The 144179-nt window shown below is 42.4% G+C and overlaps 1 protein-coding gene across 5 annotated transcripts; it reads left to right on the top strand.

Annotated features, from left to right (window-relative positions):
• Positions 1 to 428: 428 nt before the first annotated feature.
• Positions 429 to 85928, top strand: POSTN (periostin). Of its 5 annotated transcripts, XM_077298191.1 has the most exons (27): positions 441 to 623; positions 2352 to 2450; positions 35587 to 35651; positions 41297 to 41454; positions 41552 to 41716; positions 44880 to 45026; positions 45405 to 45546; positions 46011 to 46223; positions 47120 to 47254; positions 53147 to 53295; positions 57115 to 57251; positions 60737 to 60867; positions 62163 to 62293; positions 62428 to 62530; positions 63850 to 63917; positions 65264 to 65309; positions 66171 to 66200; positions 66893 to 66958; positions 72546 to 72587; positions 74141 to 74239; positions 74818 to 74913; positions 75865 to 75963; positions 76288 to 76410; positions 76750 to 76833; positions 79198 to 79278; positions 80497 to 80541; positions 84996 to 85440. In XM_077298191.1, the coding sequence occupies exons 1-27, from the start codon at positions 502 to 504 to the stop codon at positions 85037 to 85039; spliced, it is 2820 nt and encodes a 939-aa protein (XP_077154306.1). In that variant the 5' UTR covers positions 441 to 501; the 3' UTR covers positions 85040 to 85440. The 5 variants fall into 5 exon arrangements, with proteins under 5 accessions (XP_077154302.1, XP_077154306.1, XP_077154304.1 ...); XM_077298187.1 differs by lacking the exons at positions 75865 to 75963; positions 76288 to 76410 and having other exon boundaries at positions 429 to 623; positions 84996 to 85928; XM_077298189.1 differs by lacking the exons at positions 75865 to 75963; positions 76288 to 76410; positions 79198 to 79278 and having other exon boundaries at positions 443 to 623; positions 84996 to 85928.
• The last annotated feature ends 58251 nt before the right edge of the window (positions 85929 to 144179 follow it).

The following is a 144179-nucleotide window of genomic DNA, read 5'->3' on the forward strand; positions in this document are numbered from 1 at the left end:
AACATTCTCTCTGCCAATTTCCTTGAAAACTGTATGTGAATTATACCTAGAAGAAATGATGCTGTTCTGAAGGAAGTGAATGCTCACTCCAAATATTGATTTGGGTGTGGTAACAGATGGAAAAAAGAAGGGAAGAGCCTATATTTGCTTCATGCCATTGTCAAGTAAAGTGAAGCAAGATGATTAAACTTCCAAAGTCTACAAATATGCTGCAATTATTTGGAAGGAAAATGATTCATATATGAATTAGTCACAACTGGAGCAGAGAAATATTTATTTTCCTGGAAAGGAAAAAAAAAAGTTGCACTTGGCTTAAAGTCCTGTAACTTCTTAGCTGATTTCAGCAGTGGCTGATTTTTCCTGGAGGGTGGTACATTAGTCTCAGGTTGATCCACTGCTCCCCTCCCACAGAATTCCAGGCTGTATATAAACTGTGTGCAGCTCTATAACACTTGGCAGTTCTCCCTTTCAATTTACAGGGAGCCTTTGGGGGACTAAACAATGAAGGTTATATTTTTATCAATCTTTGCCATTTTTGTACTGTCTGCATTTGACCGTGCAGACAGTAATGGCTACTATGACAAGATCTTGTCACACAGCCGCATAAGAGCCAAAAAACAAGGGTAAGTATCATGACTTTTCCTTATGGGTTTAAACATACAAAACTTTTTAATATTATTTTTTTGTTCTGGGGAAGCAGAACTAATCATTCCACAGTTAATTTAGGTTTTTAAAAACAGACGTAGAAAATTATGAAAGTGAAAACTTTTAATTAATTTTAGCCTTTTTATTGTTTGTTTGTTATTTTAGCTTTTGTTTAACATAGATCTCAAATAGAAGATAAGTGAGAAAGAGGAAGGAGAAGGTATGAAAGATAATACATAGATAGAAGACAGATAGAGGGAGGGATAGATAGAGGCAGGGATGGATAGATAGAGGCAGGGATGGATATATAGATAGATGTTAGATAGAGGGATGGATAGATAGATAGATAGATAGATAGATAGATAGATAGATAGATAGATAGAGGAGTCGATAGATGATAGATAGATAGATATTAGATAAATAGATAGATAGATAGATAGATAGATAGATAGATAGATAGATAGATAGATAGATAAATCGATCGATAGATAGATAGAGGAATAGATAGATGATAGATAGATAGACAGATATGGGATAGAGGAATGGATTGATAGATGGATAGATATATATTAGATAGAGGAATAGATAGATAGATAGATAGATAGATAGATAGACAGATAGAGGAATAGATAGATAGATAGATAGATAGATAACAGATAGATAGATAGATAACAGATAGATAGATAGATAGATAGATAGATAGATAGATAGATAGATAGATAACAGATGGATAGATAGATAGATAGATAGATAGATAGATAGATAGATAGATAGATATTGGATAGACAGATAGATAGATAGATAAAGGATAGATAGATAGATAGATAGATAGATAGATAGATAGATAGATATTGGATAGATAGATCTATAGATAGATAGATTAGGTTATTCCTGGAATTTCATCTGAAATCTTTGCCTAATATGTTCTTTTAATTTTTTTTTAGACTATAAATTGTTTTATTGCCTTTGAAGTGTATTTTGTTAACTAAATTTAAATGTGTCTTGAAATATCGATGCCTGGAGTTTTAGCAGAGCTACAAGTGTCTTTTGTGCCCTGTAATAACATAGTGCAAACTTGTGATTAATCTTATCTATAAAAACTGGGTACAAAAACCTATGTATGTATTGTGTATAGATGTGCAGAGATCTGTGGCTTTCTATGTGGACCGTAGATATAAGGACTTGTTGCAGCGAATCATTAATTCAGACTTGATTGCTTTAGTGCCAACTCCTATTGTGACAATACAGTAGCAGACTCCAGTTCAGTAGTGAAGGATGGTATCTGCGGAAGGCAGAGTGTGAACTGTCCCCTTAGCACCATGTTTGCATAGCTGTGCTTGGTTTCCTCCACACTGGAGATGGATCTTAGTAACCCTAATTGCATTTCATTGTACTGAGAGCTCTGTAGACAAAGAAACAGCCATAACCTCCCTGAGCACATGGTGTTTTTACAAGGTTTGCTTCAATGGTAATGGATGGGAGACCCCAGCAAATAAAAAGCAACTGTAAAGCACACAGTAACATGTTCCAGGGCACCTGGCGGTGACCGCTGGGAGGTTAGCAGCATAAAGCCGCCTTTGTTTCCTCATTAATGTTCTGGGATAGGGACGTGCGGAAAGTGACTTTACAGAAATCCTAGTTTCATTCATAGTATAGTAATTATTACATCTAAATTAAATATTTTTTTTCACTTTATTCCCTTTTAGTCCAAATGTCTGTGCTCTGCAACAAGTCATGGGAACAAAAAAGAAGTATTTCAGTACCTGCAAAAACTGGTACCAGGGCGCCATCTGCGGCAAAAAAGCGTAAGTTGTGTTAGCGATTTCAGAATTCATTATTTTACCTGCTGCTTTTATAAAACATAAGCTATAATGTCTGATTTGCCTACTCACCCTTACTACTGTATATAGATACAAGATGATTAATGGACAGTGGCCCGGATGTTTCAGGCTCTGCTGTACAGTCATGGCCCTTCTTGTGGGATCACACTGTTTACTGAATGATGGGGTCTTTTTTTTCTCTTTTTTTACAAGATGTATTTTCTGGTTTCACTTTTTAAACTATTTGTATAAAACAAGACTTTATGGCATAAATGAGAACTTCTAGGGTGAGAATCCAAATTGACAGCGCTCCAGTAATACGCTCAATAGTATGGAAGACTAAAACCAAGCATATTTATATTGATTTTGCCAATTATATGGAGAAAAGCTTAATGGCTCCGACATGATGAGTAAATGTAAAGTGCTGCGGAATATGTTGGCGCTATAAAAATTAAAATTATTATTATTAATGACCCAGAAGCAATTAGTGTAAAAAACAGTATGTAGGATGTATTAGTTAGGACAAAAAGTGGGTGTAAAGAAACCAGCATTCCTTGGATACTGTGTTAAGATATTTGGTTAGGTCAACTTACCAGATGTTATCTCACTGGACTGGACTGGTGCCACTGCTTTTCTCTCTGTCTGGTGCCCCTTATAAATTGCAGTATGTATATATAATTTAGTGTTAAAATCAAGGAGGAACTTCACTATGAATACACCGAATTTAAAAAATTTGAAGATAAGATGCTCAAATCTTATCAGATGGAATAGAATAGTTCCTGCGACGTTATAAATTTGATGCCACTCTCGATGCATATAAGATGGATTCGTTACCCAACCTGATTACTAATATACAGCATATCCTTTAGTTTTTAAGGTCTTACAATAGGACTAGAGACTAGAATAAGATTTATATGGCAGCCTATAGTATATTGGCAAGCTAACAATTTGGCGGTTGCCTTAGGAAAGATCATTTTCAAAATTTGCAGTTGGGGGAAAGAACTGATTGCCCCAGGTCCAGTTCCCTGCACAAATGGCTAGTGATGCTTTTTCCATGAATTATGTTATTACATTGTCTATTGAGATGAATAGCCATTAGTGATGAGCGAGTGTACTAGGGTAAGATGTTTTCCGTACATGCTTGAGTTGTAATTGAGTATTTTCGTCGGGTTCTAAAAATTGCTCAAGTCGCAGCAGCTGCATGTTTCGAGGCTCTTCGACAGCCGCAAAACATGCAGGGATTTTCTGTTTGTTAGGCAATCGTGCATGTGTTGCAGCTGTCGAACAGTGGCGAGACATGCAGCTGCAGCGACTCGAGCATTTTTATTGAGCATGCTGAAAATACTCGATTAGGACACGAGCATGCTCTGATAGCACCTTACCCAAGCACACTCGCTGATCACTAATAGCCATCCATTTTATTCAAGAATGGCTCTAGTTTGCCACCATCATTGCTGCTCATATATAATTAGGCTCAGACTGGCCCGCGGGGGACCAGGTGAATTCCCCGATGGGCCACTGTGCAGGAGTTGGAACCCACTGATTAATAGAGCAGTGCTTGACACTATACACTTGATTCTCTGTGTAGAGACAAAGGCATGATCCAATCAGTCATAAAACAGACAACCCCATATAATATTATACAGACACAGAAGATAATCTGATAATTTACTTAACATTTACATGAAGCCGAACACTGGGACCCTAGGAAGAAAAAGAGGGGATTTTCAGCACAACCACCAATAAAAAATTAAAATTCCTTTTTGGTTAATCCATTAAAAACCAAAGTTCCTTATGAAAAAAGCAAATCTGATGTGTTTCTGGTATGGGTAGTTTCTAGTAGTGGGTCCGCAGAGTCACTTCTACAGGTCGGCCCATATACCCCATTCCGACACTGTTTGGAGGGGTTATAAAAAGTTCCTAAGTCTTTAGATTCTTTATTGACACTTTTAGGCAGCTATCATATAAGTTAATATCTTAGACGTGACACGGGACAATGTCTTTTCTGTGGGAGGAGAGCCCTACTAGCTGGATCTCCACAAGGAGAATTTTTCCCTTGTGTGCCGCCATAATCCAGATTGACAGAAATACACCTAGTTTCTAACTCATGGATTGTCTAGTTTCTCGGATCTCATTTTTAAATGCCCTATTAGGAAATTCTGACTCAATAGAAGGGAAGTCAATCATCCATAACCTCATCTATTTACTGGAGAAAGCTGCCAGGAACAGTGTCTTAAAACAGACAGTCAATTCATTTTCATGGGCACCCTGTAATAATGAAATTCCCATGTAGAAGGGAAATTGAATACTCGTTTCCAGATCCTCCTGCAGATTCTGGTTGATCACTGGAGATCCCAACAGCAAGACAGGAAGGTTCTGTATTCTACTTATTCGGTGAAGAAAAAACACAAAAATTGAGCTTGGTTTAAGTTGGTATACATGCATAAACGCATGTTCACATTGGCCATAAAGTATACAAAACCTACAAGAAATGAAATGAGCAAAAACCCTGTTGTAATTAAATAAGTAAAAAGCAAAAGTGCATTTAAATAACTCAGGGTTCTTAGTAATACTGTTTTTGATCAAAAATAGCATAAAAGCCATCCCACCATCGAGAGGGTGACTCCGATCTGGACAGTCCTATGCTGTCTAATATAAAAAACCTTACCATGTGTCAGAGTTGACCTCAGTGTGAGAATAAGGTCAGACAAAAGGAACGGTTCCCGACCTATGGACACAAGTCTGGGGAAGCCTTTAAATATAATTTCCAGCTCAGGAAAGGGAGGCCACACCCTGCACAGAATATAAAAATACAAAGAAAAAACACAAAAATTGAGCTCGGATTAAGTTGGTGTACATGCAGCACATAAACGCATGTTCACACTGGCCATAAAGCATACAAAACATACAAGAGAAAAAAATTGCAAAAACCCTGCTGTAACTAAATAAGTGAAAAGCAAAAGTGTGTTTAAATAACTCAGGGTTCTTAGTAATATTCTTTTGATCAAAAATAGCATAAAAGCCATTCCACCATCAACAAGGTGACCCTGATCAGGATGATCCTGTACTGTCTTTTTTCAGTGAAGGCAGCAGCCTCTCCCCATATAAAACTAGATCAAGATTGAGATTTGATACATTACAAATAAAATGCATATCTTTTGGAAAAATTTCAATAGAAGGATATTTTGGGATTACGTGGAAGAGCTACTTTGTACTAAATATGAAGAAAGTGTTGGATTGCTGTTAGGTATTTGCAAGATTCTGTCCTGGAAATGTGTTCATCTTGGGATAAATCAAGAGTTAAAAATCAAAAAGTTTTTAAAATCATCTTTAAAATGTGCAGTAAGGAAGTAAGACTTATAGCAGCACGTTATCTACTTATGGGATATTTGGTTAAGGCCACTGGTGGAAACATATGGCTCTCCAGCTGCTGTAGAGATGTAATTCCTCGCGTGCCCTGATAGCCATAGGCTGGGAATTTCACAACATCTGGAGAATACGTTGAAGATGACCGATTCAGTCAATATTGGTTTGCAGCATTCAGATTTTACAAATATTCCCCAATACTGACAAACTAAAGTAAAATTGCGCTTTTTAAAATCTTGTTGAAATCATAGGTCTCTTCTAGTTTTACAAACGTTTTCCTAAAAAAGTTTTCCCTTTCAGAACCACTAGGGGGAAGTAGTTACGCTTTAGTCATCTCATCATGCTTTCTAGTAATTATATCCCTCTGGGCAGTGTCCATTTTAATGCTTTACATAATAAATACAAAAATACCAAATGTTAATTCATTATAACCTCTCTAGAGGGAAAAAATAAATAAATATTTATTCCCCTGCTACCTGGATTTTCATATCAGGCAAGGTGACCTTAGTGATGGCCATAGCTGAGGATGGGAGTATTAATAAAACAAAACAATATGTTGTGGCTGTGAAGGATGTAAAGGACTACCCTGGCCAAAAATAACACAAGTGCTCCAGATAAAAAAAAATTATTGCTGTCCCTTTCATAGATTAAGGCCACGTTCACACGCTCAGTATTTGGTCAGTTTTCTACATCAGTATTTGTAAGCCAAAATCAGACATGGAACAATCAGAGTAAAAGTATAATAGAAACATATGCACCACTTCTGTATTTATCACCCACTCCTGGTTTCGGCTTACAAATATTGATGTAAAATACTGAACAAATGCTAAATGTGTGATACACTCACCAGCATCTGTCAGGGCACAGTTGTGATTGTAGGTCGTCCGATACCTTCGAAATTGGGAAGGGGGTCAACCAATATTTTTGTCATGAATGTGTAAATAGCAGTGATCTGTTGTGATGTGGTGTATATATCTGCCATAGGGGCGCCTGGCATGGGGCAATAAGAATATGGGCTCCCACAGGGCCAACCCAGCTAACTATTGCCATGGGCTTTGTGAACTTTCACAGTAACAGCAATGTTGGTGAACACATGACAGTAAGATCCCTCTGAGATATAGGCTGGAAAGTCCTCCCAATATATACAGGACCTCTGATGTCCCCTCTGTATGAGCGTATGGTAACCCTAGCATGTGTGTTTATGGGGGAGTCAGGAAACAAAGCTTTCAGCTGCCAAAACATTGAGTAATTCACTCGATATCACAAGGTTATGCAAAAGCACGAAACTCAATGGATCTCCCCCTACTATGATATAATTTGCAAAAAATGAAATGTAAAATAAATATGATCCCCCTCCCTCTCCATGTACATACTGTAGACTACTTAGCGGTAATCCTCCCTACACTTTTACTACTTATTTTTAGGGGATCATGTAGCAATGTTAGTATGTAGATAGTGACTGCACTCCTCCAGATTCAGCGGGTTCAGCACATTTATTAGATATCCCATTACTGTGTGCATTGCTATTAGACATGTATGAACCTCGTAGGGATGACTTCAGAATACATAGCCACAGAGTGATATATTTCATTTATTGTCTCCAAGCATTAATAATTATTTATATGTTGTCCTATTATTTTGTGTGTTACATGCATTTAATATTTGCCTGGTAGAAAGCTGATTGGCAGCAACTTGTGTTTTCATGTGGGATTTTATCTCGCAGAATCTTTCATTCCTTGATATTGCTTTGACCTTTGGGGTCAAGTCAATCCCAATGAATCAGGAATGGACCTGTCAGCAGTCCGATCTGGTTCCTGTTATTAGAGCTTTATGGATGTTTAAAGAAACTTTAGACAAAGAAGCGGAAACCTTACATTGTGTAGTAGTTGTCACTCAGCAATCCATACAGTAGACATGATAATAATGAAGATGCATGCAAGGATCATATTGTATATCTAAGCAGGCTTTTATTCTTCTGAGCCACGCTATAGTCTCTAGTACTGCTATGGCAGGGGAAGTACGGTCATTCAGTAGTGGTATTTCTGCCTTGCTTGGTTTTGAATCTAATGAAGGGTGTCACCTACATGGAATTGTATGGTTTCCTCAAGCCTGTTGGAGCTCCTACTAAGTACTCTAGTCTTCCTTTACTCTAGTCTTCTCTTATACTAAGAAATATAATATTTCCTATTAAATTGACCTTACGCTGGCCATATATGCTGAATAGTCATAGGCTGAATGCTGGATCAGTGGCTGCTATCTCTCCCAGACACCTCCACCTATACAGAGAGTGATTGTGCTGTCAGAAGACTCTGGTGTTGGTTTATGTCTTATGGAGGAAGGATTTCAGCATTATTATTATTATTATTTATTATTATAGCACCATTTATTCCATGGTGCTTTACATGTGAGGAGGGCTATACATAATATAAAACAAGTACAGTAATCTTAATCAATACAAGTCATGACAGGTACTGGAGGAGAGAGGACCCTGCCCGCGAGGCCTCACAATCTACAAGGGATGGGTGAGGATACAATAGGTGAGGGCAGGGCTGATCGTGCAGTGGTTTTGTGGATCCGTGTTTACTGCAGGTTGTAGGCTTGTCGGAAGAGGTAGTTCATCAGGTTCCTTTTGAAGGTTTCCATGGTAGATAAAAGTCTGATATGTTGTGGTAGAGAGTTCCAGAGTAGGGGGGATGCACGGGAGAAATCTTGCATGCGATTGTGGGAAGAAGAGAGGATCGGAGGTTGCATGCTGGTAGGTATCATAAGACAAGGTCACAGATGTATGGAGGAGACAGGTTGTGGATGGCTTTGTATGCCATGATTAGGGTTTTGAACTGGAGTCTCTGGGTAATGTTGAGCCAGTGAAGGGATTGACAAAGAGGAGAGGCGGGGGAATGGTGGGCAGATAGGTGGATTAGTCGGTCAGCAGAGTTTAGAATAGATTGGAGGGGCACGAGAGTGTTAGAGGGGAGGCCACAGAGCAGGAGGTTGCAGTAGTCAAGGTGGGAGATGATGAGGGCATGCACTAGAGTTTCTGCAGATTCTAGATTGAGGAATGTACGGATCCGGGAGATGTTTTTGAGTTGAAGATGACAGGAAGTGGAAAGGGCTTGGATATGTGGTTTGAAGGAGAGATCAATGATTACCCCGAGGCAACAAGCTTTTGGGACTGAGGAGAGTGAGCAGCCATTTACTTTAATGGATAGGTTTGTTTGGAGAGTCGAGTGAGATGGGGGAAAGATGATGAATTCTGTTTTGTCCATGTTAAGTTTTAGAAACCTAGCGGAGAAGAAGGATGAAACAGCAGACAGACATTGTGGGATTTTGGTTAGTAGGGAGGTGATATCTAGTCCAGAGAGGTAGATCCGTGTGTCATCAGCATAGAGGTGACTCTGCAAGCCATGAGATTCTATGAGCTGTCCCACTCCAAAGGTGTAAATGGAGAAGAGTAAGGGCCCTAGGACTGAACCTAGCGGGACTCCGACAGATAGGAAGCGAGGTGAAGAGGTGGTGTATGAGTGGGAGATATTGGATGTCCGGTCTGTTAGGTATAATACAATCCAAGATAGGGCTAAGTCTGTAATGCCAATAGATGAGAGGGTCTGTAGTAATTGGGAGTGGTCCACTGTGTCAAAGGCAGAGGACAGGTCCGGGAGAAGGAGGACAGAGTAGTGTCGCTTGGCTTTGGCAGTCAGCAGGTCATTGGCGACTTTAGTTAGGGCAGTTTCAGTGGAGTGAAGCGGTCAGAAGCCAGATTGTCGAAGAGGGAGCAGGAAGTATATATGTGTGTGTGTGTGTGTGTGTAAATATATACACAGAGAGAGAGACAGAGTGAAAGAGGGAATGTTGCACTTAAATTCTAGATTACTTTACCTGTAGCCCCATGCTGTAAATCTTACATTACTAAGTAATGTAACTTGACCTTCTATGTGTGTCGGAAAATCTTGTGCAGTTCCTGTTGTAAAATATCCAGAGGAAAAGAAAACCCCTCTCCATGAAATTGTGATTTAAGATACTCCTTTAAAAATGCTCCATCTGTTTGCTGTTAAAATCACAACCTCAGACAAATCCTGCCTGAAAATTGGGGCACTGTTAGCGCATTTCACTTTCCAAGTAAATGACTTTGAAGTTAGAACAAGGAGATTATTTCTATTTATTTTATGGCTGAAAAGAATTGTTTGCCGGACAAAATTAAGCAAATGTATATTTGTACTGCTCAACATCTGATACTAAAGTTGGGGTTACATACCAAGGAATGGCAATATACAGAACATATGTTCTGCTTCAATAAAATAAGCCATTAAAAAAATGTAATAGATAGTGGAGTATTTAAAGGTAAGTCTGAGAGACAATAAATGGGGATGTAACTTCCATTCTCGACTGCATGTGGACTTAACGGTGGCTTTTCTGGTTCTGGAGGTATGTGGGCTGATTGTATGTGGACTGAACGGTGGCTTTTCTGGTCCTGCAGGTATGTGGACTGAATGTATGTGGACTGAACAGTGGCTTTTCTGGTTCTGGAGGTATGTGGACTGAATGTATGTGGACTGAACTGTGGCTTTTCTGGTCCTGCAGGTATGTGAACTGAATGTATGTGGACTGAACATTGGCTTTTCTGGTTCTGGAGCTATGTGGACTGAATGTACATGGACTGAACGATGGCTTTTCTGGTCCTGCAGGTATGTGGACTGAATGTATGTGGACTGAACAGTGGCTTTTCTGGTTCTGGAGGTATGTGGACTGAATGTATGTGGACTGAACTGTGGCTTTTCTGGTCCTGCAGGTATGTGGACTGAATGTATGTGGACTGAACAGTGGCTTTTCTGGTTCTGGAGGTATGTGGACTGAATGTACATGGACTGAACGATGGCTTTTCTGGTCCTGCAGGTATGTGGACTGAATGTATGTGGACTGAACAGTGTCTTTTCTGGTTCTGGAGGTATGTGGACTGAATGTATATGGACTAAACGCTGGCTTTTCTGGTTCTGGAAGTATGTGGACTGAATGTACATGGACTGAATGGTGGCTTTTCTGGTTCTGGAGGTATGTGGACTGAATGTACATGGACTGAACGGTGGCTTTCCCGTTGTAGGTATGTGGACTGAATGTATGTGGGCTGATTGGTGGCTTTTTCTAGTTCTGCATGTATGTGGATTGAATGTATGTGGACTGGTTGGTAGCTTTTCCACTTCTGTATGTATGTTGACTAAATGTATGTGGACTGAACTGTAAATTTTCTGGTCCTGCAGGTGCATGGACTGAATGGTGAATATTCCTGTTCTGCAGGTATGTTGATGGATTGTTTGAGGATTGATCAGTGGACTTACTGTTCTACATGCATGTGAAATGAATGATCTGAGAAGGACAGTTATTATGTTGAGGTGCTATTCTGATAGCTACCTACATGATCCCATTACAGACCATAACACGGACAATGTAATTATTTTAGGCACATTCTCATACAGTGAATGGGAAAAAACAATAAGAATCTATGCTAGGAGACATGTAAACTCCATGCAGCTATTACGCTAGGAACTTCAAACCCTCGGCCCTGGTGCCATGAGGTCATGATGACCACTAATATACTGTGCCATACCATTATATGTAGAGAGGAGTAGCGTCCATGGCATATTTCATATGGAGTTAATTATACAATTGATGATCTTGTTTAGTGAATATGGCAGACAGTTTCTGTTTTTACAAGTAATGTATTGAGATGTTAGGTGTAAGCTCCAGATTATGCAAATACTGATAATGTTACAATGCAATATCTGTCAAACTGATTTGCAAAAATAATATTTTACTAATATCAGCAGTATATTTTGCTAAAGGAAAAAATGTGGTTGTGTTGTGGCATGCTAAAGAAATTTTGCTAAAGAATTTAGCTCTGGGGGGGGGGGTGGTGCTGGTTCCCATTGTAAGGATCCAGGTGGTAAAAGGAGACCTATTACGGGAAGATAGTGTGCAAATTAACTCTCCCACATAAAGAGGCTTGTGTTATATAAGGCCAGCCTGTAAGTATGTCTCCATATACCAAATGGATCTCTTGGGCACTTGCTTTGACAGAGAAGTTGGGCTATAAACTGTTTGCAGGCCAAACTACCCAGGAGATATATTTCCAATGCCCACCCATAAGTAGGCCATACATTATATAGCAAGGCTTTTGAAGCTCTCCTATGGAATCCCCACCAGACAGACCCCACCCTCTGGGGTCAAAGTGCAGATCAAAATTAAAAATATTCCACAATTCACATTTTATTTGTCTTCTAAATATAATAGTAAGTACAAAATTAAAGGGGCAATTGAAGAGGTTCTCCAGTTAAAACAAGTTATGACCTATCCAAAAGGTAGGTGATAACTTGTAGATCAGTAGGAGTCCAACCGCTGGGATCCGCACAGATCAGCTGATTGGGGAATTTTTATACCTCGAGCAGCAGTGCGCATTCTCGATCTGTTCTCCATTCATTTCATATGGGGATGCCAAACACTTCCTTTGGCTTTTTCCTGGGGCCCCATAGAGAATGCATGAAGCTGCGGTTTGACCTGCCTTGTCATTTTGTAATAAGGATAAAAATTATCTGCTGGCAATAAAACTTCACCATTCTGCAGATCACTCCCAGTGGTCAGACACCCAGCGATCAGAGAGTTGTCATCTTTTTTCTGCATAAGTGATCACTTTTTTTTAACTGGGCAACCCATTTGAGTTGCAAAATCATTGCTAGATTGCAAGATTGCTACAGACATTTAAAGGTATGAGAAATTTGTAATCACTTCTATGAAAACTGCCTTCTCAGCCACCAAAGCCTCAAAATCCACTAGGGGCACCTCATTAGTGTCAACCATTGTTAAGTTCTGTGCCTCAGTCTCTACAATAGTGTGATCACTTTAGACAAACCAGTCTAGCAGAAGTGTCCAGGACATGATTTGCAAATGCTGAAACTTCTAGTGACTGAGTAGGATGTGACCTTTGATCTGAATATTCAGACTCATTCATTATATATTGTATTTTTCAGTTTTTGACCCTTTGGTTCCAAATGAACGCATGCATGCTGAAACTTGAAAGGCATTTTGCTGGGTTGATATCAATACTGGGTTGGAGATTCTCTATGTGAAAGCTTTCCCTGGGGGAGATAATATAAGCATGCTCAAACAAATATATAGCACCATATGAATCTTAACATCTCAGATTTCTCTATAGGTCTAGGTGGAGGATGGGGACTGAGTCTGTTCAAAATCTTTTCTAATGAGTGAAGCTGACAAGAAACATGACAAAAAAGAATTCCGACTAAGCCTTCAGGTTGGAATCAAGATCATTTACGGTCCTCTAAATGGATCATTACAAGTTTAGGCATTTTCAACTAGAAATAGAGCAAGAGTGTATACACAAGCACCAACAGAGAAAGGGATGCCAGCTCACGTTAATGGCACCATTTTCCTTGTCAAGTTGCATAGGGCTCCTCTTTCCGTAGGAGCTGCAGAGGGAACCAGATTGAATGTATAATCACCTTTCTATATATAACAACATTTTATCTCCAAATCATAACCCAGAACTAATTAGGTGGGTTACATGAAGTAGAACCAAGATAAGGACCCAAATTTCCATGTCTCTGCCCACCCCTTAAAGCTATGGATAATTCATAGATAGAAAAATAATCTACAATTGGTTTAGGTCTCAATCTTGGAAAATCTAAAAAGGATTTCCACTGAGAAATATGTTTAGATTTATTATTTAAGCAATGCTATATATACCATAGCCTAGTAAGCATACGTATAACAATGCCACCCTTTCAATGTCGGTCCCCGGTCACGTCAGCGCTTCATCATGTGACCACCAAATCTGTGACAGAGAAGGAGTCAATTTAGCTATTAAAATGAGCCAATCTGCCCCCCCCATACATTATATACTGACACGGGTCTTTCCTGTGTTGACAACAGGTCCAGGAGTGGATCTGTTGGGACCTGGACCTAACATTGAAAAGGAGCCACCCTGCAGCTTCGATAACAGGAATATATTGTTAAATAAAGAAAAGTGTAAATGACAAATCTAAAAAATGTTTTTTTTTCCAGAAGGCCAAAATGGACAAATGCAAGGCAAAATTGTTAGTCAGCATGATACACTTTAAATCTTCGACTTGTTATTTTACTTCAGGGATGCACATTACACTATATTTAGCCCAAACTTTTACTGGTCATTTGCTTTTTTGTCATGAATATTGTCATTTTATTATTCGCCTTCTTTATCTATATCCTTCCTTGTTTTGTATATATTGAAATGGGCCTTTAACTTTTAACATTTATCAACAGTTGGTCAGATAGTGGTAAAAAACTGTCTCCCTGCCATTTCTTCAGTGTCTGTGTCTTGGCTTCAACGGTGACATCACGTCAACAGCACGCATCACAACTGAAGCCAATCACTGAGCTCGGCAGCTCATACTGTCCAGAACAGTAGAGCTGCTGAGCTCAGAGATTGGCTGCAAATGTGGTGCATATTGCATATTAGGGGAACAGATAGGGCAATCTGTCACAAAGACAGGGATCGTCGAACAGTGTGCTGCCTACGTGGCGCTCGAGTCCGACACATCGCTGATCGGGTGGACAGATTACTGGGAGGGGCTGGTGAGGACCCAGCGGTCATTGTGCACATTGGCACAAATGACAAAGTTAGAGGTAGGTGGAAGGTCCTTAAAGATGATTTCAGGGAATTAGGCTGCAAGCTGAAAGCAAGGACCTCCAACGTGGTATTTTCCGAAATACTGCCTGTACCACGTGCCACGCCAGAGAGGCAACGGGAGATTAGGGAGTTTAATAAGTGGCTCAAGAATTGGTGTAGGAAGGAGGGGTTTGGGTTCCTGCAGAACTGGGCCGACTTCTCAGTTAGCTCTACACTAGGGACGGGCTGCACCTCAATGGGGAAGGTGCAGCTGTGCTGGGGGAGAAAATGGCTAGAAGGTTGGAGGAGTGTTTAAACTAGGGATTGGGGGGGAGGGTATTCATCTTATAGGAGGGGAAGATAGTGCAGATAGAGACCTGGGCACAAATAAGGAAGTTGGGGGTGGCGGTGGCATGGGGGGTGGGGTTAGAACAGTTAGTAATTTAAGAAAGAATAGAGGTACAGAGAGGAACATCAAGTGCATGTATACTAATGCCAGAAGCCTTGCCAACAAAATGGATGAATTAGAACTAATGTTGTTGGAACATAATTATGACATGGTGGGGATATCTGAAACATGGCTGGATGAGAGCCATGACTGGGCTGTTAACTTGCAGGGCTATAGCCTTTTCAGAAATGACCGTACAGATAAGCGAGGGGGTGGGGTGTGTCTGTATGTAAAATCGACCTTAAAACCCATCCTGCGTGATAATATAGGTGAATCTAATGAACATGTAGAGTCCCTGTGGGTGGAGATAAGGGGAGGGGGAAAAAATATTAAATTACTGATAGGGGTTTGTTATAAATCTCCAAAAATAATGGAAGCAATGGAGAATATCCTCGTAAAGCAAATAGATGAAGCTGCGACTCAAGGAGGTCATTATTATGGGGGACTTCAACTACCCTGAAATAGATTGGGGAACAGAAACCTGCAGTTCCAGTAAAGGTAATCGGTTTTTGACAACTATGAGAGACAATTACCTTTCACAACTGGTTCAGGACCCAACAAGAAGGGGGGCACTGCTAGACCTAATATTAACCAACAGGCCAGACCGCATATCAAATATAAGGGTTGGGGGTCACTTGGGGAATAGTGATCACAAAATAATAAGTTTTCATGTCTCCTTTAATGTGTAGTAGAGGGGTGACAAGGACACTAAACTTCAGGAGGGCAAATTTCCAACGGATGAGAGAGGATCTTGGTGCAATTAACTGGGACGATATCCTGAGACATAAAAGTACACAAAGAAAATGGGAGACGTTTATTAGCATCCTGGATAGGACCTGTGCACAGTATATACCGAATGGGAATAAACATACTAGAAATAGGAGGAAAGCAATATGGCTAAATAGAGCTGTAAGGGGCGCAATAAGTGTCAAAAAGAAAGCATTTAGAGAATTAAAGGAAGTAGGTAGTGAGGAGGCATTAAATAAATACAAAAAATTAAATAAATTCTGTAAAAAGCAAATCAAGGCAGCAAAGATTGAGACAGAGAGACTCATTGCCAGAGAGAGCAAAAATAACCCCAAAATATTCTTTAACTACATAAATAGTAAGAAACTAAAAAATGATAGTGTTGGCCCCCTTAAAAATAGTCTGGGTGAAATGGTGGATGAGGATGAGGAAAAAGCCAATATGCTAAATGACTTTTTTTCATCAGTATTTACAAAAGAATATCCCATGGCAGCCAATATGACTAGTGATAAAAATTCCCAATTAAATGTTACCTGCTTAACCCAGCAGGAAGTACGGCGGCATCTAAAAATCACAAAAATTGACAAATCTCCAGGCCCGGATGGGATACACCCCCGAGTACTGCAGGAATTAAGTACAGTCATTGATAGATCATTATTTTTAATCTTTAAAGAGTCCATAATAACAGGGTCTGTACCACAAGACTGGCGTATAGCAAATGTGGTGCCAATATTCAAAAAGGGACAAAAACTGAACTCGGAAATTATAGGCCAGTAAGCTTAACCTCTACTGTGGGTAAAATCCTGGAGGGCATTCTAAGGGTTGCTATACTGGAGTATCTGAAGAGGAATAACCTCATGACCCAGTATCAGCACGGGTTTACTAGAGACCGTTCATGTCAGACTAATTTGATCAGCTTCTATGAAGAGGTAAGTTCCGGACTGGACCAAGAGAACCCAGTAGATGTCGTGTATATGGACATTTCAAAAGCTTTTGATACGGTGCCACACAAAAGGTTGATACATAAAATGAGAATAATGGGGATAGGGGAAAATATGTGCAAGTGGGTTGAGAGCTGGCTCAGGGATAGGAAACAAAGGGTGGTTATTAATGGAGCACACTCGGACTGGGTCGCGGTTAGTAGTGGGGTACCACAGGGGTCAGTATTGGGCCCTCTTCTTTTTAACATATTTATTAATGACCTTGTAGGGGGCATTCAGAGTAGAATTTCAATATTTGCAGATGACACTAAACTCTGCAGGGTAATCAATACAGAGGAGGACAATTTTATATTACAGGATGATTTATGTAAACTAGAAGCTTGGGCTGATAAATGGCAAATGAGCTTTAATGGGGATAAATGTAAGGTCATGCACTTGGGTAGAAGTAATAAGATGTATAACTATGTGCTTACTTCTAAAACTCTGGGCAAAACCGCCAATGAAAAAGACCTGGGTGTATGGGTGCATGACAAACTCATATTCAGTGGCCAGTTTCAGGCAGCTGCTACAAAGGCAAATAAAATAATGGGATGCATTAAAAGAGGCATAGATGCTCATGAGGAGAGCATAATTTTACCTCTATACAAGTCACTAGTGCGACCACACTTAGAATACTGTGCACAGTTCTGTGTTGTGAATTCTGTTCTTGGGCTCCCTCCGGTGGTTGTTGGTGGTAGTGCAGTTGTCTCTGGATTGTAATCCAGGGCAGGTGTTTCTGCTGATTGCAGCTCTACTAGGTATTTAGGTGTGCAGAATCCATTAGTCCTTGCCAGTTGTCCATTGTTCTTGGAGGGATTGCATCTCTGTCTGGTTCCTCATGCCCTTCTGCCAATTCAGCTAAGATAAGTGTCTGGTTTTTGTCTCTGCAGCACACTTGCAGTGTGCTTTACAATTCAGTGCAATTCATTGTGTTTTTGTCCAGCTTAGACTTTGTTTGGATTTTTTCAGTCATGCTGGATTCTCAGGAGATGCAGATATACATTCTATGTCTTTAGTTAGATGTAGAATATTTGTATTATCTGCTGTGGATATTTTTAGGGTTTTAAAACTGACTGCTTAGAATTCTGTCCTATCCTTTTCTATTTAGCTAGAAGTGCCTCTTTTGCTAAATCCTGTTTTCTGCCTGCGTTTGTCTTTCCTCTTATACTCACAGTCAATATTTGTGGGGGGCTGCCTATCCTTTGGGGTTCTGCTCTGAGGCAAGATAGAATTCCCATTTCCATCTATAGGGGTATTTAGTCCTCCGGCTGTGTCGAGGTGTCTAGGACGTGTTAGGTACACCCCACGGCTACTTCTAGTTGCGGTGTCAGTTTAGGGTTTGCGGTCAGTACAGGTACCACCTACTCCTGAGAAAGTCTCTCATGCGGCTCCAAGGTCACCGGATCATAACAGTACAACTGGCCAACAATGAGTTAAATGCATCTCAGAAGAAGGGAAGAAAGGTGTTGAGCCATTTTTTTTTCTGTAGCCTGTTTTGTCTTTCCTTCCCTCTTTTCCTCTGGGTGACTGAGGAGTCTTGTGCTAGCATGGATGTTCAGAGATTAGCTTCTCGTGTAGACCAGCTTGCTGCTAGGGTACAGGGTATTTCTGATTATATTGTTCAGACTCCGGTTTTAGAGCCTAGGATTCCTACTCCTGATTTGTTTTTTGGGGACAGGTCCAAATTTTTGAGTTTTAAAAACAACTGTAAACTGTTTTTTGCTCTGAAACCTCGTTCCTCTGGTGATCCCATTCAGCAGGATAAAATTGTCATCTCCCTGCTGCGTGGCGATCCTCAGGATTGGGCATTTTCCCTGGAATCTGGGAATCCGGCCTTGCTTAATGTAGACGCCTTTTTTCAGGCTCTAGGATTATTATATGATGAACCAAATTCTGTGGATCAAGCGGAGAAGACCTTGTTAGCCCTGTCTCAGGGTCAAGAAGTGGCAGAATTGTATTGTCAGAAATTTAGAAAATGGTCTGTGCTGACTAAATGGAATGAGGAGGCGTTGGCGGCAATTTTCAGAAAGGGTCTTTCTGAATCCGTTAAAAATGTTATGGTGGGGTTTCCCACGCCTGTCGGTCTGTCTGATTCTATGTCTCTGGCCATTCAGATTGATCGGCGCTTGCGGGAGCGCAGAACTGTGCGCGCTGTGGCGTTGTCCTCAGAGCAGATGCCTGAGCCTATGCAGTGTGATAGGATTCTGTCTAGAACGGAGCAACAAGGATTCAGACGTCAGAATAGGTTGTGTTTTTATTGTGGCGATGCTTCTCATCTCATGTCATTTCAGTCTGCCCTAAGCGTACAAAGAGAATCGCTAGTTCAGTTACCATCAGTACTGTACAACCTAAATTTCTGTTATCTGTGACCTTGATCTGCTCATTGTCGTCATTTTCTGTCATGGCGTTTGTGGATTCAGGTGCCGCTTTGAGCTTAATGGACTTTGAATTTGCCAGGCATTGTGGTTTCCCCTTGCAGTCTTTGCAGAACCCTATTCCTTTAAGGGGCATTGATGCTACACCTTTGGCTAAAAATAGACCCCAGTTTTGGACACAGGTGACCATGTGCATGGCGCCAGCCCATCAGGAAGATTGTTGTTTTCTGGTGTTGCATTATTTGCATGATGCTATTGTGCTGGGTTTTCCATGGTTGCAGGTACATAATCCTGTGTTGGATTGGAAGTCTATGTCTGTGACTAGTTGTGGTTGTCAGGGGGTTCATAATGACGTTCCTTTGATGTCAATCTCCTCTTCCTCCTCTTCTGAAATTCCAGAGTTTTTGTCTGATTTTCAGGATGTATTCGATGAGCCCAAGTCCAGTTCCCTTCCACCGCATAGGGACTGTGATTGTGCTATTGACTTGATTCCAGGCTGTAAGTTTCCTAAGGGCCGACTTTTCAACCTGTCTGTGCCTGAACATACCACCATGCGGAGTTATGTTAAGGAGTCTTTGGAGAAAGGGCATATTCAGCCATCTTCTTCACCATTGGGAGCGGGATTTTTTTTTGTTGCTAAGAAGGATGGCTCCTTGAGACCCTGTATTGATTATCGCCTCTTGAATAAGATCACGGTCAAGTTTCAATACCCTTTACCTTTGCTTTCCAATTTGTTTGCTAGGATTAAGGGGGCTAGTTGGTTTACTAAGATTGACCTTCGGGGGGCATATAATCTTGTTCGTATTAAGCAGGGTGATGAATGGAAAACAGCGTTTAATACGCCCGAAGGCCATTTTGAATACCTTGTGATGCCATTCGGACTCTCTAATGCTCCATCTGTTTTTCAGTCCTTCATGCATGATATCTTCCGGAATTATCTTGATAAATTCATGATTGTATATTTGGATGACATTTTAATTTTTTCCGATGATTGGAAGTCTCATGTGAAACAAGTCAGGATGGTATTTCAGATCCTTCGTGATAATGCTTTGTTTGTGAAGGGGTCTAAGTGTCTCTTTGGAGTGCAGAAGGTTTCTTTTTTGGGCTTCATTTTTTCTCCCTCATCTATAGAGATGGATCCGGTTAAGGTTCAGGCAATTCATGATTGGAATCAGCCCACATCTGTGAAGAGCCTTCAGAAATTTTTGGGCTTTGCTAATTTTTATCGCCGTTTCATTGCTAACTTCTCCAGTGTGGTTAAACCCCTGACCGATTTGACGAAGAAAGGCGCTGATGTGACGAATTGGTCCTCTGCGGCTGTCTCTGCCTTTCAGGAGCTTAAACGCCGATTTACTTCTGCCCCGGTGTTGCGTCAGCCCGATGTTTCTCTTCCGTTTCAGGTTGAGGTTGACGCTTCTGAGATTGGGGCAGGGGCCGTTTTGTCTCAGAGGAATTCTGTTGGTTCCTTGATGAAACCGTGTGCCTTCTTTTCCCATAAGTTTTCACCTGCTGAACGCAATTATGATGTCGCAATCGGGAGTTGTTGGCTATGAAGTGGGCGTTTGAGGAATGGCGACATTGGCTTAAGGGAGCCAAACACCGTATTGTGGTCTTGACCGATCATAAAAATCTGATTTACCTCGAGTCTGCCAAACGGCTGGATCCTAGACAGGCTCGATGGTCCCTGTTTTTCTCCCGTTTTGATTTTGTGGTCTCGTACCTTCCAGGTTCTAAGAATATTAAGGCTGATGCCCTCTCTAGGAGTTTTTTGCCTGATTCTCCTGAGGTCCTTGAACCGGCCGGCATTCTGAAGGAAGGGGTGGTCCTTTCTGCCATTTCCCCTGATTTACGACGGGTTCTTCAGGAATTTCAGGCTGACAAACCTGACCGCTGTCCAGTGGGGAAACTGTTTGTTCCTGATAGATGGACTAGTAGAGTGATTTCTGAGGGTCATTGTTCGGTGTTGGCTGGCCATCCTGGTATTTTTGGTACCAGAGATTTGGTTGGTAGGTCCTTTTGGTGGCCTTCTTTGTCGCGTGATGTGCGTTCTTTTGTGCAGTCCTGTGGGACTTGTGCGCGGGCCAAGCCTTGTTGTTCCCATGCTAGTGGGTTGCTTTTGCCTTTGCCGGTCCCTGAGAGGCCCTGGACGCATATTTCTATGGATTTTATTTCAGATCTTCCGGTTTCCCAGAGGATGTCGGTTATCTGGGTGGTTTGTGACCGGTTCTCTAAGATGGTTCATTTGGTGCATTTGCCTAAATTGCTTTCCTCTTCTGATTTGGTTCCGTTGTTTTTTCAGCATGTGGTTCGTTTGCATGGTATTCCGGAGAATATTGTGTCCGACAGAGGTTCCCAGTTTGTTTCTAGGTTTTGGTGGGCCTTTTGTGCTAGGCTGGGCATTGATTTGTCTTTTTCTTCCGCATTTCATCCCCAGACAAATGGCCAGACTGAGCGAACTAATCAGACTTTGGAAACTTATTTGAGATGCTTTGTGTCTGCTGATCAGGATGATTGGGTGGCTTTCTTGCCATTGGCCGAGTTTGCCCTTAATAATCGGGCTAGTTCGGCCACCTTGGTTTCGCCCTTCTTTTGTAATTTTGGTTTTCATCCTCGTTTTTCTTTGGGGCAGGTTGAGCCTTCTGATTGTCCTGGTGTGGATTCTGTGGTTGACAGGTTGCAGCAGATTTGGGCTCATGTGGTAGACAATTTGGTGTTGTCTCAGGAGGAGGCTCAGCGTTTTGCTAACCGTCGTCGGTGTGTTGGTTCCCGGCTTCGGGTTGGGGATTTGGTCTGGTTGTCTTCCCATCATGTTCCTATGAAGGTTTCTTCCCCTAAGTTTAAGCCTCGGTTTATTGGTCCTTATAGGATTTCTGAGATTATCAATCCGGTGTCTTTTCGTTTGGCCCTTCCGGCCTCTTTTGCCATCCATAATGTTTTCCATAGATCTTTATTGCGGAAATATGTTTTGCCCGTTTTTCCCTCTGTTGATCCTCCTGCCCCTGTGTTGGTTGATGGGGAGTTGGAGTATGTGGTTGAGAAGATTTTGGATTCTCGCTTTTCGAGGCGGAGGCTTCAGTACCTTCTCAAATGGAAGGGTTATGGCCAGGAGGATAATTCTTGGGTTTTTGCCTCTGATGTCCATGCTGCTGATTTGGTCCGTGCCTTTCATCTGGCTCGGTCTGATCGGCCTGGGGGCTCAGGTGAGGGTTCGGTGACCCCTCTTCAAGGGGGGTACTGTTGTGAATTCTGTTCTTGGGCTCCCTCCGGTGGTTGTAAGTGGTAGTGCAGTTGTCTCTGGATTGTAATCCAGGGCAGGTGTTTCTGCTGATTGCAGCTCTACTAGGTATTTAGGTGTGCAGGATCCATTAGTCCTTGCCAGTTGTCCATTGTTCTTGGAGGGATTGCATCTCTGTCTGGTTCCTCATGCCCTGCTGCCTATTCAGCTAAGATAAGTGTCTGGTTTTTGTCTCTGCAGCACACTTGCAGTGCGCTTTACAATTCAGTGCAATTCATTGTGTTTTTGTCCAGCTTAGACTTTGTTTGGATTTTTTCAGTCATGCTGGATTCTCAGGAGATGCAGATATACATTCTATGTCTTTAGTTAGATGTAGAATATTTGTATTATCTGCTGTGGATATTTTTAGGGTGTTAATACTGACCGCTTAGAATTCTGTCCTATCCTTTTCTATTTAGCTAGAAGTGCCTCTTTTGCTAAATCCTGTTTTCTGCCTGTGTGTGTCTCTCCTCTTATACTCACAGTCAATATTTGTGGGGGGCTGCCTATCCTTTGGGGTTCTGCTCTGAGGCAAGATAGAATTCCCATTTCCATCTATAGGGGTATTTAGTCCTCCGGCTGTCGAGGTGTCTAGGACGTGTTAGGTACACCCCACGGCTACTTCTAGTTGCGGTGTCAGTTTAGGGTTTGCGGTCAGTACAGGTACCACCTACTCCTGAGAAAGTCTCTCATGCGGCTCCAAGGTCACCGGATCATAACAGTTCTGGTCTCCGGTGTATAACAAAGACATAGCTGAACTGGAGCGGGTGCAGAGAAGAGCGACCAAGGTTATTAGAGGACTGGGGGGTCTGCAATACCAAGATAGGTTATTACACTTGGGGTTATTTAGTTTGGAAAAACGAAGGCTAAGGGGTGATCTTATCTTAATGTGTAAATATATGAGGGGACAGTACAAAGACCTTTCTGATGATCTTTTTAATCATAGACCGGTGACAGGGACAAGGGGGCATCCTCTACGTCTGGAGGAAAAAAGGTTTAAGCATAATAACAGACGCGGATTCATTACAGTAAGAGCAGTGAGACTATGGAACTCTCTGCCGTATGATGTTGTAATGAGTGATTCATTACTTAAATTTAAGAGGGGACTGGATACCTTTCTGGAAAAGTATAATGTTACAGGGTATATATATTAGATTCCGTGATAAGGCATTGATCCAGGGAACTAGTCTGATTGCCGTATGTGGGGTCGGGAAGGAATTTTTTTCCCCATGGTGGAGCTTACTCTTACCACATGGGTTTTTTTGCCTTCCCCTGGATCAACATGTTAGGGCATGTTAGGCTATGGGTTGAACTAGATGGACTTAAAGTCTTCCTTCAACCTTAATAACTATGTAACTATGTAACTATGACATGACATCACCCTTGCAGTCTAAACACAGATACCAGTGCATCATCAGGAGCTCGCACTGGACCAAGGGAGGCTAAGTGCTATCTGTATTTGGTTTTATACTACTGATCGGTTGAGGTTCACCTTTCTACAAACTGGAGATCCACTTTAACTTTTTTTCTGTAGGCCAAGTGGAAGACTAAGTCCAGCACTGATCAAAGTTTTCAATCTACAGTACATCCCAGCCATAAGCAAAACTTACTTTAGAAAGATCTCACATAATTACTTCACTTCATGCTCCCAAAAAATGTCCAAAAAATTGCTGATGTGCTACTTTAGAAAGAGTAAATATTCAGGCATTGCGTCCAAACTCATATCTAAATTTGTTATAACTTAGCCAAACCTAGGTCACTGTCATTCTTCTCTCGGTGTGGATACATTCTACATATAAACTAGATTAGACCTAGAAGGCAAGTGAAGAGCTCAGGGATTCCACCAAAGAGAAAATCTATGCGTTATGCACGTGTTGTTCGCACTGGATTGCCCCTCTATAGAGGTTATCTCATAAACAACATATGAGGTCTTCTGGCAATGTGAGGCCCTCTCTGATCCAAAGAATAGAGGGTATAGCAGCCAAAGTCCTCTGTGTTAATGAAGGTATTCTGGTCATGCTTGACCACTTACCGATAGTCTATTTTACTCTAGGAGTTATAGATAGTTAGTGGAGCACTGGTCACACCTGCTTAGTAATGTCTTATTAAGAGTGTTTTATTTTTCATCTACTGTGTCCTGTGAATAGGTAATATATTTATTTTATGGGACGACTCCTTCAAGTTATTGTTGATATTTTAACAGAAGATTATATTGTACCAAAGAAAATGTCTGGCTGATGAGCATTTTTTGAATATGAATCTTGGTTGATATTTTATATACCTTCTTCATAACGATCCCAATTTTTCTTTTTACAAGGAAAGACATTAAGTGGGAAAGAAATGCTCTTTAGCTATAATGTGCCCACTTATTTTCCTGGAAAACTAAAGAACATTATTATGATCTCACAAAAAAATATTCTAACAAGTTTGAGTTTTTCCAGATCTGAGTTTTGAGATCTTGCCAAAACCATCTCTGAGATTCACTTACCAGACTAAAGGACATCTCTGCGAGAATAAAACATGTGTTCATTTTACATTACCTAATTTGATTCAGAACATGAAATAAGTTCTATAGGTAATAGAACTACATTAATTAAGGAAAGACATTTGCTAGGTTCTAAATATAAAGATTATAATAAATCTAGTAATCTCATTGCTCCAATTTTGGGAGAGTGAGTAGCAGAATTGAGAAAAAAGATTTGCAGAACCCTCAAGAATCTGTAGAAGTTAAATCAGAGTCCTCCAAACTTCCTAACCGGCACTCGAATGCCAACATCCTGGACACCTCTGGTTTTTATCTGGCCCCCATAATGTAGAGTCTAGGCCTCATTTGATGTCATTACATCATGGGTGTTTTGTAAATGCCAGAAGTGTACAGGAATCCGCCTACGTTCGTAGAACCTTGGTTCGGCTGCCATGAAGTACTAATATGGATGCTGGAAAAGGGTCCTGTACATTTTTTTGCTCATCTCTTAAGAAGTTGTAAATAAATTCATGCAGGAATAGGGTTGGAGTGGCTCTTTAGAGTAAAGGGGGACCTCCATTGAGCCCAGATTCTAACAGAACAATTATATTTAGCCACAATAAATTCCTATGGTTCACCATTAATAATCCCAATGGTAACTCAATTGAAGAAGGGTGGCTAATTCATAAAGGTGCTAAATTCATACTCTACTGGACAAAAATGGACACCTACACTAGGCATGGCTCTGCTCCTCTGTTGTGGATAACCTTTTCTAATTGTTACACAATATAGTCATCAGTTCAGTGGAAACCACTAATGTAGCAAAGTGAATGCACGGCTTATGGTCTCATTCATCTTGTAATCAACTTTTAGGAGGTTAGCAAGAGCAGACACAGTCTGAAGAGGGCCCCCTGTGCAAGATCAATATGTGGGCTCTTTGCAGTTCAACAGATCTTCATAATGCACAATTCCCCCTGTTTTGGAAATGGGAGTAGGCCCCCTTATCTCTTGGACCCCTGTGCGGCTGCACAGGTTGCACCACTGGTATGTCCGCCGATGCCTTTCAGGATGGAAATGGGACGTTTGGTTATTTATTTTTTGGCAACACTGATGTTTTAACTAATGCTCTTGGTCACGCTGATGTTCCCCTCCATATTTCATTGTGGTCAATCATTCAAGTTATATGTGTCCAAGCAAAGCCCCCATGTTAGCAACAGCTTATTGGCATGCCAGCTTTGGTTTAAAAAGGAGTAATCTTGGTAAGACATCATTAAGTCATTGCTATTGTTTGGAACCACTTAGTATCTATATGGCTTGAAAAATACTTGTGTGCTTTAATGCAATGAACTAATAATGTGCAGCATTACAATGCCCCTTGCAGGTGTTTTTTTCTGGAAAACTGGCATAAAACTAAATTTGACATGTCACACATTTTGGAGCAACACAAAGTTGCTAAAAAATGTAGCAACCTTAATTTTTTTTAACCAGTTTGAAGCAGTTCTGCCAAAATTGGCAAATCCTGGGAGGAGCCATAGTTGGTTGGGGCATGCCTACGCCCCTTATCAAATTAATGAAAAGTGCTGGCTCTTTGTATGCCAAAAATGCTACTTTGGTCTCTGACTGGAGTAATATTTCTGTAGAAGCGCACGCCATGTAGAATTTGCGTCAAATTCATTAAGTGCCTTTTACCTCTTATTAATTTTGCAACATCATATTCCAGCAATCCCTTCATTGAGACTGACATGCACACCACCACTCATCGCAGCTATTGCCTTTCCTATTTGTATTCTCTTCCTTGTGTCTGAGACACATTTTCCTTGGATTTGTGCCGAGCTTTGTTGTAATTAATGATTTCCAGTAGTGGATTACATTAATCTCAGATAAAAATAATTTGTTTATACATTGCTTAAGTTCACTTGTACAAAGGAGTAAAATGCTTGGAGGAGGAAGAAAGTTAAAAATGTCAAATCTAAAATAAAAAGTAGTGTTGAAGTTCGTGTTAAATCAAATGTCCATTTATATTAACTAAAACATTTTTAGCAGGTCAAGTGCATGTCAAACATTAGATAAAATTGGAGGTTTTTCAAGAATACATAGAAAGCAAGGAGAATCAACGACAAGGGAATAACATTTGGAGACCCAGGGGTAGCAGTCACATCTTATGGGGCTTATTAGTCTTTTGCCATATAGAACGATACCAGTATTGTAAGATATGTTGTTTGGACTTAAAGTCATGACTCTTTTCAAAGCTTACTTATAATCTGTTTAAAAAGATGCTAATGATTTAATAGACGTAACAAAAAATTGATTAGAGTAGACTATATAAAAGAATACAAGTCTGAGTCTGCCCCTTTTATTTAATAAAAGAGTGAATACAGACTGGCAATTTTTCAAAATTTAAGCTATTGACAAATAATATTCACAGCGTAACTGTGATCATGTACAGTGGGGAAAAAGGTATTTGATACACTGCCAATTTTGCAAGTTTTCCCACCTACAAAGAATGGAGAGATCTGTATTTTTATATTGTAGGTACACTTCAACTGTGAGAGCTAGAATCTTAAAAAAAATCCCGAAAATCACATTGTATAATTTTTACATAATTAATTTGCATTTTATTGCATGAACAAAGTATTTGATGCAATAGGAAAACATAACTTTATATTTGGTACAAAGCCTTTGTTTGCCTTTACAGAGGTTAGACATTTCCTACAGTTCTTGACCAAGGTTGCACACCCTGCAGCAGGATTTTGGCCCACTCCTCCATGCAAATCTTCTTTCAGGTTTCGGGGTTGTCGTTGGGCAACAGCTCCCTCCAAAGATTTACGATTTATGTTTAGGTCTGGAAACTAGCTAGGTCACTCCAGAACCTTAAAATGCTTCTTACAGAGTCACTCCTTAGTTGCCCTGGCTGTATGTTTCAGGTTATTGTCATGCTGGGAGACCCGACCATGACCTATCTTTAATGAATGCACTTACTGAGGAAAGGAGGTTGTTGGCCAACATCTAGCTATACATGACCCCATATATCCTCCTTTGAAAAAGATGCAGTCATCCTGTCCCCTTTGCAGAAAAGCATCCCCAAAGTATGATGTTTCCTCCACCATGCTTCACAGTTGTGCCAGTGTTTTTGGGATTGTACTCATCTTTCTTCCTCCAAACACAGCAAGTGGAGATGATACCAAAAAAGTTCTATTTTGATCTCAAATGACCACATAACCTTCTCCCATGCCTCCTCTGGATCATCCATATGGTTATTAGTGAACTTCAAATGGGCCTGGACATATGCTGGCGTGAGGAGGGGCATCTTGTATGCCCTGCAAGATTTTAATCCATGATGGCATAGTGTGTTACTAATGGTACTGTTTGAAACTGTGATCCCAGCTCTCTTCAGGTCATTGACCAGATACTCCCATGCAGTTCTGGGCTGATTCTTGACCTTTCTCAGAATCATTCTAACTCTACGAGGTGAGATCTTGCACGGAGCCCCAGCCCAAGGAAGATTGACAATCAGCTTGTGTTTCTTCCATTTTCTAATAATTGTGCCAACAGTTGTTGCCTTCCCACCAAGCTGCTTGACCATTGTCCTGTAGCCCATCCCAGCCTTGTGCAGGTCTACAATTTTTTCCCTGGTGTCCTTAGACAGCTCTTTGGTCTTTGCCAAAGTGGAGAGGTTGGAGTGTGACTGATTGAGTGTGTGGACAGGTGTCTTTTATATAGGTAACAAGTTTAAGCAGGGGCAATTAATAAAGTTAATGAGTGCAGAGTAGGAGGGCTTCTTAAAGAAAAACTAGTAGTTCTGTGAGAGCCATGCAATAAAATGCTACTTGGTTATTTAAAAATCACACAATGTGATTTTCTGGTTTTTATTTTTAAGATTCTGCCACAGTTGAAGAGTTCTTAAGATAAAAATGACAGACCTCTCCATCCTTTGTAGGTGGGAAAACCTTCAAAATTGTTAGTGTATCAAATACTTATTTTTCCCACTGTAGTACAAGCATAAACCAGAACTCATTTTACGTTACTAACATCTGGTTATTCTATCCATGAAATATTGGTTTTAGTGTATAATTGTTGAAATTCTTTGGTCCTTTTCTGATACAGGACATGATAGGGTGAGAAGGGATAGCTGTCTGTGAGCAGGGGATGCCACTTGTGCAGGCCTATGGTGCCAACCTCCACAGAAAGCTAGTGAAAAGTGAGTGCCTTAATAGGGTTAGGTATTGTCCCCCTGTGGCATTTTAAATCAATTAGTGGTGTCAGGCCGGGGTCACACTTGCATGTGCAATGCAAGAAACTCGTGCAAGTCTCGTGCATCAATACCCAGCACTGCCGCCAGCGGTTCGGGCCGGAGCGTTCAGCTGCATAGAAATATATGCAGCCACTCGCTCCTGTCCCAAGTGCCGGCGACTGTGCCGGGTATTGACACAAGCGTGACCCCAGCCTTGGGGTTTATATATGAGCGGGATCTCACAACCCTTTGCAGTCCCTCTCCCAGTGAAATTGTGAGATCTCGAGTGTTATTGGAAATCTTGCTCTTTGAACTAACCAAGGGCTGCAATAAGGTTTACTAAGCAGTGACTGAATAATAATATCCTTATAGCTCTACCACTTTCATTGTGAGACATGGCCAAGGAGGGTTTTGGGATTCCACTTTGCTTGCCAGGATCTCAGAACTCCAAAGTTCAGTTTGTTTTTATGCTAGAAAAATCGACCATTTTAGGGGACATTGAGGAGTATTTTGCACACTTTTGTTTATAGCATATTTAGAAAAATTACAAGTCAATGGTTGTCCACTCTTTTATTGAATATAAAGGACAGCCCCAGACTGGGGATAGGTACTCTTTAAAGTTCACCTGGTTGTAATTTACTTGTAGTTTAGGTTGAAGCTCTTCTTTGTTAGTAGCTCTAAACGTTACATAACAATATGTCTATACCATCTCAATGGCGAAGACCCAAATTTATCTATTATACATATGATCTCTCACGCAAATCAGCTTTTACTTTAGGATTTGCTAGAATCGTCTTATGTTAGACAAAGGCCTATTACACAATGATCTCTGCTATCATTTAATAGTCAATGTCAAAGATCCCAGTTCGCCTTTTCATAGTGCAATAATTGTTCTGGGATAAGATCTGTTTCTATGGACTTTTTTTATTATTCTGCAGCATAATTTGCTTTATTTGGCCTGTTGTCAAACTAATTGATGTGCTGCAGACGTAACGATGATGGATATATACACTACTCATTGCTGCTATGGGAGGTCATATCAGGTCTTCCTTACACAGACATGTTGTTGTACATGTGATATGGGAACACACACAAGGAACAGGCTCAGCATGTTGTATTCAGTCCAACAAATTTCAATAATAGATGCTCAGCAATTTCTAAAAAGTAGTGTGCAGTACCTTGGGTATGGAATGCAAACTCAAATGGATATTGAAAAATAGATGGAGGCTTGGGGAATAAAACAATATTCTAAAGGGATTAGACTGGTTAAAAAGTAATAAAATATGCCATATTGAGTTTAGACCATTCTGACTTTTCCTAACTTAGTCTCAGCTTGTGTCAACTTCCCGTTCCCGTCTTAACACATCAAATATAGTCAGAAATCAATAAGGTCTGCTCATGTAAACTGACTATCAGATTGGAGATGGCAGTATTGGCAAAGCCTTTCCAAGGTTTTAGACCATCAAAGCACACTCGGCGACACATTTTATCGCTGCAACCAAATGGAATTTCACAACTTTGGCTGCAAAAGACTACTCCGTTTATTCCCTCTGCCTTGAAAAAGTTAGTGAAATATGTATGCTCTGATGAACTGTCCAATTGGCAAACCGGAAACTATGGCTCACTGTTTAAAATTCGGAGCTCATGGTGGGTGAGTGTTTGAGCTCTATGGCTAGATAATGAGTGCCTCAAAACGAACACTCATAATTGAAAATTCCAAGCTACATCAACTTTGCTTTGTGACATGATAGAAGAGAAGTCAACAGGTTATCAATCCCATGCTACTGGCTCTCTTACTCCTCTCTCTTCCTCTTTTCCTTATTATTTTCTATAGTTTTTCCTACTCTTTCTCTTCATCCATTTACCATGGGGCTGTCTGATCATTTAGCCTAAGCTATTACGACCAATGTTTATTGTTATTTTCTAAGGAATGATCATGCGCTGTTCATATATTTTATCCATCCAAGTTATTCTACATGGACTTCGACCCCTTCATGACATTTGAAGTACATATACGTCATGGTTCCCGACCAATGAAGTATAAGAAAGCCATGGTGATTGTTGTGCTTGGCACAGGAGCTGTGCCATTTATATCCCTACCAGGGAAATCAGCTTGCTTGATAGCCAAGTCTCGTATATCACACCCAGGAGCAGTGCCTGCATTGCCCCCTGCTGTTTAATCTTCTAAATCACATGATTGATATAGATCGCAACATATAGGAGGCTAGGAAAGGAAGGGGGCTCCATTTCCTATTCAATCGGCACCGTTGTGATGTCAACGCGAGGGCCTAATCATCATCAAGGCAACTTGAGGTCATCATGACAACCTCGAGTTTTGCCAACAACGGTGGCCTGCTTAGACCATTTCAGAAACATGGTCTAAGAGGCTTCTGTGAGTGTAATCTGAAAGGTATAATGCATTGCAATGCATTATATCAGCGATAAGAGTAATAAAAGTTAAAGTGCCGTAGAGGAACTATGTGAGAAAGTAAAAAAAAAGTTAAAGAAAAGTTTAAAATATGTTTTAAGAAAATCACAAAATAATAAACAAAATAAAAAAAAAAAACATTTTGCAATCTATATGTATTTTCATGTAAAACAAACATAAACAAAAAGTACACATAGTTGTTTTCCCTGTGTCTGGAATGACCTGATCTTTAAAATGGTCACATGAATTAATCCTTTCAGTGAAAACCTTAAAAAAAAAAAGGGACAATAAACTATGCTTTTTTATCATACCGCTATACGAAAAGTGGAATAAAATGAGATCAAAAAGCTGAATGCAATTAAAAATGGTATCGCTGAAAACATCAGCTTGCCTCGCAAGTAACAAACCACCATATAACTCCGCAAGTGGAAAAACAAGCTATAACTTTCAGAATATAGTGATGCAAAAACATTTTTTCTTTTTATAAAATAATTTTTATTGTGGGAAAATGGCAAGACATAGAAAAATGTTATAAATATGGTATTACTGTAATCATATTCACCCGAATAATAAAGCTGTCTTATCACTTTTACCAGATGGTAAACGACATAAAAAAACAATTCCTGAATTGCTGGTTTTTGTTCATTCTGCCTCAGAAAAATTGCAACAAAAAGCGATCAAAAAAAGTTATGCGCCCAAAAATGGTACCAGTAAAAACATCAACTTGTCCCACAAAAAACAAGACCTCACATGATTCTGTCCGACAAATGTAGAAAAAGTAAAGCTCGCAAAATATGGTGATGCTAATTTTTTTTTGCCAAAAAAATAGCATCTTTTAGTGTGAGACAGCAGCCAAATATTAAAAAAAGATATAAATCTGGTTTTGCTGCAATCGCACTGGTACAAAAAATAAAGTAATCTAATAACTTAAACAGCATGAGGAATGGCTTAAAATAAATAGAAAAATTCTTAACCAGCGGTGTCTGTCTTTTTAAGCGTGCATAAAAGTGCGGTAGGCCACATTTTTGTGCACCTCTGAATAAAAAGGACACAGCTGAACAGAGGCTAGACGGAGTCCAGAGTAATTTTGCTGCCTCATTATAGTGATTAGATCCATTGGGAGTTTCACCTGAATCACGTCACTCGGAGATTTAGATGGAAACCCCAATCTAAGTGCTCAGCGCAGAGCGCCGGATAAATGTGATCCCAAACGTTATGTAAAATGTTACCAATAAAAGCGTCAACTCAATCCACAAAAAAAGCAAGTCCTCAGTAAGGTCCGTCATCTGTTAACGTAAGTATAGGGAGCTTCCACTATACTGGTAGCACAAAGGCTCTGGAGATACGAAATGGCTCATCCTAAAATAAATCTAGCGAATTCTGTACTCCCAAATCTAAATGTTCCCATCCCTTCTGAACTCCAGTGTGCCTATACCACATTTTATGGCTAGATGATTGGCATTTCTGGAGAAATGAGAGATGGTTTAATTTATGGATGCAAGTTTCCAAAAGCACTAGTTGGACATAATGTACTAGACACTACAATGTAGGGGCACTGCAATTGCAGCTTTTCAATTTTTATTCAGCAACATTTACTGCTGCTTGTTTCTGGAAATCACTCATGGACTCAAAATTATCACTATACCTGTAGATAAATTTCCAGAAAGGTGACATTTACAAAATGCGGTCACTTTAGGGTTTTTTCTGCTCTTCTAGAATTTAAGGGCTCTCATATATACTACATATGCAGCATTGGCTTGCTGAGGATAAATTGCACAGCAAATTGTACAGTTCATTTTCTACTATTATCCCGTTTGAAAATTAAAAACTTGGAGCCAAAGCAACATTTTGGTAGAAAATTTTCCATTACTCAGCCCAATGTTATACAATTCTGTGAATCGCTTGAGGCTTAAAAATGCTCACTACGCCCCTGAATGAATTCCTCAAGAGGTGTAGTTTCTAAAATGGGGTCGCTTGTAGAGGTATCTGCTATTTTGACATGTCAGGGCTCTTCATATGTGACACGGTATATGCAATCTATTCCAGCTCTATTCCAGTGCTCGATAATTCAATTGGTGCTTCTTCACTTCCGATCCCTGCTTTGTGCCCAAACAGTAGTTTTACACCACACATACTGTACTCAGGAGAAATTGCACAACAAATTGTATTGTCCATTTTCTTCTGTTAACCTTGTGAATATGAAAAATTTGAGGTTAAAGCATTATTTTTGCAGAAAAAATATATTTTTTTCATTTTCATGGCTCAACATTATAAAATTCTGTGGAGCCCTTGTGGGTTTGAGGTACTTACCAAACCTCTAGATAAGTTCCTTGAGGGGTGTAGTTTCCAAAATGGGGTCACCTGCGGAGGTGTCCACTGTTTAGGCATATCAGTGGCTTTGCAAATGCAACATGGCATCCATTGTCTATTCTAGTCAATTTTGCACTCCAAAAGACAATTTTTCGCTCCTTCCCTTCTGAGCCCTGCCACACACCCAAACAGTAGTTTTTCACCACATATGGGGTATCGAAGTACTCACGAGAAATCACATTTTCTCCTGTTATCTTTGTAAAAAATGCAAAACTTGGGGGTGAAGCAACATTTTTCACTTAAAAAAATGTAACCCTGAAAATTTTTTTTTCAAAGTGTGTTTGAAAACGGTGAAATTGCTAAACTTAATCCTGAAACAAAACAAGCAATTATGTTTAAAAAATGACGATTATGTAAAGTAGACATGTGATAAATATTATTTATTAACTATTTTGTGCGATATAGCTGTCTGGTTTAAAGGCACAAAAAATAAAAGTTTGAAAATATGGAAATTTTAAATTTTTGCACCAAAATTCCATTATTTTCACAAATATACACAAAAAATATTGACTTATATTTATGACTACCATAAAGTACAATATTTATACATACAAAAAACTGTCTCAGAATCACAGGTATATGTTGAAGCGTTCCAGAGACAATAGTCAGAATTGGCCTGGTCAGAAAGGGGAAAAAAGGCTTGGGAGGGTTAAAACACCACTCCAGACTTTTTTTTATTCATTTCACTCCTGGAGTGGTATCACAAATGGACATTCCATGCCTTTAGTAGAATATTTACCAGCTGCCGTCTTCTTCTGTTGCCTGTGCATCTCTGGTCCTGTTCTGCTAGTTGTAACTAGCTGGATCTCTTCAGTGTTTGCTGGGCAGACCAGAAGTCACTTTTGAGTTTCAGCCAGAACGGGACTCTCATGTACAGTGACGAGCAAAATGGTAATAATGTTTTGACTCTCGGGCTCCATATCTCACCATCCACTGCTGCTTTGAACGTGAACCATCATTTTGTAGACAATGTTCTTGGATATTTCATAAATAAATTTGTCTTGAAACTATTTAGCATACGATTAGTTATGCAGATTCTTGCAATGTCACTGCATTGTTACTGTTTTGCTCCTAAAAGTATAAATTCTAGTTTTTATTATTTTATTGTCAAAAGTTCAAAACTTCAAAACTTTGTAACTGTACCTACATTGAGAACTTCTGACCATTAGTTCTGGCTTATGGTCAGTCAGGAGCTACGGTCACAAGGTGGCGGAATGGGACCAGAGCGGTGCTGGGAAGAGCAGAAGACAGCAGCTAGTAAATATTTTATCAAGAGCAGAGAACAAACATTAGTAATACCTCTCCAATGTTGAAATTACAAAGTAAAACATCTGAATGGGGCGTTAAGCTTCAATTATATCTGACAGGAATTGCCTGAATAAGACGCTATGTGCACATAGCTATACATAGTCTAATGTAAACTGTATAGAGACGAATGGTCATGAATATGAACACAAATTGTTTTCATTTTCTCACTGACAGTTTCCCCTTTGTAAGGGAGAAACCCTAATCACAATTATTGTTTAGATCATATACAAAATGTGATCAAGTGATGAACAAGTTCATCAGATGATTGCTACCATGATTCCACTGGCAAATAATCAAAAACTCATTCAGCCATTACATAGTGCATAGATCGACTTTTTGAGCCATTCTTCTACTGGAATTTAAGCACCTACATGAAATAGGATGATAAACTATATATTAAAATGCAATTTAATTGTAAATTATGCTCCAATTTTATGTTTGCGGGACCTTTATTTATACACTTACTCTTCTGAACAGCACGGTCCTCTATGAATGCTGCCCTGGATACATGAAAATGAATGGTCAACAAGGATGTCCTGCAGGTACAGTATGATGATTATTAAGGGTTCTTATACTTTCCATTGGATCATCTGACTGTTAATCTCGCTTTTCATTTATTGCTAGAAACATTTCTAAACTTGTTTCAATACCTAACTAGTTCCGTAGCACTGAAGTCATAATCTCGGAGGTCATGAAGATCTTATAGTTAACATTCCATGGTGACTCAGTCTTTCCACTATAGATACATGCCGACAGAATTACCAAATCATTTCTTGTAAAAATCCAACAAATAGTAATTTATGGATGATTAGTGTGCACCTTTCCACTTTTTCTTTCCTATGTATACGTTGCCAGAAATCATCTCTAAAGGCAAAACAATTTGCCCTTTACTTGAAGGCGCGCTCCTATCAAAATTTGTATCCTCTTAATATTTTGCAGTCATCATATTTTATAGCACTGCGTACTTACAATTGCTCATTTTGCCCATAATTATTCTCTTTTCCATTAGGTCTATGACATCACATGATTATAAGCAGACTAGCAATTATGAACAATCATTTTGAGACAGATAGTTGGGTCAAAGCATTTAAGATAACTTATTCTTCTATTTCTCGTGGTCTTCTACATGAAGCATATTTTAAATTACCAACACAAAGTCTTTCCAACATAACCAAGATTTTGCTGGAGGGAATGTGGCCATCATGGCCATTTATATCACATTTTTGGGGAATGTACTGTAATAAGATCTCTATGGATTGAAATATCTGAGTTACTTTAAAGAATCACCAAACTTACTGTTAATCTTACACCACATATTGCATTGTTATCTCTTGGTATTCAAGATATTGCTTTTCAATTTAGACTTAAATATTCATAGTTTATTGGTTACTAAATTACTGACTGCTTCAAGGTGGAAACAGAAAGATATTCCCAAAATTTCAGATATTATAGAGAAAATTTCTACATATAGATTTTTACGCATAGAGCTTTTCAACTATTGGTTGATTTAAGAGAGAACAAATTTATAATGTAAACCAAGAGAGGCAGCTTTTGGTATAGCGTTTTCCTCCATGCCCTTAGCTGGAGATATATATATATATATATATATATATATATATATATATATATATATATATATATATATATATATATATATATATATATATATATATATATACTGTATATATATATATATATATATATACTGTATATATATATATATACTGTATTTATATATATATATATATATACAGTACAGACCAAAAGCTTGGACACACCTTCTCATTTAAAGATTTTTCTGTATTTTCATGACTATGAAAATTGTACATTCACACTGAAGGCATCAAAACTATGAATTAACACATGTGGAATTATATACTTAACAAAAAAGTGTGAAACAACTGAAATTATGTCTTATATTCTAGATTATTCAAAGTAGCCACATTTTGCTTTGATGACTGCTTTGCACACTCTTGGCATTCTCTTGATGAGCTTCAAGTGGTAGTCACCGGGAATGGTTTTCACTTCACAGGTGTGCTCTATCAGGTTTAATAAGTAGGATTTCTTGCCTTATAAATGGGGTTGGGACCATCAGTTGTGTTGTGCAGAAGTCTGGTGGATACACAGCTGATAGTCCTACTGAATAGACTGTTAGAATTTGTATTATGGCAAGAAAAAAGCAGCTAAGTAAAGAAAAATGAGTGGCAATCATTACTTTAAGAAATGTAGGTCAGTCAGTCTGAAAAATTGGGAAAACTTTGAAAGTGTCCCCAAATGCAGTGGCAAAAACCATCAAGCGCTACAAAGAAACTGGCTCACATGAGGACCGCCCCAGAAAAGGAAGACCAAGAGTCACCTCTGCTTCTGAGGATGTTTATCCGAGTCACCAGCCTCAGAAATCACAGGTTAACAGCAGCTCATATTAGAGACCAGGTCAATGCCACACAGAGTTCTAGCAGCAGACACATCTCTACAACAACTGTTAAGAGGAGACTTTGTGCAGCAGGTCTTCATGGTAAAATAGCTGCTAGGAAATCACTGCTAAGGACAGCCAACAAGCAGAAGAGACTTGTTTGGGCTAAAGAACACAAGGAATGGACATTAGACCAGTGGAAATCTGTGCTTTGGTCTGATGAGTCCAAATTTGAGATCTTTGTTTCCAACCACTGTGTCTTTGTGCGATGCAGAAAAGGTGAACGGATGGACTCTACATGCCTGGTTCCCACTGTGAAGCATGGAGGAGGAGGTGTGATGGTGTGGGGTGCTTTGCTGGTGACATTGTGGGGGATTTATTCAAAATTGAAGGCATACTGAACCAGCATAGCTACCACAGCATCTTGCAGTGGCATGCTATCCCATCCGGTTTGCGTTTAGTTGGACCATCATTTATTTGTCAACAGGACAATGACACCAAACACACCACCAGGCTGTGTAAGGGCTATTTGACCAAGAATGAGAGTGATGGGGTGCTACGCCAGATGACCTGGCCTCCACAGTCACCAGACCTGAACCCAATCGAGATGGTTTGGAGTAAGCTGGACCGTAGTGTGTAGGCAAAAGGGCCAACAAGTGCTAAGCTTTTCTGGGAACTCCTTCAAGATTGTTGGCAGACCATTCCTGGTGACTACCTCTTGAAGCTCATCAAGAGAATGCCAAGTGTGTGCAAAAAGTCATCAAAGCAAAAGGTGGCTACTTTGAAGAACCTAGAATATAAGACATATTTTCAGTTGTTTCACACTTTTTTGTTAACTATATAATTCCACATGTGTTAATTCATAGTTTTGATGCCTTCAGTGTGAATGTACAATTTTCATAGTCATGAAAATACAGAAAAATCTTTAAATGAGGTGTGTCCAAACTTTTTGTCTGTACATATAGTAAACAAAAGGGCAACAGCACAAAAAGATGTAAAAAAGAGGACTTTAATTTAATGCCCTGTGGGGTGGCAACATTTCGGATAAAACAAATCCTTTCTCAAGCATTTTGCTTGTTTTATCCGAAACTTGGCCATGCCACAGGGCATTAAAGTCCTCTTTTTTACATCTTTTTGTGCTGTTTCCCTTTTTGTTTACTGTCTGAAAGGCCATTGGAATGCTGGTCAGGGAAGCGTGCACGTTTTAAGGTATTTTTTCTGGTGCTGTTCCTCTTTTTCTACCTATATATACAGTGGGGCAAAAAAGTATTTAGTCAGTCAGCAATAGTGCAAGTTCCACCACTTAAAAAGATGAGAGGCGTCTGTAATTTACATCATAGGTAGACCTCAACTATGGGAGACAAACTGAGAAAAAAAAATCCAGAAAATCCCATTGTCTGTTTTTTTATCATTTTATTTGCATTTTATGGTGGAAAATAAGTATTTGGTCAGAAACAAACAATCAAGATTTCTGGCTCTCACAGACCTGTAACTTCTTCTTTAAGAGTCTCCTCTTTCCTCCACTCATTACCTGTAGTAATGGCACCTGTTTAAACTTGCTATCAGTATAAAAAGACACCTGTGCACACCCTCAAACAGTCTGACTCCAAACTCCACTATGGTGAAGACCAAAGAGCTGTCAAAGGACACCAGAAACAAAATTGTAGCCCTGCACCAGGCTGGGAAGACTGAATCTGCAATAGCCAACCAGCTTGGAGTGAAGAAATCAACAGTGGGAGCAATAATTAGAAAATGGAAGACATATAAGACCACTGATAATCTCCCTCGATTTGGGGCTCCACGCAAAATCCCACCCCGTGGGGTCAGAATGATCACAAGAACGGTGAGCAAAAATCCCAGAACCACGTGGGGGGACCTAGTGAATGAACTGCAGAGAGCTGGGACCAATGTAACAAGGCCTACCATAAGTAACACACTACGCCACCATGGATTCAGATCCTGCAGTGCCAGACGTGTCCCACTGCTTAAGCCAGTACATGTCCGGGCCCGTCTGAAGTTTGCTAGAGAGCATTTGGATGATCCAGAGGAGTTTTGGGAGAATGTCCTATGGTCTGATGAAACCAAACTGGAACTGTTTGGTAGAAACACAACTTGTCGTGTTTGGAGGAAAAAGAATACTGAGTTGCATCCATCAAACACCATACCTACTGTAAAGCATGGTGGTGGAAACATCATGCTTTGGGGCTGTTTCTCTGCAAAGGGGCCAGGACGACTGATCCGGGTACATGAAAGAATGAATGGGGCCATGTATCGTGAGATTTTGAGTGCAAACCTCCTTCCATCAGCAAGGGCATTGAAGATGAAACGTGGCTGGGTCTTTCAACATGACAATGATCCAAAGCACACCGCCAGGGCAACGAAGGAGTGGCTTCGTAAGAAGCATTTCAAGGTCCTGGAGTGGTCTAGCCAGTCTCCAGATCTCAACCCTATAGAAAACCTTTGGAGGGAGTTGAAAGTCCGTGTTGCCAAGCGAAAAGCCAAAAACATCACTGCTCTAGAGGAGATCTGCATGGAGGAATGGGCCAACATACCAACAACAGTGTGTGGCAACCTTGTGAAGACTTACAGAAAACGTTTGACCTCTGTCATTGCCAACAAAGGATATATTACAAAGTATTGAGATGAAATTTTGTTTCTGACCAAATACTTATTTTCCACCATAAAATGCAAATAAAATGATAAAAAAACAGACAATGTGATTTTCTGGATTTTTTTGTCTCAGTTTGTCTCCCATAGCTGAGGTCTACCTATGATGTAAATTACAGACGCCTCTCATCTTTTTAAGTGGTGGAACTTGCACTATTGCTGACTGACTAAATACTTTTTTGCCCCACTGTATATACACATACATGTTGATTGACCTAAAACAGGGCAAGACAAGCAAAGTTTCATCATCCTCAACAATCTCAATTCTTAAAGTCTGAGAATTCAGTATAGCGGCTGGACAAAAGATCCCTAATGATACATGCAGTACTTCATTTTCTGTTCGAAATTAGATTTTCCCTTCATGAGTCAGAACTTTATTTCTACCTCCCTGAAACTCCCTGTCGGGGAGGAAAGAGCAGCTGGGTCAGGAGTTGAAAGGGGGATGACTCATGCATTGAAAAGAGACTTCCTGTTTATACATAGAGAATAGAGAAGAATTCACTGGGTAGAAAGGCAAAATGAGCAATTGTAAGTACACAGTGCTATATAATATGACTATTGCAATCAATTAAGAGACTAAAAACGTTAATGGGAGTGCTTCTTTAACAAACGTTCCACTAGTGAAAATCTCTGATAAAAACTTGAAGAGATAAAATGTATTAAAATTGTATCATTTTTTATGATTTTTAATGCACCTTTATGCATATTCAATCATTTGTTCTTAACTTAATCAAGTTGTTAAGTGATATGTGTTTTAAGTGTCACTTCTGACCTCTTTATAAGGGATGAGGTGGTTCCTTTTCTTTTATGCCTGAGGAAGACGTAGGTTCTACTCCAAAATGCGTTTCAATAAATTGGAAATTTTTTATACTTACCATCTGGATTAACCTTTGTCAGCATCAGTGCCCAGGATCCACCGCACTCCTCTTTCATTAACTTGATAATGAAAACTGACACATTGACCAAACACAAAAGAAACTTGGATCCAAACACTGATGAACAACCATCTGCATTTTTACTTACGAGAAAGTTCACGGTGTGAATGAGGCTTTACCGATAGATTTCTAATTACAAGTTTTTTATTTGTTTTACTTTTTTCAAAATCAGTTGCTCCTATTGACAATGTGTATGGCACTCTTGGAATTGTGGGAGCCACATCAACACAAGACTACTCTGATCGTTCAGACCTGAGGAAGGAGATTGAAGGAGTTGGTTCATTTACCTTCTTTGCACCAAGTAACGATGCATGGGACTTGCTGGATCCTGTAAGTACATTCATTGGTTCCAATAATAACTTTAAAAACCATAACAATGACAACAAAATACAATTTTTGAACAAATATTTTGGGATTTTTATTTTAGGAAATTCGCTCATCACTGCTGAGCAATGTGAATATTGAATTGCTGAATGCTCTGCACTACCACATGCTTGATAAGAGAATGCTGACCAAAGATCTTAGAAATGGATTGACTCTTACCTCCATGTTCAACGATCAGCCTCTTCTGATAAATCACTATACTAACGGGGTAAGCGTAACATCATCGTTCATTAATAATTTGGTTATAATATCAAATATAAATTCTGTGATCTTTAAATTCTTACATCTTAAAAGAATGTAATGAAAAGCTGTTTATGTAAGGCTGGTTTCACACTTGCGTTTTTGTCTGCAGCGTTTTTTGCACAAAAAACGCATGCGTTTTTTCCCCCTATATTTAACATTGAAAACGCATGCGTTTTTTTGTTTGCGTTTGGTCGCGTTTTCAAACGCATGCGTTTTTTTTCTGCATGCGTTCATTTTCAAAAATGCAACCTGTAGTATTTTTTTGCGCGTTTTTTTTGCCGCGAAAAAACGCATGCGTTTTTTCGCGGCAAAAAAATGCATTGCTGTCTATGTAAACGCATGCGTTTTTAAGCACATGCGTTTGTTTGCGTTAAAAACGCATGCGTTTTTATAGAAAAAACCCAGAAAACAGACTGAAAAGCCACCCACCACCATCAAGGTGATAAAAGGGATCCAAACCCTAACCCTAACTCTACCCCTAACCTCACCCCTAACCGTTTAATGAACATTTTCTGACAGTCATAGTGCCACGTATTTAAGTGCCACGTATTTAAGTGCCACGTACCACGTATTTCAGTGCCACGTATTTCAGTGCCACGTACCACGTATTTCAGTGCCACGTATTTCAGTGCCACGTACCACGTATTTCAGTGCCACGTACCACGTATTTCAGTGCCACGTATTTCAGTGCCACGTACCACGTATTTCAGTGCCACGTATTTCAGTGCCACGTATTTCAGTGCCACGTACCACGTATTTCAGTGCCACATATTTCAGTGCCACGTACCACGTATTTCAGTGCCACGTACTTCAGTGCCACGTATTTCAGTGCCACGTATTTCAGTTACGTTTAGGGGTTAGGGGTAGGGTTAGGGTTACGGTGACCAGGGCATTCTTCTAATAAAAAGCTACCCCTAACCCTAACCCTAGTTAATTCTACTATTAGTGGATTTTCTAGTTGATTTTTTCATTGGGAAAAAAAAAACGCATGCGTCTAAAAAACGCGGCGTTTTGCCGCGATTACATGCGTTTTTTCACACATGCGTTTTTTTTAAAAACGCATGCAGATAAAAACGCAAGTGTGAAACCAGCCTTAAATGTATTTTTTACAAAATTTTAGCAAGTTTTTTATTTTTTTTATTTTACATGTTACACTCTCTATTAAAAAAAATAAATAAAATCTTATCATTTTCACGCTGGCCAATGTGGCTTTTGTAGGCTCATACTTCCTGTTCTTTCAGGAAATCCACAAGTACATTAGCAGCAAAAGACAGACTCAGACCCTATTTTTTTGTGGATTGTGTGTTATCTACAGTATATAAGGTGTTGCCTGTTATTGTATTACCGTGAGTCTTCTGAAATGTGATCTGTTAAGAACAGGAAGTATAAATCTATAAAAGCCCCATGTGACATTGCACTCGCAATCTATTCCAGCCAAAATTGTGCTTTAGACTTTAATTGATGCTCTTACCTTTCTGAGCCTTGCCTTGTGAATAATTAGCAGGGTTTTTTTTACCACATATGGGTTATCGGCATACTCAGGAGAAATTGCACAACAAAACTTACTAACCATTTTCTCCTGTTGCTCTTGTGAAAATGTACAATGTGGGTCTCAAACAACATTTTTGTGGGAAAAAAAATAATTTTTTCATTTTTTTTCCACATTGTTTTTTAATTCCTGTGAAGCACCGGAAAGGTTAATAAACATCTTAAATGTGGTTTTGAGGTTTTTAAAAAGGTGTCACTTTTTGGTATTTTCTATCATATAAACCCCTCAAAGTCACTCCAAATGTAATGTGGTCCCTAAAAAAAATGTTGTTTATATAATTTGTTGGTAAAATGTGAAATTGCTGATCAAATCTTAACATATCTAAATTCCTAACAAGAAAATGACGCTTCAGAAATGGCGCTCTTAAAAAGTAGATGTGGTAAATGTTCTTCATTAACTATTTTGTGTGGTATTTTCGCAAAAGTTATATTTTCACAAATGAACTTAAAAAAAAAATCAACCTAAATTTATTACTACTAAAGTACAATGTGTCATGAAAAAAAACAATCTCAGAATTACTGGGGTACCTCATAAAATGGCACTGGTCAGAGTTGTAAAATTTGTCCTGGTCAGGAAGGTGAAAGCAGGCTTGAGGGTTAAGGAAGTTTGTTGTTATATATATTCATATATATATTCTATTTTTTAAACTTGTAAATATTAAATTTTTATAGAATATGGAATATTAAAATATATATATTTTTTCATATTCTATCCACTGAAAAAAAAAATATTTTAGATTGGCTACTAGAGTAATCACAATAGGTTCATGTTTCCTTTTTTTCTGTAGCTCACGTGTCAACTTTACTGTTTAGACTGGAAAAGGTTTGTTAAGGCCCCTTAACATCAGCTAAACCCATCATTATCAACAGGCTTCCCCATCAATCTAATGTGTATGGGGGTCCCTGACTCTCTTCTGACATATGATGCAGGAAAAGATAAGGATCCGGTTTGTCCGATTTTGGGACTACCGATCCTTTTACTCTCTAAGCTAAGCCGTCTGAGATGTCTGGCAGCGTCTGTCTTTCAAAGAACACAGAAGCGCTTGGCAGAGCGAGCACTCCTGTATATGGGAAAGTTGGCTGAGATAGCTGCTCCTGGCTGGATTATTGGCTGAGCCATCCCTTGGCCGACAGTTATCTAAGCTATGCTTCTTACCCCATGTGCAGGGCATTGCAGTAGGTTGGGTATCCATGATTACAACCACTAATAACTGTCACTATATGAGTGATCATAACTATGGATACCTAAGCTACTGCAATGCCCTGCACATGGTGCAAGTGACATAGCTAACCCAAAGAACTATACTAGATTTCTAATTGGAGATATTTGCAAATATTATTATTAATACACCTACTACATATTGGGATAAGATCCCGGAGATAGGAATACCCAATTAATAAAAAGGACAACATTTTAAAAAAATAACAATTCATAAGCTTCAACACTGTTACAAATAAATAGCCAACCTCAAATATAGTACATGAAAAAATCCTTCTGATGTCATTGTCCTATATTAGTAGTTTTGAAGATTTCTGTGCTTTTCCAGTCTGTAACCTCTGTCTTCTTTCTTTTATTGAAGATCGTTACAGTAAATTGTGCTAGAGTTATCCATGGAAACCAGATTGCCACCAACGGTGTGGTTCATGTGATTGATCGCGTTGTGACAGCTGTGGGAAACACCATTGAGGACTTTGTTGATTCTGAAGATGATTTGTCATCTCTTAGGGTAGGTTTCCTAAAGTAAATATAGTAAGCGCGATGCTCAAGTATCCCTGGGGCTACATCATTCGCTTAGAATATTTTGTAACGTCAAGTTTGTAGACTTTTACATGTTTGTTTAGTAAGGTTGTACCTGGTTCACCGTAAATTCATCAGCTCTTCTTGGAACATTAAAGTGTTTAAAATTCACCTTCTCAAAGAAAGAAGTGTAAAGTAAATGTATAGAGAAAGAAAGCATGAACTTGTAGGTCTTGTAAGTAAACTGGTTGACACTTATACATGTTTCATTCCCGTTATTCCAATTTTGGTGGGTGTTTTTCCATGAAGACAAGGGTGCCAACCATTATGCGTAGAATATTAAAATACCATTTATTCACTTTCTCAGGCAGCTGCTATTGCTTCAAATGTATTGGAAAAGCTTGGAAAATCTGGACATTATACTCTATTTGCTCCAACTGATGAAGCTTTTGAGAAGCTTCCAAAAAATGTTCTTGAGAGAATTATGTCTGACAAAAAGGCTGCTGAGGGTAAGTTTAATACAGAACAGATGAGATAGCAAGGTCAAGGGTAAGCTCTGGGAAACCTCAGCAGATGCCAAGGACCTTTGGACATGTGGGCAAGGGCATTGAGATCATCAAAAACTACTACACTTGTCAAGCCAATAATGAAGAAGACATTTGACCCAATATTCCTCTGTTACCCAATGGCCACCATATAAATTGCACTCTTATATCCAATCTTATAATCCAATCTGGATTGTGAATTTCTTCGAAATATAACTTTTTTCTCATAAGCAATTTCAGAATTATGGTAATCCTGTGTAAATTATATTACATATTGTTATATTTCTCATGTACAGCACCATGGAATTAATGGCGCTATATAAATAAATAATAATATTTATACTAGAAACTGAAATGGTGAACATTATCAATAAATGATTGTGACGAAATAAGTTAGTTATCAATAATTCTTTATATACATTTTGCAGCTTTGGTTAACTTCCACATCTTGGACACTGTCCAGTGTTCCGAGGCCATAATGGGTGGAGGAGTTTTCGATACCCTGGAAGGAAGCCCTCTTCAGATTGGATGTGATGGTGACAGCTTGACTGTGAACGGCAAGAAGCTTGTAAACAGGAAGGATATCGTCACAACCAATGGCGTAATTCACTTGATTGACGAGGTTCTTATCCCTGATTCTGGTAAGTATCATGATTTTAATGTAAAATAAACATACTGCAGGAGAAAATACTGCAACACGGTTTGGTTAAATTCAACTATAAAACATTAATCAGTTTATTGCCATTAGTACATATGACAATGTTTGAAGGGAACCTGTCATGTGAAAAAATGCTATGACAATACAGATATGGGGTTAATCTGCAGGTTAATAGCGTCCTGAATCAGTGCAGCCACCGCACTAAAAGCCCAGCTACTGGGAGGAAATAAACTTTGAACCTTCAGGGAACCTTGGACTTTGAGTCATAAAGGCGCAGCTTCAGTTACCGCTCAGTACAGTGAGCGGCGGATGAGACCGTGCCTCGGCACTGACTGACAGCCGGCTGTAGAGTGCATCAGTGAGTGATGACTGAAGCCGCACCGACTATGCCTCTATGACTGAAATCCTGAGGCTACCTGGAGGAATAAAGTTAGTTTTCTCCCAGTATTTCGGCATTGAGTCAGGCAGCCACATGGCTTCAGAATGCTATATACCTGTAGATTAACCCCATATCTGCAGGTTAGTAGCATTTTTTCACTTGAAAGGTTCCCTTTAAGGCCTTTTGCATGCAGGAACGCCATGTAGAAGGACCCTGTAGGACAGTTTCATATAGTAACACCATAGTGTGCCTACAATACAAAATAAGAAGCATTGCTTCTAGGGGGGAATGAGACTGCTATATGAAATGTGTAAGAACGTGCAACAATTTTAGTCTTATCACAAAACTCGTATAAATATTACAAAATAAATCTGAGGCATCTGAAGGTGCAGAATGGGGTAATAAACCTCGGATATTCACTCTATTTAAAGAAATTTAACACAGTTATCATAAATAAATGAAACTTATATTTCTCAATCATTTTGTATTAATAATTTTAGCAAAGCAAGTCCTGGAACTCGCAGGAAGCCAACAGACCACTTTCACTGATCTCATGGCACAAATGGGACTGGCAGCCTCATTGAGACCTGAGGCAGAATATACTCTCCTGGCTCCTTTAAATGACGCTTTCTCCGGTAAGTATAATATAACCTTTATTCACAAAAGTAATAATGTAATACAGAATGTCGAATAAACTAATGTTCTCTGAGGAATTCACTGTTATAAAACTGATAGGAAAGTTAATTGTTATTATTATTGAATTCAAAGGAATTCAAGAACAGGATAAAAAAATGACTATTTGAGGGAAAACAAATTTTTCCTCTCAGGTGATGGCTTGATAGATATTACTTGCATCATCACAAGGGTTCAACGTCCAGGATCAGAGTTTTCTCTAATGTCAATCTTTGCTTCTGTCGGTTGCTTTACGGCTGCCTTACTTTGGGTGCCATGCAGGCACAACCAATTTGTCTGAATAATAAAAGCTACAAAAATTGTATGCCACTGCAAATTAACTTCTGGATCTCAGCACTATACATTTATAATATATATAAAAAAATATAGAATTTTTACCTATTGTCCCTACTTACTTTATAATTTTTACCAATGTCCCTACTAAAGTTAAGTCATATTATTCAAATTTCAGCATTTTCTGTATCTTAAAGGGAATCTGTCACCCCAAAATTTGCCTATAAGCTGCGGCCAGCGGCATCAGGGGCTTATCTACAGCATTCTGTAATGCTGTAGATAAGCCCCCAATGTAAACTGCAAGATAAAAAAAATGAGTCAGATTATACTCACCCAGGGGCGGTCCCGGTTCAGTTCGGGTCCGATGGGTGTCGAGGTCCGGGTCTGGCACCTCCCATCTTCATACGATGACGTCCTCTTCTTGTCTTCACGCTTCAGCTCCGGCGCAGGCGTACTTTGTCTGCCATGTTGAGGTCCGAGCAAAGTACTGCAGTGCACAGGCGTCGGGAAAGGTCAGAGAGGCCCAGGACCTGCGCACTGCAATACTTTGCTCTGCCCTCAACAGGGCAGACAAAGTACGCCTGCTCAGCAGCTGTGGCAGGAAGAAAAGAGGACGTCATCGTATGAAGATGGGAGGCGCCGGACCCGGACCGCGACACCCATCGGACCGGACCGAACCGGGACTGCCCCTGGATGAGTATAATATAACGTGTTTTTCTTATCTTGCAGGTGACATCGGGGGCTTATCTACAGCATTACAGAATGCTGTAGATAAGCCCCTGATGCCAGAGGCCTTAGCTTATAGGCGAACATTCATAATATTCACCTGTCCTCGTTCCACACGCCGGGCGTCGCTCCATCTTCCCGGCGTCTCTCCTCACTGACTGTGCAGGTCAGAGGGCGCGATGACGCATATAGTGTGCGCGCCGCCCTCTGCCTGATCAGTCAGTGCAGAGAGACGCCGGGACGGGACGCTGAGGAGCTGCAAGCAAGAGAGGTGAGTATGTGTTTTGTTTTTTTTATTGCAGCAGCATTGTATATATGGCACAGATTAATGTGGAGCATCTATGGGGCAACGGTGCAGAGCATTGTATATATGGCACAGATTAATGTGGAGTATCTATGGGGCAACGGTGCAGAGCATTGTATATATGGCACAGATTAATGTGGAGCATCTATGGGGCAACGGTGCAGAGCATTGTATATATGGCACAGATTAATGTGGAGCATCTATGGGGCAATGGTGCAGAGCATTGTATATATGGCACAGATTTATGTGGAGCATCTATGGGGCAATGGTGCAGAGCATTGTATATATGGTACAGCTTTCTATGGAGCATCTATGGGGCCATAATGAACTGTGCAGAGCATTATATATGGCACAGCTTTATGTGGAGCATCTATGAGGCCATAATGAACGGTATGGAGCATCTATTTTTAATTTTGAAATTCACTGGTACCTGCTGCATTTTCCACCCTAGGCTTATACTCGAGTCAATAAGTTTTCCCAGTTTTTTGTGGCAAAATTAGGGGGGTCGGCTTATACTCGGGTCGGCTTATACTCGAGTATATACGGTATTTATAAACACTCTAACTTTTACTATTGATGCTGCATAGGCAGCATCTATAGTAAAAAGTTGGTCACACTTGTCAAACACTATGTTTGACAATTGTGACCAACCTGTCAGTCAGTTTTCCAAGCGATGCTACAGATCGCTTGGAAAACTTTAGCATTCTGCAAGCTAATTTCGCTTGCAAAATGCTAAAAAAACGCGAAAAAAACGGGGAAAAAAACGCAAAAAAAAAATGCGGATTTCTTGCAGAAAATTTCCGGTTTTCTTCAGGAAATTTCTGCAAGAAATCCTGACGTGTGCACATACCCTAAGCCTCAACTTGCCTGAGATAAGGAATTCTTCTTCCACTTAATCCTTGTTTACTTCAGAACATGCTATCCGAGTATGATCTCCCTTCTTTGCACACATAACCCTTTTCAATGCAGGTCTGCTAACATTAGAAGCATAGGTCCTTCTCTTAGTTGCACTTTTTCCTGTCTGCCTAACAACAGAAACAGAGTTTATTTTGCCATGCAGCTACTCCCACCATGGGCTGTCTCCAATAGTTAGCCCTGTCCACTAGGGTTGAGCGAAACGGATCGGACAGATTCAAAAATCGCTGACTTTTGGCAAAGTCGGGTTTCATGAAACCCGACCCGATCTTAGTGTGGGATTGGCCATGAGGTCGCCGATCTGCGTGCAAAAGTCGCGTTTCATATGACGCTTTCAGCACCATTTTTCAGCCAATGAAGGAGGATGCAGAGTGTGGACATAGGTCTCGGTCCCCACCATCTTAGAGAAGGGCATGACAGTGATTGGCTTGCTTTCTGCGGCGTCACAGGGGCTATAAAGGGGTGTGCACGCCGACCGCCATCTTACTTCAGCCGATCTTAGCTTAGGGAGAGGTTGCTGCACCTTCATCAGAAGAAGGGATATAGTTAGGGAAGATTAACCCCCAAACTGCTTGTGCTGTAGCGATTTCCAATGTCCAACACCACCTTTTTTTTGCAGGGACAGTGGAGGCTATATTTTTGTGCATCAGCTCTGTAGCTTATAAGGCTCCCTGATAGCTGCATCGCTGTTTGCACGCTGCTGTGCAACCAACTGCTTTTTTAAAAGCAAAAATCCTGTTGCTCCTTTCTGCACAGTTATCTTGTTTATTTGTCCACACTTTTGTGTGCAGCAGTCCTTTTTATTGATGCCATACTTGTCCTGAGATCATTTTAGGGAGATTGAAATTGTACTACAGTCCTTGTATTTTTTCATATATCTTCCAGCCACTTTCTGCCACTTACATTGTGTTGTTTTATACACTGGGCCTGAGTTTTGGTTCAGTCTCCCCTCAAAAAAAGTGAGATTCAAATTCTCACAAAGTGGATATACTTCAGTCCTGCTAGTTTGTCGTATATTAGCCAGCCACTTTCTGCCACTTACATTGTGTTGTTTTATGCACAGGACCTGAGTTTTGGTTCAGTCTCCCCAAAAAAAGGGAGATTTAAATTCTCAACAAGTTTATATACACCTTATACTTTGTTTTACAGTACCATATAATGGTTGTTATTTTGGTTAGATTTTCCAAAAAATGAGGAAGTCTGGTGAAAGAGCCCATGGGCGGTGGTTGCCAGCTGGTACTGATGGTGGTGGTGGTGGTGGTGCATCTGGTGGTAGTTGCAAAAGCACAATAGCACCTAAGGCTGGAGGTTTTGAGCCAGCGTCATCGTCTGGCTACACAAGGCCTTGAAGGCTCTCTTATCTGGGAGTAGGAAAACCGCTTTTAAAGCCGGAGCAGCAGGAAAAAGTTTTGATTTTCCTTGCTGACTCAGCCTCTAGCTCTTTCGCCTCCTCTTCAGAAAGTTCCAAATATAAAAGCAGCGAGTCGTCAGTGGATGCTCCCGGTCAGGAACAAGATGTTTCCTTGTGTCCTTCACCCAAACCAAAAGTGAAGGATGCGTCAGGTGACACTACAGGTTGCTCCATGGAGCTCTTTACACATACCGTGCCTGGGTTAGAAAGGGAAATTGTTAACTGCTCATTACAAGATGAATCGGACATGGAGTACACTGATGCACAGCCACAGCTAGATTATTATGCTGTTCCATTGACTCAGATCACTACATTGCCCTCGCAGAGTACTGAGCTCAGAATCACAGCACTTGCAAAGTTGAAATACTTACCTCTCCCTGCTCCACCGCCGTGACATATTCCGCGCTTCCTGGGCCCATGAAAATCTTGAGCCAGCCCTACCCCCCCACAACTTTAGCCAAATGACCCCCCGTTTTCAATGCCTAACTATTATTATAAAGTAAATTAGAATTGACAAGCTTGAGTAATAAGAATTGATGTTTTTGGCATGCATTAAAATGGGCACTGTAGGTGTTTTCCTGTCCTCCACTCACTGCCGACTTTGATTCCCCATTGACTTGCATTGGGTTTCGTGTTTCAGTCGGCCCCCTACTTTACGCAATAATCGGCCCATTTCACCTGACCCGACTTTTGACAAAGTCGGGTTTTGCGAAACCCGACTCGATGTGAAAAAAGTAAGTCGCTCAACTCTACTGCCCACTGGTTAGCTAAGCGCTGCAGGCCACAAAATAGATGAAACAACATTTATAACAGCCCAATGCATTATATAACCATCATATCTTCAAGGGGGTGTACACAGCTTCTCCACTCTTTTCCATTTGTACTGAGTTACCACCTGTTGTTTTGTGATTTAGGTTGCATATTTGGTAATTTTTTAGATGAAAATTAAGCAGTTTTCTAAAGTTTTGTAAACCCTGTTTAAAAGTGAGGATTTTGTGGGGCATTCCTAAGGGGACCTAAGTGTGCAGAAAACGTCTGAAGGTTCATAGGTGGATCACAGGCCTTAACTTCAGACAGTTCTGCATATCAAATCTAACAATATTTCTCTAAGTTCTCTCCACTCCCTGTCCTGAGAGCCTTGAGGACTGTAAGGCCATGTGCAAACGTTCAGGATTTTTCGCGTTTTTTTCGCTATAAAAACGTGAAAAAACGCTAACATATATGCCTCCTATTATTTACAGTGTATTCCGCATTTTTTGTGCAAATGTTGCGATTTTTTTCCGCGAAAAAATCACATCGCGGAAAAAAAAGCAACATGTTCATTAAAAATGCAGATTGCGGGGATTCCGCACACCTAGGAGTGCATTGATCTGCTTACTTCCCTCACGGGGCTGTGAACACCATGCGGGAAGTAAGCAGATTATGTGCGGTTGGTACCCAGGGTGGAGGAGAGGAGACTCTCCTCCACGGACTGGGCACCATAGAATTGGTCAAAAAAACTGAATTAAAATAAAAAATAGTCCTATACTCACCCTCTGATGGCCCCCGAAGTGTTCCCGCCTCTCCGGTGCATGCTCTCTCTTCGGTTCCTATAGATGGTGTGGTTCAGGACCTGTGATAACGTCACTGTCTTGTGATTGGTCGCGACCGCTCATGTGACTCACGCGACCAATCACAAGCCGCGACGTCATCACAGGTCCTGAACCACACCGGCATCTATAGGAACGGACGCTGCTGAGGAGATCGTCTGGGTGAGTATAACCATTTTTTTATTTTTTTGTATTATTTTAAACATTCTATCTTTTACTATTGATGCTGCATAAGCAGCATCTATAGTAACAAATTGGTCACACTTGTCAAACAGTATGTTTGACAAGTGTGACCAACTTGTCAGTCAGTTTTCCAAGCGATGCTACAGATCGCTTGGAAAACTTTAGCATTCTGCAAGCTAATTACGCTTGCAGAATGCTAAAAAAACGGAAAAAAATGCGGATTTCTTGCAGAAAATTTCCGGTTTTCTTCAGGAAATTTCTGCAAGAAATCCGGATGTGTGCACATACCCTAAGGCTTTAAACAAGGTCATTATATAGTGAGAGATTAGATGAATTCTGTTGAGTTGCGTCTTTTGTTAGATTTCTGACAAGTCACAGAAGGTATAACTTTGAATTATTATTTTTCCAATGACGCATGCTTCTATTATTGCAGATGAAACACTGAGAATGGATCAACGTCTTCTCAAGCTGATTTTGCAGAATCACATTATCAAGCAAAAATTTGTCCTTAATGGTCTTTACAATGGACAGACACTCGAAACTCTTGGTGGACAGATTCTCAGAGTGTTTGTATACCGCACTGTAAGTATTTCCTATTATTACTTTCAATTTAAACGGTATATTGTATATTGATGCACATCCATGAGATTGGCCAGCCAAAAGGGACCTATACCATTCATTCAGAATATGCCCAGACAAAGCAATCGTTCTAGATGACATTAAAGGAAGTCTGACAACACAATGACTGTTCAATCCAACCATGGCACCTTGTAAGGAACACATTCAGCCAAATCCATTGGTTTGCCAGAAATTTTTCTTTATTTAAGCAAGCTAATGAAATGCTTTGCTTGGTGCAGCATTGGTGTGGCCAATAATTTCAGTGCACCTTCCAATCTACTTGCTTTTCATCTATTTCTGCCCTCCACTGAGTTCACATCTAGTCCGCTGTCAATGAAGGAAGAGGGGGTCAGAAATAGATATAAAACATGTAGGTGTAAAGGGTCACTGAACTACTCAGCCATGCCCAAGGTGCACTGAGCACCTCATTAGGATATCTGAACAAAAAAAAACAATTTCTGGCAAATTCAGCAATTGATTTGGAAATACAAGTATGATTTTTATTATGGCTAATCTCTTTACAATGTGCAGCGCTTGGTTTGAACAGTCATTTGATACTGACAGACTCCTTTCAAAGGGTTATTCAGCTAAATAATATCTAGTGAAATGTACTCACAGGTCACATTTTAGATGTAAAGCACATTAGTAAGTTCAATTATCATACTGATTTATGCACATTTAAAGAGTTTAACTATGAGAGCAAGATACTGAAGACTGCGTTCAGTTATCTTCTGTAGTCCCATAGAAAATGATGGGTGCAGTGGATCACATGTTCAACCTCTACATCATTAGTACAAGGCTCTGCAGAACCTCATCCTTGGGATTGATGGGAGTCCCAGTGGTCAAACTTCCCTATAGGCCTGTGCTCATAGCAGCAAGTAAAAACAATGAGCAGAGGCGTAACCTTAGCGGGTTTAGATCTTACAGTCGGAACCCTACTCAGTACCTAAGGGAGAAGGATAAATGATATGCGACATTTGCAGAATTAACTCGTACAGATTTCATGTTTCGGTCCTAAGAGCTACAATGTGCAGTAAACCACTGGCAGCAAGCCCAGTTTTTAAGTTTTTTTAATTAGTTTTCAGTGATTATGTTTATAAAATCCATTGCACTATTTCAGGCCCAAAATGTTAATATAATGTATTTCCTGCCAATTAACATAGTTGCAAACTTTTTCATGATGAAACATAACCAGTTTAAAGTAATACTATATGTTAGGCTATAAAGTTTTGTGAAACAGAAAATTTTGGCAGTTGCACAGGGCAGGAGACAGGTAAGCTATGCCAGATATGCAAACAAACATGCTTCTTATTCAGTTGTACAACATTATTTATTCTACATATCTGTCTGCTCCATCTATGTCATAACTGATGCTTTCTCTCACATCTACTGCCCTTCTGCAAAGTTTCTCCACTTTAGTCCCTCTCTCCTCCTCTCTCCCATGTACAACGCTCATGCTCTACTGACATTATCCTAGACCACCTTCCACTAATATATATAACTCTTTTTCTTCTTTTTTTAACCTCCTCCTTTGGCCTCTCACAGCTTACTAATTCTCCTACACATGAAGACTGGAATATTCAGGACATGGTCTTCTCCCGCCTCTGCTCAGTGTACAACTTTACTAACTTAACTCTCCCGCTTTCTGACTATAATATTCTTTTATTCTCTGTCAAAAACTTTCTATATGCCCATGAAAACCCCACTTACCACATGTACAGAAATCTACATGCCATCAATGCCAAACAATTATGAACAATCTACAGACATCTTGAGCTCCGATCTAGTTCCTCTTCTGTCACATTACAATAATACACTGCTGAAAGACTCAACACAGCCTATGGCAACCTTGGCACATGCTGCAAACATGTTTTCTCCAGAGCTGCCCAAGGTGTGCCGAGCGCCAGTGGAGAAAATCATTTTCGGCAGAAGACTTGACACACTGTAAGTTCATGCTCAAAACTGTGACTCTGCTCTCCATCTGGCCGAACAACTCTACCTCAACACCCTCATCACATCACTAGCAGATAATCCAAAACGACTCTTCAAAACTTTCCATTCCAAACTGAGCTCTTAAGTACAGGCCTCCATCACCAACCTCAGCGCTGATGATCTGGCCACTTACTTCCTACAAAAAACCAAACATATGTGTGAGGACATTTTTACACAATCCCCCCGAGCCTGGATTCCCCACCCTCTCGTGCCTCAAGCTCACTTTCCACCTTCGAGCCTGTCATAGAAGAAGAAGTTACCATGCTCATAGCTTCTTCTTGCCCTACTATCTGCACCAGTGACCCTATTCCCTAACATTTCCTCCAGTCTTTGTCCCAAGTTTTCAGTGCCCACCTAACTAAAATATTTAACCTCTCTCTTTCCTGCAATATATTTCCTTCTTAATTCAAACATAGTGTCATTACCCTTTCCTTAAAAAAATCTCTGCACCAGAACTGCACTGTTAACTACAGACCTGTCTCTAATTTTCTCTTCAGCTCTAAACTCCTGGAATGTTTGGTCAACTCTTGACTAATCCACTATCAGATAATTATCTTCTTGACCTTTGCAATCCGATTTCCACTCCTTACACTCTGAAACTGACTGACTGCTCCTTCACAGTATCTTCTGCCAGCTCTTCTTCCTCTAATCTTCCTATTACTATTGGGGTTTCTCAAGGCTCAGTCTTAGGCCCTCTCCTCTTCGCTCTATATACTGCACCTATTGGAAAAGCTGATGTACTTCAGATTTGGATTCCAGTACCATCTCTATGCTGATGACACCAAATTGCAAACCTTCTTCTGACATCACTTCTACCTTAATACAAACTACCATGGATTATCTCCCCACTGTCTCTAACATCATGTCCTCCCTCTATCTGAAACTGAATCTCTCCAAAATTAAACTCCTTGTGTTTCCTCCCTCTACTAACTTACTTGTACATAATATTGAAATTACCTTGGGTGGGTCAACCATAACTCCCAAGAAACTCTTATTCATTCTCATCTGATCTACTGCAACTCCACAATAATTGGCCTCTAACCAAACTTTCTCCTCTCAAATCCATCCTGAATGGGGCAACCAGGGTCAGATTTCTGTCCAGCCACTGCAGTGATGCCTCTACCCTGTGTCAGTCATTGCACTGTTTGCCCATTCACTACAGAATACAATACAAACTCTTTTCTCTCAGCCACAAAGCTCTCCACAGTTCTGCATCACCCTACATCTCCTCCCTAGTCTCAGTCCACCACCCTACTCATGCTCTCATTTCTGAAACTGATCAAAGACTAACTTCCTCCGTAATCTGAACTTCGCATCTCCAGTTTTCTGGAATGCACTACGATGAACGAACGATGCAACTAATACCTAGCCCCCACATATTTAAGTGTGCTTTAAATACCTTACACAATTTACTATCCTAACCCTTTCCTATCCCTGCTTTCAAACTTTTCCTCAGGATCTGGTCTCTCTATTCTTCAGTCTCTACATCATCAATGGATATAATAGCACTTGGTGATTGCACTTAGATAGATACTGGCTGATGACTGGTTCATGAAGCTATATATCATATCATAAGACCTATTTAGTATAATGATGGCTGCAGTGGCTGCAGTATACTTATTGTGACCCCCACCTATTTCCTTAGAACTTGCAAGCTTGCGAGCAGGACCTTCACTCCTGAAACTGTTGAATTATGTGTTACTTTGTGATGCTTTTATTGTCTCTTCATGTCCCCGCGCAAGTGTAAATATGCTGGCACTCTATAAATAAAATCATTATTATTATTCTTAGGCTGTTTGCATTGAAAATTCCTGCATGCTTCGTGGAAGCAAAGAGGGAAGAAATGGTGCCATTCACACATTCCGGGAGATAATCAAACCCGCTGAGAAGTCATTCTTTGATATCCTCAGGCTTGATAAACGTTTCAGGTAAATATATTTATATATTTCAAGATATGTGAAGCCTGTACTTTATAATAGTATTCTCTTTGCTCATCTCGCTTCCATTATTAAATCCTGCACCTTAACTTCCATCTTTGCAAGCTTATATAAATGGCATAGATTTCATTCATCTTGCCAGGTTTGTTCCCTGATGCTGTAAGGTCATCTCATTTGCTCAAAGAATTTTTGATCCTTGTTGGAGTGCAAGTTTGTTTATCTGTTAAAAATGAGTGAACCTGAACCATGGAGAGAGAGAGAGAGAGAAAGAAATTTTACAGCTCCAAAATTTGGGTCCCCATTGATTTCAATGTGGTTCTGGTTCTGGTTGAAGTTTGTGGACTAGTTCTGATACTCAAACCAAACTTTTGAGTAAATTTTGGTCGGGTACCAGAACTCGATCTTCACTGGGTCCGCTCATCCATATTGTTTGTCTCTGAGTTTTATTGTTTCCTGCTGTCTAAAGCTAGTTGACTGTAAGCAAGTTAAATTAGTGGTTGATCTACGCACAAACTTCTCTATATATTTAGACCTACAGCACAATAAACGCTCTCACAAATCACTTAACCATGTACTCAATGTCTCTATTCCTAGTTGCAGGAGATATTTCCTCAAAAACAATCCCTTCTTCTATTAGGGCCAGTGAACTAACTCTCCTACATTCATGACTTTTACCTATCAAACTCCCTTAACCTTCTGGCTGTTACCTATTTCTGGATCCAGCAGTCAGACACCACTCCCGCTGTTGCTCTGTCATATGGTGGTCTACAATTTTCTCATTCCCCCAGTCCTAAGAGTAGGCAAGTTCGAGGTGTTGGACGGCTCCTTTCAATAAACTGTACTTTTCAGATCCTACCCCAAGTAGTACCCTCACTTTTCTTACCTTCTTTTGAAGTCTACACTGTCAGACTTTTCTGGCCCTTCTACCGGCGAGATGGTGGTTGTGCATCGCCCTCTGGGCCCCTCCAGTCATTTCTTCGATCACTTTTGCCACCTGGCTTCCACACTTTCTATCCTGTGACATCCCTACTCTCAGCACTTATGCAGCGCTCTTATGTGCCAGTGTAGACTATTGGTGGCAATGGAGTTGGGGACAGTTATGGTCATCTGCAATACTTGTAACTACATTATTGTAATTGTTTTACACAATGTTTGCTATATTTGTCACACCATATTACAAGAGATGTTTAATATGATTCCATTGGTTATAGACTAAGGCTAATAGACCCCTTATTACCCACTACATGCATAAATCATGTTATTGAAAGAAAAGTGTACATGACTATGGAGCCTGAGCTCTGTCCTCATGGAAAAGTATTTAATTTCACTTAAATAAAGGTTTAGTGCATGAGGTCATGTGCTGGAAAAGAAACCTTCTAATTTAAATCTGCCGATTGTGCAGTTTTCATTAGTAATTTTAGTGCAGGTTTATAAAATATTTATTAAACCACAAACCATCTGGCATGTACTTCGCTTAGGTTTGGCATAATAGCATTAAAAATCTTGGCTTTTGGGTTTGTGGCTCACACAGTATGTTGAATCAGATTTTAGATCCCTAAAATGCAACGTTTACAGTAAAGTATAGCTCAAGATGGATAGAGGAATTGATAGATACATGTTAGATAGATGTTAGATAGATTGATAGATAGACAGACAGACAGACAGAAAGACAGAGTGATGTTCATTAATAAATGCTAAGTCAGGCAGCATTATGTATGGCCAGAGAGCCTGTTTCCAGGAAAGAATCACTTACTGGGATGCCGATGCAGTTTTTACATATTTCCTGTTTTCTTTGCTGTAGATGTAGCATTGACCGAAATGCTGAGCTGTATACAGCCCCACTCACACCCCAGATTGGCAGCTTCCTGTGTACACTGTACATTGTCAACAAGCTTTCAATCAGCGGTGGGGGCGGGGGTTACACAATATTACTGGACTGGCTTGCACTTGACAACTAGTCTGCAGTGAATCTGTTGATAGAACATTCATTGTATTGAAGCTGCAGCAAGCTGATGAGCAGGTGGCACATCCCTGGAATCTGGATCTCTGCCTTGTGGTGCGCCGGTGTTACCGTGCAGTAATGAGGCAGTGATCCTTTATAGTTCAAAGCAAAATGTCCAAAAAACTCACAAATGAGAAGGCAAAACGGTATCCTCCGGATCGCAGCTGGGGAGTCAACACAATCCATATCCGAGACCTGTTGCTGTGGGCGACTGCACCAACGTGTCATGCTGAGGGGGCGCCAGGCGCTTGCTTCCCATGGCTCTGTGTTAACTGCAAACAGAAGCTGGATGTTTTAAAGCCACCTGCTCTTCAGCTTGCAAACCAACACTTACACACCCAACCTTTGCTGCAGGTTTTTTAAATGGAATCTGTGGCCATGAGTCACTTGCAAGACCGGGCTGGATCACGTGAACTGCCCCACTACCATCCTGTAGTTCACTCCAAAAATTAAAGCCCTTACCGGGTTTTCCTACAAATCTGACTGGGTCACTATTTGGACCAATCCACTCTTTCTTTTAATTTGCCTTGTGACTCACAGGCATCCTGCTGTGAACACGAGGCACTCCAGCGGTTAATAGGACTCCATCCGCATCCTGGAGGACACATATTGACCTTTGCATATGATCCCCCTCACTGCCTCACAGCCCGTACAGTACGCTGATGTCAGATTAAACATGCTGACAGATTCCCTTTAATTTATTAAATATTGTAAGCTACTTAAGATGGATTCATACTGCACAATCATTGTGAATGAGCATTCCCAGGCTTGAAAATCATCATTCTTGGAAGCTCATCATCCTGTGTAAACAAGACATGTGCTGCCAAGAACCATTGTATTTTTTTGCAGGTTTAGTAAATGCAGTCTACCTGTCTGAAATGTTATTAAGCAACCACTATCTATCTCTAATCACTGTCTATCGGTTAACATCACAAGTTGGGTGCTGTAACCCCGGCATTCGTCATTTCAAACTGATTCATTCTTTTAGAGTATTTAATAGCGATGAGCGAGTGTACTCGTTGCTTGGGTTTTCCCGAGCATGCTCGGGTGGTCTCCAAGTATTTGTAACTGCTCAGAGATTTAGTTTTTGTTGACGCAGCTGCATGATTTACGGCTGCTAGCCAGCCTGAGTACATGTGGGGGTTGAACCATGCAGCTGAGGCAACGAAAACAAAATCTCCAAGCACTTACAAATACTCGGAGACCACCCGAGCAACGAGTACACTCGCTCATCACTAGTATTTAACTATGTATCATGTGAACTTTCTCACTGTAATATTTTGCAGTCTTTATCATGGGCTGCACAATTACTGTACAATAAAAGAATTTAGTAGTCTGTGGTCAGGCTGAGAAAACAACTTTTTATAATGTGGTCAATGACCCACTATTATGATTTACCAGCTTGTATATAATAATATTAACATTTGCCTCAAAAATGTTTCTGAATTGAATACAATGTTTCTATTTTCAACAGCATTTTCCTAGACCTAATCCAGTATGCCGATCTGAAAGAACTTCTGTCAGGATCTGGAGCATGGACACTTTTTGCTCCAACCAATGATGCATTCAAGGGACTCAGCAGTCAAGATATCGAGATCCTAAAACGTGAGTTTGACTCAACTTGTGTTTTCTTTATGACCAAAAGTATTTACCAGTTCTTCAATATTGGTGACCGAACAATATCAGATCCAAAAACTAGTACCCCAACTAATCAGCTGTTTTCAGCTCCCGCAGTGGCCGGATGTATACACTGGACAGAGCTTGAACAGCACAGTTCAGGATATTGTGCGGTGAGAGATCTTGAGTAGGGCAGATCAGCTCCTGTTCAAATGAATATGATCTGAGCTGCAGTACCCAACAACAGGGACTAAACATTGTATGGATCTGGGCCACTAGTGTATGAATCATATGTGAGTTGCAAAAATCATATCTATAAGGCTAACGGATTTCAAACCCTAACTGATTTGATATTGATGACCTATCTAAAGCCTGGGTCATCAATACATATGTCCCTCAATATCTACAGTATGTCTTTTAAGTAAAGTTGTAAACTTCTGGTAATCAATTTTAAGTTTAGCACATGGTGGCTTAGGTCACTTGGAAATATTTAAGTCACTATTGTCCATCAGTATAATAAGGCTGGAGTAGGTCAAAATCAAGGAAAAAATACAAATCTCTTTCTCTGTGGGATCGACCCTTTACTGAAGCAAAATAGTGACCATGTGAATGTGGCCCAAAGGGGGTGTTTTTACTTAGTGGATAGTCTATTACAAGGTTATACTATTACTTGATGAATGGTTGAGGTCATATTGTCGGGATCTATTGCCCATCAATCATGAAAACGAGCAAAGTTCAAAAAGCCACCACCAGTTTTCTGCCCACACATGCTTGTGTGTTTGCTGGCCATACAAATTTTGATTTAGGTGACCATATAAGATGCCAACAATTCCAGATGTCAGTAAAAAGCTCCTTTTAATGTGTTGGATATTTTTTAACGCTGGCTGAGTGTAGTCATTCTCACAATTAATCAATCTGCCAATAAATGATAGATTGATGCCAATATGCATTTCTATTGTTAGTTCACTTGGTCAAGTGATCCATGTTTTCTTGTTGTAATGAATGCCAGTGTCATCCATAAAAACAGGATCTATCAGTCGATGCCCAAATTTAATCTCCTGGATGTTGGTGCAAAATTTTACCAGGAGACACCTATTACCGAATGTTTTGTATATAATTAGTGCTCTCATAAGTAGTTGAGGAACAGACCATTGGGCACTGACACAGGAGTTTTGATAAAACTTTTGCACCCGCTGTAGTACAAGTTGTCTTATCCAAATGTCAGATTGTTAACATCCCACTTCTATAACAAGCTTTACACTTTTTTTCATATATACTTTTAGGAGACAAAGTGGCTCTTCAGAACATTCTTCTCTATCATCTGTCCCCTGGAGTATTCATTGGTGGTGGATTTGAGCCTGGTGTAACCAACATTGTAAGATCTGTTCAAGGAAGCAATGTTATGGTTAAACTGGTAAGCTGAGGTCTACAATTCTTTTCTTCTCTGCGTGTACATTTTTTATTGAAACTTATATATTTAAACTGCTGATTGTTGACATAAGTTAATAAATCCAGGCAATGACTTCATCCAATTTTGTTTTTCTATAGCTTAATGATTCAATTTCTGTGAATGATGTCATCGCCAAGGAAAAAGATTCAATGGCACTGAATGGTGTGTTTCATGTTGTAGACAAACTGCTGTTCCCCACAGGTAAGAATACTCAAACATTGGAGCAGAGTAGTGTCGCACCCAGAACATTTTTACTTTAGTATGTACTTTAAGTCTAAGCAACGCATTTAAAGGATTTTCTCAATGTGACAAACCCTTATCAAAAGTTTGGCCTATTTTTGAGATCCCGTGGTTCAACTTCCAGAACTCTGTAATCAGCAGCTGTTGTGGGGAAAACTTAATTCACACAATATAATATTATTTTGTTATAAAAAATATAACTAGAGATGAGCAGATCTTTTGAAATTCCCAGAGTTTGAAGAATTTTCCCCCAAAATTAGATTAGCATTGAATGAATTCACTTTGAATTACAATACTGAAAAACCACTAATTGTCGAGAGAGATAGACAGAGAGAACTGTGGGGTTTAAAACTGCCCTCCTTGTTTGTGGTATGTAAAGAATTTGTGAAAAGCCTCTTATTAAGGTTCTGTTACTGCTGTATATGTCAGATGAATCAAGTCTCATTCACACTGAGTTACTACGCAGCTACATCAGCTCTCTATATGTCATTTGAACCTTGGGATTATTATTCATGGACTGAGACAAGCAATCTTATTTTCAATCAGCATTGGAGAAGTACACCACAATCATAGTAGACCTTTTTCTATCCATAGGGGGAATGGGCTGAGCACTCTGACCTCTTATCCCTACACTGTAGAAGCATAAAATGTCACTCCTTGGCCGGCTCCCATCTTTTATACTGCCTATGATAGTCCCCACTGATAGACTGCGGTAGACCATGTGATGTGATAACTGTAGGGATGTAATGGGAAACCCATGCGGCAGTGCTTGACGCCATTAGCTCGCTCTCTGAGCCTTCAGCATTATGTGAAGAGGCACCTTTTTTGTCGGATTCCCACAAATTGATTTGCATAGTGCTAGACTTAGTGGGGATTTACACATTTTAGGAAATTCAACTAAATTGATTCTTCACAAATCGATCCACTTATTTCTAAAGCCGCATGCATATGTTGAGTATTTGGTAAATTTTTGACCTCAGTATTTTTAAGCCCAAATCAGGAGTGGGCAAAAAACAGGACTGGTGACGTGTTTCTATTATACTTTTCCTCTGATTGTTCATCTCCTGGTTTAGAAATACTGAGGCAAAAAACTCACCAAACACTCAACATGTGCTGCAGAGCAGAATTAACAAGATATAAGGATTCCTATTGAGGATGGTCCAAGTAAAGTATTAATAGAGTTCTCCTATATGACTTCAGGAAAACTACATTAATAATGATGATTTTGAGGATGATGATGAAGATGATTATTTTTCTTTCTTTTTCTTTTTTTCTTTTAGATATGCCTGTTGGCAATGAACAACTCCTTGGAATTCTTAACAAAATCATAAAATATTTCACTATTAAGGTATGTATGTTGCATTATTATTATGATTATTATTATTAATAAGAGAAACTGTGACAATGTGCCACAGAACCATTTCACTTATCGACAAATTTACTTTTCTGCTTCCATATTCTTGCGTAGAAAATAATAAACTAAATGTATGGCTCTGATAAAATAGAGAAAACTATACTCACCTCCCGTGCCAGTGGCATTCCCATGGTGTCGGCACTAGCTCTCTCCAGGGCTCTTGTGGGGTGTTGTAACACGTGACCCCAATCAGCGCTGTCATCACCGTCCCCGCTTACGTATGGATTGAACATGAAGAGGAAGTCCGGGCTGCAGCTGATCTCTGACTTCCTCTTCATGTTCAATCCATACGTAGGCGGTGACAGTGATGACAACTCTGATTTGGGGTCAGGGTCACGTGACACTATCCGAGAGCCCCAGGGAAAGCGAGTGCCAACACCACAGGAACCTGCACTGGCACAGGAGGTGAGTATAGGTTTTTTCATTTTATCTAAGCCAAATATTTAGTTCAAGTAGGGGTTATCCTATTAGTGAACAACCCCTTGACACCTAAAAAAAACTTCTTATACAGTAAATACAAGCTGCCCAATCCTTCCTCCTCCATATCTTCTATGGAAAGAAAGCTTAGAGAACTCCATGAAAATTAGATATGTGGATGATAGCCAAGTTTAGGAGTATCATTTTTTCATGCCAAAAAAGAGTGAGCCATAGTATTTGTAATCTGTGGGTTTTATACTACATTTGATGTTCCTGAAAGGTTTTCCTTTTAATTTAAGAGAACTTGTGCATGTTTGGACGAATAAATACTGGGCAGCAGGATTAATCTGAGAGTACTGTCTTTTTTTGGACTAGACCTAAGAGCAGTAATACCTATACTTCATTGATAATGGTCCAAATAAAGGGGTTTGGCTCACATGCAACATTTACAACATTCACACGATAGTTTAAAAATGTGTGATTGTTTCCAGTCCCATCAATTGGAACCCCTTTAATCATGAGAACATACCCTGTTTGAATGAATTAATGGTCAATCGTGTGCTCCGTAGCTCCATAATTTGTCTATGTGACTGAAGTAGGTGGTTGAAGGTCCAGCGTTAGTGTGCATGTGTGTCCACAGAACAGAGATATGTTTAGGTTATTGTTGAGGTCGGATTTGGTGGAAGCTCCAAAAGCTGAACCCCCGGCAATCATATATTTAAATCCTATCAAGTTTATAATATGCAACCAAAGGAATATAAAAAAATAATAATACTACTGTAAGCACTTATTGTTCTATTGACCGTGGGACCAGTTTATTTTTCTCTTCTAATATATTAAATATATTATGTCTTATGTTTTAGTTTGTCCGAGGAAGTACATTTAAGGAAATCCCTTACACCAAATATAGTAAGTAATAGTATTTTTAAGAGCAAAAATTACGTCATGTATAAATAAATCTTTTATTGAAAAAAAAATGACTTGATTTATGGACTAAGATTTTGTAATTTGAAAAGGAAATTCATCAAAAGCAGTATTTGCTCATCGCTGCCTTAGAGAACTGTCCTTATTAATTTTATTTTGGCACATAACTTACATGGTTTGGCTTATGCTCTGACTTTCTGCTTGGCAAATTATACCACAAAAAAGGAAAAAAATCCTATCTTCTTTTGATACATTTCCAGTCTAATGTGGTTTGCTGAATATTTATGACTCTAGCAGGAAAAAAAAAGGCCTGACTCGAGCATATTTTTGTATTTCGTTCAAAAATAGATATACTTTCTAGCATTTTTATATGATGCTACTTAGTAATAAGAAAAACAATCGGATAAGAAATACGATAGATCAAACAAAATTATTTAGTTTTTTTGCATGATTATCCAAATGTTTTCGGTTTATTTTTATTTTTTTACTGCTAATTAGATTAGATAAATCAAGTGGAAAATGATGGACACATTTTGAACATACAGAGCCAATTCATCGTTTGATGATATTTTTAAGTCATCTTTTGTTTTGTCTTGTGATATCGGTTGACGATTTTTGCTCCAAATTATTCAAAATGGTACATGTGGTTCCTAAATTTTGTAGAAAGGCATAAATGCTTTATATTTTTGTCTTTTTCTTTATTTCTGCCTTTTAAGACAAAATGTTCCATGTTCCCCAAAAAATAAAATAATCTCTCTTTTTCTTTTTTTAATTACTGTGTATTATTACTATTGAAAATGCAGATTTTGATACAACTTTTTATCTTTTATCATTTTTTTTCTTTAGTCACAAAAGTGACAACTCAAATAATCAAGGGTAAGTAAACATCACACCCTTTATTCCCAATGACATCAACAGGTATAGATAGGCTAGGTTTACATGTATGCAATACAGAGCAATCTGCTGAATGTGATTTGCAAAAAAAAATGTCTTCTGACTTATTTGGTAGCATATCCGTAGCCTAAAATGGGCAAGACACAGACAATAAAAACCTGTTCTTTTGACTATATTTTAAGGATGGTCCTATATAATATTAAAACCTCACCTTATATTGTTTTACAGAATGGATCACTTTCAATGTTCGGAGATTTAGTTTTCCTTGCCACAGCTGGGTGATTTACAGCTACTAGACAGCTTGATTACATGTGGGGGTTGCCTGGCAACCAGGCAACCCCCACATGTACTCAGGCTGGCTAGCAGCCGTAAATCACCCAGCTGTGGCAAGGAAAACTAAATCTCCGAACATTGAAAGTGATCCATTCTGTAAAACAATATTTTGTGGGACTCATCTCCCATAGTAATGCTGATCACAGAAAGTGTCCTTCTGGTGGGAGTCCCCATGATGAGTTGCAATCCATTGGGGAACCTTACAGCAAGTTTCTCTGATGTACATTGAAGTGTTAATTAAAGTAATAACTGAATTGTGACAGCATACATTATGATGCTTTGAGTTTCTTCAGTACTATGTTTCAAACTAATATTTTATATATTTATTTTGCTTACAACAGAACCAGTGACTACAATCACTAAAGTGATCAGTGGGGGAACTGACACAATTCGTAAAGTTATTCCAGGTATGCAGCACTTTACGTTAGAGCATGTATATACAATTAATATTAGTGTCTAAATTCTATGTGCCAGTGCAAAGGAAATGTCAAACTGTATGGGCACCAAGATAAAGGACCTCTGCAACAAAAGATAATTACTACCTCTGCTTTGGATAGGGGATAAATGTCTGATTGCTGGGATTCCAATGATGTAGACCACAGTGAAGAATTGTAGGTGGCCATGCTTTCAATCGGCCTATCTCTGTGGTTAGGTAATCAATATTCTTTGTGGTACATCCCTTTTAATGATTGAGCATATAATACATGTGAAGCTAAGTCAATCACTCTTAGGCTACGTTCGCACAAAGTTTTTAGATGTGGATTTCAAAGTGGATCCACTTCAAAATCCACATCATGGATTGGACCACTGAGATCCAACAAATTCCTAAAAACAAAGCTTTATCCCATCAGCTATTTCAGAGAATGTCACTCCTCCTGACTTGGAGCTTTAAGAGTTGCAGTTTAGCCACAGAGCTATGTCGGGAGAAGGATTTATCTTGGGTACTTTGCTGTTTAGGATAGTGTTTGCTTTGTGAGTTGAATGAGATGAGCTATAGTATCAGGCCCAGCCTTCATACAGGCAAGCGACTATGACTATGTGACCAATTAAGATGCACCTTCATCATGCTATTTGGGAAGGATCCTGGTGAACAGAATCCTAATGTTAAAGTTGTTTTCTGGCCTTAAGCTACAAGTCTTCAGTCTTTCTATGTGCCTGCAGACTTGCGAATCCTCACATCGCATGCATTGCATATTGTGGGAGTTCTCTGGTGCCGGTGTCACAAGCAGGCAGTCAAGTTACTGCAAGTATGAGATTTGTATTTTTCCAGCCACATTCCAACTAGACTGCATTGAGCAATAACACACATATCTAGTTGGCATGTGACCGCATATATGTAAATCACATACTTGCGGTAACGTTCCCAACCGCTACCAATTCTGGGACTGAAGAGTCCGCACAGCATCCAGTTTGTTTAATGTGAGGATTTACAAGTCTGTAGTCACATAGATAATAACTAAGAAAGAGACCCTAATACAAATGTGAAGGCAAAAAACAGAAAATTGGATACACAACAAAAATACCGCCAGTACAAATTACCAGTAAAAACCAAGGCGTGGCCTCCTGACGAAGAAGCGAAACGTACGTTGGGGCAGCAGTGACGCCATACAAACAATCTACACACTCATGTAAGTGCCTCTTATTCTTCTCTTTGCTCTGTATATAGGAACACTATATGCACTATATAACCACTGTTAATAACTGTACTAAATTTCATTCCCTTTCTGCCACACTTATTCTCATTATGCTGACATACGCTCTAACAGTTTTGGCTCCCTTACTCCTCACTCTCCTTCGCTATCCTGAAACCCCAGCACCCCCTAACCAAGTAATAATCTCTCCTTCCCTCCTACCTCCCCACCTGACCTCCTCTACTGACCTCCTCCTCAACCTCAGATCTCTCCTAATAATACACAAAACAAGCCGCCCACTCTCCTTCTCCCACCTGCTCTGTCTCTCTCTGCTTCTCCTCACTGCTGGCAACATATCTCCCAATCCTGGACCCCCACAGCTCATGCCTTCCATTACTACACCCTCCTATCGCTCCCAACCCAATATAAACACCCGAAATCTTGCCCACCTCAAATCCGTGCCAATGACGCCCACCCCCCTGCACCCTCTCTCTGGATCACTATGGAATACCCACTCCATCTGCAATAAACTCTATGTGATTCATGACCTCTTTACCTCTCGTAATCTTTTCTTTCTGGGCATAACCGAAACATGGCTGACACCCTCTGACACAGCCTCCCCTGCTGCACTATGTTACGGTGGCCTCCACTTCACCCACACTCCTCGCCCTGGCTGCAAACATGGTGGAGTAGTGGGCCTTATCCTTTCTTCCAACTGTACCTTTAACCCAATCCCACCTCTACCCTCCCTTATCCTCCCCTCTTTTGAAGTCCACTCTGTCCGCATCTACTCCCCCTACAACCTACAAATGGCCGTTATATACTGACCTCCGGGCCCAACCACTGCCTTTATTGACCAATTCTCCACCTGGCTCCTTCACTCTCTATCTGTTGACATTCCCACCATCATCATGGGTAACTTCAACATCCCCATTGACATCCACCAGTCGGCAGCCTCCAAACTCCTGTCCTTTACTTCATCCTTTGGACTTACTCAGTGGTCCTCCTCAGCCACCCACACAGATGGACACACATTAGACCTGGTCTTCACCCGTTTATGCTCCCTATCTAACTTCGCCACCTCCCCTCTCCCTCTATCCGACCACCATCTACTTACTTTCTCATCCTTGTCCTCCTCACCTGTCACCCATGTCCAGCACCATGTGCACCCACGCAGGAACCTCGCACACCTAGACACCCACACACTCTGACTCTATCCTACCACTGTCCTCTATATCCTCACTCCACAACACAGACACTGCCACTGCTTTCTACAATGCCACTCTTGCATCAGCTATTGACACGGTCGCCCCTGTCATGCATAGCAGAGTGCGACGAACCAATAGACAACCCTGGCACAATAACATCACTAAAAAGCTTTGGCAAATATCGAGATTTGCAGAATGGCATTGGAAGAAAACGCATTCACAAGATGATTTCACTGCACTCAAACAAGCAACACTGGCATTCAAATCAGCTCTCACCTTTGCTAAACAGGCCTACTTCACAACCCTTATATCTTCCTTATCCCACAACCCCAAACAGTTGTTCAACACTTTTAACTCCCTCCTCCGCCCACCACTGCCCCCTCCGAGTTCCCTAATCATTGCCAAGGACTTTGCCACGCACTTCAAAAATAAAATAGACCAAACAAGGCAAGTCTTTGTTGTCCAACCACCACAACCCCTTTGTATGAGAGACCAATGCCCAAACCCCATAACTTCACTCTCCAAAATCTCTGAATGGGAGCTTGCTCATCTTCTCTCCAAATCACACCTCACCACTTGTGCACTTGACCCCATCCCATCTCACCTCCTCCCCAACCTCACCACCACACTAATCCCATCCCTAACCCATCTCTTCAACCTTTCACTAACTTCTGGTACCTTCCCCTCTGCCTTCAAACATGCCACAATCACACCTATCCTCAAAAAGCCATCCCTTGACCCAAGCGGTGTGTCCAGCTATTGCCCCATATCTTTGCTCCCATTTGCTTCCAAACTCCTTGAGCAGCACGTCCATGCTGAACTTTCCTCTCACTTTGCATCTAACTCTCTCTTCGACAACCTACAATCTGGCTTCCATCCCCACCATTCCACTGAGACTGCCCTGACCAAAATTACTAACGACTTACTTACAGCCAAAGCTAACAGACAATTCTCTATACTCCTCCTCCTAGACCTGTCCTCTGCCTTAGACACAGTTGACCACTGCCTCCTACTACAGATCCTCTCTTCCTTTGGGGTCAAAGACCTTGCCCTATCTTGGATACCTTGCCAACCGCACATTTAGTGTTTCATACTCCCATACTACCTCTTCATCTCGCCCCCTCTCTGTTGGAGTCCCCCAAGGCTCTGTCCTAGGACCCTTACTCTTCTCAATATATACACTCGGCCTGGGACAACTCATAAGGTCCTATGGCTTCCAGTACCATCTATATGCCGATGACACTCAGATCTACCTCTCTGGCCCAGATGTCACCTCTCTGGTCTCCAGAATCCCAGAGTGTTTATCAGCCATATCCTCCTTCTTCTCCTCTCGCTTCCTCAAGCTCAATGTGGATAAATATGAACTCATTATCTTTCCTTCATCACGCATATCTTCCCTACCTGATCTATCTATCAAAATAAATGAAATCACACTTTCCCCTGTCCCCAAAATCCGCTGCCTCGGAGTAACCCTTGACTCTGCCCTGTCCTTCAAACCACACATCCAAGCTCTCGCCACCTCCTGTCGCCTCCAGCTCAAAAATATTTCCAGAATCCGTCCTTTCCTCAACCCATACTCTACCAAAATGCTCGTGCATGCCCTAATCATTTCCCGCCTCGACTACCACAACATACTCCTCTGTGGCCTACCTTCTAACACTCTCACACCCCTCCCGTCCATCCTTAACTCTGCTGCCCGACTAATTAATCTCTCTCCTCGCTACACTCCTGCTTCCCCTTTTTGCAAATCCCTTCACTGGCTCCCAATTTCCCAGTGTATCCAGTTTAAACTACTAACACTGACCTACAAAGCCATCCATAATCTTTCTCCTCCATATATTTCCACACTAATCTCTCAATATCTTCCCTCACGTAATCTCCGGTCCTCCCAAGACCTCCTCCTCTCCTCCACGCTTATTCACTCCTCACCCAATCACCTCCAAGACTTCTCCCGAATATCACCCATTCTCTGGAATTCAGTGCCCCAAACACATCCGGTTATCCACTACTTTTGGATCCTTCAAAAGAAACCTAAAAACCCACCTCTTCAAAGAAGCTTACAGCCAGTAAAGACCACACGGCCACCTCAACACCATTGGAGCTACCGCAACCCTTGACCTACTGTCTCCTTCCCCATAATCCTGTAGAATGTAAGCCCGCAAGGGCAGGGTCCTCTTCCCTCTGTACCAGTCTGTCATTGTTAGTTTTGTTTACTGTAAGTGATATTTGTATTTTGATGTAACCCCTTCTCATGTACAGCACCATGGAATTAATGGTGCTATATAAATAAATAATAATAATAATAATGCTCTAATTTATATCTGCACTACTGGCTGCTCTTTACTTTTGAGATGATATATGGTATACAGTCCCTGCTTGGTTAGCAGTTCTCCTTGTTCAGATTTATTGAATGTTATATTTATAATGAATTAATGAAACATGTAATTGGTTTTTACTGGCAAGTTATACTGGTGGTTTCTTTGTTATGCAGTCACATTGATTAGCTTAAGACTGGACAACCCCTTTAAACAAACAAATAATGGCTGATCCTATGCTGGCCTATGGTAGCCATCAATACTGTAGTATAGTCCCAGAGAACACTTGCAATATTATTTATGTTTCATTGTAAATTAACTTTTTTTTTTCCGAAAACTTTAGGCAATTTTTGATTTGCAAAAAGACTTGTATTACAGCATGTTGTAAGTTATGCCTTAAAGAAAAGATATTGATTGGATGATGGAATAGGAGGGTTACCCTATTGTATGCTAATGGTTCCTTTTATACAGAACTGGCATTTAAGGTTGCTTGGATATTCCGTATGGCATCAAGCTGAAAAGACAATTGGGAGGAACATGTGAGGCGCATGGGAGGAGCATAGTAGCATCTAATGTTTAGCAACCAGCTGATTTTAACCAATCAGGATGACTGGGAGTGATCTCGTGCAAAGATGCTTGGTTGTGAGCAGCTGGCAGATAAGGACCATCTCTCACATGTCATCATCAGCTAGATATCAGGGGACCCAAAAATTCTCAGTTATTTTCATGGCAGTTGCATTAAGAAGGGCAAACTTCTCACCTAATGTGGCATACCTTTTAAAGCAGCACAACAAGCAGTTATAACAAAAGCTTTATATCTATTACTTTACAAAAAATCAGGAATGATTCAGGAGCAAGACGGTGAATTTGAAACTGATTCAGGTATTTCACAACTCGATGTGTCACGGATTGAGACTCACAGCTCCTTGGTTATGCATCCACATGGAGAAACACTTGTTCTTTTTACACATGACTATTTTTCCTCCTCCTTGATATGATATAAAAGTACTAATTTACTGTGACTATCTGCATGTTCTGTAGTATTATCTGATCCTGTAAATTCACAATCACAATTTGCATATGCACTTTATGGATCATGGAAATTCACGAATGTATGGATGTTTAACATGTTGACTTCACTGTGCACTGTTATATTGCTTGGCTCTGCTTTCACGTCACGCTTTCACTGTCTGTGTGGTTTGCTCACCTTTGCATCATCACCACTGAGTATGAAATGGAACCAATGTTTTATTTATGTTTTCTAATTTTGTCTCTATTAAAGTGATAGTAGCCTCTAAAAATATGGTAAAAATTGAGAGTCCTTAGTGGCCAATATCTTTTAATTGCTAAATGAAAGGGCTTGTGCACATGGCTGTATTTTCAGTCCAAGTGCTATCAGACAAAACATCGAATTGCACTCGGACCAATGTTATTCTATGGGTCATGAACATGTCAGATTTTTTACTGGAAAAAAAAATCGCTACACGCCCATGTTTTATTCAATATATGGATCACACATGGCCATGCAAGTCAATGAGTCCATAGAAACCATTGGATTGTACTAGGATGACATCTGAAGGCAGTCTAGTTTCTGCACACTGACACAATGGAAAAGATGTAGACATTGTTTTAGCCATCTTCTTTGCATCCCAGAGAATCGGAACACGCTATGATCACTCTCTAATCAGAGTTTGGTCACAGTGTGATTTGCAAAATTAACCCGATTCTCTCAGACTAGAGAATTTACTCTCATGTGATCCCAGCCAATAGATGACAGAAAACAAGTTTTGGAGACTACTCAGCTTTCGAGCTGCTCCTACTGTGATGCTGTATTGTGATGGCATCGCTTACAATCTGTGGTCACAAATTGATTTTTTGTGACACAATTGAAAGTAGTATAAATGAGTACTAAAAATATAATTTACAGAAAGTAATTGCTGAACAGCAAATAGATTGTGGTAAATTTCTGGAAAATCTATAACATAACTTTCAATTGAACAACTCATCTGAAAATATTTGAGTTTATTATATTGGAAATACATCACAAATTCAGTATTTCCTGGCCATAGGTGAATTACTAAATACATTTAGTACAAGAAAGATATATATCTTTGTGCCGTGTTAGCCAGTAGAAAGAAAAATGATAAGATTTCTTAATTGAAAAGTTAACAAATTTCAAGCTTTCGAGACTACTCAGGTCTATTCATTAGGCATAGATGAAGAGACCCGAGTAGTCTCGAAAACTTGCAAGTTGTTACCATCTTTTCAGTTAACCATTAAAAGGTATCAACCACTGAGGACTCTCAATTCTTAATATTTTTCTAAATACATTAGGCCACCAATCTGTATTTGCAAACATTTAATGGATTCACTCCACTTAACTGTCTACAATATGCAGAGTTGACATAACTCAAGTTTTTCTTTTAATATTCTAGAAACATCAATTACCAGAGTGACTAAAGTTATTGAAGGGCAACCAGAAGTCAGAGTAATTCCAGGAAGTGAAACCAGAGTGACTAAAATTATCCAAGGACGTAAGCACATTTATATGAATATCCTAGTCATGTAGAAGTAAAGGTAACACCATGTACATTCTTATCCAGTACTTCTAATAGTTAAAGGAACACTAAATCTAAGTATAACACATAAAAGGAAAAAAAATAAATCTGTATCTGGTTTTAGTCAGTAAAAAATATCTACTTTTTCCCTTGAAATTTTTTAATTTTATTTCATCTTTGCACAGCTTGGAGAAAGCACAGCTAAATACATGTGTCCATATGACTAGTGGTCTTAGCCATACAGCGTTCTTAGAAGCACTATCCAGTAAAATTCACTTTATATCAATAGGACTGGGCATAAGAAAATCATGTTTCCTTTATGAAGTCTTAACGCTCCACTGTGGTTCTTGGATATTTTTCTAGAACCTAGTGGAGGAAATTAAAATCCAAGTTTTATTAATTCTGCTAAATACTTGACTTACTACTTGCTAAACTGTTGATATAAGGTGTGGATTACATACTTCATTATTCAATTATTTCTGGAGGGGTTGGGAAATTTACCTCGAATCCACGAATCTACATAAACTCTTAGTTTTTTATGTTAATCTTTCCAGAGCCCTCAATCACCAAAGTCACTAGAGTCATCGAAGGCAACCCAGAATTCAGTCTGATTAATGAAGGAGAGACAAGACTAACCAAAGTCATTCAAGGTAGTCATTCATTTTCTATTTATCTATAAGCAGTTCATGTATTTTCTGTAATCTGTCAGCAGGTTTTTGCTATGCAATACGAGATCAGCATAATGACAGACACCCTGATTCCAGTGTTGTGTCTCTTACTAGGCTGTGTGTTGCTGTTTAACAAAAAATCAGTGTTTTTTTTCAGAAATTGATCACTAGAGGACTAGGTGTCTCGTGCCTCCTAGTCCAACCCGGCCCCAGCACTGATTAGCAGCTTTCTATCAATTTACAATGTACACAGAAAGTTGCCCTTCAGTGGTGGGGATGGGTTATACACAGCTTAATATTCCGAGCTCTGCTAGATCTACAGTAAAGTAGGTGATACATCGCTGGAATCAGGGTATATGCCCTTGTATCATGCTGCTCTTAGATTATCTATCTAGACTATAATTTCAGTTGTTTTCACATATTTTGGGTCTATGAAACGTTGAATACCTAATAAAAGTGGTCCAAGCTTTCCTCAATGCCTGTAAATGTAATCTAAAATATATAATGTAAATATATTTTTGAAATAATAAATTCTGAACTGCTTAAACTTATACTTACTATGTGGTTTAATCCCACAGATTCTCCTGTTCCGTGAACTGTAGATGACATTTTTACTTTGCAATTATCACACATGCGTTACTCAATTGAAAATGTATAATTTATCTGAATTTGTCAGTGGCCTAACATAAAGGTTTTGGGCTTCAGTGTCAAATATCCAACAGCACATGAAGGAGGCCAAGGATAACATGTGAGGCTGAAAGGGAGGCCATATTGAATTGACATAACAAATTAGGATCACTAAAAACTGTCTACTTGCAAATCTTTATTTATCTGTTAACTTTTAACTTGCCAACTGCTATTTTTGTGTTCTTTTTATGATTTCCAGAAAAACAAAATCATTTTTGTACTCACCTTTTAAATTGAATTTGTTAGAGCCCACGATTACTAAGATCACTAAGGTGATTGAAGGTGAATCAGATTTTAAGCTGGTAAAGGAAGGTGAAATACAACTGACTAGAGTGATACAAGGAGGTAAAGTTCAAAAGAAATGACTTTTGCCTTTCTTTTTGTCTGAGTGATCTAATATCTATTTAAATTTCTAAATTTAACAATAATTTAAATGATTTGGAAAAAAATATTACATTAAAAAAAAAGGCATGACGATCTTAGAATGCTGTCTTCTGTCTTTCTCAAAATGGACATCTGCCAAATAACGATCCAATAGCTCCTTTATAATAATTTCTAACTGGCATTCTTTTTCATTCTTATTTCCAAATTTACAATTATATTTTCTCATCCGTGCACGCAGCATTTCATATCCAATTTTTCCTTTTTTTCTATAATCAAATTTGTTAGAGCCTAGAATTACTAAGATCACGAGAGTGATTGAAGGTGAGATCACTAGAGTGATTGAAGGTGAGCCAGATTTTACACTGGTAAAGGAAGGTGAAACTCAAGTGACTAAAGTGATCCATGGAGGTAAAGTGAAATGATGAGATCTCAAACATTTTTTTCATTTACTTCCCTTTATTTCTAAAAATTTAAAAACCTAAAAAAATGAACTACTTGTGGTGGGTTCCTAAAATGTAATCATAAAAGCTTTCGAATAAAGAAGTGTATATCACCAACAAAGTGGTGAACCATATACTTCATTTTGCATTGCTTTTATGTCAAATTCTTTCAAAACAAGAATCTCCATAACTGTAATCATTCTTTTTTTGCCAGGGTTTTGGTGAAAGTGAGACATTGGACTGCACCCAATTAGTTTATATTTGTAATTTTCGATTTCTGTTACATATTTTTTTATTTGTTGAACAGGCCCTGAAATTAAATACACTCGAGTTTCCACTGGTCATGGATCTGATTTTGATGATGCTGAACTCACAAGAAGACTGGAAGAAGGTGGGTTTCAGTGACAGCACTCAATAATTTCTAAGACATTAGGCCTTATGTATAAAATATGTCTTTGCTAGAGTTGAGAGAATATGTTCGGAATCGGTCGCCGAATCTGACTTTGCCATATTCGTGCCATATTGGTACTCTATTGGTGCCGAATTTATGTTTGATGATCGGTTCCGAACATATTCGGTAATTCCTACTCCCATTGACTCCAATGATGTTCGGCTGTGCTGCGAAAAACAATATTCGCCGACCATCGTAATCGGAACTGAATGTTGAAAAAATTTGCTCAACTCTAGTTTTCACTTCCATTAGGACGGATTCTAGGTCATGTTTAGTTTTTTCTTAATATTTAAGAAATAGAAAGATTCTTTATGATTTATTTCAATGGACAATATGGAAATAGTTTAAATAATTTTGATACATATGAATTTGTATGGAAAGAGAAAAATTGAAAACATATCCGATTGAAGTTAGTTTTGTGGAAAGGGACAAATTTAGCCACACGTCTGAGTGTGGAGCTGGTGATAAAAAAAAGCTAATATTCAGAGCCAAATAACCATTTAAATTAACAATTTTAATGTACAGGGTGGGCCATTTATATGGATACACCTAAATAAAATGGGAATGGTTGGTGATATCAACTTCCCGTTTGTGGCACATTAGTATATGGGAGGGGGAAAACTTTTCAAGATGGGTGGTGACCATGGTGGCCATTTTGAAGTTGTCCGTTTTGTATGCAATTTTATTTTATTTTTTGGGAAGAGGGTCATGTGACACATCAATCTTATTGAGAATTTCAAAAGAAAAACAATGGTGTGCTTGGTTTTAATGTAACTTTATTATTTCATGAGTTATTTACAAGTTTATGACCACTTATAAAATGTGTTCAAAGTGCTGCCCATTGTGTTGGATTGTCAATGCAACTCTCTTCTCCCACTCTTGACACACTGATGGCAATACCGCAGAAGTGATGCTAGCACAGGCTTCCAGCATCCGTTGTTTCAGATACTGCACATCTCGTGTCTTCACAGCATAGACAATTGCCTTCAGATGACCCCCAAGGCTAATAGTCTAAGGGGGTCAGATCGGGAGACCTTGGTGGCCATTCAACTGGCCCACGATGATCAATCCACTTTCCAGGAAACTGTTCATGTAGGAATGCTCGGACCTGACACCCAAGAGAGTGCACCACATTATGGGTGTCAGGTCCCAGCATTCCTACATGAACAGTTTGGGACAGTTTTGGAAGTAGCAATCATAAAAGTTAATATTGACCTTTTAATAAGAGTGACATGCTTGACATGCCATTGTAAGGAGACTTAAAGGCCATACAATGATCTTCTGGGAAATTATATATGCAAATTGCCTCTTCAGTGAGGAAGAAGACTAAAACTTTTGCTATTGAAAGTAGTAATCCTAAAAGTCAATATTAGCCCTTTTAACAAGCTTTGCCATATAACTTAAGATAAAAGCCAAACCAAAATATTAATTTGCAAGACACGTGTTTCAGGAAGGTGCCCCTACTTAGTGCAAAGGTAGAGATCAGATTTGGCTGTATGAGAGGCCTCTGATGGGGTGTAAGGGGTAATATTTCTCCTTGTGGAGAGTGACATGCCTGACATGCCATGGTAAGGAGACATATAGGCCATGTAGTGCTCCTCTGGGAAATTAAATATGCAAATTGCCTCTTCAGAGAGGAAGAGGACTAGAACTCTAGTGCCATCTATCAAAAGTAGCATTTTTTAAAAGTCAATATTGACCCTATTTCTAAGCACTATCAGTCATTTTGATCGATCCCAGCAGATCAAAGTGTGTCATTTCCTTCATATCTATGTTCTAAGATACAGTAATCTTTCTGATCTGTTCTGCCCGAAGACTTAGATGCTTTACTCTCTACCACCTCCTCTTCTTTCCAGCTTACACTTTTTCGCAAAGACTATTTAAATAGTTGCTTAATTTTTTGTTTTGGAAACAAATTTAAACAAGTCCATAGCCTTTAATTTTACCTAAAAGTGTTAATGTACTGTTTGATTCTTTATTGCATTTTTATTTCAGCAAAAGATGATAATTAGCACAATTGACAGGTCAATATTTACTTAAAAATACAATGACCATGATTGAACTCAGGCTTTGAATAAGTACAAAGATGTGTTGTCAATGTGATAGGATCATGTTCAGGAGTCCATATGTGTAGCCTTAATGCGTTCCGATAATATCAAGGACTTCTCACCCAGTGGTGACTAACATAACCATATTTTTATCTAGCCCAAATCAAAATATCTTCCTGACTTTACGGGCTTGCTGAAATCTTTGGTTTATAAATACAATCTTTACAATTTATGCCATAAACATGTATCCTATCAGAAGTGACCAGGGTATCCAAGATCATTGAAGGTGATTCACAATTACTGGATGATGACGAGCTGAAAAGACTTCTCCAGGGAGGTTAGTGAGTGCAACTGGGCAACAAATATCACTTAACAAGGATTTGTTAGTGATGGTAAGCTATCTAGTGCAATCACTTCTTTTTGAAGACTAAATTTATCTGTACTTTACTTTAAATCAATCACGCCAACATCGAAATTGAAACAAAATTTTAATTTAGTCTTTAAAAAAAAAACTAACAAAGGGGACAATGAAAATTTGTTTGAATTCTTGTAAGGTTGATATTACTTATTGGATCACATTTTGAATATTTTGATGTACGATTTAAAAAAAACACAAAAAAATAACTTTAGTAAATTTGAAAAAATAGAAACAAATATTCATTCCACCCCTCAACCCTCTTTTTAGCATGTATTTGGTGTTAAGGTAAGAAGTTTAACTCGCATAAAGTTTTAACAATAGCATTTTGTTTTACATTTTTAACACTAATAAATTCTTAGCAATGTACATTAAATTTTCTTCATTTAAGAATGAAATTGTATTGGTCATTGATAAAAAAGCAAATAGAATTCATAATCTGGGACTTTAATTATTGCTAAATTATTGTTTAGATATATAAGAGCTTGTAAGGTTATTCCGCGTATTTGTCCAGTGAGGCTTTAGATTTTATTGTAGGTGATAGATTTGACCTGAGACAAGCGTTCACAAATTGAAATATAACTGACATCTGTTGCCATTGTTATACTTGTCACTAAAAGGAAGAATACAAATTCTACATTTTGGCAAATTTCATTTACTGATCTTAATAAAGTTACCTTAAAGGAATTATCCAATTTCCAAGCATATTTTTTAAAAGGCATAAAATGTTATATAAAACAAAAAAATATATACTTATCATGTATGAATACATTGAATAGTAAAAAAAAAAATACCATGCCTCTTGTCTCTGTAGCTTGTTCTTACATAGTCAAACACTGTCACCAGTAATAGGACAATGGCAAGGTTTACAGGGACATAGAAATAATAAAGAAAAGGAACGATAAAGTATAGATGTACAAATATTTTATGGGGTAAATAAGACTAAAACAGATTTATTAATGAGACCTGACAGATCCTCTTTAATGAAGAACACAACTAACAATGAAACTTTTACTTCTATGATTCATTGATGTATTGACTTATCTTTCAGGTTCTCAAATTTCCTATTTAATTAGTAGACAACCAGTAAAACATTTCTAATTACATCAATTCTATATCCCGTGTTTGTTTTGTATTTAGAGCCCCAGGTCAGAAGAATACAGTCTGGAACCAGAAGAGTGCAAGGTATATCATAAACATTAATTTCTTGTGTTATTGGACCAAAACCGCAGAAAGAGCAAAGCTTTAAATAATGAAACCACAAGATATATTGAATCTTTTCCTACATAACTATATATTAATCTACTTAGCACCTCCTGCTCTATAACAGATTTTCATAATGACAGCTTCCCTTTAAGCTTTAAAATGAATTACCGCCTATCAGAAATGTTCTTGTTCTTCTAGTTTGTACATCATTTGATCTGTGTTTTGCTGCAGGGCTATCCGTTTTAACATAATTCAAAATAAGATGTTGTAGTTGGACTATGTGTTTAGATGTATAGTTATCTGGCTAAGATCAATAATATGCAAAGTCATAAAATTAAAGACTCCAGTAGCGCTTCAGAAACTGTGAATCCTGCAGCAGATACAAATACAGTGCCACCCTTCTGTATTAGTAGCTATAAACAGGTATATATGTAAAAATGATCCGCGCTGGGTTCTCCAGTTTTGTAGCCACTAGATACCTCCAAAAAACAATAAGTATTTGCACCTTTTATATGACTTTAAAAACTATTAAAAATATATTTGTGTTGTGTTTTAAAATAACTCCACCGTGGAGCACGACCTGGGCACCAGGTAAAAATTCAATTTATTATCTTGCTCAGAATTTTCTTATGGTAATGTCGTGCTCCACGGTGGCTCCATATAAAAGGTGCAAATACTTATTGTTTTTTGGAGGTATCTAGTGGCTACAAAACTGGAGAACCCAGCGCGGATCATTTTTACAAATATGCAAAGTCAACCTGATTTTTTAGTACATACATAACAGGATACACATTTATCTGGGTAAATAACTTTTATACATAACCATATATTTGTATTAATATAATGGTGCAGCTGTCTATTATAAGTGATCAGTAGGTGAGTCATGAACAGCTCTAATGTGGAATAATAAGAGGTTGCATCTAATTAATAACGATGTGATGAAAAGTCAGAACAGGAGCCTTGGTGGAATTTATCTCCTCCGGGCAAGATGTACTGGAACTTTAAAATGCTTTATTATAAAGTCATCGCTATTAGTCACCATCAGTGTGTTTTCAATCATCTACAATTTTATATTCCTAGAGGATTCTGTATTATTGTATTTCCTTTAGGACATAAAATTTGTGAATTTAATGGGTCGAGTTAATATTTATTTCATTTGTACTCAATAATTCTGCTGGTACATATAATCCTATATAAAGATACGTCCTTTATTTGACCTCTTCTGTCGATTTATTAGAAATTCAGCCAATGGTCAGTTATAGTGAACTCTGGTAGGAAGCTGGGAGGCAGCCAATCATGGCTGCCATAAAGTTTGTAATCTTGGCAATTTATCTACTTATACATCGCCCCACCTGGTTGTATTCATGACTTGGTCGATTTGATAGGACTCTAAGAAACTAAAAAAATATTTAATAGACTTGTTCTAGATTTTCTGTAGAGGACACTACATGGATGTACAAAACGTCAATTTTTTTTCTTCGGGGGGAATTTTTTTCTTGAATTGACTTGTTTAACTCTACAGTAGATTGTATTTGCATGAGCACAGAGCTTGGTGGCTGCAATAACATTTTGCTTTGTGATACAGTTTGGGGATTTAATCTTTTCATGATGCTTTGTGTGCTACATTAAAGGCGATGTCCGATCATATTGTATGATATTGGTGAAATATCCTGTATATAGGTCATCATTATTACATCGGTGGAGGTCCAATACTAGGCACTGCACATCCGAGCTCTTATTCAGGAAACAGAAGTTGCTATGCAGCGCCTTTCAGTGGCTATGCATCTCCATTCAATGTTTGCATCCGGTTGCAGCCAGAGACAGCAACAGCCAATTGTAGTTACCCACACCAAACAAATATCATGATGACCTACCCTAAGGATAGGCAGAGATCTCCAATCAGCTTTTATAAGCTCTAGCAGCCAGCTGTTAACCCATTGAACTACGCTGAACAGCAATTTTTAGTACTTGAATAGGAGGTGTTCTGCAGTACATGGCAGCAGCGACTGCACAACCAATGGAACATTGCAGCTCTGCTTAATGTGTCTACATCTGGCTGTCGCTGGATCTTATAACAGCTGATCTTCAGGTATTCAGGTCTCAGACACCCACCGACCCAGTATTGACAAGCTGTACTAAGAATGGATCATTATAAAATGCAGAGAGAACCTCTTTAATGTATTTATTCAAGCGGATAAATTGATCAACAAACACATCCTTTATAAGGAACTAGAAGGAACCTTGTGACTTCATTATCTGGCCTTCACTAACTTTATAAAGGCCACCACCTTACAGACATTACATTTAGACCCTAACTATAGGCGGCTGCAGGGTTAGGAGCCACTTTGAGTCTCTGGTACCTAAGCGTACCCAGTAATGGCACACAATACATGGGGGTTCTGTTATACTGTATCTTTTGCATTAGATCTTTGAAGCTTCAATTTATGCTTCTAACCTCATTGAAATCATTGAGACGATCATTTGTTAAACTGTTGCTTTTTTGTTTTAGGCTAATTTGCATTCACTTGAAATTGCTGCAGTAAGGTAGAGCTTTACTAATGCTGTGCTTGTGCAATAACCTCTTGTCTTGTTTGTGCCATAACATCTTCATATAATGTCTAAAAAATGTTTGACCTAACCTATTTCTTACCATTTGTTATTACATATATCTATTGACTTAAAGGGGTTGTTGGTTGTCCACAACTTATCATTGGCACAGAGAGGGGAAAAATAGTGAAAATAAAATCAATACCTTGAGAACTGCTGCTGTTCCTCCAAACTCAACTCTGTGTTCCCCCGAGTCCCTGACATCAAGAACGGCTGCTGCATTCCTATTTTGTCTGAGCAAAGGAAACACCATTTCTTCTGGCCTGAAAGAAATATGGTCAATTCAAGTCCAATAACTGATTTGTAATACAATTGGAACAGTGGGATTTTTCACTTTTCTACTAGATAGAAGTAGACCTCTATGGTAATCTAAAACAGTTCAGTAAAAGTGCATCAAGTGTTGCGGCAATAATCTGAACACTCGTCCATGATATAGCCGTCATCTAATTGATCTAAATTACATTTCTCGTTCATATAGGCCCTAACTTTTGTATCAGAGATGACTATATATTTGGGTATATTGGTAAATAGATATGAGTATATATTTTTCATGTCGTATATCTAAATTAATATGTCATCGTAGTAATAATAATAGTAATAGTGAGTAATAAACATCTATATATCCAACATGACCATCCCACTAGCCAAAATATAATGTTGAATGTAATGAGTTAAGTCTTCTAATAGAATTTTCATGATAAACAACTCTACCTATGTGACAGATTAAGTATGATATTGAGCCCTTCTTTTTCATCTCTTTGTATCGAATTAAGTAGAATACTCTATGATCCTTCTTCCAACACAACATACATCCCTCTTTTGAAGAATAAATTGACATATTTAGCTATACCAGATGGTACATAGACTAGTGATTAGCAAGTATGCTTGTTACTTGAGATTTCTGAGCAAGCTCGAGTGTCCTCCGAGTATTATGGGCATGCTGGGAGATTTCGTTTCTGCCGCAGCTGCATGATTTGTGGCTGCTAGACAGCCTGAATACATGTGGGGATTGCTTGTTTGTTAGGAAATCTCCGAGCATGCCCAAAATACTCGGAGGACACCCGAGCATGCTCGGAAATCTCGAATAACGAGCATATTCGCTCGTCATCACTAACATGGACCCATTACATTATATTTTTAACATTCTCGTGATATTTACATTCAAACTTTTAAATAATATGATCCCCATAAGGAGGTAACAACTTTCACATATACATTTCCAACTCTCGCATATACATTTCCAACTGTCGCATATACATTTCCAACTCTCGCGTATACATTTCTAACTCTCACATATACATTTCCAACTCTCACGTATACATTTCCAACTCTCATGTATACATTTCCAACTCTCATGTTTACATTTCCAACTCTCGCATATACATTTCCAACTCTCACGTTTAAATTTGCAACTCTCACGTATACATTTCCAACTCTCACGTTTACATTTCCAACTCTCACATATACATTTCTAACTCTTGCATATACATTTCCAACTCTCAGATTTACATTTCCAACTCTCGCGTACACATTTCCAACTCTCACATTTACATTTCCAACTCTCACATTTACATTTCCAACTCTCACGTATACATTTCCAACTCTCACATTTACATTTCCAACTCTCACATTTACATTTCCAAAGTAGATCTTTTCTCCAACATAAGAAGATTTTAATAGACTTTAGGCAGAAGAACAATAGCCATAATTATATAACTTGACTTTCTGTAAGAACTGTGGTGATGTGTAACATTGTATTACTCGACCCATTGACACGCAATGTTGGTTTTAACCTTGAATTAAACATTGACTTTCTACTTTAACAGGTCAACCAATAAGAAGAAAGGTTAAAAGAAATCATCAGTCCTAAATTCATTCCCAGCAACTGGTAAATAAGGAACTGCAAATGGATCTACTCTGAGAAAGTGATAAAGAATATGCTATGTTGAAATAGGAGTCATCTGGACTATCTCACATCTTGCACAAATTGACTTCAAGCTAGCAAATACATTCTTATTATTCTATGTTTTCATAAAAGAGGGGGATTTGTACAAACTTTTTTGAAATGTAAAACAAAAAAATGCTGAATGTATTAAAGAAAAGGATTGTTGATTGTATGTTGCCAATTGTTATATGCAATAGTATGTGATGTGCAGTATACTAACTTTAGAGAACAATTCTATACCACTTCGTGAATGGAGGACCACCAGACCTTAGAGGAACTTTGAATTGTTTGTGTTTCACACACGTTAAATAAATTGGTGCTCTGTTTTTGTTTGTTTTTGGTTTTTTTTACCAGAAAGCTTTTTATTTTAAATCAAAACCTGCACGGCTAGTCTTTGGTACTAACTCCAATGGGTTTATTTGTAAATTATGCCATTTTTATTACTGGTTTTGTAAGCAAAAAAATGATAGAGTCATTTGCTTCTATGGTTATTTTTACTCTGATGTTGCAATGCAACTATTTTTGCTAGGAAAGAATTGTTTACTTTACAATCCTGTGCCTTTATCTTTAAAGTGAAACTGAATGAAATTAAATATGGTTTTAGAATGTGAAAGACAAATCATATATATATATTCAGAAAAGTATAAAAATGATCATTTTTAAAAGTGAAAAACAAACAAAAAAATCTTTCACATCTTAAAGCTTTGTTTTTGGAACATTAGTTTCTATTTAAAGGCTTTAAAAAACTATTGGGTGCGCCTGTATACCTCTGTTTCTTCTACAAATACTCAATAAAGAATGTGGTTGAAAAATGCATTTGTTCATGTTTCATAATTGTACATTTTATGATTATGGCAATATCTGACCACTGACACATTAGAAAATTATTTATCATGCTTACTTATATAGCACCATCATATTCCGCAGCGCTTTACAGTTTTGCACACATTATCATTACTTTCCCCATTGAGGCTCACAATCTAGACTCCCTATCAGCATGTCTTTGGCATGCGGGAGGAAACCGGAGAACATGGAGAAAAACAATAGAAACACAGGAAGAACATGCAAACTCCTTGCAGATGTTGTTCTTCCTGAGATTTGATCTCAGGACCCAAGTGCTGTAAGGCTACTGTGCTAACCACTGAGCCACCGCGCTGTAAAAGTAACATTACAGAGATTAGTGTTGAGCGATACCGTCCGATACTTGAAAGTATCGGTATCGGAAAGTATCGGCCGATACCGGCAAAGTATCGGATCTAATCGGATACCGATACCCGATACCAATACAAGTCAATGGGACTCAAGTATCGGACGGTATCCCTGATGGTTCCCAGGGTCTGAAGGAGAGGAAACTCTCCTTCAGGCCCTGGGATCCATATCAATGTGTAAAAGAAAGAATTAAAATAAAAAGGATATACTCACCTCTCTGACGCGCCCTGGACTTTACCGCCGTAACCGGGAGCCGTTGTACCTAAGAATGCGTGCTTGAAGGGCCTTAGATGAGATCACTGCGCTCTGATTGGTCCGTAGCGGTCACGTGACTGCTACGCGACCAATCACAAAGCCGTGACGTCATCTAAGGTCTTTCAAGCGCTTGAAATACCTTAGAATACGTCCGCAGCTTCTGATTGGTCGTGTAGCGGTCGCGTGACCGCTACGCGACCAATCACAAAGCCGTGATGTCACCTAAGAAATTTCAAGCGCTTGAAAGACATTAGGTGACGTCACGGCTTTGTGATTGGTCGCGTGGCGGTCACATGGGCCATCGCGACCAATCACAAAGCCGTGACGTCATCTTAAGGTCCTTCACGCGCTGATTCTTAGGAAGGAAGGCTGCCGGAAACAAGCAGGGAGCGTCCGAGGGTGAGTATATTCCTATTAGGTATATACTCACCCTCGGCTTCTTTCCGGCAGCCTTCCTTCCTAAGAATCAGCGCGTGAAGGACCTTAAGTTGACGTCACGGCTTTGTGATTGGTCGCGACGGCCCATGTGACCGCTACGGACCAATCAGAGCGCAGTGACCTCATCTAAGGCCCTTCAAGCGCGCATTCTTAGGTACAACGGCTCCCGGTTACGGCGGTAAAGTCCAGGCTGCGCCGGAGAGGTGAGTATATCCCTATTTTTTATTTTAATTCTTTCTTTTACACATTGATATTAATCCCGATACCGATTCCCGATACAACAAAAGTATCGGATCTCAGTATCGGAATTCCGATACCGGCAAGTATCGGCCAATACCCGATACTTGCGGTATCGGAATGCTCAACACTAACAGAGATATTATTTTTATGCAATGCTCATGGGGAAAAACTCGACAGTAATATCATTTTAAAAATATGTGATTACAATAAAAAAAAGTTAGACGAATCAGCCAACCACTTCACTTGTATGGTGGAATATTGACCCTCCCTGACTGATGATATTTGGAGGAGCTAAGGCTCTGGCTTTTGTTGTTTCAATAATAATAATAATCTTTATATAGCGCTAACATATTTTGCAGCGCTTTACAGTTTTTGCACACATTATCATCACTGTCCCCAATGGGACTCATAATCTAAATTCCCTATCAGCATGTCTTTGGAATGTGGGAGGAAACAGGAGATCCCAGAGGAAACCCACACAAACACAGAGAGAACATACAAACTGCTTGCATATGTTGTCCAAGGTGGGATTAGAACCCAGGACCCCAGCGCTGCAAGGCTGCAGTGCTAACCACTGAGCCACCGTGCTGCCCATCAATGTCCAAGCTGTTGGAAATAACGAGTCTAGTAATTATAGAGAACAAAGGAATGCTTATTTTGTTGCAGAGTGCGTCTTCTTGCAGTCACCGCTGTAGTTAGGAGAACTTCAATCAGCAAGATATCTTGAGTAAACAGTATTTACTTCATACTGGATAAACATGAGATACAATTCAGTGTCACACAATCCGTGCACTGAGGCATATACACATTCATGAAGAAGAAGGAATAATCAGGAAGTAAGAAAAACAACCAACAACAGAGAGTTTCCCTCCCCACATTACAGCAAGTATATAACTTTACACACTATCGCCATCTGCTATCTGGTTAGTATAAAGTCCTCCTTTCACTTATAATAAGTCCTAATCTGTTGCATATGCCAACACCCTTTCTCAACAGTAAGGACTTATTCAATCAAACCCAACTTTTTTATTAGTCTCTGATGTTTATCAGCATTCAACGCCTTCGTGAGGATGTCTGCTGTCATTTCTTCAGTAGGACTTTACTCTAACTTCAAGACTCCTTGTTCCTGATGATCTCTCAAGAAATGATATTTCACATCAATATGCTTGGTTCTTGGATTGACTCTTTCCATCTGAGCAAGAACAAGACATCCTTGATTGTCCTCTTTCAGTTTTGTTGGTGCCAACTGTGGTTGTCCTAATTCTGTCAACAATTGTCTTAACCACAGTACTTCTTGACTCGCTTGTGCTGCGGCAACATATTCTGCTTCTGTTGAAGATAATGTCACAATTGACTGTTTCTTACTTGTCCAACTTATTGGTCCACCTGAGAGGAAAAAAATATGTCCACTGGTAGATCTTCTGTCAGTTGGATCTCCAGCCCAATCTGCATCAACATATCCTGTTAAAATGCAATCATCACTTGTGGGTAATTTTAGCTGAACATTGCTAGTTCCTTTCAAATAACGCATTACTCTCTTCACGGCATTCCAATCAGCTTTATTTGGTTTTGATACCTTTCTACTCAGGATTAGTGTTGAGCATTCCGATGCTGCAAGTATCGGGTATCGGCCGATACTTGCTGTATCGGAATTTCCGATACCGAGATCCGATATTTTTGTAATATCGGATATCGGTATCGAAACAACATTAATGTAAAAAGGTGTAAAAGAAAGAATTAAAATAAAAAAAATCGCTATACTCACCTGTCCGACGCAGCCGGGACCTCGGCGATTGTAAGCGGCAGCGTTGTTTCTTTAAAATTCGCGCTTTTACTTGCTTACGTGAATTCCCGGCTTCTGATTGGTCAGGGCGGCCATGTTGCCGGGACTCGGACCAATCACAGCAAGCCGTGACGAAATTACGTCACGGCTTGCTGTGATTGGTCCGCGTCCCGGCAACATGGCCGCCATTAACCAATCACAAGCCGTGACGTCACGGGAGGCTGGACACGCGCTTATTTTGAAAAGCGCGCGTGTCCAGCCTCCCGTGACGTCACGGCTTGTGATTGGTCACGGCGCCATATTGCCGGGATGCGGACCAATCACAGCAAGCCGTGACGAAATTACGTCACGGCTTGCTGTGATTGGTCCGCGTCCCAGGAACATGGCCGCCATTAACCAATCACAAGCCGTGACGTCACGGGAGGCTGGACACGCGCTTATTTTGAAAAGCGCGCGTGTCCAGCCTCCCGTGACGTCACGGCTTGTGATTGGTCACGGCGCCATATTGCCGGGACGCGGACCAATCACAGCAAGCCGTGACGTAATTTCGTCACGGCTTGCTGTGATTGGTCCGAGTCCCGGCAACATGGCCGCCCTGACCAATCAGAAGCCGGGAATTCACGTAAGCAAGTAAAAGCGCGAATTTTAAAGAAACAACGCTGCCGCTTACAATCGCCGAGGTCCCGGCTGCGTCGGACAGGTGAGTATAGCGATATTTTTTATTTTAATTCTTTATTTTACACATTTATATGGTTCCCAGGGCCTGAAGGAGAGTTTCCTCTCCTTCAGACCCTGGGAACCATCAGGAATACCGTCCGATACCTGAGTCCCATTGACTTGTATTGGTATCGGGTATCGGTATCGGATTGGATCCGATATTTTGCCGGTATCGGCCGATACTTTCCGATACCGATACTTTCAAGTATCGGACGGTATCGCTCAACACTACTCAGGATTCCTACTGCTGCTGCGATGTCTGGTCTTGTAACGGTCGCTAGATACAGTAGTTTTCCTATTGCTGTTCTGTATTCTTCATTATTTGGTAGCATATTTTTTTCACTGTTCATCTCTTTGAGATAATTAGTTTCCATTGGAGACTTTACTGTTTTTGCATCCTTTAATCCAAATTTTTCTGTTATGTCTCGAATCATGTGATTTTGATTCAGTAGGAAACTTCCGTCTTCTTCTCTTTCTACCTGTATTCCTAGATATTGTTTTACATTTCCCAAGTCTTTGATTTCGAAATGTTGCTTCAGGATTTTTAGAATGTTTTCGTTATCCCTTTCTTGTTCAAAACAAATCAAAATGTCGTCTACATATATGAGTATATAAATCCATCTATTACTCAGCCTTTTTGTGTATAAGCATGGATCAGCTTTGCTTCTTTGAAATTTTTCATTTGTAAGTACTTCCGTGATTTTGTCATTCCACGCTTTAGCTGCTTGCTTTAAACCATATATGCTTTTCTGTAGTTTACAAACTTTGTTTGGATTTCTTTCATCTTTGAATCCTGGAGGTTGTTCCATATAAATATCTTCTGTTAAATCTCCATTCAGAAAAGCTGTTTTTACATCCAGATGTCTAAGTTCCATCTGTTTCATTGCTGCAACTGTAAGTAAAGTTCTTATTGTAGTGTGTTTGACAAATGGAGCAAATGTCTCATCATAGTCTTCTCCATATTTTTGAGAATACCCTTTAGCTACGAGTCTCGCTCGGTATCTTTCAGCTGTGCCATCTGTTTGGTATTTAACTTTAAAAATCCATTTACATCCTATGGTTTTTCTTCCTTCTGGTAAATCTGTTAGTGTCCATGTATTTGAATCTTGCATAGATTTAATTTCTGTTTCTGTTGCTTCTATCCATTTATTAGCTTCTTCTACAGGAAGATTAGATATGTCTTCCCAAGAGGTAGGCTCATAAATTTTTCTTGTGCTTGTCTTGTATGAGAGACGTTTTGGTGGTTTTCCTTTGTTCTCTCTCATTGAACGTCTTGGTTCTGTGTTTGTTTGTAGTTGTGATTCTTCACTTTCAGCATTTTGTTCTTCATTAATTTCTGCTTCTTTCTCATCAGATATTTCTTAAGTTGTGTCACCATTGGTTTTCTCATTTTTTGTTTCAACTGAAATCATAATATCTTCATTTAAATCTTCAATGAATGTCACACTGTTACTCACCGAAACTCTGTCTGTTTTGGGATCTAGGATTCTGTATCCTTTGCAATTTTCACTATATCCAACAAATATTCCTTCCATGGATCTGTTTTGAAGTTTGGAACGTTCTTCTGTTGGAATGAATTTGAAAACTTTACATCCAAAAACTTTTAAATGATTGACACTTGGTTTCATACCTTGCCACAGTTCATATGGAGTTTTCGTCAGTTTTCTGGAAAAAAGTCAGTTTTGTAGATATGTAGCTGTCATTGCTGCCTCACCCCAATATTTCTCTGGTAGTTTGGAATCCGTCAGCATACATCTTATCATTTCTGTTAGAGTTCTGTTTTTTCTTTCTGCTACTCCATTTTGTTCAGGTGTGTATGGAACCGTTTTCTGGTGTTCTATTCCATTTTGTCTTAAGTAGTCTTGTATTCTGTGACCTGTAAATTCACCTCCATTATCACTTCTGATGACAATTGGCTTCCTTTGAAATTTGTTACTTGATCTTGTTACATAGTCTACAAGTTTATCAAAAACTTCACTTTTGTTTTTAATTAAGTATGTGACTGTGTATCTTGAGTAATCATCTATAAAAGTCAACATGTATCTATTGCCTCCTGATGTGGTCACTTTCATGGGTCCACATACGTCAGTATGCACCAAATCAAGTGGTCTTTCGCTTTTCATCTCACTTTCTTTTGGAATAGATATCCTTGTGGCTTTGGATTTTATACAACATTCACATCTTATGGTAATTGAGCAATCTGATATCTTTAAATCTTTTGTCAATTCTTTTCTCTGTAGTTTCCTTATACTGTCAGGGTGTCTATGTCCTAGACGTCTATGCCACATGTGAATACAGTTTTTGTGATCATGTGTACATACCTTCATCTGTTCCTTTGGTGTGTCAAAATGATATAATTGTTCATCTGCCTTGACTTTGGTTATCACCTTGTTTCCTGCAATAATTGCACACTCATTGTCTTTGAATTTCACTGTAAGTCCTTTTGCTGTTAAACGTTTCACAGATAATAATCCGGCTTGTACAAGTATCTTTGAATCTTGCCCGAACTTGTTTGAACAATTTAGCATACCTTGTCCGATACCTTCTGCAGTTATTTTGCTTCCATCTGCAAGATAAATGGCTTCTTTCTTATCTAAATCAAGATCAGTAAAGAAATTCTTGTCACTTGTCATATGACTCGTTGCTCCTGAATCAATAAACCAACCAAGTGATGATTTCTTGTCTGTTACTTTAAATGTGCCATTCCAATTATTCTCACATGAATCGGAAATTGTGTTTTTTACTTTCTGTGTATGCTTTTTATGTTGTAATTTTTGTTGTTCTGCTTTCCATATGGTACAGTCTTTCTTTAAATGACCTTTTTTCTTACATCTGAAGCATTCTCTTGTCTCTTTATTATAGGGTTTTTGAATTCTGTAGCTTTAAGAGCATTTTCACTGTCCTTTTCAGTAGAAGAATCATTTCTTTGTTCTTTTCTTCTCTGATATTCATCTATTAGTCTTGTTTTCACAAAATCTAATGTAATGTCAGTTTCTGGTCTCGTCTCAAGGGCATTTATCAAGGCTGTATACGAATCTGGTAAACTGCAAACCAATATAGCTGCTACATGACTTTCTTTAACATCTTCACCAATAGATCTTAGCTGTGATATCACTTCCATCATTGAGAATATGTGCTTCTGCATATCGTCATTTGCACTCAATCTCATACTGTAAAGCTTTCTTAATAAAAATAACTTGTGATTCAAGCTAGGTCTTTCATACAGTTTTCTTAATGCTTCCCACATTCCCTTAGCTGTTCCTTCATTTCTTATATGTATTAATTGAGCATCATCCACTAATAAGCTAATGGTGGCTTTAGCTTGTCTGTTCTTATTATCCCATGTCTGATTATCTTGATCTGGTCTTGCTGTAACAATTACTTTCCATAGATCATCCTTAGATAACAACATCTCTACTTTGAATTTCCATAACTGATAATTTTCACTATTCAGTTTAGCTACTGTAAGGCTGTGTGCACACGTAGCATATTTTTCGCGGGTTTTTTTGCGGTTTTTCGCTATAAAAATGCTATAAAACCGCGAAAAAAACGCTTACATTAAGCATCCTATGTAATAGAATGCATTCCGCATTTTGTGTGCACATGCTGCATTTTTTTCCTGAGCGGAATCGCATTCCAGAAAAAAACGCAGCATGTTCATTAAAATTGCAGAATCGCGGCGATTCTGCACCCATAGGAGTGCATTGATCTGCTTACTTCCCGCACGGGGCTGTGCACACCATGCGGGAAGCAAGCAGATCATGTGCAGTTGGTACCCAGGGTGGAGGAGAGGAGACTCTCCTCCACGGACTGGGCACCATATAATTGGTAAAAAATAAAGAATTAAAATAAAAAATAGTCCTATACTCACCCTCTGATGGCCCCCGAAGTGTTCCCGCCTCTCCGGTGCATGATCTCTCTTCCGTTCCTATAGATGATGTGGTTCAGGACCTGTGATGATGTCACTGTATTGTGATTGGTCGCGTTACCGCTCATGTGACTCACGCGACCAATCACAAGACAGTGACGTCATCGCAGGCCCTTCACTGCACTCCAGCTATAGGAACGGACGGCGCTGAGGTCTGCAGGTGAGTATAACCATGTTTTTTATTTTTTTTATTATTTTTAAACATTCGATCTTTTACTATAGATGCTGCATAGGCTGCATCTATAGTAAAAAGTTGGTCACACTTGTCAAACACTATGTTTGACAAGTGTGACCAACCTGTCAGTCAGTTTTCCAAGCGATGCTACAGATCGCTTGGAAAACTCTAGCATTCTGCAAGCTAATTATGGTTGCAAAACACTAGTTTTCTGCGGGTATATGCATGCCAATTCTGCATGCGATATACCCGCGGCAGGAGGCGCAGAATTGCCGTGGAAATTTCCACGGCAATTCTGCAACGTGTGAACTTAGCCTAAATTTCAGTTCTGTGTTACTCATCATCTTTATATAGTCTTACTTGTTTAGAGAGTTGTACTGAAGATATTCTCCTGTATGTCCAGCTCCTGGGATGATCAATTCCTCTGTCACTCTGTATTTATTTCCTTTTGTTTACAGAGCTTATCTGTGTGCTCCGTTGTTATCTGGGGTTATAAACCAGAATCCTTCTGCCTTGTAGTGCAGACCTGTAGTGTCTGGGGTGCCTGGGCCCATAACCTGTTGCAGAGTGCGTCTTCTTGCAGTCACCGCTGTAGTTAGGAGAGCTTCAATCAGCAAGATATCTTGAGTAAACAGTATTTACTTCATACTGGATAAACATGAGATACAATTCAGTGTCACAATCCGTGCACTGAGGCAAATACACATTCATGAAGAAGAAGGAATAATCAGGAAGTAAGAAAAACAACCAACAACAGAGAGTTTCCCTCCACATATTACAGCAAGTATATAACTTTACACACTATCGCCATCTGCTGTCTGGTTAGTATAAAGTCCTCCTTTCACTTATAATAAGTCCTAATCTGTTGCATATGCCAACACATTTGAGCCAAGTATTTATGTATATGGAGGAAATCGGAAAAGATGGATGTCAGACGAATAATTGTTCAGCAATTTAGCGTGTATGGCTAGCTTTTGTTCGATACATGCCTAATATGAAGAAAATCTCTGCAGCTTCTGTTTGCAGGTCAAAACAACAGCTCATACAAGGTAGCTGCTGCTATCGACAGATTCAGAAAAACGGAGTTTCACTACAGATACTTAATTAGTAAACATTGCTACATTACCTATAAAAAGAAAGGTGATTATACGGGGTGATTCACTCGCTATTTTGCCCGGACAAATTGCTGTACCTTCTAAAAGAGACAATCTATTGTACTGAAATTTGGACTTTACATACCTTGGTTTATGAGAAATTGAGGTTTTAAAGCAGGTGTTGAAAATATCGACCATTTTCATTCAAGTTTGCCTGTGTGTACCATTCCATATTGTTGATTGTTTTCCGGAGGATGTCTGGGGTCCTATCCTGAATTTTTTGCTGTATGTTCTCTCGGACTGCCTGCAATGTTCATGGCTTGTTATTATACACCTGACCCTTCAAATTGCCCAAAAGGAAAAAGCCAGTGGACATTTTCAGACGTCCTACATAATACCTATCCAATAATGTTCCTGTACATTCCAGCTTATTCACTAATGACAGGGTAACATGGTTTGGATGATGGATTTTGACCTCCAAACTTCTTTAGAAGCTTACTTTGGCACCTATTTAAGGACTTACTTTTCAAATAAGTTTTCACAATGAAAATACGCTCCTCCAAACTGTATCTGTACATTGTTAACAAATGAAGAAGGAATTCTGCAGGAGTGGAATGCAAGCACCACATATAAAGTACCAAAAGGCATGCAGCTAGTCTATCTCATAGTGGAGAAGACCGGCGGGGTGACATGTCGGCAAGACCATGGAGTGAGGATGTTCAATTCTCCTAAATCAAAGTATGTACAGTCCAAATTTCAGTATGGTCTACTTATTCTTTTAGAAGTTACAGCTATTTTTTTGGGTAAAGTAGAGATTACCTAAATCACCCCGTACTATTCATAGTCTCTGATCATCCTTGATCATTAAAAAAGAGTTCAAACTGGGAGTGGTGATGCAGAAAGCTTGAATTTGCCTGGAGATACAAGGAGTGGTTACAGTCATCATTCACTACATTGTGAATGGGGGCTGTAATTACTCCCCTTCCCTTAGATTGACAGCTCACACAGAGTGGGCTGTCAATCAAATTCCTAGGGAGTGAATACAGCTGCAACTCACAATATAAAGGTGACTAAAGTTGCTCCATGCACACCCCTATGACTGAAAGTGAGTGGCTCCAGGAACGATATAAGTTCACTTTTACTCAGCAGCCACGTTTTCAGTAAGGCGGCCAGGCAACATTTTAACACTACGTCTTTGCACATTATCTGTAAATCTGCCAGTTCTGACAGGTTCTCATTAAACAGGTTGTCATGACAGGCCAATAATAAGGCTGGTTACATACAAGTTATTTTCTCCCTGAAGTCATGCTTTTACTAGCGTTTTTTGCGCATAATAATATTCTTAGTGACCAGGCCAAATTTGTTAAATCTGACGTGTCAATACACTGGAATGTTTGAACATACCCCAGTGATTTTGAAATTAATTTTTCTTGACACATTATATTTTATGATAATGGTAAATTTAATATCTTTCTCAGAATCATCCTTACCCAACGAGCGAGATCTTGCAAGGAGCCCCAGACCAAGGAAGATTGGCAGTCATCTTGTGTTTTTTTCCATTTTCTATTAATTGTGCCATTTGTTGTAGCCTTCTCACCAAGCTGCTTGCCTATTGTCCTGTAGCCCATCCCAGCCTTGTGCAGGTCTATAATTTTGTCCCTGGTGTCCTTAGACAGCTCTTTGGTCCTGGCCATGGTGGAGAGGTAGGAGTGTAATTGATTGAGTCTGTGGACAGGTGTCTTTTATACAGATAATGAGTTAAAACAGGTGCAATTAATACAGGTAATGACTGCAGAGTAGGAGGGTTTCTTAAAGAAAAACTAACAGGTCTGTGGGAGACAGAATTCTTGCTGGTTGGTAGGTGATGTGATTTTCTTGTTTTTATTTTTAGATACAGTCTCTTACAGTTGAAGAGTACCTACAATAAAAATTACAGAACTCTCCATTCTTTGTAGGTGGGAAAACTCGCAAAATCGGCTGTGGATCAAATACCTTTTCCCCAATGTTGCTACCTTCTGAATAGCTCACTATAGCTGACAGACTCTAAGGCCGGTATTTATGAATTGTCATGGCAAACATCAGGACCACACAATCATGATCTCAGGATACCGATGGGTTTAAAGTGGAATTCCCCCCACACTTTTTAAATCATCGGGATGCCGTAGTCACTACTGACAGAGTATAAGAGTATATATGGCTGTGGTCGGTGACGACACCAATAGTGTCTGATTCAGCAGAGTGTCAGCTATAGTATACAGCTGACAGCTGCTGCATTTCCACACATTGGAGGATGCTTTTAGCTTACACCTATTATATGTCAAGTCAGTTTTAAGTCGTGCTTGTGGTCACTAAGAGGTTAACATACCACATATAAAATGACTATAAATAATAGAAAATATCATGCTGCCCAAAAGGAGGAGTCAGGGGTTTATTAGACGGGTTGTGTACAAGCTAGCCAGTGAACCTATGGAGCTTTAATTGCAAGATGAGAGCAAGCTTGCTGACCCAAAATTACATCTGTCATATAGGCCTCTCAAAGTAACTTCAAATGTGATGTCTGTAAAAAAAATGGTTTTGTAAATTTTTGGGAAAAATTAGAAATTGCTGATCAACTTTCAAGCCTTCCAACTTTGTATATAAAAAAGTATGGTTCAAAAATTGTGTTGATGTAAAGTAGACATGAGGTAAATGTTATTTATTAACTAATCTGTGTGGCATAACTCTATGGTTCAAGGGCATAAAAATAAAATTTTGAAAATTGCAAAGTTTTCAAAATGGTCCCCAAATTTCTGATATTTTCAGAAATTAACGCAAGTTATATCGAACAAATTTTACCGCTATCATGAAGTACAAACTGTCACGAAAAACAGTCTCAGAATCACAGGCATACATTGAAGCATTCCAGAGGAATTACCTCATAAATCGACAGTGTTCAGAATTGAAAAAAATTGGTCACAAAGGCGAAAACAGGTTCTGGTGCTAAATGGTTAAAATGAAAGTGTAATTATAATGCCCCTGAATAAAAAATAGCTGCCCCTTACTGTGCTTCCTGCACAAAAAAGACATCCACACTGTCCCTCTTACAGTTCATGGCCCCCTCTCCTATAAAATATTGCCTCCCTCGCCCCCTTTTATATATTATAACCACCATCCCTCCCTCATAAACTATGGCCACCACACTCTCTTTTCTTATTAACAACTGTCCAACCATCCCCACTTAAGAAATGTGGCCTATACTCGGTACCTCCTACACACTGTACCTGCATTATGAACTATAGCCTCCAAACTGTCCCCATCTTCAGTACCCCTCCCCACAATGCCCCTTCTCCATACTGTGCACCCTGTTCACATTGTACTCCCTCCATATTGTGCTTTCACAATGTTTCCCCTTTTGCTTTTGCAGCGCCCCAGAGTCCTGGTCGTTGCAGTAGCATGGTTCAGCCAGTAAGGGGGGCCATGCTGCGTTCGATGGCACGGAAGGAGTTCTCTGAGCAGGTATCACAGTCACCAATACATTTCACAGCTGGGCCTCCGGGGGGAGCTAAGGGTGCTATTCATTAGGCCACTCCCCACCATAGTGGGTAAACTGGGGGTCAGGCAGGAAGTTAGAGAGAATGCTGACGGGATTGAACGGAGCAACACCTGGTGGCAGAGGGTGTTGTGAAGGGAGAGACTGTAGGGTCTCTGCCAGGGGTGGGATCCTGGCAGAGGCTTGGCATGGAAAGAACGTAAAGGGACCGTGCCTGCTCAGCATAGCGGCGGTGCCCAAGGAAGGACTAAGAAGCGAGATAGATTGTGCTGAGTGAGAAACGAAATCAAGCGAAAGGAGATACCAGTGAGGGTTGTGCTGAAAGAGGCAGCACCTTACTGAGGCGCACTACCGGTGGCCGGAACGCCGAGGAGGTAAAGAGTTTCAAGCCATACCTCAGACCTACGGCAGGGCAGTTAGCTTGAGGCGGACTGTCTCACGCATCACCCAGGAAGGCAAAGGGGGGTACCAACAGGAGAGGGGCGCAGATAGAGTCCCGGAAGATCTCCGAGCCTCCCCGTCATACGGGTGCGTTCCTACCATAGTATCTGGAGGGACGAGGAAGATCATTGCGAATTAAGTTGTTGTGAGGGAACACGAGAAACAGACACAACAGTTGTGGGGTACTTTCAGTAAGCACAGCAGGGAAGGACTGCAACACATAGCGCTAGAAGGAAGGCACCGATTTCCACCTGCAAGGAGAGCTCTGGAAGTGCCATTGGACCGGCCGGACTTGCGCAGCCTGGTGAGCCGTATTCCGGACTGAGGACCCAGAGAGCTTCAGTAAAGAGGTAAAGAGACTGCAACCTGGTGTCCTCGTTATTTACCGCGACCTGCACCCCACAACTGCACCGCTACAACATCACTTATTGCACCGGACGTCCCCCACTGACAGACAGGGCCACGGACCGGGTCTAGCCACCGTGACAACCCCAGGACTGAGACCTAGAGGCCCGGCTCCGGGTACCCCTCGGCCCTGCGGCGGTGTGGGGGCGCTCCAACTTGGCGTCACGAACAGGATCTACTTAAGCCTGAAGAATCAGGTCATGTGTGCCTAGAGACTGTGATTTACTGTGCTTGGACTGTACTTTATTGCAAGATTGTGCTGCGCCATTAGCCGCCAAAAGTTCCCGCCAAAAGGCGCCGCCATTGCTACACCGAAGGAGAAGGAGGGCGTGTTATGGGCGGAGACTCCCAGTGTGGCGCGAGAAATGGCTACCGCCCCCTGCACTTCTGGCTGCAGAGGAATGACCTGCCCCAAAGCAGAAGAGAAACACCCCTTGATATGCAACGGCGAGAGGCTGGTGACGGAGAAGCCCGACCTCAGAGAAATGGCGGAGTTAGGTGCATGCACTGCCACCGACTATCAGGCAGCGATGATGAACGGCGAGTGCCTGAGCGAGGAAGAAGCAGTTCAGGCCTGCCTTTCTTCACCGGAGATGGACCGGAAGCATGCGGATCCGACAGCGGAGTTACGTCCGCCAATCCCGACCTCGGAGTTAGAGGAGGAGGAACCACAGCCAGCGGAGCCGAATCCGAGCATCCCATTGGAGGAGCCCCGGTCCGGGCTGCAGTAGATTCCAGCGTCTTTGTTAACGGACCGGAGCGGCACCGATGGAACCACATCAGGCGCAGGTATGGGCGGCGCCCCTACTCCCCTGGACGGTTCTGCTCTCCCGACCGACCCTCCCCACAACAGTAACCCCGCGTTTACAATCGACCGAGCGGTTCTCACCCCCGGTGCGTTGGGGAAGTTGTTACCACCATTGCCAACCAGGTGGGGAGAGCCCATAGAAATGGACCCAGGAGGGGTGATGTTCCGATGGGATGTTCCCTGGGTCGAGCAGGATGGGATTCCAATGGAAGGTCTCACTATTGCGATACTTACCTGGGACCAATACAAACAATGCGTGCTCCAGCATTGGGGACAGCGCACCGAAGTTGAAAGACGGGAACTGCAGAGCAAAAAAATGATCTATGATGGGACGGATGCTGTCAGGCGAGGGACGGTGGCGGCATTCCACCCAAAGAAGGGGTGGGGTTCCATTTGGGAGTCGGGTCTACCTACTGGCATCTTCGTTGCCGGCTACGATGTGGAGACCCCCTGCTGTGATCGAGAAGGTGAACCACTCCGGGAGGGGGATCAGGTGACATATACCCGCCACTGGAACACACAAGGGTGGCGTGCCCGGAAAGTTCAGCGATGCGAGTCTGAGAGAATGGCACCTGCGGCCCCAACTGTGGTCAATCCAGGGCTGCCAGATCTTGTTACTGTTTCTACTGTACGCTTTGTAGCAGCTCCTGAACTTGCCGACAGAGTTAGGCTTCAAATTCAGACAGCAGGTGACCAGGTGGTCCCTGCGGAGTCTGCCGCTGGTGTCCGTGCTACAGTGGCCGGGGTTCAGGAGCCCGAGCCACCAGAAAAAGAATAAACCTCGATACCATGGAAAATGTAAATAGTTACTGTTTGTCTTTTATTCCTTTAAGTTGCTGCTAAACCCGCCCAGGGCTAATGGATCCCTCTGTTCACCCGGGATCCTCTTTGTTTGTTTTCCTTTCTTAAAATTTTTGCACAAGTTTAAAGAACTGCAGAAATCATGGACTGTGCATGATTCGAACTTCCCTTGTAAATAGTTTGCACCTTCTTAAAGGTGCTCCCTACTGGTTTTAGCCAAAGACACTTTGCGAAGATATTTGCCCTATTTGTTTGAGTTAAAGACACTTTGCGAAGATATTTGCCCTATTTGTTTGAAAGACACTTTGCGAAGATACCTTTCCTACCGGTTCTAGTTAAAGACACTTTGCGAAGATACCATGCCGGAACCTTTGCATGGGCCGGTAGGCTGAGGAGACGAGCTACCTTAGAAAGACTTGGTCTCCTCTTAAAGGGGATGTGAGAAACTGAACTTGAGAGAGATACTGTTGCAGAACAGTAATGCCATAATGATGCTTTGAAAAGAAATGTAACTGTTTTACATGCTAAGTTATATGTGTTGAATTTGTTAAAATGTGAAATTTGAATAATGTTTTGAAGACAGGAAAGATGCAGAGAGCCCGTAGGGGTAGAAGTAGAGGTCTGCACAGTTGAAAGTAAGAGAAGTAATAATGAGGGTGAGGATAGAAGGTAAACCCTGCGTCCCCATTGAAAAGTTACTTTATTGCTAAGGACAGAGAGTGAACCCGTAGGGGTTAGAGAGTGAGTCCTTAAAGGGGCCGAGTAGAGCTGGCTCAGAGTTCTTCAACCGAAAGGAATGTTATGTCTATACTGTGTATAGTAGCGAAAGGCAGTAGGCCCTGGCTGAACAGGGCGGTCCTGTAGAAGAAAGGAGAGGCAGTAGGCCTGGTGCCGTAGGGACAGGCGGTCCTGCAGGTTCACAAGAAGGAGAATGTAAAGTTGAAATGCCTTATAATGTGATTATAGGAAGGCCTTTGATAGACTAAGAGTGTGAGTTTCTTAAAGGCAATGTTAAGTTATTATTTCAAAAATTGCACTAAATAGAATACCCGGTTGGGTAACAGAAGTTATTTATACTCTGTAAATTATAAGGTTAATTATGTTTGTAACGTTACAAGTGTCCTCACCTCCCATAAAGGGAAGCCTACTTAAGTATACTTATTGTTATTTGCACTCAACAAAATTGTATGTCTTTTTGCTGGCCTGTATTGTTGTTTTTCTTCCCAGTCCCGGAGTACTGTGTTTAACCAGGGGGGAGTGCAGCGCCCCAGAGTCCTGGTCGTTGCAGTAGCATGGTTCAGCCAGTAAGGGGGGCCATGCTGCGTTCGATGGCACGGAAGGAGTTCTCTGAGCAGGTATCACAGTCACCAATACATTTCACAGCTGGGCCTCCGGGGGGAGCTAAGGGTGCTATTCATTAGGCCACTCCCCACCATAGTGGGTAAACTGGGGGTCAGGCAGGAAGTTAGAGAGAATGCTGACGGGATTGAACGGAGCAACACCTGGTGGCAGAGGGTGTTGTGAAGGGAGAGACTGTAGGGTCTCTGCCAGGGGTGGGATCCTGGCAGAGGCTTGGCATGGAAAGAACGTAAAGGGACCGTGCCTGCTCAGCATAGCGGCGGTGCCCAAGGAAGGACTAAGAAGCGAGATAGATTGTGCTGAGTGAGAAACGAAATCAAGCGAAAGGAGATACCAGTGAGGGTTGTGCTGAAAGAGGCAGCACCTTACTGAGGCGCACTACCGGTGGCCGGAACGCCGAGGACGTAAAGAGTTTCAAGCCATACCTCAGACCTACGGCAGGGCAGTTAGCTTGAGGCGGACTGTCTCACGCATCACCCAGGAAGGCAAAGGGGGGTACCAACAGGAGAGGGGCGCAGATAGAGTCCCGGAAGATCTCCGAGCCTCCCCGTCATATGGGTGCGTTCCTACCATAGTATCTGGAGGGACGAGGAAGATCATTGCGAATTAAGTTGTTGTGAGGGAACACGAGAAACAGACACAACAGTTGTGGGGTACTTTCCGTAAGCACAGCAGGGAAGGACTGCAACACATAGCGCTAGAAGGAAGGCACCGATTTCCACCTGCAAGGAGAGCTCTGGAAGTGCCATTGGACCGGCCGGACTTGCGCAGCCTGGTGAGCCGTATTCCGGACTGAGGACCCAGAGAGCTTCAGTAAAGAGGTAAAGAGACTGCAACCTGGTGTCCTCGTTATTTACCGCGACCTGCACCCCACAACTGCACCGCTACAACATCACTTATTGCACCGGACGTCCCCCACTGACAGACAGGGCCACGGACCGGGTCTAGCCACCGTGACAACCCCAGGACTGAGACCTAGAGGCCCGGCTCCGGGTACCCCTCGGCCCTGCGGCGGTGTGGGGGCGCTCCACTTTTCCAAACAGCTTTATTAACATTTTCAACCAAAACAAGACATAGAGAGAGCAAGGTTAACACAAATGCAATGACATGAAACATTCATGAAGCATAAAAGTAAAAATAGAATAAAATAACACAATAAATACAGTAAATTCTTATTGAAATATTTCCAGCCAGCGAGACCATTTTTTCAAAAAGGAAGGAAAGCAGCCATTCAGTAACGCAAATTTTTGTTCATAGGATTTATGCAAAGCCAGTTTGTCAATAATTTCTTGTGAAGAAGGTACTTTAGAAGATTTCCCCAAAAAAGCAATAGCATTCTTAGAAACAAAAAAGCAGATGTATAACAAATGTGTCCCCTTTTGTATACTGCCTCCCATACTGTGCCCATACTGAATATTCATCTCCAGTAAGGAGTCCTTATCTTCCCCTTCTTTGTAGCACTCTATCACACACAGTCTGCACCCCCATTTACATTCTACACAGCCAGCACCCCATATACCTACAACATACAACTTGCACCCCGTATGCCGCCTGCAACCCATGTACTCACCATATACAACCTGCATACCCCTTCACATGCATCTTGCACCCCATGTAACCCCTATATACAACCTGCACCCCCATATACAGACTGCGCAACCCATATACAGACTGTGCACCCTCATAGGCAGACTGAACACCATATACAGATTGCGCACCCCATATACAGACTTTGCTCCTTCATATGCAGACTGGACACCCCTAGACAAACTGCACACCAATATACAGTCTGAATATCCATATGCAGACTGAGCATCATATACAGACTGTGCACCCATATACAGACTGCACCGCTATATACAGACTGCACCATTATGTACAGACTGTGTACCTCATACACCCTGCACCTCCATATACAGACTGCACACCCCTATACACAGCCTGCACCCCCATATACAGACTGCGCACCTCTATATACAGACTGAGCACCCCACATACAGACTGTGCACCCCCACAAGCAGTCTGCACCCCCATATACAGCCTGCACCCCCTTATATAGCCTGCACACCTCGATATATAAACTGCGAACCCCTATATACAGACTGCACCCCCATATACAGACTGAACACCACCACATACAGCCTGCACCCCCATATACCCCTGTACACTGATTACCTGTCACTAGTGCCCCATCTTCTCCAGATGCTGCTGCTTCCTGCATGGGAAAACACTTAAATTCCTGCAATCTCTAGGATGGCTCCTCCCATATGAGTCACATGGATATGACATCATCACTGGGTCTTCAACTTTAAGATTAATCATCACTTCTGTCCTGGCAGGGAGTCTATTACAGCTGCCCTGCCCATGCAGCTCTCACCCACCACCTTTCCCCTCCCATCCCCCCAAATTAAAACCGTGGTGTTGACACTATGTCAATCAGAGAAACAGTGACAAACTTAGAAAAACATTTTTTTTACTTCTTTATGGTGGTGCCGCCCCGCCCACAACCGGCCATCCTAGGCACTGGCCCTCAGGTCCCTAGTGGCAAATACCGCTCTGTATGTATAAATATATTTATATATTGGGGGTTATCATTAATGGATGCTCAAGTTCGTTGCATTTGGCCAGACTTTTTAATAAGTCCGGTTCGAGACCTGAACATGACCCCGGACCCCATATGAGTCAATGGGTACCCAAACTTCAGTGCTGTAAAATGACTGCAAAAAGAAGAAAAATGGGGGTAAGAGCAGCACATTTTCCCTTCAAAAAATTGTGAATAGGGAAATGACTTAAAGGTCAAATAGGATGTAAATGAATAACATAAGAAATGTAACAGTGCCCTTAATGAGACTGAAGCTTGCTACCGGCAGTCCAGTTAGAAATTTCACCCATAGAGCTTGTTTTCACATTTCCCGCACAGAAGCTGATAACAAATGTCACCTACAGAGCATGTTTTCACATTTCCCCCAGAGAATCTGTTAAAAAAATTATCACCCAGAAAAAGGGGCACAGTTCCCCCACAGGCTGGGTTGCATAGTACACACAGCAGCTTAAAGACACAGTACTCCCACAGAGCATGGGGCACAGTACCCCCAGATGACAATTTAGAGACTCTGTAATTGGAATTAGTTAAATCCTTTAATGAGCATTAGGCCCAGCCACAAATGAAGAGTAAAATTAATTTTTTGGTCCACTACGTGCACAGTACAAAGAGGCTTTTGAGCACAGTGCCCCCCCTCCCACAGAAGCTGACAACATATTTCACCTACAGAACATGTTTTCACATTTCTTCCACAGAACCTGTAACAAAATTCAGCCGTAGAGCATGGGGCACAGTACCCCCACAGAAGTTGATAAGTAATTTAACCCACAGAGCATATTTCCACATTTCCCCCAGAGAAGCTGATTAAAAATTTCACACCCAGATAATGACGAACGGTACCTCACAGGCAGGGTTACATAGGACACACAGAGGCTTAAAGGCACAGTAGTCCCACAAAGACAGGTTAAAGAATACACCCAGTTGCTTAAGCCACAGTACACCCACAGAAGCTGATAATAAATTTCACCCCAGATCATGTTTTCACATTTCCCCAGAGAAGCTGATTAAAAATTTCACACCCAGACAATGGCTCAGATTAACCCCCTCAAGCAGAGTTGTAAAGCACACATCCGCTTAAAGGCACAGTACTCCCACAGATATGGGTTAAAGAATACACACAGAGACTTTTGGCACAGTAATATCACAGACATGGTTGCATAAGAGTTGAAAAATATGTTTAGACGCACATCACTCCCACTGATACAGATATAGAATATGAAAAAGTTTGGGTAAGCACGGTATAATTACAGACACGGGTGCAACGTACACATAGAGAGTGTTTTTCGAAAATTACGCAAATGTAAAACCTAATATTGTGCCTCACTACATCTGCATCCTGTCCCCATGCTAAGTAGAGCAGAAAAAAATAAGAATCTTGAACCATGAAAATCAGGTCCAAGTGGAGGAAGAGGTGGATGTGGCGGTGTAGGTGGAAGAGTCAGGCTGCATTGTGGATCAGTGGTTAGCACTGCCGCCTTACAGGGCTGGGGCCCTAAATTCAAATCCAACCAAGGACAAGATCTGCAATAAGTTTGTATGTTCTCTTCGTGTTTGTGTGAGTTTTCTGGGTACTCAGGGAAAATAGATTGTGAACCTTAATGGGGAAAGTCACGATAAGGTCTGTAAAGCACTGTGGAATTTATGGCGCTACATTAGTGAGTAAAACAAATAAAGTAAATAGTCAAGGGAGGAGTAACCCAACACTTTTTGGTGTGTTTTTTTCATAGTTTTTTTATTTTATTTAAATCAGACTTAAAACAACCGAGAATGTACAATACTAAAACTAGCAATCTAGAATCAGGAGGCATTAGTCCAAATGGAGGAAGAAGTGGACGTTGCTGTATGGATGGAAGAGGCAAGGGAGGAGTACTCAAACACTCTGCTTTTTTAGTTTCTTTACTTTTGTTTTTTTCATTTTTTTGTTTTTTTATTTTCATTTTTTTATGGAACTGACTTAAAACAACAGGATTAAACCAAACTAAAGCTAACTATTAGTGATGAGCAAGTATACTCGTTGCTCGAGATTTCCCGAGCATGCTCGGAGGGTCTCCCAGTATTTGTAAGTGCTCGGAGATTTAGTTTTTGTTGATGCAGCTGCATGATTTACAGCTGCTAGCCAGCATAAGTACATGTGGGGGTTTCCTGTTTGCTAGGGAATCCCCACATGTAATCAAGCTGGCTAACAGATGTAAATAATTCAGCTGCGGCGATGAAAACTAAATCTCCGAGCAATAAAAAATACTTGGAGGACACCCGAGTGTGCTTGGGAAATCTCGAGTAACGAGTATACTTGCTCATCACTACTAGCTATCTAGAATTATGAGGAATAAGTCTAATTAGAGGAAGAGTTGGCTGTGGCAGTGTAGGTGGAAGAGACAAGGGAGGACTAATCCAACACTGTGAGTTTTTTTTTTTTTTTAAGGGAACTGACTTAAAAGAACATATATTGAAGCCAAAATAAACTAACAAGCTACACCAGGGGCAAAGGTTCAACTTTAGGAGGCAGTGGAGGAGGTGACTGTGTTGGTGGAAGAGGGAAAGAAGGAGGTAGTCAGCAAATGGCACCCAAATGAAACAAATGGAAAATAGAATTGAAGATTGGCTGTGTGCGGCTGTTATAGTTGTCTAGTCATCCTGTGGGATCTACTCCTGGTTCATTTTAAGGAATGTTAGCTTCCTCACATTGGATGTGGACAGTTGGATGTGCCTGACTCTGATGACACCCTCTGCCGTGCTAACACATTTTTCGACACTTGCCGCAGAGCAGATCAGAACCTCCAAGGCATTGGGGGGGCAAGGTCAAGCCATGTGTCCAATTTGGAGATCTAGAAGTTAAATGGGGCAGACCCATCATTTTGTACATGGAGACATGTGGACCCGTACTCTTTCACCATGTTGTTGTAATACTGACCCCTGGTAATGTGTATTGTATCAAATGGTGTTGATGGATGCTGTGGCGTGCTGAGAAAGTTTTTCCACATTTTGGCCTTGCCAACCCTGCCTTCCAAAGTGCTTGTGACCTCCTCCTCCAATTCTGCCTTTCCTTTTTTTTCCACTGAGCCCCCCACTGTCAGGTGGGAAAACCAGCAGCAGTGTCTCTACCAGCGTATTTTTGTAGTGATGCTTTTTGCGATCACTCTCTAGTGACTGAAGTAATAATGATATGTTATCATTGAAGCAAGGATCCAGCAGGGTGGCCACCCAATAATCAGCACTAGTAACAATACAGGCAATTCGTTAGTCGTTAAGCAGGCACAGTAGCATATATTGCCTCATGTGTGCCAGGCTGCCCAGAGGCAACACCGAACTGTCCTCAGTGGGAGGTGTTTGGATTAATAAAATAAAATTATTTATTTGGCTAGAAATGGCAACAAGGTGGCTGATGACAATTATTTAATTCTCAGACTACTAGAAAACACACACTAGTCCAGATTTTTTTCTTTGACCTAGAAATGGCAAAAAGATGGCTAATGCAAATTATTTATTTCTCATAGTACTAGAAAACACACACCGGTCCAGAACAATTAGGGGGGGCAAAAGAGTACATACAGTGGCTTAAAAGCACAGTACTCTTACTGGCGGTTGTTGTAGAGTACACACAGCAGGCACAGTACTCCCACAGATATGGATTATAGAATATGCACAGTTCCTTCGGGCACTGTAATCCCACAGATATGGGTTAAAGAATACACACAGTGACTTTTGGCACAGTACTATTGTAAGAAGAGAGCCCGGATTGGAGGTACTTTTTTCACGCTAGGGTCGGAATTGTCGGACTGTCACCTTTGTTGTCTGGGAGAAAGCTGAGAGACCTGGACCTACCTTTGCACTTGATGGCAATCATGTTATTGTATTTTTTTGTTTTAATTTTTTTTGTGGAGCTAACTTAAAACAACTTAGATTTAACCAAACTAAGTCTGGGGTCACACTTGCGAGAAACTCGCATTAGTCTCTTTTCTCAATACCCGGCACTGCCGCCGGCACTCAGACCAGAGTGCTCAGCTGCATAGAAATACAGGACATGCAGCCACAAACTCCGGTCTCGAGTGCCGGCAGCAGTGCCAGGCATTGAGACATGAGAGTCGTGTGAGTTTCTTGCAAGTGTGACCCCGACATAAAACTAGCTATTTATAATCACGAGCAGTGGCATAACGCCAATGGCGGCAGGCCACATGATGAGGACCGGTGGGCCTCATCGGGCCCCAGCGGCAGGCTTCTGCCGGTCCAGTAACTTAACCTGCCTCCGAGATGCAGGTTCAGTTAAAACTCTATTGCCATGAGGGCCTGCACAGCAATAATTAAAAGCTGCCAGCTAATCAGAGGCTGGCAGCTGACGTCAGCATGCACATCGCCGGCGTATGACATCTTTGTCATTCGCCGGCAAGTGCGCGCTTGAACTGCGTGGAGGAATCATCGCTGCAGGCATGCGGCCAGGGGCAGGAATGGAAACACAGGGGGCAGGATGGGAGACATGGGGGCAGGATGGGAGACACAGGGGGCAAGAATGGAGACACTGGGGGCAGGATGGAGACACAGGGGGCAAGATGGAGACACAGGGGGCAGGATGAGAGACACTGTGGCAGGATGGGAGACACAAGGAGCAGGATGGGAGACATGGTGGCAGGTTGGGATACACGGTGGCAGGATGGGAGACACAGGTGGCAGGATGGGAGATACAGGTGGCAGGATGGGAGACACAGGTAGCAGGATGGGAGACACGGGTGGCAGGATGGGAGACAAAGGCGCAGGATGGAGACATAGGGGGCAGGATGGAGACACTGGGGGCAGGATCATGGAACAGGATGGAGACAGATGGGGCAGGATCATGGGGTAGGATGAATACAGATGGGGCAAGATCATGGGGCAGGATGGAGACAGATGGGGCAGGATCACAGGACAGATGGGGCAGGATCATGGGACAGATGGGGCAGGATTATGTGACAGATGGGACAGGATCTCCTGTGTATAATGACACTTATGGTGATATTAGTATTGTGTTTTTTATTAATGATGAGTATTGTAGTATTCAGTCACTATGTGGTGGTAATATGTTGTCCGGCCATGGTGTGGAGGTATTTGTTCCTTGCATACGCTATTTGGTCACTATGTGGTGGTAATAAGTGGTCTGGTCATGGTGTGGTAGTATTTGATACTTGTATGTCGTATTTTTGGTCACCATGTGGTGGAAATATGTGGTGTGGACATGGTGCGGTGGTATTTGTCCCTTGCATGTGATAATATTCGGTCACTGTGGTGTTAATATGTGGTCTGGACACGGTGTGGTGTATTTTTTTCCCCTGTATGTGGTATTATTGGTCACCATGTGGTGGTAATACAGGTCCTTCTCAAAAAATTAGCATATAGTGTTAAATTTCATTATTTACCATAATGTAATGATTACAATTAAACTTTCATATATTATAGATTCATTATCCACCAACTGAAATTTGTCAGGTCTTTTATTGTTTTAATACTGATGATTTTGGCATACAACTCCTGAAAACCAAAAAAACCTGTCTCAATAAATTAGCATATCAAGAAAAGGTTCTCTAAACAACCTATTACCCTAATCTTCTGAATCAACTAATTAACTCTAAACACATGCAAAAGATACCTGAGGCTTTTAAAAACTCCCTGCCTGGTTCATTACTCAAAACCCCCATCATGGGTAAGACTAGCGACCTGACATGTCAAGAAGGCCATCATTGACACCCTCAAGCAAGAGGGTAAGACCCAGAAAGAAATTTCTCAACAAATAGGCTGTTCCCAGAGTGCTGTATCAAGGCACCTCAATGGTAAGTCTGTTGAAAGGAAACAATGTGGCAGAAAACGCTGTACAACAATAAGAGGTGACCGGACCCTGAGGAAGATTGTGGAGAAGGACCGATTCCAGACCTTGGGGAACCTGAGGAAGCAGTGGACTGAGTCTGGTGTGGAAACATCCAGAGCCACCGTGCACAGGCGTGTGCAGGAAATGGGCTACAGGTGCCGCATTCCCCAGGTAAAGCCACTTTTGAACCATAAACAGCGGCAGAAGCGCCTGACCTGGGCTACAGAGAAGCAGCACTGGACTGTTGCTAAGTGGTCCCAAGTACTTTTTTCTGATGAAAGCAAATTTTGCATGTCATTCGGAAATCAAGGTGCCAGAGTCTGGAGGAAGACTGGGGAGAAGGAAATGCCAAAATGCCATGGTGTGGGGTGCCATGTCAGCTGCTGGTGTTGGTCCACTGTGTTTCATCAAGGGCAGGGTCAATGCAGCTAGCTATCAGGAGATTTTGGAGCACTTCATGCTTCCATCGGCTGAAATGCTTTATGGAGATGAAGATTTCATTTTTCAGCACGACCTGGCACCTGCTCACAGTGCCAAAACCACTGGTAAATGGTTTACTGACCATGGTATTACTGTGCTCAGTTGGCCTGCCAACTCTCCTGACCTGAACCCCATAGAGAATCTGTGGGATATTGTGAAGAGAAAGTTGAGAGACGCAAGACCCAACACTCTGGATGAGCTTAAGGCCGCTATTGAAGCATCCTGGGCCTCCATAACATCTCAGCAGTGTCACAGGCTGATTGCCTCCATGCCACGCCGCATTGAAGCAGTCATTTCTGCCAAAGGATTCCCGACCAAGTATTGAGTGCATAACTGAACATTATTATTTGATGGTTTTTTTGTTTGTTATTAAAAAACACTTTTATTTGATTGGACGGGTGAAATATGCTAATTTATTGAGACAGGTTTTTTTGGTTTTCAGAAGTTGTATGCCAAAATCATCAGTATTAAAACAATAAAAGACCTGACAAATTTCAGTTGGTGGATAATGAATCTATAATATATGAAAGTTTAATTGTAATCATTACATTATGGTAAATAATGAAATTTAACACTATATGCTAATTTTTTGAGAAGGACCTGTATGTGGTGTGGACATGGTCCAGTGGTATTTGTCCCTTGTATGTGATATTATTCGGTCACTGTGGTGGTAATATGTGGTCTGGATATGGTGTGGCGGTATTTGTTCCTTGTGTGTGATATTATTGGTTATTTAAAAAATTGAAAAATAAATAAAAATATCCCTAAATTGAATTGGAAAGAGTCTACCTTGTCATTTTGGAGGCTTAAAAAATCTTTAGGCCAAAGCAAAAGCTGCTGGCTATATGTGTGATCTGGTGATGGGAATTGTTAATGTGTGATTGGTGAGAAGTGGCGTTTTTCCAAGACAGAGCGGTGGGGATGTGGACAGTTCTAGGGGTGGAGCCTGGGTGAAGTCTCAAGGGGGCCCCAAAAATTTTGCCAGAAATTCCTAGTGGCAGCCCTGTCCACAGGAGTCGGACCGCAGCGGCTGTGCCTTTAATTAAATGTGCATGCCGATGTCACTCTATACCTGTCTCCTTCTAACTCCTCCTTTCTAGTCCTGCACTGCTCCCGACTGAACTCTCTGGCTGGATTTGCATAAGGACGACACTCCTCCTGGCTGATGTAGCTTTCCAGCCAGAGAGAGCAGCGTATGCTGTGTCCGGCTGGAAGTAGTTGCACATGCAGGAGCGACACTGCATTTTTAATTGTGCTTGTGTGTCACCCTGGCCATGTCATTACTAGCAGACACAGCCGCACTGCGCACCGCCATGTCTGTTGAAGAGACCACACTCAAACACTGGGGGGGTGGCCCAGGCCCCGACGGCAAGTGGGTCCCTCTGATGGTCCAGGGCCGTGTCTGTGACTGTGGGAATCCTGCACTACCACATGCCTGAGGAGCTGGATGGGACACACACAGGCTGGGGGCAGGTGAGTGAGGCTTGCTGCAAGCTTCCCCAATCCCCATATTAAAAATACTGTATTTCTAATGTGTGTGTGCATGTATGATGTGAATATCTGTGTATGTCAGTGTGTATGACTGTGTTCAAATATGTGTGTATGTCTGTATGTGTACGTACCTGTGTATATGTCTTCTATTTCAGGCAATCTCTTTCTTGGACAATGTTTGGCGTATATCTATAACATGCATGCTTGGAGGTAAGAGCACCTGTTGATTATTTTATTTATTTATTTTTTTGGGAGGGCCATTCAGACTTTTTCTATGGGGCGCCATGATTTCTATGTATGGCCCTGACCATGCCAACTATTGAGACACAGGTCTTCGACCGCAGAACCTCGGGATCTTTACCCGCTCCAGGCACGCTGACTGAGAGCCCACCGTCAGCTGTAATGGAGGTGGACATGCTTGCTGTTTTTGACCAATCTCAGAGAACGAGCACACCACAATGTTCCCAATGCACCATAACATCTTCGCCTGCACCTCACTCACAGTCCAATTCACCGTACTCCTCCCTCTCTCAGCAGTGCATTCTGCCTCCTCTATCTAATCTAGGGCTTCCACCTACACCCTCAACCTCTGCCGTAATGAGATACGCTTTCCAACCATGCAGAGTGAACCTCCACTAAATCTGTACTGTGCAGCCAGGGCTCACTGCAATCAGGCAGTATTAAAATTAATATGTCATACAGCTGAAGAGTTGTGGACAGCTCTACAGGCTGAGTTTGATCAATGCCTGTCTCCACTGAACCTGCATCCAGAGAAGGCCATGTCCCATAACAGTGCAAACCTGGTGGCAGCCCTACGGCGAAGCAAGCTCATACACGTGCATTGAATGGCTCACATCCTCATCCTGGTGGTACAGCATTTTCTCCACCACTATCCTGGCCTGGGTGAGCTGCTCCAGAAAGCATGTAAGCTGTGTGCTCATTTCCACTTTTCGCACCCCTCGGGTTATCGACTTGCATCAATACAGAAGTCTTTGTCCATGCCAGTTAACAGGTTGATATGCGATGTGCCAACACGGTGGAATTCCACTCTGCACATGATGCAGCAACTGTGGCAGCAGCAACGATCTCTGATGCAGTATGTCATGTCGTATAGCCTGGGCCAATGCAGAACGGATGTGGTGCATATCACATTTACAGAGTGGGCACAGATTAAGGACCTCTGCACAGTTTCGAAATGGCTACTAAGATGGTAAGCTCTGATGACGCCATCATCAGCATGACTCTTAAGGTCTTCTATGTGCTGGAAGACTTTGAACAGACTGCGGGAGGAGATGGTGGACCCAGAATAATAGGAGGAAGCAGAGGAGGATGTGGAAGGGATAATATTGTCTCTAAGTTCAAGACTGTCATCACACGGGCGAGTGCCAAGGGAGGGTGGATTACTGCAATCGAGAGGGGCTGGTGATAACAGACAAACTGTTATTGAAGGTGCAAGATCCAATCAAAGAACAAATGGAGCAGGAAGAGGTGCTGGACGAGCAGCTGTCAGATGAAGAGGACAATCCTCCTCTCTCTCTGTTGTTAATGGTTGGCGGGAGGGGATGGATCAAACGAGCCTCATTGTTACCCAGCCACAAACACAACATGGGCTTGGACCTCAGGGTGGTAGAGCACAACATATGAGTGCCTTCTTGCTGCACTATCTGCAACATGATCCCCTTATAGTTATGATTAGGAATACTGCTGGGTTGCCACTCTGTTAGATCATGTTATAAAAACAAATTTTGCCAGATGCTTCACGCCATGGAAAGGGACCCGTGAATGCTGGAATATCGAAAGACCCTTTTACACAATCTTAAGAGAGCTTTTCCCCAAAACAGCAGTGAAGCACACACTTCGCATCGTAGCTCTGCTCTAGACTTCCACCCTCCAGCACATCAATTCGTCAATGCCAAAACATTAGCAGCAGCAGCAGTGGTGGTGGAAGTGGAAGAAGCAATTTCTGTGACTCCTTTGACAGTTTTTTTTAGACCAACTCGTGCACCAGCACAACAGAGTCCAAGTCTTACACTTGGTGAACGAATGTAGAGGATGGTACAGGAATATCTAGAACTGAATATACATACCATCAGGGAGGGTTTGGACCCTTTCACATTTTGGTTTTCCAAAATAGATGAGTGGCCTGAGCTTGCCTCTCACGTCTTGGAGGTTTTATTGTACCCAAGAGCCAGCGTTCTCTCAGAACGTGTCTTCACCGCTGCTGGTGGTGTCCTGTCGGATAAGCGCAGCCGGCTGTCCCCTGAAAGTGTAGACCCCCAAAATTTCATCTAGATGAACAAGTCATGGATCTCCAAGGCCTTTTGCTCCCCAATTGCAGACTGTACAGACTAGGTGTTATTGCATTTTTAGTGTGATGCATTAATGTCACATAACTGCACTCTGTGATATCTTTACTATTGCTTCTGTGTCCGTTGTGGCTGCTGCTGATGTTAATACAAATTTGTGGAAATGTGAACAGTCATGGTAGGTTTACATCTGCTGGGTTAGCTGTAGTGGAAGACGTGTCAGTTCCAATTATACTATTTCTATTCTTGTGACAGTTATTCCACTTCGGTGGTGTCCGGTGGTTTCATTTTTTAAAATGTCAAAACTACAGGTTGGGTGTCCACATGCTGGATGGAGTATAGTGGAAGACCTGTCGGTCTCTATTATACTACTTCTACTCTCGTGAAATTGATGCCACTTCTGTGGTGTGAGGCCCTCATTTGTTTAAATGGGTGTCCATCTGCTGTATTGGTGGTGTAGTGGAAGATCTGTCAGTCCCTATTATACTATTTCTACTGTGGTGAAATTGATGGCACTTTTGTGGTGTCTGCCAGTAATTTTTGGAAATGTGAACACTCCTGGTTGGGTGTCCATCTGTTGGATTGGGTGTAGTGAAAGACCTGCCGTTCCCTATTATACTATTTCTACTGTGGTGAAATTGATGCTACTTCTGTGGTGTAAGGGCCTCATTTGCTTAAATGTGAACACTCCTGGTTGGGAGTCCATCTGCTGGATTGGGTTTAATGGAATGCCTATCAGTCCCTATTATACTATTTCTACTGTGCAGAAATTGATGCCACTTTGGTGGTGTCTGCCTAAAATTTTTGGAAATATGAACACTCCTGGTTGGGTCTCCTTCATGCGTGTTGCCTGTAGAAGTAGGCCTCCGAGACCATCAGACCTCCACTTCCTTGGACTCAACTACCCGTGTTATTATCATTAAATTTTTCTGTCAATGGTAGTCTACAAAACTGATATTTGTGCCACCTGAGTGTGGCTCAGTATGAAAGCAGATAGAGGTGCTGCATGTGGCATCAGGGCTCCCAGCAAAGGGGTACTACACCGATCCCTCACCCACCTCGTCTTACAGTGACGTTCAATTGAAAGCTGTAAATGCTGTCCCAGACACCCCCCTCCCCCACAATACCTCATGCCTGACTGATTGCTGCAGTTCCACACAAAAATTTGTACTGTGGGTGAGTTGAGGCCACATTTCTGTTATCTGTCCCTCATTTGATGAGTTTTGGCAGCATTAGGGGCCGTTATAAAGTGTTCCACATGCGTTTGTTTTTGCCTCCCATTGATCTGAATGGCGTTTGGTTATGTCTGGCGAATATTCGACAAATTAATTGCCGAATATTGCAAACTCGGCGATCGTAATCCGAACCGAACACTATAATATTTGCTCATCTCTACTGATGAGCAAGTCATATAGTGATTGATAGTAAAGGTTTCATTAGTGCTAGGATATTGAAAGATGGTACCTTTTCGCTTATTAGAACTAGAACAATTGTTACAGTTTAGACACAGAAAGCAGCCCATTTTTCATTGTCCAGTCAAGTAGGTCTGTGCCTGCCCTTTTTTTTAGGGCTGATGTCAGAACGAACTCTAGATACTATTTTATATTATCTACAGTACAACTACAAAGCACAAAGTGCCGAAAACCATTCTTGCATTGTATTATTGCAGGCGTTGGATTAGAGACTGTATGACATTCTTCGTTCTGCAGTAAATAAACATCTTTTTCCATTTCCTTAGCCTTGATGAAAAGCTATTTGATGACATCACACAGGCAACAGGACAGGACACGATGATAGCTTCACCTTCTATTGTACCACTGTCTAAACAAGCCGTATCATTAGAAATTGTTTAGGAAGGAAAACTGTCAGTGTGCTTGATGGTGAATGGTCTATAAGGCTCCCCAGGCTTCTAAACTTCAAAAGCAGAAGATGCCTGTCAATGTTTTGTTAGAATGCATGCAGTATAGAAAAGAAGAAAGACGAATAGAAGATAAAGGAGAAAATAGAGGTGTATCTCCAGCAAACTATTGCCCAGTAGGGAAATATCCAGGCCATAAGATACAATGACTCAGAGTGTGAGCTCTTTATCGTATTGACAAACTTCATGTGGCTATTGGGCTTAAATTATCAAATATAAAACCCATGTTAAAAATAAAAGCCAGTTGAAACGAAAGATATATGTAAAAAGTCCTTAATTCAGGAGAAGCAATGAGATCGTAGGAAATGGAATATACAATGTTCTGAATTATTGGTGTAACACCCCTTTAGGCTGCCTCCATGGGCAGGATGTTCGGTAGTTCTCACCTCAATATGGTGCAGTATCTTCACCCAAATCTTGCTGGGAGTTGTAGTGGAATGCAGGATGGTCTTCCTCTTCTGCCAGAGGTCGATTCAGGAAACCTCTGTCCATGCTCTGTGCACACTCACAAGAGATGAGTTTGAAAGTTTATTTATAGGAGATAAGTAGTAAAAAATGCAGAGGGCATAACAAGAACAGCACACCAAACAATATTATACAATCTACAATATAGGTCCAAAATGTGCCATGCATTAAGTCTGAATGTTAGCGATGACACTTCCCCTTTAAGTGACAGAACACACACCTAACTAATCACATTTAACCTGAAAATAGCTGCAACACAGAATGTAATGCAGTCCAACATTGGGGCCAGGTTTCCGCAGATGTTGGCGCACTTACAGACCTCATTGGTGCACTTTAGGATCACAATCAACATAAAATGTCCTCACTAACAGTTCTGTCATGAATTTCTTAGCAGTAGAACAAACAATTCCCAGTAATATCTCCTCAACAACAGTTCCAGCATAGATTCCTCAAAAATAGAACCACAAATCTCAGGTGGATGTACACAGTCCTTGCTGCAACAACTCTCCGGTCATATTAAGATTCTGCTTGGGGCTGCAGAGCTCAGATACCTTGGAACACATGGAGAGCAGGCAGGAATCTTCTTGGGGATAAGCCAGGCAATGATGGATAGTTCCTAGTAACCTAGCTGGTCTATAGATAGGGTTCAGCTCCAGGACTGCCTTCTCCACTCACACCCTTCTTACACACTCACATCTTAGCTGACAGCTGTCTTTCTGTACCTCTGTTCTGTGCTCTCCAGTGCCCGACTCTTACCAGTCTCTAATGGAGGATCACACATATTTCTCCCCACACAGCTAGCTCCACCACTCTCCTTCCTTGGCTACTCTTCCTGTTCCATAATGCAGAAAAGAGCAATGTCTGCTGGGAGTTTTAGTCCAGGTCAATGCAGCAGGAATGTCTGCTGCTGTGAATGTCGTGGGATCCCAAGAGCCGTAGTCTCTGTATACATAGCTTCCACTGCAGGTGTTACACTACTGGCATAAATTAAATAATTGACAGTAAAGAATATCCAAGAGGATAGCTCAGACATTAAACCAGACCTATTCCTATAGTATGTCCCCTATATAGTGGCCTTATATTCTAGTCACATATAGACATATAATTATGTGTAAAACACTCCAAGTTATTGGTGCATTAGTAGGTTCCTACCCCTTATAATAGCTATAAAGAACTAGGCACTAATCAGTTAAAGGGCAGTCCGGTGTAAAATGAAAAAATCTGCAGTCACTGTGTGACTGCAGATATTGAAATCTTCCAAGCACACTATGCACTGTGAGGATTCACTGTTCTCTGCCCCGGGGAATGGTGATCAGGTATGCAATATATACACTTGTATTGAGCAAGGCCGGTAGCGCTATTGGGTAAGAGGATCCTAACTGATCACAACCCATTCTGTATAATTCGTGGTTGTAGTTTATAATAATTTCTGTGTTTTTATTTGTCCACATGTTTTTGAGGATTGATCACAGTTTCTCAATGGGATTAAGATCCAGGGAATTTCCTCTTCATGGACTATAAAACGCTATATATAAAACGCTATATAAAGCGATAAAAACGCTATAAAAACTCATTAAAAATGCATACATTATGCATCCTATCATTTAGAATGCATTCTGCATGTTTCATGCACATGGTGCGTTTTTTTCAGTGAAAAAAATGCATCGCGGTAAAAAAAGCAGTATGTTCATTAATTTTGCGGATTTTCTGCATTTTTCCTGCTGTTCTATGCATTGGGAAAAACCGCAAAAAATGCACAAAAAACGTGTCAAAAACGCTAAAAAACGGATGCGGATTTCGGGCAGAAATTTCCGTTTTTTTGTTAGGAAAATTTCTGCAAGAAATCCTGATGTGTGCACATACCCTAAGGCCATGTGCACACATTCAGTATTTTTCGCGTTTTTTCGCTATAAAAACGTGATAAAAACGCGAAAAAAACGCTTACATAAGCCTCCTATTATTTACAGTGTATTCCGCATTTCTTGTGCAAATGTTGCATTTTTTTCCACAAAAAAATTGCATCGCGGAAAAAAAAGCAACATATTCATTAAATTTGCGGAATTGCGGGGATTCTGCACAACTAGGAATGCATTGATCTGCTTACTTCCCGCACGGGGCTGTGCCCACCATGCGGGAAGTAAGCAGATCATGTGTGGTTGGTACCCAGGGTGGAGGAGAGGAGACTCTCCTCCACGGACTGGGCACCATATAATTGGTAAAAAAAAAAGAATTAAAATAAAAAATAGTCATATACTCACCCTCTGATGGCCCCGGAGTCTTCCTGCCTCTCATCGGTGTACGCTGCCGCTTCCGTTCCTATAGATGGTGTGTGTGAAGGACCTGCGATGACGTCGCGGTCACATGACCGCGATGATGTCGCGGTCACGTGAACGCGACGTCATCGAAGGTCCTGCACACACACACCATCTATAGGAACGGATGCCGCTGAGGAGATCGGCTGTCTGCAGGTGAGTATAACCATTTTTTAAATTTTTTTTATTATTTTTAAACATTCTATCTTTTACTATTGATGCTGCATAGGCAGCATCTATAGTAAAAAGTTGGTCACACTTGTCAAACACTGTTTGACAAGTGTGACCAACCTGTCAGTCAGTTTTCCAAGCAATGCTACAGATCGCTTGGAAAACTTTAGCATTCTGCAAGCTAATTTTGCTTGCAAAATGCTAAAAAAACCCAGGAAAAAAACAGGAAAAAAACGCAAAAAAAAAATGCGGATTTCTTGCAGAAAATTTCCGGTTTTCTTCAGGAAATTTCTGCAAGAAATCCTGACGTGTGCACATACCCTAACAATGATTTCAAGCAACAGTCCCTGTGTAAAGCAAGCCATCTGCTCTTATAATGCAATCATCTTGTCAGAGTGACAAGCTGCCTTGTCCTCATTAACACTTTCTCCTGAGTGAACAAGTAGATTACTGAAATAGTGTAAGCAGGTCATTGTGTTTCAGTGCTGAATATCAGTGAAAATGGAAATTTGGTGATTAAGTCAATATTTTGGAAAAGAATGACTGCAGTGTTTTGCAATTCAGCTGATCACTCTTAAGGTACCTTCACACTAACCGACTTTGCAGCGATAACGATAGCGATCCGTGACATTGCAGTGTCCTGGATAGCGATATCGTTGTGTTTAACATGCAGCAGCGATCTGGATCCTGAGTGATATCGCTGGTCGTTGCTGAAAGTTCAGAACTTTATTTGGTCGTCAGATCGGCGTGTATCGTCGTGTTTGTGTAGGGACCGCAGGTAAAGAAGGATGCAGGGACAAATAGGAGCCAGAAAGCAAATAGGGTTTTTAACTTTCTTTTTAACTTCCAACCAAAAAGATGACAAACGTTTTTCCACGCAGGGAACTTATATACAAGAACACAATCTCGCAGTAAATCCTAATTACTATATGACCGCCCTGAACTATACCCGTAGAACGCGGCAGCGCCTCACTAGTGACTCCCTACTAAGATAAAGTCAACAACGGTCACTTATCAGTGCTGGTTCAGCGATGTAGTCCTGACGGTGAGGCTCCGACAACGCCGTAGTCCTGATGGCGGAGGAAGGAGGTGTCTTCTGGCGACGGGCCCAGGCGTAGAGTCGAGTCCAGAATGTCTTTTGCGGTGCTGCGTTCCCTCCTGCAGGCGGACGTTGATCTGAGGTAACAGCCTCCCAGTCCAGAGAAGAGTCTTTTTGAGGAGGATTAGGAGAATAATCAGTATCAGTCACAGCTGAGACGAAACCATGCGAGTCCGTAGCACTCTCTGGCAAGGTGCTCTCAGGGAGCGCGGTAATACTGTCCCTGAGCTGGTCAGCACTACCCCTCTGCCTGGGGGGTCGCTGACGACGAATGCGCCTCTTTTTGGGGGCTCTGGTAGTTGCCCGCAGTGTCTGTTGCACGTTTTCCCCCTGCTTCCAGCAAGTCTCACTGCGGCCTGCACACTCACAACAACTGCGCTGCAGTTTCCTCTCCTCAGAGATTTCCCGCGCTTCTCTGCCCCTGCTTTCGCGCGTTTTGCTTTTTATCCTTTCCTCTCCCTGCATCACTCTTCCTCCTGTCACATGAGCCTGGCTTCCCATGCACCCCTCAAATCCGTCCCCCGGAACCCCGACTCCCGGCAACAATGGTTCCACCCGTCTGCACAGCTCACCAGGTCCCTGTCCCCTACATTCCCCCACCCTGTATGCTCGCCAGTCCCTGGGCGAGGCCTTCGCACTGACAGGTCGCCCACCTGACGGATTGTTCCACACTTGGGTCTGTCTGGTGTGTAAGTCAGGACTGTAGCGAGTTGGGGGTCTACCGGCAGTAGAACGTTCAGAACGTCGTGGCTCGGGTCCTTGTATAGGGGGTGTTGGGGAAATGTCGTCAGCGGAAGAGTGACTGGTCAGGGGTAGTGTAGTAGTCGAGATAGGGGGAGTATTTTGACGCCGTTCTTCTTCTTCATCATCTTCTTCATCCCACCAATGGTTGTTGGGGGATTCAGTCGTAGGTGGCTCTTCCCTGATTGCGGATTCCGGGGTGTCCGAGTCAACAGAGCGACACAACCGGAGCATATTGCGATGAAGAATGCGAGTACCTGTACTTCCGAGGGCCTCAGACTGCACTTCATATACAGGTCCATGCGGGTCTATACGGCGAAGCACCCGATAGGGTGTTTTTTCCCAACGATGGTCTAACTTGTTTTGCGGTCTTTGCTCTCGAACGAGTACTCGATCACCTGGCCGGAACTCTGGGGGTTTTGCTGTAGGGGTGCTCCGATGCTCCACTTCCCGAATTCGAGTGTGTACCAGTCGGTGTAAGGTCTGCAGCCGATGCCGATGATCACGCACCCACGAAGCCATCCCTGTTCGGGGGCCTTCTTCCTCCGAAGACAGTTCCAGATCTGTCATGCCTTTTCCTGGGCGCCCAAAGACCACTTCATACGGGGTGCGTCCTGTGACTTGATGAACTCTATTGTTGTAGACCCACACTAGGTCCGACACATACTCCGGCCAGCGGGCCTTCTGATCTTGTTCTAGCGCACGCAGCATTTGAAGCAAAGTCCGGTTAAACCGCTCACAAGCCCCATTTCCCTGGGGATGATACGGTGTGGTGCGTGACTTATCAATGCCGTAGAGGCGATGCAGCTCTTCCATGACTTTGCCCAAGAAACAGGCGCCTTGATCCGAATGTATTCGCCTCGGACAGCCGTAAACTTGAATAAAGTTCTTACAGATAGCGCTCGCCGCCGACTCAGCTGTCTGATCACGGGTAGGGGTGACTACCGCGAATTTTGAAAAATGATCTACCATAACGAGGCAGTGTTCGTAGCCTTGATGCGCTGCTCCAATGGTAATGTAGTCTATCATTAATACTTCAAAAGGGGCAGACGTCGTGATGCTCTGCACAGGCGCCCTTTCCTCCGGTGACTTGGTTAGCTCACATTGTCGACATTGTCTACAGGCAGTTTGTACTTCCGCAAGCAGCCGAGGATGATAGAACCGAGTTTGCAGCCACTTAAACGTCCTCTTCACTCCGAAGTGTGCCCCGGACTCATGAGCTTCTTTAGCAACTGCGGCCACCACGGGCCCTGGTAAGACCATCTGCCAGGTCGGCTCGGAATCTGCCTGAGCCATGGTTAAGTGGCATAAGAGCCCGTCCTGAAGAGTTAGGCGCTCCCACTGCCGCAGAAGAAGGTTCAGGTCTGACGGGAGAGTTTGTCCAGGGCTTCTCACGGGCAATAGACCATTCGTTATCCACTGTCGCAATGGAGCTAGTTCCTGGTCTTCCTGTTGCAGCCGTATCCATTCGTCCCGACTCTGAACCAACAGTCCTGTAGCCGTTCCGTTCCCGGTCTGTTCCCGGCTCACAGCCGTCCGAGTAGCGCCCCCGATGGCGTAGGGGATTTCTTCTCCCTCCAGCTCCTCATCTCGGTTAGTCCTTGGGGGATTCTTCCGCAGACGAGATAATGCGTCAGCATGAACATTCTCCGCTCCTCGCTTGTAAAGGATACGGTATCTGTACTTGGCCATCCGGGCTACCCAGCGCTGTTCTAGGGCACCCAATTTTGCATTTTCCAGATGTGCCAATGGGTTGTTATCCGTGCATATCAGCACCTCGGAACCGGCCAGGTACTCAGCGAACCGCTCCGTCATAGCCCACACCACGGCCAGCAGCTCCACCTTGAAAGAACTGTAATTGTCTGGGTTCAACTCAGAGTCATGAAGAGACCGACTCGCATAGGCAATCTCTCTCTCCCGCCCATCCTGAACCTGAGACAACACAGCCCCCAATCCCTGAGAGCTGCCGTCGGTGTGTAGGATGAACGGTTGCGAAAAGTCCGCATAAGCCAACACCGGCGGCTCCATGAGAGCTGTCTTCAAGTCCCGGAACGCTGCTTCTTGTGACTCCTGCCATTGTATCTTCTTTCCCCGTTCCTTGGGGGAGCTTCCTTTCAGCAGGACTTGTAGATTGTGAGAACGGCGAGCAAAATTCTTCACGAAGCGCCGGTAGTACCCAGCGAGGCCCAAGAACGCCCGTACATCCTTAGCGGTCTCCGGTGTGGGCCACTCCTGGATTGCAGCAATCTTCTCCTGCGATGGCCGGACTCCTTCGGCGGACACCACATGCCCCAGGTACTCGATCTGTTCCCGGAACAAGTGACACTTCTGGGGCTTCACCTTAAGCCCGTATTTCAGCAACCGGTCTAGTACCTGTTCCAGTCGGCACAGATGTTCCTCGAATGTTGGGGCGTAGATGATGATGTCATCCAGATAAATGAGAGTGGCCTCGAAGTTCAAATCCCCCAGACACCGCTCCATTAATCGTTGGAAGGTGCCTGGAGCGTTGGCCAGCCCAAACGGCATTCGATTGAACTCAAATAGTCCCATGGGAAGGATGAACGCTGTCTTAGGACGATCTGCTTCTGTCATCGGGACCTGCCAGTATCCGCTGGCTAGGTCTAAGGTGGAAAAATATTTGGCCCGACCCAGCACGGAGAGAGACTCCTCGATACGGGGAAGTGGATAAGAGTCTCGGACGGTGCATGCATTTAGCTTACGATAGTCCACACAGAACCGGAGCGTGCCGTCCTTTTTCCGCACCAGCACGATCGGGGCAGCCCACGGGCTCTGACTCTCGCGGATCACTCCCTTTTGTAGCATCTGGCCTAACAACGTCTTTACTTCCTGGTACATCTGCGGGGGAATCTGTCTGTACCGCTCCCTGATGGGCACTGTATCTCCGGTCGGAATTCCATGTTCGATGGCCGTGGTACAGCCAAAATCATCTTCATGTTGCGCAAACACTTCAGCATAGTGTCCAAGGAGCCGCTGCACTCGCGAGACTTGTGATGGATCCAGACCCGGTAATTCTGCTCGCATATGTTCCAGAATAGTTTGACCTTTTCGGAACGCTATCAGCTCAGGATCCTGTGTAGACCGGACACTGACCATCCAGGGATCAGGGGAATCCACCTTTAACTGTAAAGTATCTGGAGGAGGCATCACTTCTAACGGTCGTAACACTTTGGCCATCTCACTTCGGACCCGTAGCACGACATCGTGTTCGTCCACATTCACACATCGCACTGGTACGGCCCCATTTTTAACAGTAGCCAGAGATCGGGCCACCAGCAGTCCTGTGGGCAAAGGGGACGTAAAGGTGGGCTCAACCTGCACTTGCACTCCTTCCAGAGGGATGCGAGCTCGGATGGGCAGGGATATAACAGTCTGTCCTGGGGGAAACGTCACTTCTGCTGTCGGGGAGGTGATTATTTTCCCTAGTATGTCTCCCTCCTGAAAGGTCTCTTGCACACGGACTTCCCTCACTAACTGTCTGAACACGGAGCCTTGAGGTGTACTGGTCCCCCACTGATTGAGTGTCTCTTGTGTGGTCTCCCCTAACAGCAAACTGCCAAAGTCCTTCAATACATTCATCCCCAAAGTCACGATATGTTGTGGGCTGGGATCCGCCCGCGTCAACACAACCCCCCGGCGGCCCAGGTCTTTCCCACATAAAGATATTTGCATCCAGGTGACCCCTTCCACTGGGATGGGCAGCTGATTGGCGGCCTGCAACCGGATTACGGGGCCCCATTGGGGTCTGACTGACACAGGGAAGTGTTTTCTAAAATAGGCCTCGGGCATCGTCGTGACTTGAGATCCGGTGTCCACCAGACAACGTACAGCCCGCCCTTCAAACTCTGCCCAAACCAGGGGGCAGCTGGCAACCAAATTTTCGGGACTTTCACCACCCATCCGCGGGGATTCTGACTCCGAGCGTCGTCCCCTTAGCTCGGAGTCCTCTAGTTTAACGGCCGCCGTGACGAGGCCCTCCCTCTCCGGGGGCACTCCCGTGCGAAATGTCCTGCCTCCCCGCAACCATAGCAAGCACCGGGGACCGGATAATATCCTGAACGAGCGCCACGAGGTGGACTCCCAGACCCTTGCCCCCGGGGTAGCTCCCTTGGGCTTCGCGCATTTTTTTTAACTTCGGCCAGTTCCTCTCGGATTTGTTTGAGCTCCTGCCGCATCTCCTGAACCCACGACGGCTCACCCCCTCCTGGTGCAGCGGTCTGGATAACCCGAGCCTCTCCTGTCAGGACCGTCACCCCCCTCTCTTGCTCCCGGGTGCGGGCCTCATTGCCTATGTCGGAGAAAGTCAGGCACGGGTCGACCCGCACTCGTTCACGTAGAGCCTGTTTGGTCAACTCATCCCGCAGTCCCGTCACCAGTTGGTCGCGCAGGGTCACGTCAACATGTCCCATCCCCATACCATCTTTCCGCACGATTGCAATGTTTAGCTCTTGCAGAGCATTCATGTACTGAGTGACAGTCTCGCCCTCTTTTTGTCGCCGTCCAAACAACCGGGCCCGCAGCTCTCCCACGTCGGTGGGATCCCCGTGCGTCCCCTCTAACACATGTAACACCCCGGTAAAAGTATTCCGCTCTGTGGGGGGTCTCAACATCACTGAATCCCGAGCCTCTCCGTCTAAGGCCATAATGGCCACCTCTGCTTCCAGGGCTGGGGTCATAGGATGCATTCTCAACAGCCCCCTCATCCTTTCAGTCCAGCTCCACAACAACATGTTGCTCCCATTAAACTTGGGCAAATTGTTTAACATGGCCCCCAATGAGAGAGAAGCTCTAGGCCCAGCCCCATCCTCCGTATCTTCTGGCTCCTTCTTTGGATCCTGCATCCTGCCGACTACGCCAAATGTAGGGACCGCAGGTAAAGAAGGATGCAGGGACAAATAGGAGCCAGAAAGCAAAGAGCGTTTTTAACTTTCTTTTTAACTTCCAACCAAAAAGATGACAAACGTTTTTCCACGCAGGGAACTTATATACAAGAACACAATCTCGCAGTAAATCCTAATTACTATATGACCGCCCTGAACTATACCCGTAGAACGCGGCAGCGCCTCACTAGTGACTCCCTACTAAGATAAAGTCAACAACGGTCACTTATCAGTGCTGGTTCAGCGATGTAGTCCTGACGGTGAGGCTCCGACAACGCCGTAGTCCTGATGGCGGAGGAAGGAGGTGTCTTCTGGCGACGGGCCCAGGCGTAGAGTCGAGTCCAGAATGTCTTTTGCGGTGCTGCGTTCCCTCCTGCAGGCGGACGTTGATCCGAGGTAACAGCCTCCCAGTCCAGAGAAGAGTCTTTTTGAGGAGGATTAGGAGAATAATCAGTATCAGTCACAGCTGAGACGAAACCATGCGAGTCCGTAGCACTCTCTGGCAAGGTGCTCTCAGGGAGCGCGGTAATACTGTCCCTGAGCTGGTCAGCACTACCCCTCTGCCTGGGGGGTCGCTGACGACGAATGCGCCTCTTTTTGGGGGCTCTGGTAGTTGCCCGCAGTGTCTGTTGCACGTTTTCCCCCTGCTTCCAGCAAGTCTCACTGCGGCCTGCACACTCACAACAACTGCGCTGCAGTTTCCTCTCCTCAGAGATTTCCCGCGCTTCTCTGCCCCTGCTTTCGCGCGTTTTGCTTTTTATCCTCTCCTCTCCCTGCGTCACTCTTCCTCCTGTCACATGAGCCTGGCTTCCCATGCACCCCTCAAATCCGTCCCCCGGAACCCCGACTCCCGGCAACAATGGTTCCACCCGTCTGCACAGCTCACCAGGTCCCTGTCCCCTACATTTGACACCAAAAGCAACGATGCCAGCAATGTTTTACAAAGGTAACCAGGGTAAATATTGGGTTACTAAGCGCAGGGCCGCGCTTAGTAACCCGATATTTACCCTGGTTAACATTGTAAAAGTAAAAAAAACAAACAGTACATACTCACCTTCTGCTGTCTGTCACACGTCCCCCGCCGTCTGCTTCCCACACTGACTGTGAGTGCCAGCCGTAAAGTAAAAGCAGAGCACAGCGGTGACGTCACCGCTGTGCTGTGCCTTACGGCCGGCGCTCACAGTCAGTGCAGGAAGCAGACGCCGGGGGACGTTACGGACACGGCAATGTAAGTATGTAGTGTTTGGTTTTTTTTACATTTACGCTGGTAACCAGGGTAAATATCGGGTTACTAAGCGCGGCCCTGCGCTTAGTAACCCGATGTTTTCCCTGGTTACCTGGGGACTTCGGCATAGTTGGTCGCTGGAGAGCTGTCTGTGTGACAGCTCTCCAGCGACCACACAGCGAAGCTGCAGCGATCGGCATCGTTGTCGATATCGCGGCAGCGTCGCTTAGGCTACTTTCACACTAGCGTTAACTGCAATACGTCGTAAATGCATCGTTTTGCCGAAAAAACGCATCCTGCAAAAGTGCTTGCAGGATGCGTTTTTTCTGCATTGACTAACAGCGACGCATTTGCGACGCATTGACACACGTCGCAACCGTGGTACGACGGTTGCGCCGTGTTGTGGCGGACCGCCGGGAGCAAAAAACGTTACATGTAACGTTTTTTGCTCCCGACGGTCCGCTTTTTCCGACCGCGCATGCGTGGCCAGAACTCCGCCCCCACCTCCCCGCACTTCCCCGCACCTCACAATGGGGCAGCGGATGCGCTGGAAAAATGCATCCGCTGCCCCCGTTGTGCGGCGGAGACAACGCTAGCGTCGGTAACCTCGGCCCGACGCACTGCGACGGGCCGAGCCCGACGCTAGTGTGAAAGAAGCCTCAGTGTGAAGGTACCTTTAGTAATATTCTCCAGTTAATACAAATTGCCATTACAAAGACTGAAGCAGAAAACTTAGTGAAAAACAAATTTTGTCCCAGTTTCAAACCTTTTGGCCAAGACTGTACATACAATGCCAGGATTAACAATGAATAGAGAAACAATGTATTCAGTACTCAGGCCATATGTGTACACAGTGTCTTCATAGAAAAACAAATTTAGAGCAAGGTCATCCCACACAGTTCCCAGTGCCCCATAACACGTAAAGAACGCGGTATGCCATAAATTGCAGAACTTTATGTCATGTTTGCACATTGAAGATGGGGTGATGCATTCAGTGAAATATCAGTGTGTGTGCATCTTGTGCATCTGGGGTTGGTTAATGTTGACAGCAATGGTCTATTATGATTTATGGCTGCCACTGGATTTACTTTTTGTCATAATGCTTTAATACCGATTTTTTATGAATATTTAAAGTAGAAATGGTTATTTCTTAATTTAGGAATCTTATTTTTAATACACCAAACCATCTGGACTAAAAGTTTAAAAAATCTTGGATCCAGTTTAGTTTTTTAGTGGTTTTCTGTTTTGGTAACCTTCATTTACATTGTGCACATCTGGTATAGATGCCACTAAAGCTCCTACCATATAAGTTAATTATATTCCTGGGCCTCTCACTTACTTAATGGAGACAAAAAAGTATCTTTTTGCCTCCATTGGGTCTGAATATATATGCTGGCATATCTTTTGTAACTTCATATAAAAGTGCATTGGATTGAGTTTTTAATGTAAAGGAATGTTCTGGCAATGCCATACCTACCATGGAGGCGGAATATACAACTTCTATGGCATCACTTTTGCTATTGAGTAATCAGAAACAGGTCGTTTTCTCTTCAGAGGGAAAAAACGTTAACAAGCAAAAGGGTGGAAAATTGGCCCTTTGATCTCTGGTAAGAAAAAAGGCAAAATAGAGAAGAGCATATCACGCAACAATTGAACTTGCCTCGTTTTTTCTCGGGAACCTCAATTCACAGAAAAGTGATTTTCCACATTTTTAATGTCCTTTTTATGTTATGGGGTCTTTATAGGTCTTTTTAGAAAAATGTAATTTGTAAATAATGAAAAATTTATTTTACTCACCTCCTCGTTCACCTCTCCGGCCCCTCTGCTTCTCATGGTCACCCATCTGGTTCTTGATGCATCTTCTGATCCCGCTACTCACCCTGAAATCCCCAAGCCTCTCACACTGAGCCTGGCCTTACTGCTCTGATGAGGCATGAGAGAGAACGCCCCAGGGTCCTGGTCGTCGCAGTGGTATTGCTTTCCTCTCAAGGAGAGTGCTGCTACGTTTGAAGGCAAAGAAGGATAACTGCATCCAGGTACCACAAATATGCAACACATTTCACACTCCAGACCACCAGGGGGAGCTTCTGCTCCTATTTATTAGGTCACTCCCCATATATATATAACTTGTAGTCTGTAGGGAAAGTTAGTTAGTTGCTGGCTGAGCTCAGCTCAGTTCAGTTCCAGACCAGAGTCTGAGGAGGACAGAGGGTCCAAAGGAGCTGTGCATGCCCTCAGAGCTGCAGCTCCCGGAAAGAGACATTCAGAAGGCAGAATTGTATTGTAGCGAGCGTGAAGGAAGTCACAGGAGGGATCTGTACCCAGGGGATCGTGTCACCTACACCAGACACTTTGACGAAAGGAGTTGGATTGCCTTAAATGTCCATAAACACAGGGACTCCATGCCCAAGTTACCCAGCTCCAAGACACCAGCAGTGTCGCCTCATGCAGTAACAGCGCCCCATTGTGCTAAAGCGGCTGCAACTACCACCACTCCTACTGTCACCCCTGCTTGCACTACTACAAAGACTATGGTGTGCACCATTACTACTACAGAGACTGCAGTAGCCACAGGATCAATAATCACCTGCACTCCCGTGGCAGTGGGATTTAGGTCAGTGGGCACTCAGACCCCCGTCTGGAGTGAAGGAGCCCCATAAGTAGCACCTGGTAGCCGCCCATACCCAAAGGGACTGCCTCCACCAGTGCTACCTCCAGAACTGATTATAATAGAAAGTTTGAAAGCTGACTGTAAATAGTTCAGTGTTGCCTTTTTGCTGCTTAGTTTATTGAACCCGACTGGGGTTTCCTCTTAAAGGGGTCCCATGTTAAAGAGATCCTGTGTTTTGCACAGTTACCTTCTATTTAAAGAACATTGGAATCATGGACAGTGAATGATTCACAAACTGTCTTGTAAATAGTTTGCACCTTCTTAAAGGTGCTTCCTACTGGTTTTACAAAAGAAGCTTTTAAAGAGACTGCTTCCAAGGTGACTACTTCTAATGTTGCTTGAAAGTGTTTTGTTTTCCGGAGACCTGAAGAAAAACCCATCTGGCGCAGCAGGATTCCGGGTCTGGGTACACGCCTTGTAGCCCGCCCAAGCCAACGTTGAGAGTTAATGACGGGTCCCTCGCATCGTTGCTGCTGTTCTAAAGTTTTAATAGACTTGAATATTAATGTGATTGATACGTTGCATTACCTCAGTATTAAAACAAAAGGACTTGAATATTGGTTGAACCCTTAAAGGGAATGTTTAATCATTGCACTTTGCTAGAATATATTAAAGAGCTAATATAGTTAATAGTACTGAAAGCTGAAATTTGAATTTAGTTAGAATGGTGTTTCAATATAGCCGATAGTGAGAACTGATATCATGATGCACTTTTGATAAAAAGAAGAGAATAAAGTAACCTGCGGGGGTTGGTTGAAACTTTGCACTGTGACTCGAATAAAGTAAATGCTTGATTTTGCACTTAGCAAATAGTATACCATTAGTGGGTACTTGTGTTTAATAGCTAGTTAATAATTATATTGTTTTGCTACATTTCCATGTTCATAAAAGTACGCGTGCAATGTAAATATGTTTTGTTATGCAACGTTCAAGTGTCCTCACCTCCCATAAAGGAAAGCTTAGATATAATATTAATTTGTTTTTCTAGCATTACAAACATTTGCATGTCTGTTTGCTAACCTGTAACTGTTGTTTTCTTTTCCCAGTCCTGGATTACTGGATTTAACGAGGGGGGAGTGTGGTGCCCCAGGGTCCTGGTCGTTGCAGTGATATTGCTTTTCTCTCGAGGAGAGTGATGCTACATTTGGAGGCAAAGAAGGATAACTGCAATCCAGGCATCACAAACATGGAACACATTTCACACTCCAGACCACCAGAGGGAGCTTCTGCTTCTATTTATTAGGTCACTCCCCATATATATATAACTGGTAGTCTGTAGGGAAAGTTAGTTAGTTGCTGGCTGAGCTCAGCTCAGTTCAGTTCCAGACCAGAGGAGGACAGAGGGTCCAAAGGAGCTGTGCATGCCCTCAGAGCTGCAGCTCCCAGAAAGAGACATTCAGAAGGCAGAATTGTATTGCAGCAAGCGTGAAGGAAGTCATAGCAAAGGAGAGGATACCAGAAGGGGGCCAGCCCTACACAGGCTGCCTCCTTCTGAGGCACAGAATCCCGGTAGCCGGAACACCGAGGGAGAAAAGGACCTTTATGCTTTGCTCCAGAGACTGGCAGGACAGCTAATTGCAAGTTACCTGTCCACACCTAAACCCAGGAGGCACGGTGGCACCTACAGAGCCGGGTTATCTAAGAGACCCTATAAACAGGCTCAAGTAACCAGTCATACGGGTATTGTCCTATCCTATATGGGGGACAGAGAGAAAGACACCACATCTGTGAGACCCTTATGTGAAGCCATAGGCAGTAAAGGACTACACCACTGCAGCACAAGGGAAGGCTACTGATTTCCACCTGGACAAGGGGACTCTGGACTTGCCTCCAAACCGGCCCGCCCTGTGATCTGGTGCCCTGGACTGTGGATGCTGAAGTCTTCAGTAAAGGTAAAGAGACTTCTACCTTGTGTCCTCGTGATTCTCTGCACCATCTACCATATCATTATCTACACACAGGGAGGCCCTGGGCATATACTTCACCTGTGGGAAGGTATACCATCTAGCTGCCATAACATCACCCCAGCGGACCCCTTAAAGCAGCGTCGGTCACCCTGACCGAATACCACAGGTGGCGTCACAAACACAATCTTTATCCCTTTAAAGACCTTTCCCCTTTTAAACGGATGTCCCAGGGCCACAGACCGGGACAGCCACCGTGACATCCCCCTGCGAACCGAAGGACCCGGTACCAAGTACCCCACAGCCCCATGGGGGCACTCCACAAGCATGCAGGCAATCACAATGTCCTGACATGCATCATGGCCTTACATGCACAGGTGCAGAACCACCCATGGTCAGAGCCAAAAGTTCTGGCTAAATGTGAAAGGCCCAATGATTTAAGCGAGAGTGGTGAGGCCTGCGGATGATAGTGAGGAGCTGAGGGAGCTGTAAGGTAAGTATACGTGTTTCTTTATTTAAAAATTGTTTTAACCATTTGATGGCCCTTTATTAGTGATGAGCGAGTGTACTCGTTGCTCGGGTTTTCCCGAGCAGGCTCGGGTGACCTCCGAGTATTTGTTAGTGTTTGGAGATTAAGCTTTCATTGCCCAGCTGAATGATTTACAGCTATTAGCCAGGCTGAGGACATGTGGGGGTTGCCTGGTTGCTAGGGAATCCTCACATGTAATCAAGCTGTCTAATAGCTGTAAATCATTCAGCTGCCGCGATGAAAACTTAATCTCCGAACACTAACAAATACTCAGCGGTCACCCGAGCGTGCTTTGGAAAACCCGAGCAACGAGTACACTCGCTCATCACTACACTTAATAGGTCGGAATCAAATTACTAAAAATACACATTTTGGCGAATGCATATTTTTATAAAATTAGAATATTTAATTTCACTTGAATATATCATTCATCTCTAATATTTATTTTTGTGCACATTGGGAAGGGGCAAATTTGTTCTATTTTAAAACATATAGCATAAGAAAGTGGTCTGAAATAACTCAAACTATATGTACAGTAAGCCATTGTTATTCATATGTAGGTTGTTCCTGTTTTATACAATTGCTGTTTTGTATTCTTTCCATTATAGTGTCAAGCAATATTGTTCCATGGTTATAAGGTCTAGTTTTAGCAAATTTACAAATCCTTGTGTTGATTACTAATTCTTGGTAGTTTTCATTGCTTCAAGAGATTTTCCATTTTCCATTTGTTGTGCATAACTTCACGTTGATTGCTAAGGTTAACAATTATTTTAGAGCCAAGTAAATCTGCATAATCACAGGATACTTCAGAACGCTGGTTCGCTCACAATTTTTAGATTTATGGTGCTACTGATCTCAGCAGATAAACCTCAATGCCCCAGGCCCTTCAGATGTCTATTGCTAAGCTTGTCTTCTTCACTGCAAATACATACTGTTCTTGGAAAGAAAGGACATTTATTTCAATATAAATCTTATTAAAAGAAATGTAACTAATTTATAAAAACACATTTTAATAAATTACACTTAAAATGATTCCTAGTGCCAAAGTTTTTGACTGAAAGCTTGCAGCTCCCTGGAGAAATAAAGTTAATTTTCTCCCAGAAGCCGCACTTTCAGTTCGGCGGCCATGCACTTTTCTAACCCTTTTACCCTGCACTTCAACCTTATGTTTGAAAGTTAATTAACAGTTTTTTCAACAACTTAATATATATTTACTTACTGCAGCATGCATATGCATTATGTTTTTCTAGGTTTTGTTTGTTGATGGCAACAGTGTACATGTGCACCTGCATATTACACTTCTTCTGACAAGTATGCTGGCCTTTGTTTTTTGGTTTTGCTGTAGTTTTTGTACTCAGTAGATTTGGAAGGTGTGGCTCCCTTGTCCCCTCCCCCAGCTATACATCATTATATACTCAGCTTTCCACAAGCAGGTCACCTCACAGTTAGGCACTGGTCCTGTTCTGTCCTCATCCATTTTGAGGTCTGGTTGGCACATAGCGAGTAGTGTTGAGCATTCCGATACCGCAAGTATCGGGTATCGGCCGATACTTGCGGTATCGGAATTCCGATACCGGGATTCCGATACTTGCCGCGTATCGGATACCGGAATCGGAAGTTCTAAGATTCAAAAAGCAGAAATTCAGCCAATGAGATTGATTCCAAGTGTGGGCACATCCTGTTTAGCATGGAGGGCATGAAACTACTGGCAAGGCTGTGATTGGCTGGTGTAATGATGTCATGATGCAGTTTAAAAGTCGCTGGCGCCATTTTGCGATCACTCTGCTGTGAATTCAGTTAGTGACAGGACGCTGTTTGCTGACTGAGGGACAGTTTAGAGATAGCGATTTGCTTCTTTGTGCTTTCCAAAGGCTAATTTAGCAACCGCTGTGTTCACCTACTATTCACCTTGCTTTTGCCTTGTAGCGCTGTTTTCACAGCGATCTGCAGGGTCTGTGTGTGTGTGTGTGTGAGTGCAGCCCAGTCTCCAGTCTGAGTGCAGCCACATAGGCCATCCATAGCTGGTTGTATTCAGTTCAGGGAGGGTGGTTCATTGCCTCATACTGTTCCTTTTTTTTTTTTTTTTTCCCAAGTAGTGTAGTCTGCTGCTAATTTATTCAAAAAAATCCTATTAGTGTCTTTCCACCCGTCTCCAGCTAATTTGTGGAAAAACACTACATAGGATAAAGTAGAGGAGGGTTTTTGGGCCTTGCAGCGCCGTTTACGGCTGTCTGCACGGTCTCCGTGTGACTGCAGCTCGCCCTGTAATCTGTGAGCAGCTATAGCCTGGTTGTCTCCAGCTCAGGGTTTTTCACTGCGTCATACCGCCAAATCAATTTTCTTTTTTTTCAAAGTAGTGTAGTCTGCTGCTAATTTATTTAAAAAAATCCTATTAGTGTCTTTCCACCCGTCTCCAGCTAATTTGTGGAAAAACACTACATAGGATAAAGTAGAGGAGGGTTTTTGGGCCTTGCAGCGCCGTTTACGGCTGTCTGCACGGTCTCCGTGTGACTGCAGCTCGCCCTGTAATCTGTGAGCAGCTGTAGCCTGGTTGTCTCCAGCTCAGGGTTTTTCACTGCGTCATACCGCCAAATCAATTTTCTTTTTTTTCAAAGTAGTGTAGTCTGCTGCTAATTTATTTTAAAAAATCCTATTAGTGTCTTTCCACCCGTCTCCAGCTAATTTGTGGAAAAACACTACATAGGATAAAGTAGAGGAGGGTTTTTGGGCCTTGCAGCGCCGTTTACGGCTGTCTGCACGGTCTCCGTGTGACTGCAGCTCGCCCTGTAATCTGTGAGCAGCTGTAGCCTGGTTGTCTCCAGCTCAGGGTTTTTCACTGCGTCATACCGCCAAATCAATTTTCTTTTTTTTCAAAGTAGTGTAGTCTGCTGCTAATTTATTTTAAAAAATCCTATTAGTGTCTTTCCACCCGTCTCCAGCTAATTTGTGGAAAAACACTACATAGGATAAAGTAGAGGAGGGTTTTTGGGCCTTGCAGCGCCGTTTACGGCTGTCTGCACGGTCTCCGTGTGACTGCAGCTCGCCCTGTAATCTGTGAGCAGCTGTAGCCTGGTTGTCTCCAGCTCAGGGTTTTTCACTGCGTCATACCGCCAAATCAATTTTCTTTTTTTTCAAAGTAGTGTAGTCTGCTGCTAATTAATTTAAAAAAATCCTATTAGTGTCTTTCCACCCGTCTCCAGCTAATTTGTGGAAAAACACTACATAGGATAAAGTAGAGGAGGGTTTTTGGGCCTTGCAGCGCCGTTTACGTCTGTCTGCACGGTCTCCGTGTGACTGCAGCTCTATCTGTTGTCAGTTCAGCCCCCAAAAAATAAATAAATAATACAGTTCACCAAACACACCAGTTACACCACTTTACATTTCTGTAGGCCACATTAGCTCATATTAAAGTCTAGTCCACACTTTAGATAATTAGTGCTTCTTATACCTGTTAGGAGGAGTTGCTCAGGAATAAGCACACAAATCCGTTAGTACTTTTCTGCTTATCTTTATCAGTCAACCAAGATGAAGAAGGCAGTGAGTAAGGCACGTGGGCGTGGGCGCGGAGCAGGGAGGGGACGTGGGGATTCTGTGCCTGCTGCGGGCACCGGTGACTCATCAGCACCCACATTCACCAGGCAACAGTCGTTCATGCGAAGCTTTGTGTCAGAGCGCCGTACACCGCTGCTGCGTGAAGAACAAATTGAAGCTGTTGTCGGATGGATGGCAGCTAATGCATCAACTTCCATTAGTGCCACATCCTCTCAGACACAGAGCACTGGAGAGCAGCCATCTGTCTCTTCACCACCTGCCAAATTGCCCAGGCAGACAGAGAGCCCAGGACAGGAGCCGTCTCTACTTCTGTTCTCTGAATCTCTTGGCTTGGAAACAGGGGGCCAGCCAAGCAGCATTGGAGAAATGGAAGAAGAGGCAGGGTGCAGTGATGCCCAACAGCTTTTTCTGTCTTCCTCTGAAGAGGCGGGTGGGCCAGTGGCTCCGGTCACCACATCGCAGGCCGCATCAGCTGATGATGACACTCAGGTGCCACTTACTGGTGCGTGCTCTGCTGCTGAGACTACCCAGGAGGAGCAGTTGGGGGCAGAGGGTAGTGTAGATGATGAGGTCCTCGACCCATCTTGGCGTGAGGGACAGGAAGGTGGTGGGAGCAGCTCTGAGGAAGAGATTCCCCGTACGGCCCAAAGAGGGAGAGGGAGGGGGAAGACTGCGGATCCTGCAGCCTCCGCTTTGGCACCCGTTAGGAGCATGTCTCTTCCAAAAGCCAAAAAGGGCGCTCCCAAGACTTGCAGTGCCTGGTCCTTTTTTGACACAGTTGCAGATGACATTTGCTATGTCAGATGCAACGTGTGTCATCAAAAAGTCAAAAGAGGGAAAAATGTCAGCAACCTCAATACCTCCAACATGTGGAAACATGTGCGCAACAGGCACCCGGCGGAGTTAGAAAAACACACTGAAGAGGTAGGCCAACCAACAGCGGCAGCTACCACCTCTTCAGCTCGTGTTGCCTCTTCCTCTACCTCACACGCAGCTGGTTCGGCGTCCTCCCAGGATCGCCGTGGAAGAACCTCTGCCCCTGTTGTCCAGAGACCCGCTGTAATTCCACCCGCAGCGCCACTTTCCCAGTCATCCACACACTCCCAGCCCAGTCTACAGCCATCGGTAGTACAGGCATGGGAGAAAAGGCGGCCTTTCTCGTCAAACCACCCACGAGCACAGGCTCTGACTGCAGGCATTGCCAAACTTCTGTCACTGGAAATGCTGTCATTCAGGCTGGTGGAGACTGACAGCTTCCGTGACTTCATGTCATTGGCAGTCCCACAGTACAATGTGCCCAGCCGCTTTTACTTCAGCAGGCAAGCCGTCCCTGCCCTGCAGAAGCATGTGGAGGGACACATAAAACACGCGCTACTGAACGCCGTCAGTAGCAAGGTCCACCTCACCACCGATGCGTGGACCAGTCAACATGGACAGGGGCGATACCTTTCCCTCACTGCCCATTGGGTTAATGTCGTTGAGCCGGGTACAGACCGTGCGAGTGGCGCAGGACGTGTCCTGCCCACTCCAAGGATTGCAGGAATCCATTCTGTACGCATTGACTCCTCCTCCTACACCAGTTCCTCAGAATCATCGCTGCAGGAGCCGTCACAGTCCACCTCCACATGGACCCGTGATGAACGTGTACCTGTTACGACCGACATGAGCACAGCCGTGGCCAAACGTCAACAGGCCGTCTTGAAATTAATTTTCTTGGGGAATCGTAGCCACACAGCGCAGGAGCTCTGGAATGCCATCAAGCAGGAGAGCGATGTGTGGTTTGTGCCAGCGAATCTCCAGCCAGGCATGGTAGTGTGTGATAATGGCCGAAATCTGGTGGCAGCTCTGGGCCTCGGCAACCTCACTCACATCCCATGTCTGGCACATGTGCTCAATTTGGTCGTGCAGAGCTTTTTGAGGGACTATCCGGATCTTGATGCACTGCTGCACAAGGTCCGCCTAGAGTGTGCTCACTTGCGGCGTTCCAGCACGGCAAAAGCGCGCATTGCGGCTCTGCAGCGCCGACACCGCCTGCCGGAACATCGCATCATATGTGACCTACCTACCAGGTGGAATTCCACGTTACATATGTTGGAGCGGTTGTGTGAGCAGCAGCAAGCTGTAATGGAGTACCAGCTGCTTCAGGCGCAAAAAAGTCGCAGTCAGCGCCGTACAGACTTCACAACCACAGAGTGGGCCACTATGAATGACGTCTGCCAGGTTTTGCGTCCCTTTGATTATTCCACGCGGATGGCGAGTGCAGATGATGCACTAGTCAGCATGACTGTCCCCCTTATCTGCCTGCTTGAAAAATCACTGCAAGCGCTAAGGGATGATGTTGTGGAAGAGGTGGAGGATGAGGATTCACCATTTCCATCATCTTCTGGACAGTCAGCGCCACGTGGTTCCTCACAAACGCGTAGGCAGGGGACCGTTTGTGAGGAGGATGAGGAGGAGTCAATGGAGGAGGAAGACATCCGTCCAGAGGAGGGAGTTACACAATTGTCCAGTAGTCAGTGTGTACAGCGAGGGTGGGGTGATGACGAGCGGGCAGAGATCACGCCTCCAGCAGGGGACAGCGTTTCTTGGGCAGTTGGCAGTCTGCAGCACATGGTGGATTACATGCTGCAGTGCCTGAGAAACGACCGCCGCATCGCCCACATTCTCAACATGTCTGATTATTGGGTGTTCACCCTCCTCGATCCTCGCTACCGGGACAACGTAGAAAGCCTCATCACACCGTTGAACCGGGAGCGAAAAATGCGGGAGTACCAAGACACACTGGTCAATTCCATCATCTTCTCCATTCCAACTGAGAGAAGTGCTGCTAGTGCATTCCAAAGCAGCTCAGTGCGTCCAGGCCGTGGTGGAGGCTCTGCACAAAGAGGGAGCAGAAGCAGTGCCTCTGCCCAAGGCAAGACCAGTATGGCCGAACTGTGGCACAGTTTTCTGTGCCCGCCACAAAAGTCTACACCATCACAGACGGCTCCAGTCAGCAGGAGGCAACGGTTCCGTCAGATGGTGACAGACTACATGTCTTGCCCTCTTGCTGTACTCCCAGACGGCTCTTCCCCTTTCAAGTTTTGGGTCTCAAAGCTGGATACATGGCCAGAGCTAAGCCAGTATGCATTGGAGGTGCTGTCTTGCCCTGCGGCCAGTGTATTATCGGAACGTGTCTTTAGTGCTGCAGGTGGTGTACTAACTGACCGTCGCATGCGACTATCCTCCGATAACGTTGACCGGCTTACTTTCCTGAAAATGAACAAGGCCTGGATCTCGCCGGAATTTGCCACTCCTCCTCCTGATTGAATAATTAGGTCACTGTATACGTTATCCAGGTCTCCTGTTGTGTTCATCTTTCTACCACCTGAACTTAAATTCCTGGGCTCCAACACCGCCAGTTGAGGCTCAGACGTGCCGTCTGCACAGTCAAAACATACGACCCAGTGTTATTGGGTTTCAGTAACGTCAGCTGATCCCCAGCTGTGTAGCCGGCAATGTGTCATGCGACCGCCACGCTGACACAACAACTGAAATGTAAGGGAATCTGTCCCCCCCCCCCCAAGGCGTTTGTTACTGAAAGAGCCACCTTGTGCAGCAGTAATGCTGCCCAAGGAAAAGGTAGCTATTTTTGTTTAGCTCCTTGCACACGCAGAACTTAACACTTATAAAATGTGTCCACTGATACCGTAAAACCGTCCCGGAGGTGGGACTTTCCTTCGTAATGTGACGCAGCCCAGCCGTCATTCCTACCCCCCCGGCGCCGCGCACCGGCTCCTCAGCGTTGTTTTATTCCGTCCTGGAGCCTGCGCTGTTATGTTATCCCGTGGCCAGGCACACTTAGCGCTGCCCGTCTTCTGGCATCATTTGGTGTCTGGATGGCTGCGCCTGTGCGGCCGCGCTGGCATAGAGCCCGCCTCGCAGTGTCTTCTGATTTAATCCCACTGGGGGCCTGGGATCCATGGACATGCGCAGTGCATATCTGAACCTCCACCTCTCACTCATTTCCCTATGGCTTCTTCAGACTGTTCGGTGTCAGCTGGTCCCTAACAGCATGCCACGGCCGTGACACCGCACAGTCTGAAGAAGCCATAGGGAGATGAGTGAGAGGTGGAGGTTCAGATATGCACTGCGCATGTCCATGGATCCCAGGCCCCCAGTGGGATTAAATCAGAAGACACTGTGAGGCGGGCTCTCTGCCAGCGCGGCCGCACAGGCGCAGCCATCCAGACACCAAATGATGCCAGAAGACGGGCAGCGCTAAGTGTGCCTGGCCACGGGATAACATAACAGCGCAGGCTCCTTGACGGAATAAAACAACGCTGAGGAGCCGGTGCGCGGCGCCGGGGGGGTAGGAATGACGGGTGGGCTGTGTCACATTACGAAGGAAAGTCCCACCTCTGGGACGGTTTTACGGTATCAGTGGACACATTTTATAAGTGTTTAGTTCTGTGTTTGCAAGGAGCATGATGAAAAGAGCCACCTTTTCCTTTTGCATCTTTTGTGCTGCACAAGCTGGCTCTTTCAGCTACAAACGCCTTGGGGGGGGGTTAAAGGTTCCCTTTCGACTTTCTCAGGCTTCGGCCTACATTGTGTTCCTCTGCTTTTCCACCTGTCCCTGGGCTCCAACACCGCCAGTTGCCGTCCAGAAGTGCTGTACGCACAGTCAACAGTCCCTCCTCTGTTATTGGGGTTCAGTAACGTCAGCTGTTCCCCTGCTGTGTGTGTGGCAATCCCTCCTACCTCCTCCAACCTCCTCCTCCTCCACCCGTCCCTGGGCTCCAACACCGCCAGTTGCCGTCCAGAAGTGCTGTACGCACAGTCAACAGTCCCTCCTCTGTTATTGGGGTTCAGTAACGTCAGCTGTTCCCCTGCTGTGTGTGTGGCAATCCCTCCTACCTCCTCCAACCTCCTCCTCCTCCACCTCCTCCACCTGTCCCTGGGCTCCAACACCGCCAGTTGCCGTCCAGAAGTGCTGTACGCACAGTCAACAGTCCCTCCTCTGTTATTGGGGTTCAGTAACGTCAGCTGTTCCCCTGCTGTGTGTGTGGCAATCCCTCCTACCTCCTCCTACCTCCTCCAACCTCCTCCTCCTCCACCTGCCCCTGGGCTCCAACACCGCCAGTTGCCGTCCAGAAGTGCTGTACGCACAGTCAACAGTCCCTCCTCTGTTATTGGGGTTCAGTAACGTCAGCTGTTCCCCTGCTGTGTGTGTGGCAATCCCTCCTACCTCCTCCAACCTCCTCCTCCTCCACCCGTCCCTGGGCTCCAACACCGCCAGTTGCCGTCCAGAAGTGCTGTACGCACAGTCAACAGTCCCTCCTCTGTTATTGGGGTTCAGTAACGTCAGCTGTTCCCCTGCTGTGTGTGTGGCAATCCCTCCTACCTCCTCCAACCTCCTCCTCCTCCACCTCCTCCACCTGTCCCTGGGCTCCAACACCGCCAGTTGCCGTCCAGAAGTGCTGTACGCACAGTCAACAGTCCCTCCTCTGTTATTGGGGTTCAGTAACGTCAGCTGTTCCCCTGCTGTGTGTGTGGCAATCCCTCCTACCTCCTCCAACCTCCTCCTCCTCCACCCGTCCCTGGGCTCCAACACCGCCAGTTGCCGTCCAGAAGTGCTGTACGCACAGTCAACAGTCCCTCCTCTGTTATTGGGGTTCAGTAACGTCAGCTGTTCCCCTGCTGTGTGTGTGGCAATCCCTCCTACCTCCTCCTACCTCCTCCAACCTCCTCCTCCTCCACCTGCCCCTGGGCTCCAACACCGCCAGTTGCCGTCCAGAAGTGCTGTAGGCACAGTCAACAGTCCCTCCTCTGTTATTGGGGTTCAGTAACGTCAGCTGTTCCCCTGCTGTGTGTGTGGCAATCCCTCCTACCTCCTCCAACCTCCTCCTCCTCCACCCGTCCCTGGGCTCCAACACCGCCAGTTGCCGTCCAGAAGTGCTGTACGCACAGTCAACAGTCCCTCCTCTGTTATTGGGGTTCAGTAACGTCAGCTGTTCCCCTGCTGTGTGTGTGGCAATCCCTCCTACCTCCTCCAACCTCCTCCTCCTCCACCTCCTCCACCTGTCCCTGGGCTCCAACACCGCCAGTTGCCGTCCAGAAGTGCTGTACGCACAGTCAACAGTCCCTCCTCTGTTATTGGGGTTCAGTAACGTCAGCTGTTCCCCTGCTGTGTGTGTGGCAATCCCTCCTACCTCCTCCTACCTCCTCCAACCTCCTCCTCCTCCACCTGCCCCTGGGCTCCAACACCGCCAGTTGCCGTCCAGAAGTGCTGTACGCACAGTCAACAGTCCCTCCTCTGTTATTGGGGTTCAGTAACGTCAGCTGTTCCCCTGCTGTGTGTGTGGCAATCCCTCCTACCTCCTCCAACCTCCTCCTCCTCCACCTCCTCCACCTGTCCCTGGGCTCCAACACCGCCAGTTGCCGTCCAGAAGTGCTGTACGCACAGTCAACAGTCCCTCCTCTGTTATTGGGGTTCAGTAACGTCAGCTGTTCCCCTGCTGTGTGTGTGGCAATCCCTCCTACCTCCTCCAACCTCCTCCTCCTCCACCCGTCCCTGGGCTCCAACACCGCCAGTTGCCGTCCAGAAGTGCTGTACGCACAGTCAACAGTCCCTCCTCTGTTATTGGGGTTCAGTAACGTCAGCTGTTCCCCTGCTGTGTGTGTGGCAATCCCTCCTACCTCCTCCAACCTCCTCCTCCTCCACCTCCTCCACCTGTCCCTGGGCTCCAACACCGCCAGTTGCCGTCCAGAAGTGCTGTAGGCACAGTCAACAGTCCCTCCTCTGTTATTGGGGTTCAGTAACGTCAGCTGTTCCCCTGCTGTGTGTGTGGCAATCCCTCCTACCTCCTCCAACCTCCTCCTCCTCCACCCGTCCCTGGGCTCCAACACCGCCAGTTGCCGTCCAGAAGTGCTGTACGCACAGTCAACAGTCCCTCCTCTGTTATTGGGGTTCAGTAACGTCAGCTGTTCCCCTGCTGTGTGTGTGGCAATCCCTCCTACCTCCTCCAACCTCCTCCTCCTCCACCCGTCCCTGGGCTCCAACACCGCCAGTTGCCGTCCAGAAGTGCTGTACGCACAGTCAACAGTCCCTCCTCTGTTATTGGGGTTCAGTAACGTCAGCTGTTCCCCTGCTGTGTGTGTGGCAATCCCTCCTACCTCCTCCAACCTCCTCCTCCACCCGTCCCTGGGCTCCAACACCGCCAGTTGCCGTCCAGAAGTGCTGTACGCACAGTCAACAGTCCCTCCTCTGTTATTGGGGTTCAGTAACGTCAGCTGTTCCCCTGCTGTGTGTGTGGCAATCCCTCCTACCTCCTCCAACCTCCTCCTCCTCCACCCGTCCCTGGGCTCCAACACCGCCAGTTGCCGTCCAGAAGTGCTGTACGCACAGTCAACAGTCCCTCCTCTGTTATTGGGGTTCAGTAACGTCAGCTGTTCCCCTGCTGTGTGTGTGGCAATCCCTCCTACCTCCTCCAACCTCCTCCTCCTCCACCCGTCCCTGGGCTCCAACACCGCCAGTTGCCGTCCAGAAGTGCTGTACGCACAGTCAACAGTCCCTCCTCTGTTATTGGGGTTCAGTAACGTCAGCTGTTCCCCTGCTGTGTGTGTGGCAATCCCTCCTACCTCCTCCAACCTCCTCCTCCTCCACCTCCTCCACCTGTCCCTGGGCTCCAACACCGCCAGTTGCCG

The sequence above is a fragment of the Ranitomeya variabilis genome, chromosome 3 (genome assembly GCF_051348905.1).
Source record: "Ranitomeya variabilis isolate aRanVar5 chromosome 3, aRanVar5.hap1, whole genome shotgun sequence".
In the NCBI taxonomy this organism is placed as follows: domain Eukaryota; kingdom Metazoa; phylum Chordata; class Amphibia; order Anura; family Dendrobatidae; genus Ranitomeya; species Ranitomeya variabilis.

What these genes read in the sequence shown, in the direction of transcription:
- POSTN (XM_077298191.1), top strand. Translation starts at nt 502, where the DNA reads ATGAAGGTTATATTTTTATCAATCTTTGCCATTTTTGTACTGTCTGCA. An exon ending in TAAAATATTTCACTATTAAG is followed by an intron (nt 63,918 to 65,263) that starts GTATGTATGTTG and finishes CTTATGTTTTAG; the next exon opens with TTTGTCCGAGGAAGTACATT. An exon ending in ACTAACCAAAGTCATTCAAG is followed by an intron (nt 74,914 to 75,864) that starts GTAGTCATTCAT and finishes TGAATTTGTTAG; the next exon opens with AGCCCACGATTACTAAGATC.